This window comes from Microcaecilia unicolor, chromosome 4 (assembly GCF_901765095.1).
Source record: "Microcaecilia unicolor chromosome 4, aMicUni1.1, whole genome shotgun sequence".
Taxonomy (NCBI): Eukaryota; Metazoa; Chordata; class Amphibia; order Gymnophiona; family Siphonopidae; genus Microcaecilia; species Microcaecilia unicolor.
In genome coordinates this window covers 273,610,101-273,754,279 of record NC_044034.1, presented here as the reverse complement: position 1 = coordinate 273,754,279, position 144,179 = coordinate 273,610,101, and positions in this window count along the sequence as shown.

Sequence of the window (144,179 nt, the reverse complement as noted above, 5' to 3'; positions counted from 1 at the left end):
GATTCAATCTCTGTCCTGTTGTAATACAAAGGAGACTATTAAAGTAATTGGTATTAAGCCTAAATTGTCATCTTCCAGAGTCTGTGTTAAATTCAAATCCAAGCTATCAAATGGTATTTTAGTCCCCTGATCCTCCACTTGTTCGTTCTCCTTTTTTTAAATATGGTAAATTCCTGTTTCCAACAGTGGCTAACCCAAGTCACTAGTACCTGGCAAAATCCCAAAACAGCTTATTACTACTTTGTAGCTTCATTGCGTGCCCCTAGTCCTAGTATTTTTGGAAATAATAAAAACGCAATTCACATCTACCCATTCACTCCACTCATTATTTTATAGACCTCTATCATATCTCCCCTCAGCTGTCTTTTCTACAAGCTGAACAGCCCTAGCTACTTTAACCTTTCTTCATAGGGAAGTTTTCCCATCCCCTTTATCAGTTTTGTCGTCCTTCTCTGTACCTTTTCAAATTCCACTATATCTTTTTTGAGATGCAGTGGCCAGAATTGCACACAGCACACGAGGTGCGGTCGCACCATGGAGTGATACAAAGGCATTATAGCAACCTCATTTTTGTTTTCTATTCCTTTCCTAATAGTACCCCACATTCTATTTGATTTCTTAGCCGCCGCTACACACTGAGCAGATGGTTTCAATGTATCATTAAAGATGACACCTAGATCCTTTCCTGACCTGTGATTCCTAATGGCGAATTTTGCATCACATAGCTATAGTTCAAGTTCCTCTTTCTCACATGCATCACTTTGCACTTACTCACATTAAACGTCATCTACCATTTGGATGCCCAGTCTCTCAGTCTCATAAGGTCCTCTTGCAATTTTTCACAACCCTCTTGTGATTTAACAACCTTGAATAACGTTTGGGCTCATTTTTGAAAGAGAAGGGCGCCCATCTTTCGACACAAATCGGAAGATGGGCGTCCTTCTCCCAGGGTCACCCAAATTGGCATAATTGAAAGCCGATTTTAGGCTCCCTCAACTGCTTTCCATCGCGAGGACGACCAAGTTCCCGGGGGCATGTCAGAAGCGTAGCGAAGGCGGGACTGGGGCGTTCTTAACACATGGGCGTCCTCGGCCAAGTTTTCCTCAGGGCGTCCCCACGAAGGGACAGGGAAACCCGTATCATCGAAACAAGATGGGCGGCCATCTTTCATTTCGATAATACAGTCGGGGGCGCCCAAATCTCAACATTTAGGTCGACCTTAGAGATGGTCGTCCTTAGACTTGGCGATAATGGAAACCGAGGATGCTCATCTCAGAAACGACCAAATCCAAGCCCTTTGGCCACGGGAGGAGCCAGCATTCATTGTGCACTGGTCCCCCTGACATGCCAGGACACCAACCGGGCACCCTAGGGGGCACTGCAGTGGACTTCAGAAAAAGCTCCCAGGTGCATAGCTCCCTTACCTTGTGTACTGAGCCCCCCCAAAACTCACTCCCCACAACTGTGCACCACTACCATAGCCCTTAGGGATGAAGGGGGGCACCTAGACGTGGGTACAGTGGGTTTCTGGTGGGTTTTGGAGGGCTCACATTTACCATCACAAGTTTAACAGGTAGGGGGGGATGGGCCTGGGTCCACCTGCCTGACGTGCACTGTAGTACCCACTAAAACTGCTCCAGGGACCTGCGTACTGCTGTCATGGTACTGGGTATGATATTTGAGGCTGGCATAGAGGCTGGAAAAAATATTTTTTTTAAGGGTGGGAGGGGGTTAGTGACCACTGGGGGAGTAGGGGGAGGTCATTCCCGATTCCCTCCAGTGGTCATCTGGTTATTTAGGACACATTTATGTGGCTTGGTCATAAAAAAAAAGACAAAGTAAAGTCGGCCAAGTGTTCATCAGAGACACCCTTCTTTTTTCCATTATCGGCTGAAGATGCCCATGTGTTAAGCATGCCCCAGTCCCGCCTTCGCTATGCTTCTGACACGCCCCCATAAACTTTCGTCATCCCCGCGACGGAAAGCAGTTTGAGGACGCCCAAAATCAGCTTTCCATTACACCAATTTGGGCGATCCTGGGAGAAGGATGCCCATCTCCCAATTTGTGTCAAAAGATGAGTGCCCTTCTCTTTCAAAATAAGCCTGCTTGTGACAGTAACAAAGCTTTGGTCTTTTTCATATTGATGATGGGTATTTGAATATCTCTATTATATCTCCCCATTCTCTTCCCACTCCATTCCCAGTCTCTATCTTCAGCTGGTGAAAATGCAGGTTCAGTCCCTATCCCCACAAAAGAATCCTTTGCTCCTACCAAAATTTGCAGTGTTTGTTGTGCATTGCATTATACTCAATGCATGTGTCCAAGCTCATCTTCTTTTGCTGGTAGACATAGTTCAGTAACAGGACAGAGGAATAAGAATTGAGTTGAGTACAAGAAGTATCTAGTTCAAGAGCAGTATCCCAAAGGGTTAATGTAGTACATTAATTTGTTACTTTGGAGCTCTGTGGTATATGTGAAGGTATGAAGTACATAAATTGTTTCAACATATCGCAGGTGAAGATGTTAAATGCTGAGACTGTATTCTTAGTTTTTTTGCTTGTTTTGTTTGACTGGTAGGACACCTTCCCTGCATTTTGATTACTACTTTGACTTAGCTTAAGCCTAGAGGAGCTGATACGTCATCCTAGCCCTGAGAAAGTGAAGTGCATATATTATTTTATAGAAAGAGTAAGAGATGTGTTCCTGTTTGAGAAGTCAGTGTTCCACTTCAATGAACTGGAGAACCATTTATACATTCAGGAGAAAATGGAATATAGAGATGGGAAAGGATTTGCCTAATTAGTAGGTTTGATATGTTTCTAATTGAACACTAGTTAAGCATTTGTGGAAGTACTTTAGAAGGGCATAAAGTCTTTTCTTCAAATTGTTGCCTGCTGACTCTTCACCCATTATGTTCTGTAGAGCCCAGCTGAGTTAAGGAGCATGTAAACGAGATGGAGTGGAACGTGAACTGGAACGGCTGTCTATGGCTTCTTGTTTTAGTTCATCATTTGTAGAGCGCACTCTATGTTCTTTACCCTCCTTTTTCAATAAGGGACCAATATCATTACAGTGTCTTTTACTTGCCCAAAAAGGGATAATGAAGCATCTTAACGAGGCTGATAACATATCTAGTGGCAAAAAGCTGGGTCATACCTATTTGCCTCATTATATGCTCATTAACAGCCTATTTGTCACTATTCAGTTTCCCAAGGCTGACTTTTTCAATCGGATTTAAAATATTCATCCTAATATTCCTGAATAGCCAGTCGCTACAGCCTCTGTTTCTGCATCAAATGTGGTGAATTTATCCCAATGATTACAGAAAATCTTAAATGTGATCATGTGGAGTTTGGAATGAATGTTTCATATATGACATATTATTAACTGATATTTACTAGTTCTGATACTTTACAGCGTGTTTATTGAAAATAAAACATTCACATTGCTATGAACAGTAGACAACCTTGGGATGATTAAGTGCAATGGTAAAGCATGTTTTTCTGTAATAAATCATATAATATCTTCAAGGGGATCAAATCATAAGCAAGTTGTATGTATTGGAAATTATAAATGCTAGATAAATTATATTTAGTGATGACTTTTTATGTAATGTCTATGAACTATATGCTTTTTGAGGGTAATTTACAAGCCATTTCCCTGGGTAAAATGGTGTTTTATGCACAGAAACAGGATTTATATGATTGCCCACTCTACATGCAGATAAAAAATAAGATGGTAAAAGAATAACTCTGCTTGTGAGCCACCTCGAAAGCAGCATTATTCTACTGGTTCCTGTGCATTGATTTGACAAGCCGTGGCCTGATGCTTCTTGGCCATAGCATAAAGGGGCCAGTGCTGTCCACCCTCATCACATTTCCCCCCAATTAAGACCCTTCAACACATCCCCCACCCGCTGGTCCAGCCCCCAACCCTCAAAATTCCGTATTCCCAAAGGATCTTCCCTCCCAATGCTCATACTCCCTTTCTTGGGTGTTTAGAGCGGAGCCGTAGCGAGGGGCGCTGACACCGGGGAGTAAGGGGAGGTCATCTGGTCATTTTGGGCACTTTTTTGTGCCTTATTCATAATAAAAATACGCCTGGGTGAAAACATCCAAGCGTTAGACATGGACGTCTCTGCTTTTTTCGATTATGGGTCAAAGACGTCCAAGTCTTAGGAACGCCCAAGTTCCGCCTTCACCATGCCTCCAATATGCCCCCTTGAAATTTGGATGTCCTTGCGACGGACTTCAGTTGGAGATGTCTAAAATCGGGTTTCGATTATACCAATTTGGACGTTTCTGAGAGATGGACGTCCAAGTTCCGATTTATGTCAAAAGATGGGCGTCCATCTCTTTTGAAAATGTGCCTAATAGTCACTTCTGTGGCCAGGCTGGGGAACAGTTTTCTGACGCTAACTAGTAATAGCCTGGCTAACAGGAGGGTTGTCAAATTGTGGCATCTGCGTCATGGCCACCATTTTGATAATGTCCGTACATCTCTGCATCTGCGATGTCAATGTATATGTTGCATTAATTTTCTATGTACTTTGTGATGGTTACTATGTTAGTGTTACAAAATTAAAACTTGATATCAAATGCATAATCAACAATTTTGATTTCAGTTGATGAAATATTAAATGTTATAGAGTATGTTAAAAAAAATTCTATTAAAATGGCTGAATGAAAAACATCACAAAATTAGGTCAAAATTAGAAAAAATATTAAAATAAAACAATGTTTTTTGCCTCTGCACATCCCTACTATTTCCTTCTACATTGATGCAGCATCTTGGCCTAATAGGTGAGGATGTTTCAATGCACCTTCTAGCATCAATGCAGTCATGAGCATTCCTAACAAAAGCATATTGCCATGGACATTGACAGGAATTCACCTATGCACTAAAGAACAGGTGCACCTCCCATGTTTCAGGGTGATGACACACCTTCCAGATTCTGATGCACATTTCAGATGCTGAAAATTCAGTGTGCCAATACACCAGGTGCCTCCTGTATGATGAAGTGTCAAGCAGCTTTCAGGGCATGGTTTGCTTGTCTCCATAGCCATATGGTGTCGCTAGGAAAAATCAACATCAAACAAGCCCAAAGGAATTTGTTTGATGTTGTTTTATTGATGTTTAATATCTTTGAAGGTTGTTCTGTTTTATAACCTTTCCATTTCCTGATGCCTCTGCAGATCACCAAAATGCTGCCTTTAGCATCCAAACACCTCTATAGTGGTATCATATCACAAGGAACATTGGTACAGACATCATGTGTTACCATTCTTCATTGACAGTAGTATTGCCTGCTTATAAATCTATGGCAATACCTAATCTTGACATGCCAAAAATCAAATGGGATCTTTTTTTCAAAGAAGTCTTTATTAAATATATAGAAATAATACAAAGCAACAAATACAACTTCAATAAACAGGCAAGAAAAAACAGCTTAAAAATATGATCAACCTATGAGTTCCCATGAGTGTTAATCTTACGTTTTTGTTCTACAATGTTAAGGGTCTGAACTTCAAAAAACAAAAACCCCACCTATGTTATGTCTATTTTATAAAGGCAGTAAAACCAGAATATGTTACAAAACCCATTACTTGCAGGTGTTAATAATCCAACGCAAACCTGCATTTACTTAGCATTAAATATATAGCAGATTTATTCAAAATGATTTAACTGGCCAAGAGAGGCTCCTGGCTGGTTAAATCGTTTGTGTGGGACTATCCATTTAATATCAACACAAACCATGAGTGCTCAGTTGTATATCGATTGATAGAGGAGCGTTTTAAAATCTTGGTAAAGATTTGGTATAACATGCAAAACTGGAACAGGTTCAAAAATGTTTGAACCTGTTATAGCAAATCTTTACCAAGATTTTAAAATGCTCCTCTATCAATCGATACACAACTGAGCACTCATCGATTGACCCCTGAAACATGGGCCATGTTGGGTCCTAATAAAAATTTCAATGGAGCATCTTATCCTGGTGTGGTGACTGATCACTTGGAATTGGTTCCTTTCCACCCTGTTCCTGCTGTGCACAGCAAGTGTAGCACTTGCTGCATGACCATTTCAGGGAGGGAGCACTTACCACCAACATTGAAGCGGTGGTAAGGGCTCCCATGCTAATCCAGCAGTAACTGTGCAGCACACAGCACTGCCCGATTACCGCCAGGGTACACACCGGCACTACATAATTTTAAATATTTTTGCAGCGCAGGAAATGGCACACACCGGGGGAGGGAACGGCTGCTGGGCTGCTGCGGTAGTCCTGCGGTACTTCCCTTTTAGCGAGCGGTAAGCCCGTGTTGGGCTTACCGCCGCTTTGCTAAAGGGTCCCGTAATCACCACTTTTTATCCATCTTGATGGCAAGTTTCAAAACATCTGCTTCAGGGGTCTGAAGGTCACGTGATTATAAGTAATTTATAATTCACATATGTGTTTCAGCAATTTAGGCACAAACATTTAAACCAGCATTATGGTTGATGTAAAGGTCCACATGTAAATTATAGGTACTTATTGTACCTGTTACTCTACAATTCTACAAAGGAAAGTAGGCATCTACACTCCTTTATAGAATAAGTGCCACATACTCTATAGTTTTCAGCATATTCATAATGAATAAGTATGAGATAAATTTGTATATCCCATTTCTTGAACGTAAAAATATGTTTAGTGCAGATTCATTGAGGATACCTTGGAAACCTGATCGGCTATGGGGAGCTCTTGGATTAGGATGGTCATTAGTCATGGGCGCCGAGAGACTGAGCTGGGCCTGGGGCAGGGCTACTGCAGCCATCGCTGCCCCCACCCCACTTGGGCCACTACCACACACCGGCCTCCCACTCAGGCTGCCGCTGCCCCTTGCTCCCTCCTACTTGGCAGTGCAGCTGCTGCCCCCCCTCCCCCGCCCCTTACTTTCCTTCCACAGTCACTTCCTCAGTCTGTCACTCTTCTGTTCCTGTATACCGGGATCTGGTTATTGCATTAACGCAATCACCTGGGTCCTGAGACACAGGAGCAGGAGAGAGACAAACCCTGGTGCTGGGCTTGGAAATCTGCCCCCCCCCACCCGCCACCCCCATTCAGTGGCCCTGCATATTGTTCTATGTTAAAAGGAATGAGCTGATCCAATTTGAGTTTTACACCACTGCATACACAGAACTAACATCCTTTTTTTTTTTTTGTAGAGGATAGCAGAAATAAATCTTTCTTCATTAAATGAGGTAAAACCGGTTATGGACCAGTCCCTTCTGAAATGGAGTTACCTGGTCACCATACTTTATGTATATATGCATGTACAATTTTCTGTATAAACTGTCAAACATTAATATAAATACTCCTCCTAATCTCATGCCTAGGGATTCCTGTTGTTATTTAGAAAAAAAATAGACCCTCTGCAGCCTTTCTTTCATTCCTTGGGGTATATGTGAGCAGCTGTGGAGAGCTGTAATGCTCGTCAATGGACCTCACAGGTCTCAATTAGTTTCTCTTAGACTTCCATTGGATTCACTAGGGTCTGGATATATCCATGAGCTGACTTATTTGTACAGCATAAGTTATTCACTGATGCCATGTAATTAATTAGAAGGTTATCAGTTCTCAGTGGTCTTCTGTCTGTAGCAAAGATCATATGAGATCGCAATCAGAAAAGTGTCATTCATGCACTATTGCTGAATTCTGCTATTGCTTTCTGCATTAACCGTAGTTAGAACTGTTAAGTTCACAAATGGGGGCTGAGATGTTCAGTGTGCATCAGGACTAGAGTCACTCAGATTTTATCAAGAAGCATATATTACATTATTGGGGTGGCTAATGGCTAGTCAGTCGTTCAAAGGCTAGCCAGTTCTTCCGTAAATCATTTATGGAAATGACCAAAAGAAAATAACCTCCTCTTTTAAGCCTATATTATTATTATTATTATTATTATTATTTGTTGCATTTGTATCCCACATTTTCCCACCTTTTTGCAAACTCAATGTGGCTTACATATTAGCGTTAGCAGCGTTAGCTGATTCCGGTCTGAACAAATACATGGTATGAATGAATACAAGGTGATATTGTGGTAGATAAGGTGTGTGTATGATAGGTACAATTGGGGGGAACTTAGGGAGGGAGGGAGGGAGGAGGAGTCAGGTAATGTCCATTACGTTCTTTGGTTACATTGTGTCGCAGGTGTCCATGTATTTATATGTATATTATAAAGACGACTCAAGTGTCTAACCTAGAATAACTCCAAGAAGTGCACAAATACTATTACCCAAATTTACACCAGTTTAAGGCTGGTGTGAGCATGTGAGTGCACAATATATACAAAGTATGCATCTAATTTATAAGTTATGGACTCAGTTCTGGAAATGGTGCCAAATTTGGGCGTCAAAAGAAGTGCACTAAGCACTATTCTATGAATGGCGCTCTAAGGGCCTCTTTCACAAAGCCGTGCTACCGCCTCTCATTTGCCACGCGCTTTGTAAAAGAAGCCCTAAGTTTGGTGCTGTTTGTAGAATTGTGCTTAGTGCCGGGATCCGGGCCCAATTTTGGCCATAAGGATTTATAGCAACAGAAACCTGGTGTAAATATTGGCTCCTAAATTAAGCATGGATCCCCTCAATTCTATAACTGCACCCAAATCCTAGAAATGCCCCTGACCTGCCCCTGCCATGGCCATGGCTCCTTTTTGGATCCATGTGGAAAACTTTACTTGCACACGTTGCTTTGTAAAAGGGCCTCTGAGTTCTCACTTTAGTCTGCTTTGGTGAGTTGTCTCATGGCTGAATCTTTTATCACTTTTCTTTCTCTATTATGTTTCCAGATTGGTGGAAGATCCTACTACTAATGGAATTAATCTAGAGATTGGTCAATGAAAGTTTATTCCATGTATGACATGCTTTTTACAACCTGAAGTTAAATTCCAGCTCATAAAGTTATCTCAATATTTTCCTTCTCATGAACAATAAAATATTCTTCCTATTTTATTCATTTTTTCCATGTATATCCTTACCATATTTAATATATAATGAGCCCAATTAATGTATATGTCCTATTCTCAGACTTTCCAGTGCATAAGTCAGAATGTACAGTTGGTAAGCAATTTTCCTATTTATATCATTTCTAAAAGTAATTTTAAGAAACTTTTCCCACAGTCAGACAAAACATATTCTTCTATGTAATTGATATATAATACATCATTTAGCCTACTACTTCTTAAGAAAATGTTGAATGAAGTTTCTTTTCATGTAACTGTCATTTTCCTTAACTGTCACAGATAACAAAGATTTGACAAAGTTTACATTTTACTAGAAAAATCTATGCCATCCTTAAATCTAACAGTTGTCAGAATATTATATACCACAGCTGCTAACCTCATGCATAGTGATGAAAAATGTCACATTTTAATTCTTAATTCAGAAAAAAAAAATATTGTTTTTAACTGTCAAAGCAGCATTCTCTTGAATTCCGTCAAATGTACTAGAGGATAATTTTATCAAACTCTATGGCGTAATTTCTCTAAAATCCCCCTTAAGGTGCATCATGGGAAACATCAATCCCAGACATTTAGAAGATCTCCTCACGTCTCTCTTGATTAAATCACTATTTTCTATTTCTATCTAATATCTTATATACTACCTGCAAACCATCAAAATGGCATACAAAGCAACTGAAGCGGGCAGGAGTCTCTCCTGTACAGTTAAATCACCTGTTGAGGACTATCCACTGACATTTAGCAGCACTTAACTTAATATTCTATATCAAGGGCATAGCCAGACCTCGACGGGAGGGGGGCAAGAACCCAAGGTGGGGGGGACACATTTTGGCCCACCTCTCCGTCGCCGCCCTCCCGTCGCCATTTCCGCCCCCCCCCCCCGCTGCCGCTACCGCCTCCCCAGTGCCGCCCTCCTGCCACCAATTCTGCTCCCACCACCACTTCCCCCCCTCGCCACTGCAAAGATACCTTGGCTGGTGGGGGTCCCCAACCCCTGCCAGCTAAAGCGTTTGTCCCACACTGGTCTCATATTGCCTAGTACCCTGTTCTGTTTTCAGTTGCTGTGCATTCTTGTTTTAATGAAACTGAAACTGGCCCCAGAGCCAATTTGGAGGGGGCCCAGGCCCCATGGTCCCCCGTAGCTATGCCACTGTTCTATATATTGTGCCTTAATTTCTGCACATAAATCAAATATTTTAGAGAATATGCATAGCTCGGTTTTTTTACTGCACAGATTTTTCAGGTGCCATATATAGAACCTAGACTTATCTGCCTAACTGAAACCATTAATTCAGTAGACAGTCTGGGGCTGATTATTCAGTCTTTAACCGATTAAGGAGCCCTTTTGCTAAAATATGTAAAAAAAAATGGACTTAGCACGTCATAACACAGGACTTTCCTATGCGCTATCCCCATTTTTAATGCAGCAGTAAAACAGAGCTTTTTCTTTAAAAAAATGTTTTGCAGGTCCTGCGTTAATTTGTCCATTAGCACACTGGACCTGCAAAAAAGTAATATGGGAGTATTTATCACCTCCTATTTAGGAGACATTAACTCAGTGTTAGCTAGTAGGCATGAACTAATGCAAACACACTAGCTAGATAATGTTTTCATGCCCATTCTCTGTCCATGACATGCCCCTCCAAAAACTACTTAGAAAAATTAAATAAGAGCAGTTGGCACACAGAAAAGAGGATATCACTGAAAAGTGCCTTTAACATGTTTTGTGGTAAGCACACATTCTCCCCGATTCTATATAATGCACCTAGAGATCTGTGCCGAATTCCATGTGTATTCTGTAACAATGCACATAAGTTAATTGGCTTAACAAACCAACCACTTGTTAACAGCAGTTAACAAACAACAATGAGTGCTAATTCACAATAATTAGAATTTATGCGCACAACTCCCTAGCCAGCTTATTTGCGAAAGTGAAAGACGCCCATATTTCGACCCAAATCGGGAGATGGGCGTCTTTCTCCCGTAGGCGCCCAAATCAGTATAATCGAAAGCCAATTTTGGGCATCTCCAACTGCAATCTGTCGCGGAAATGGACATAGCTGACGGGGGCAGGTCATAGGCGTGGTGAAGGCGGGACTGGGGCGTGTTTATCGGCCGAGGAGAGATGGACGCGCTCGGCCAATAATGGAAAAAAGAAAGGCGTTTTTAGCGCGAATTTAGGTCACTTTTTTTTTACCCTTTTTTTTCACGAACAAGTCCCAAAAAAGTGCCCTAAATGACCAGATGACCACCGGAGGGAATCAAGGATGACATCCCCTGACTCCCCCAGTTGTCCTTAACCCCATCCCACAAAAAAAAAAAGAACTTTAAAAACTTTTTTTTCCAGCCTGTATGCCAGTCTCAAATGTCATACCCAGCTCCATCACAGCAGTATGCAGGTCCCTGGAGCAGTTGTTAGTGGTTGCAGTGGACTTCAGCCAGGTGGACCCAGGCCCATCTGTTACACTTGTGCTGGTAAATGGGAGTGCTCCAAACCGCCCCCAAAATCCACTGTACCCACATGTAGGTGCCCCCCTTCAGCCATAAGTGCTATGGTAATGGTGTAGAGTTGTGGGCAGTGGGTTTGGGGGGGGGGGATTTGGGGGGCTCAGCACACAAGGGAAGGGAGCTATGGACTTGGGAGGTATTTTAATTTTTTTTTAATTGTTACAAGTGCCCCCTAGGATGCCCGGTTGGTGTCCTGGCATGTGAGGGGGACCAGTGCACTACGAACCCTGGCCCCTCCTACGACCAAATGCCTTGGATTTGTTCGTTTTTGATCTGGGCACCTTTGGTTTCCATTATCGCTGAAAAACGATACTGCCCAGTTCAAATCCGCACAAATCCGATGCATTTGCCGGGCACAAACTGTATTATCGAAAAAAAGATGGACACCCATCTTTTTCGAAAATACGATCTGTCCCGCCCCTTCACGTGCCCGTTCTTGGAGATAAACGTCCATAGAGATGGGCGTTCGCATTAGATTATGCCCCTTCACGGGTCCTATTACTAAGGTGCGCCAAAATGTGGCCTGTGCTGGTGTAGACGTGCGTATTGGATGCACGCAGGTCTATTTTTCAGCACACCTGCAAAAAAGGCCTTTTTTTGGCTGAAAATGGACGTGTGGCAAAATGAAAATTGTCGCGCGTACATTTTGGGCCTGAGACCTTACTGCCACCCATTCACCTAGCGGTAAGGTCTCATGCATTAACTGGGCAGTAATTGTCAGCATGCATACAATGCCGATTACCGCCCAGTTAGCGCAGCGCATGGGAAGATAAAATATATTTTGCATGCACGCATAGTGGATGCACGTAAAAAATGAAATTACTGCTCAGGCCACACAGTAGCTGGGCGGTAGTTCCAAACTGGCACATGTTGGGTGCACGTAGGCAACTACGCAGCTTAGTAAAATGGCCATATTTTACCGCGTCCCGGAAAAAGGGCCTTTTTTAAGGGGCTGGAAAATGGACATGCAGCAAAATAAAAACCAGCACGCATCCATTTTCAGCCTGAGACCTTACTTCCACTCATTAACTTAGCGGTAAGGTTTCACGCACTACCCGGGTGTTAAGCATGCAGCACGTGTCTACTGCCATTTACCACCGGGTAAGCGCCCTGCTGTAGAAAACAGAAAATATTTTCTACCATATGTTTTTGGCATACTTCAGATTTGGAATTACCACCTGGGTCACGCGGTAGCTGAGCGGTAATACTGATCTGGCATGCGCAGGATGTGTGCATATCCTTACGAACCTTTGTAAAAGGGCCCCATAATAGGTATCTCAAAAGGGGACATGGCCATGGGAGGGACAAAGAGGGGAATAATCACACGGCGCCAGCGAAATAGATTGCCGGCGATCTATTTTGGTAGCGCCACAAACAGCTGGCCGAACCGTATTATCGAAAAAGATGGCCGGCCATCTCTTCTTTCGATAATACGGTTTGGCCTGGCCAAATGCCAGAGTTCGCTGGGTTTGAGATGGCCGGTTTTGTTTTTCAGCAATAATGGAAAAAAATGCCGGCGATCTCAAACCCGGCAAAATCCGAGGCATTTGGTCATGGGAGGAGCCAGCATTTGTAGTGCACTGGCCCCCCTCACATGCCAGGACACCAACCGGGCACCCTAGGGGGCACTTCTAAAAATTAAAAAATATATATACAAATACCTCCCAGGTGCATAGCTCCCTTACCTTGGGTGCTGAGCCCCCCAAATCCCCCCAAAACCCACTCCTCACAACTCTATACCACTACCATAGTCCTTATGGGTGAAGGGGGGCACCTACATGTGGGTACAGTGGGTTTTGGGGGGTATAGAGGGCTCAACACTTACCACCACAAGTGTAACAGGTAGGGGGGGTGGGCCTGGGTCCGCCTGCCTGAAGCCCACTGCAACCAACAAAAACTGTTCCAGGGACCTGCACACTGCTGTCAGGGAGCTGGGTATGGCATTGAGGCTGGCATACAGGCTGGCAAAAAAGGTTTTTGTTTTTATTTTTTTTAGTGTGGGAGGGGGTTGGTGACCACTGGGGGAGTACGGGGAGGTCATCCTCCATTCCCTTCGGTGGTCATCTGGTCACTTGGGGCACCTTTTTGAGGCTTGTTCGTGAAAATAAAAGGACCAAGTAAACCCGGTGAAATACTCATTAACGCCGCTTTTTTTTCCATTATCCACAAAAGCCAGCCATCTGGTAGCCACGCCCATGCCTGCCCATGTCCCGCCTTCGCTACGCCGCTGACACGCCCCCTTGAACTTTCGCTGGCTCAGCAACGGGAAAGCGGCAATGGTGTCAAAAAAGCAGCTTTCCATTATACCGATTTCGCCGCTTTTGAGAGATCGCCGGCCATCTCCCGATTTATGTTGGAAGATTGCCGGCGATCACTTTCAAAAATAAGCCCGATGGGTATTTAAGGAGCATTCTGAAAAGTTGTACGCATAGTTATAGAATACTGCCTCAGCTCATCTAACTTGGGAGCCAGCATTTACACCAGTTTCAGCAGGCATTAGCCTGGCATGCAAGATTAAGCATGGGAGTGCTATGCATATTTATATAAAGGGTTCACACCGTTTATAGAATAGTACTTTGTGATGATTTTTCTGGCACTCATTTTTTAGCACTTTTTAGAGAATTCTCCCCTAAATGTACAATGAATTCCAGTTAATTGGGACATTGCTTAATCAGTATGGCTGCATATTTGGCCCAAACCACAGAGAACGGAAACAAAGCACAGTTGTAAAGGGACGACGGTTTTGCTTATTTGGGACAACACACTGTTTATTAAGGGAAGTAACGTACGTAAAATGTCATCGATATGTGACCAACCCCTGAAGTTTACATTGGCTGCTGTGTTTGTGTACACATGCTGCTGGGGGTGTGTCGTGTTCTATCTGTGGCGTGTGCTGAAAGATCTAACAATCGCAGACAAAATCGCCTTGCTAGAAGAACTGAAAAAACAAATGCCAAACACCAGTCAGCACCAGCTGGCAGAGATTACAGGAGTTCCAAAACCCACAATAGTTTACAGTTATAGTTTATTAATGCTTACTATACTGCTTAAACTGACTGAGTAGGAAAACGTGGTGTACATACTATGGAAACAAATATGAAAAAGGAAAAGGAACTCCATTCTTTGATAGGACAGTGAAATCATTTACTCTAGAACAAGACAAAAGACAAACACATGGCGAAAGGGAACAAGGGAAGGGAGTAGTATCATAATATCAAAGGGTAGCGACAAAAAAGAAAGAGGGCTATGCATTTTTTTCAGGGCAGCCGCTTAATTGGGAAAATGTACTATAGATCCAATGTGTCCCAATTAACCGGAATCCACTGTATATAAAACATGCTAAGAGTCAAGGAGAATTTTGCTAATTTGTGCAAAATTTAAGTAGGATCCATTTACATGGATCATCCTACTAAAATGTATATTTTCCTGACATGATGCATGCTCCATAATTTGACCATGACCTACAGGCAGTCTCCCCTTTGAGGAATATTAGTGGGTGATAACTGCATGGAATGCCTTGATTCAGAGACATTTTTAATGTTTGAGTTTACCTTTAATTGTAATGTGCAAAATTGTATATAGATTGATATTGCATTGAAGGTCACAGCCATATACAGCTGCCACAGACTCTCACATCTGTCTCAAGCAAACCCTGTGAGGGGTTTAGTCAGGAAATTCACTGGATTCATACCTTGCCTGCCACTTTCCAGGCATGACTTGCAGATGGTGGTACAAAGGTGTCACTTTCTTCAATGGCAGGAGAGATTGTAAAGTCAACCTGCCAGCACAGCAAAGCTGTAACTGAAAACACCAGGGCTAATTGTATAGAATATTGCTAATATATGGCCTTAATTGGGCACATATCCCCCTTATTCTATAACAATGCGCGTAAATGTTAGGTATGCCCCCGTTCTGTTCATGACCCTCCCATTTCCGTCCCCTTTCTTTTACTCATGTATAAAATTTAGGTATGGATACCATGCCTAAAGTTCTATGTGCAAATTCCAGTTAAATCTAATTAGTGCCAGTGCTTGTTAAAAAGCCAATTATTGGTGCTAATTAGCTCATTATTCAATAAAATGAGGCATGCAAATTGGGCATGCACCAAAATTTGCATGTGCAAATTTTAGTGACTTTACTAGAATTAGGGGGTAACTAAGGAGTCCCTTCACTAGGGACCTGCAGTAGCAGTGGGTGCCATTTTTCTCACACGCCAGGGTCCTTTTTACCGCAGCGGGTAAAAAGCCCCTAATAAAATGGCCAAGCAATAAGATTACTCTTACCACATGGCCGTGTGGGGAGGAAGCACTTACTGCCACCCACTGAGGTGGCAGTAAGGGCTCCTGCGGTAACCTGGTGGTAACTGGGCAGCGATGCCTGATTACTGCTGAGTTATCTCCGTGCTATATAAAAAATTTCTGGCATGCTGGAAATGGCGCACATTCAAGGTGGAACTACTGCTGGCGGCTGCATTGGGCCGACGGTATTCCATGTTAGCATTAGGCTTACAGACACTTTGTAAAAGGGCCCCTAAGAGAATACTAAAAGTTGTGTATGCATCTCTGGCATTTAGGCACACGCATTTACACTAGCTCTGTGTCTTATGTAAGTGACACATATCCAGTTATGCTAGTATTCTTTTCTAGAATAAATACTACATGGGCACCAAACTATAGGTGACCTGCTATAGAATTATCCCACAGTGCTAAATTAATAATAAACATATCTAGCATTATAGATTCTGACAGTAAGTATGATGTTCAGATGTAACATGCTAACCTAGCAAGATCTGACAAAACAGTTCTTTGGTTTGTAACTTTTACTGCAAAGAACTTTTAAACATATTAGTCTGGCTGATGTCATGTCCCATTGAAAAGAAAAGAAACATGTACTTATCCAACTAGGAAAAAAAAAAAACCCTTTACATTCCAAGGTTATTCCGGAAGAAAACTCAATATATGCTGTCATCTGCTTTTGTTTTTAATCTTGGTATTTTCTTGGTGAAGCATCAAGGGGTAGACATCTAAAATAGATGCTTGATTGAGATACAAATACAAATCCCCTAATTTGTCAGTGGGATTTGCTACACATCCTGAACTTCCTCATGCCCCAGGGAAACAGTTTACCCCTGTTGCTTCCATTGTCCTTTGGCAGACATGCTCTCTGTATCAAATGTCATTCGGTTGTGACATCATCCTCTGCAGTACAGTCATTTATGCATTTAAGTATAAAGAATGTGGACTATTATTTATCTGGAGGGATTAATCTCAGTTTCAAAGCACTTAGTTGTCAGATTTTGAATTGTAATATCGACTATACGTTATTTCTGTCTAACTCAAAGCAAGCTGAATAAGGGTTGTTATGATAGCTGTGGCTTGAACATAGGATCTTACATTGCATAATGCTGCCTACTTACTACTAGTAGTCAGTTCATTTTTTTCTAGCAAAAAAGGTGCTGGTACTCAAAAGCTAGGCCACCTTTTAGGGGTGGGGTGAACACTGAGGGACCCACTCCACAATAGCCAGGCCCCCTGCAACCAGTCACAGAATCTATGACAAGGCAGAATTGGTGTGTAGAGCCTGAGTTCTTTCATTAAAAAATGGGTCAATTTTAGCAGACAATGGAAAAGGTGCCGGTACTCAGTACCCCCAAGTACCACCTCAAAAAAAAAAAAAAGCCCTGCAAGTTGTGCTATTTATTGTGTCTATAGTGCTATCAGGTGTACACAGCAATCTACAGGCATGTATAAGAGAAACAGAACTTAATATCTAGTCAGGACAAACATCTATATAAAGCAAGAATTTCTAAGAGAATATTATAGAAAAGAAGATGAGATGTAAAAGCAACCACCAAAAGGTGAGTTTTTAGACTAGATGTCAAAATGGCTAGAGAGAGAGAGAGAGAGCATGACACATCAACTTAAGTAGTCTGCTCTGGGCAAATGGTGCAGAGTTGGGAGTTAGCAATATAGGAGAAGAACACAGGTAATAGGGACTTGCAAGATAAAAGGAGTTCATGAGGAAGAGTGTAAGGAAAGTGAAATAATCAGGACATTCAGAGTGAATGTATTTAGGGATAGGAAGCCAAGAAATTAAAGTATTTTCTGTTGTTGTTGTTTTTTTTTTTTTTTGTTCCAGAACAAATGTCTTTAAAAGTGCACTCGTTGCCAAAGAGCGTGTGCTATGTGCAATGAGATGCACTCTTCTGAAAGAGAGCAGCTGTGAGAAAGAAGAAACACTATTCTTAAAAAATGCACACTGTTTTTCTAACCGTGTGTGTGCATGTGCAAACCATCACACAGTCATGACCGGTCACACATTTGTGCACTGTTGGGAAAGAGTGCACACTCTAAGAAGAATGCACACTATTACTGGTATTCAACATTTCATCGCAACTGACAGCCCATCTCAAATGCATTTGTAGGTCAGCAAAAGTAACTTGAAGTGGTTGCCTCTTTGTGGATACAACTGGACATCCAGGGGGTTGTTGTAAGTTTTTATGCACCTTAGGAACAAAATATATAAATGGTGTTCTAGGATGCAGCTGTATCAAAACTGCTGCTTCCTTTCATGTAAATATACCCCTTTCCAAATCAGGCTGCACTATGTTTTATCATGTCCTTTAGTTGTAACATTGGATCACAGTCCAATTTTTTATAATACGTCTTTTGTTTAAGCTGATATTCAGCCTCTCGTAAATATTGAGCCCTAGTTTGAATCACTGTAGCTACACACTTATCCACTCTTGAAATGATATTATTGGATACAATCCTTAATTGTTGCAAAGCTTTTCTTTGATTCCCATGTCAAATTATTAGATCTCCGAGAAAAGGCTGCATGTTGTTCATATATCAGATCTTTCTCCACTAGTTCCTGTATCAAAAGTTCAGTGGTCCGGGGGGGGGGGGGGGGGGGGAGGGGGCACCATCTAGATTTACCTCGTACAACGGAAATATCAGGCCCCGGGAGATGTGTAGAGAAATCGTTTTTATCTGTAATTTTTGGATAACTCTATGGAGAGCCTCATGATGTTTAAATGAATCAAATTTTACTGTAGATACAAATCCCAGTTCTAAATCCAGGATTTGTTTCTGATATTTTGTCAGTTCTTGTTGTGAAATATTAATTATTGCTGTATCACCATCTTATTTCTCATGCTTTGTCGAGTACAGGTCCCTTCTTTGTTCATTGTTCTTCTGCCTCTTATCACCCTTCTTCTTCATTGACATCTGTGGGAAAAAAGACTCCTGTCTGTATTCTTGTTGCTTGCTTGCTTGTGTCCTCACCTTAACTAACTTCAGAATCGCCTGAAGAATTTTCAAACTCCTATCTATGTTGACTATATGGAGTATGCATCTTTTTGAACCACATATATACTATGTCATATTGATAATCACGTTCATCTCTGTGATATTTTAAAATCTTAGCCTGACACAATGTTTCCATCAATTTACCTATATTTTGCTGTAATTCCATACATTGTTTATCACACTCCTGATTGGTATTTTGTTGTTTCAATAATGTCTCAGATTCTTTAATTTCCATATCAGCAGTAGTTTCAATTATCAATATCATTAGATTCCGGCTGCATTGATTTAATATAGCAATCCATTTATCAAAAAATTCCTTATTAGTGGTAAAGATCTTGGGTTCCTTAATAATGCGCAATCCTCTAGGGATCATTAATTTTTTTAACATATTGCACCAAAGCGCTTCCATGGAGTTCAGCTCTCACCAGTCTCTTATGTAGATTCAGTAAGTTAGTCCATGAATTGGAATCAGATGAGTCATTTTCCAATAATTACTACTACTACTACTATTTAGCATTTCTATAGCGCTACAAGGCATACGCAGCGCTGCACAAACATAGAAGAAAGACAGTCCCTGCTCAAAGAGCTTACAATATAATAGACAAAAAATAAATAAAGTAAGCAAGCAAATCAAATCAATTAATGTGAACGGGAAGGAAGAGAGGAGGGTAGGTGGAGGCGAGTGGTTACAAGTGGTTACGAGTCAAAAGCAATGTTAAAGAGGTGGGCATTCAGTCTAGATTTAAAGGTGGCCAAGGATGGGGCAAGACGTAGGGGCTCAGGAAGTTTATTCCAGGCATAGGGTGCAGCGAGACAGAAGGCGTGAAGTCTGGAGTTGGCAGTATTGGAGAAGGGAACAGATAAGAAGGATTTATTCATGGAGAGGAGTGCACGGGAAGGGGTGTAGGGAAGGACGAGTCATGATAGAATCTGTGTAACATGTTCATCGGACCAACCCATGAATCCTTCATTACTCCGAGCCATATTTTCTTCTTTCAAAAGTGTTCCCAAAGGCTTGAAATTATTCACTACTGTAACAACAGCCTCTTTGATTATATACAATATTCTAACAAACTACTGTTGTTTAAGAACTCATCACAATAAATGTGTTCATTTTACGGATCCTCAGAGGTGAACTTCCAGTTAAGCCTTAGGCTTTGAAAAGATGGAAGTAGGTATATCACCTTGTCTCTTCATCAAATCCATATTATTTTCTCAATGTAGTTACATTTTTCTTATTTTTCTTATTTTATACAAACCAAAATTGTTTTAATTTATTTACTTAGCAAATATTGTTGCTTTTCCATTGTTTCAAAGTACTTATTTGAATAATATACAAGGGGTAAAAGTGCCAACGCATGTTTCTCCTCAAGCTTTCTCAAGGCATCCCCCTGTAGTTCAAATACATTGTTACCATTATAGACTTCTCATTCAGTCTTTAAATAACAATTATCCCTCTGAGATACCTTAATTCTCCTGTGACATTTATTCAGCCTGCTGTGTCTCTGTAAACATAGCCGTGGCATTTTCAAACACTTTAAAGTGCCATGGTCAGCTGACTTAGAAAACATCCAATAATCTGTTGATGTCAGATCAACGTCATCCACTCGATTTCTCTATTGAGCCCCAGCGGTTCCACCTAGATGTCATTATAGAATTAGTACTCCGTGTGCTGCATCTAGATGCCAAATTTGTGTTTTTTTTCTTTGTTCTTCTCATAATCTCTGCTCCTGCTGCACGTGCTACAAAATACACATGCATTCCTGCACATCTTGTACCTATTTTACATCTTATCTATAAATGGGAATGTAAGTGTTCAATACACGTCATTATACTCTAGGCAAAGGAAGACAGAGACTCTGTAAATAACTGCATTTCATTAAACATCAATGGAGTTTCTAAAGAAAATGCAATAGGCAGAACAAAGCTGTGCTATTTGTCGCTTTAAGTGTTCAGAGTTCATGGAACAATTTTAAGATATTACACAGTTTTATAGCTATTTAATAGCTTTAGTATCATCTGTTCTTCCTGCTTCTGCCACACTTATAAAATGGTGATTTTATTACATAAATCCTATCACTGTCAATCAAAAGCAAGTTTGTTGGTTTCATCCTATAGCTATCACACAAAACATGTCTCAGGAGGCGCAGGGATAATACCCTGACATCCAATAGGGTACGTAAGTCTAATTATTTATCATTTTGTGGCTCTAAAATAGATTATAAAAGAACTACCAAATGATGCATTATGTTAAAACTTTTTTTTCAATCAGCCATCTGATAAATCACTAGAAACACAATATTTTATGGTGAGTGCCCAAGTTTTAAACTGGGGCACCATAACATGGCCAAGCAGCGTCACTGCAAGCAGGGTAAAACAAGAGAGGGGTGGGTTGAGGAGGATTAGAAAATAAAGGGTTAAGTGAGGCTGGCTGAAGGGGTAAAAGGACAGATTGGCAGGAGCAGTTGGAGATAAAAGAGCTGAAATATGTTTAGACCATATAGGAAATAGGGCTTCAATCAGCTGTGTGAGGAAGGGGAGAAGAGAGTTTTTTTTTTGGGGGGGTGACATAATTTTGTGAGGAGCTAGGGCCTGCGACTGCACACCCCACCTTCCTGTAACAGATATTGCTGAGCAGATTAGGGACTGATTTGGTCAGAGTTCTATTCTTTACTATTAGATTGAAGGGGTGGTTTAGGGTTTTTTGTTGCAGCAGGGGTTTGGGGGTCACTGACATCAGGGAAGCGAGAGAGAGATTGGTGAAGAGAGATTTGAGGTGGAGTTGAGAGAATGCCTTGTCAATATCTGTTTATATGTTTCATGACATGCATAGAGAGAGGCTGGTGTGATTGTCAACCCCCATTGAACATCACAGTCTTTGGATAGTATATAACATTAATTTGTGATTCTATGGAGTGGAGTACATGAGGAGTGCATTTATTTAGCTCACTCCTCCTCATGGATACAGCTTTTCTCAATGTCAGAGGGTTTGGTGGTCAAGGAAAGAGGTGATAGAGTGGTGAAAGTACTTGCCACATCCCTCTGGGGTGGGGAGTTCAAATCCCATCACTGGTGTGTGGGCACTCTGTCACTGCCCTCAATCTGAATTTATCATGTCTGTTCTTTAATACTACATACTGTTGGAGGGTTTTCCCTTCGTTATTTGTTTTCCTTTAAAACCTCCTTTGAACCTCTATTTTGTGGTCTTGAGCTGTGCATTTTCTTCTTTTTTCTTTTGCCTTATTGATGGTTTCCTTAACGTTTATTATTATTTAGCCTTTTTTCTGTACAATTAATTGCTTGGTTTGTAATTTGAAATTCTATAAATAAAAATATTTAAAAAGTGCCCATCACATTTACACATGCAAAGTGTATTTAAGTTCACGTGCCTCATTACAGCATTGCCCTTTAAATATTCATTTAGAGCAGGCCCCCAGGAGAGGTTTGGGAATCACTGGGGTAGAAGGATAGCTATGATAGAGTATAGCAGCAAATATATGAACAAAATGATCAATTCTCTAACATTCAAGTCTCAATACAGTCAAGGTGCTATGAGTCTCTTCATCATTTTTTCTAGAGAAATGATGATTGTTCTCCAGTTTCATGTGATATTTTGATAAGGATTTAGCGCTCTAGAAATGTTAAGTAGTAGTAGTAAGGATTTTATTCCCTGATCCTTAACTATGATCTCCAACATAGTAGTGTGGTAACATAGTAAATGACAGCAGATAAAGACCTGTACGGTCCATCCAGTCTGCCCAACAAAATAAACTCATTTACATGGCATGTGATACATTATATGTATACCTGAGTTTGATTTGTCCTTGCCTTCCTCAGGTCACAGACCGTAGAGTCTACCCAGCACTGTTCTTGTACTAAGTTCTGGAGCTAACATCGAAGCCCCTTAAAATTTACACTCCAGCCCATCCCTATCTATTCAGTCAGAATCAGGGCATAGACCGTGGAAGTCTGCCCAGCTCCCATTTTGTTTCCCAATTACCGGCGTCGCCACCTAATCTCCGCTAAGATTCCGCAGAACCATTCCTTCTAAACAGGATTCCTTTGTGTTTATCCCACGCATGTTTGAATTTCATTACTGTTTTCATCTCCACCACTTCCCGCGGGAGGGCATTCCACAATTTCCACCACCCTCTCCGTGAAAAAATGCTTCCTGACATTAGTCCTGAGTCTGCCCCCCTTCAACCTCAATTCATGACATGAATTGAGGTTGAAGGGGGGCAAACTCAGGACTAATGTCAGGAAGTATTTTTTCACGGAGAGGGTGGTGGATATGTGGAATGCCCTCCCGTGGGAGGTGGCGGAGATGAAAATGGTAATGGAATTCAAACTATCAGTGGCATAGCTACGTGGGGCCAATGGGGCCTGGGCCCCAGTAGATTTGGCCCTGGACCTCCTGCCAACGACCCTCTCGACCCCACCTCCCGTCGCCAACCTGCCGTCGCCTGCCTTTCCTGGCGGGGGACCCCAACCCCCACCAGCCGAGGCCCTCTTCTTCTCGCAAAAGGCTTCCTTCTGTTTCTGACGTCCTGCACGTACAACATGCAGGACATCAGAAACAGAAGGAAGCCTTTTGCGGGAGGAAGAGGACCTTGGCTGGTGGGGGTTGGTTGGCGGCGGGAGGGGGGGTCGAGAGGGTCGTCGGCGGGGGGGCAAAGTTGGTGGTGGCGGCGGCGGGGTCAGCAATGGTGGGGGGGGGGTCGTCAGCACCGGGAGGGTCTAAAATGTGCCCCCTCACCTCGGGCTCTGGACCCCCCTCCCGCCGAAGTCTGGCTACGCCCCTGATCTCTATTAACTAGGGCTGCAAGTTAATTGCAGTTAATTCTGCAATTATTGCATTATTTATGAATCATGATTTTAAAAAATTAAACACATTGCAGCATCTCCCATCTCCTCTAAAAATCTCTTCTGCTCTCTTCCACTCCCAACCCCTGTTCTCAGCACGATCCAGTAGCTTTCCTCCTATCCATGATTCAACATCCCCTCCCCCACAGTGGTCTACCTTAAAGGTGATCTTCTGTTGGTCCCCAGCAGTGGCAGTGTTACATATATGCAGCCTATAGCCTGGTCTGAACCTTTCCCTCTGACCCATCCCAAATATGCAGAAAGAGGAAATGATAACAGAGGAGGTGAGATGGACAGAGGAAAAGCTTTGGAGCAGGCCGCAGGCAGCCTATGTGCAACAATGCCACTGCTGTTGACCAACAGAAAACCACCATTAAGTTAAACTGCTGGGGGGAGGAGGTGCCAATATTTTTGGTGCCTTATATAGAATTCACGCCATTATGTGTAAATACTTAAGGCCCTGTTTACTAAGGTGCACTAGCATTTTTAGCACACGTTAAAAATTAGCACATGCTAACACTAGAGACACCCATAGGAATATATGGGTATCTGTACATTAGTGAGAGCTAATTTTTAGCGGACAATAAAAAGGCTAACACACCTACAGTGGGGCTTAGTAAACAGTACCCTTATTTTGTACCTGGGGCAATGGATGATTTGTCCAGAGTCACAAGGATCTGCAGTGGGAAATAACTAAAAAATTAAACAAACAAATAAATAAATAAAATAAATATTTAATTTTGTCAAGAATCACAATTGCGATTCAAAATTTGAATCAAAATACAGCCCTAATATTAATGTATTCCCTTTTTCTTACTTCTAAAACTACATTCCTAGTTTGCAGGATACCTGAGACGTTTAGACTTTTCAAACTGAATCATGACATACTGACTGTAGAATAACATCTATTCACTATATCTTAGCGTCTCTTAGGATCAACCTACTTCAGTACTATCTCACTACTATCCTAACTACTGAACTGTATACATATGTTTCAATGTGTTCTCTTATGGAGGAAAAAGCCTCAACAGACTCCTTAACATAGCCTTATGGCATTTGATTAACCAGAGTTCTTGCTGTCATCATCGGTAAAAAACCTCCTCTCTGTTCAGTCTCATTAGCTAATTGTTACTTATTTGTACAGTCTGTATTCTAATTTCTTGCTTTAAATACCAAATAAAGCCAACACTTATCTTGCTGCTGTATCGTGTCTTGCTGCTGCATTCAAAAAACTGCTGTCGCTTAGTCTCTCCTCGCCACGGCCGACATTGGCCAAGGTTTCGGTACTTCTTTTTCTCCTGCCTCAGGGTCCGTGGTATTTGGCGACAAATTCAGTGACTCTGTACACAAACAATAATAAAAATTAGAATACTAATCTTAATTTTCTCAAATCTCAAAGTTGCACAGTTCTTTTAGCATTTAGTGAAGTGAGGGAAGCTAAAAGAACTGTACAACTACCTGTTACACTTGTGGTGGTAAATGGGAGCGCTCCAAACTGCCCCCAAAACCCACTGTACCCACATCTAGGTGCCCCCCTTCAGCCATAAGGCCTATGGGAATGGTGTAGAGTTTTGGGTTTTGGGGGGGGGGGGATTTGGGGGGCTCAGCACCCAAGGGAAGGGAGCTATGTACTTGGGAGGTATGTAACCTTTTTTTTTTTACTTGTTACAAGTGCCCCCTAGGGTGCCCGGTTGGTGTCCTGGCATGTGAGGGGGACCAGTGCACTATGAATACTGGCCCCTCCCATGATCCAATGCCTTGGATTTGTTTGTTTTTGAGCTAGACGCCTTCGGTTTCCATTATCGCTGAAAAACGAAACCGCCCAGCTCAAATCCGCACAAATCCGATGCATTTGCCCGGCACAAACCGTATTATCGAAAAAAAAGATGGACGCCCATTTTTTTCGAAAATACGGTCTATCCCGCCCCTTCATGTACCCGTTCTCGGAGATAGACGCCCATGGAGATGGGCGTTCGCTTTCGATTATGCCCCTCAATATCAACCGGCTCACCTTTATCCAAGTTTGCTCACCCCTTCAAAGAAATGTAATATATTGGTGAGGCAAGATTTCCCTTTACTAAATCCATATTGACTTTGTCTTATTAATCCATGCTTTTGAATATGCTCTGTAATTTTGTTCCTTATAATAGTCTCTACCATTTTGCCTGGCACCGACGTCAGGTTCACTGGTCTATAATTTCCAGGATCTCCTGGCAGAAACCCAATTAATACTGCCATTCTACCTTTCATCTGATTTTCACAGTAGTTCTACACAGCAGATCCTGAGCACTGCCTGCTGTTTCGAGAAGGATACAGACTAGAGAGTTGCACGGGGACAGAAATCCTACCCATCCCCGCCCGTCCCTGCTGGAATCTTACCCGTCCCCACCCATCCCCGCTGGAATCTTACCCGTCCCCACCCATCCCCGCAAAAATTTAAACCATCCCAACCCGTCCCCACCCGTCCCCGCAAGAATTTAACCCATCCCCACTCATCCCCGTAAGAATTTAATAGTACATAAAAGAAAGTTCCAGTCAGCTCCCTTTCTGGATTTGAGCCACAGCACTGTAGGCAAGGACGGACCGGAAGTTGGAACTTGGAACACTCTGGTGCGCACATGTAAGATTTGTCTCTGATTCACTGGGATTGTGTGCTGAGAGGCCACCACATGCACGCGCCAGTAGGTCAGGTGACATCTGATTCTCGTGCCTGTGTCAGAGCTGAGGTCTGTGCACCAGCCTGGGAGCAAAGAGGATTAATAGTAACATAGTAAGTGACAGCAAATAGACCTTATCGGTCCATCCACTCTGCCCAATAGTCACACTCATGATCAATTCATCATTAAATCAACGAGTGTGATATTATATACTTGATTATGGTCTTTCTTTCGTGTTTCTAGAACAAAGACCACAGGAGTCTATCTGGCCCCATCCTTATGTTCCAACTGCTGGAGTTGCCATCGAAGCCCACTCCAGCCTATTCATGTTCTCATTTGTGGGACACAGACCGTAAAAGTCTGTCCAGCACTGTCCTCATATTCCAGCCACTGAAGTTGCTGTCTAAGACCTTTCCAGCCCATCCTACACCAGATTGCCATGTATGAGACACAGAACATACAAGTCTGCCAGGTATCAGCTCTAGTTCATCACAGCCAGAGTCGCCATCTAAGCGTCATTTGACACATCCACACACATGCAGCCATTTAAGGTTAGCTTTTATATAACTTCCATTTTCTAATTAGAGATCCTCTGTGTTCATCCCACGCCTTTTTGAATTCCGTCATCATTTGTGACTCTACCACCTCCTTAATGGAAGACTTTCCACATTTATGCTGTTAAATCAAGGAAGAAGAGGAGGAGACAGCACTCAAATAAATTGGTATTCGGTAGATGAGAGGCTGGTGCAGGTGCAGCTTACACTTCCACGGGAAGCCCACAGAACTGGTTCCATCCCCACGGGAACCCCGCAGGAACTGCCTCCGTCCCCGCGGGAATCCCGCAGAACTGCTTCCATCCCCGCGGGAACCCCGCAGGAACTGCCTCCGTCCCCGCGGGAATCCCGCGGGTTCCGCGGGATTCCCGCGGGGACGGAAGCCGTGCAGCTCTCTAATACAGACTTCAGTTCTGGTTCTCAGCCAGAGTAACAACAATAACATCAACAACAACAACAAAAACTAGTACTACTACTACTCATTTCTATAGTGCTACTAGATGTACACAGTGCTGTACACATTTTTTGCAGGTACTTTCTCTGTCCCTAGAGGGCTCAAAACAGGTGATACTTATTTTGTTTAGCGATGTGCATGTTTGATCCAATCTATGGGCCTCTTTTACTAAACTGCAGCAAAAGGGGTCTTGCGTTGACATCGGTGCTTATTTTTGATGTGTGCCAAGGCCCTCTTTTACCGCAGTGGGTAAAAGGTAGGCCTTTTTTTTTTTTAGGAAATGGCTGTGCGGCAAGTGAAGCAGTTGTCGCTTGGCCATTTTGGGGGGAGTCCTTACTGTCACCCATTAAGGTGGTGGTAAGGGCTCCCGCGCTATCTCGGCAGTAACTGGGCAGTACATGGCACTGCCTGATTACCGCCGGGTACACACCGGCTATTTTGTAGTGCCAGATATGACACGCCTGAGGGTGGGAACTACCGCCAGGCTGCTGCAGTAGCCTGGTGGTACTTCCTTTTTAGTGAGCAGTAAGTCAACTTTGGACTTACCGCCGCTTTGTAAAAGGGGCCCTTTGGTGATTTAAAAGAACTGATATACTTTACTTTTATTCTGTGATTTACTAGGCGTTCAAAGCCTAGGTATTTCTGTCTTTATTCATTTGTTTGCAAATCACTCTTATACATAGTTCTTATTTCTTTATGTAAGTAAACTCAATTATTCCATTTCCTCTCTGTTTTACGTTGTTATCCTGGTAGTATAAAAATAGATAAGGGGACAAGTTCAGAACCTCTCATTTGGAGCCATGGCTTATGTGATCATTCCAGCGCGCATATTCTAAGCTAGTCATTGCACGTTTCTCCCTACACTGTTTATTTATTTATTTGTTACATTTCCCACCTATTTGTAGGCTCAATGTGGCTTACATAGTACCGGAGAGGCGTTTGGAGACTCCGGTGTAAACAAATAGAAAGTGATGTTGTGGTAAGATAAAGTTCATATGGCACAGCCACATTAGGGAATCGTACAACGGAAGAGTTGTGTTATGTCCATTACATACTTTAGTTTTGTTGTGTTGCAGAGATCAGGCATTTATGTTGGATTGGTAGGGTATGCCTTTTTAAACAGGTTAGTTTTTAGTTTTTTTCCGGAAGTTTAGGTGGTCGTACATAGTTTTCAAGGCTTTTGGTAATGCGTTCCACAGTTGTGTGCTTATGTAGGAGAGACTGGATGCGCAAGTTGATTTGTTGATTTGAGTCCTTTGCAGCTTGGGTAGTGCAGATTTAGGTACGTTCGTGTTGATTCGGATGTGTTTCTAGTTGGTAGGTCGATTAAGTCTGTCATGCTCACTAAGAGGTAGTGTGATCATTATGCTATTACTTCAACACCATCCCCAAGCTCCCCCCCCCCCCCCCAGAACCTACCTGAAGCTCCTTGTGGTTCAGTGGAACAATGGGGGCAGGAGTAGCTGCCCTGCTTAAATTAGCACCAAATATTGAGTGCCAGTGCCCGGACATAGCCTGCATTGAATATCTGATGCTAATTCTGCCTGCAGCTGTCAGCATTTATAAAAATGCTGATGACCATAGGCTGATTATTATTCCCAAAATTTGTTTAAGTAGGACCCTGTAGTTATGCATCTCCCCTTCCCCTCTCTCCTCCCATGCAGGTGACTAACATCTCCCTTTCCCCTCTTTACCCCTTCCCAGTGCCCAGCATCTCCCCTTCCACTCTACCCCTCCCCCTGGTTGGTCAGCTTTTCATCTCCCCTTCCCCTCCTTCACTGCACATCCAGCATCTCCCCCTTCTTTTCTTGCCTCTAGGTGTACCCCCTACCTGGGGCACGTCAAAAGATTAAAGAAGCATCAGTGTTGTATGGATCCTGTAGCCACATACCAACTGAAGTTCTGCTATGTCCTGTTTTTAAAAAAATATATACAAAATCTCATAGAAACTTTCTTGTCTTATATTCCTTATATTTGCATTATATATTCAGACTGAAGCAGCCAGTACTTATATTAAATCCGGTTGTTCAACGCCATGACAAAAAAACTTCCGACATAGCACTATATTTCGTAATGGCTGAGTCAGACAAGCATTCTAAATTTGCATCTCTCTTCAGAAACATATGCATAGTATTTTTTCCATGGAAGGAGCATACTGAGGGTGGAGAGTGGATGTTTCTGCACTAATTAGTTAGCACATCTACATTATGATGTATTTTTTTTAGCATAGGATTAGTGCGTGAGCCCTTAACACCTAAAAAAATGAGTGGCGGTAAGTGCTCACATGCTAATTCTTGTTAATGACTATCCACGAATGGCAACATTAGGACATAGCCATCAACTGAAAAAATAGAAAATCAGTCATTTTCTGGATGTGGGAACAATTTTCCAAATATTCAGACCGTGGGAGATAGACAGGCTGTCTCCTGCAGTCCGCACTAAACTCGGATATTCAATGCCAGACCATTTCCGGTGACCGGCATTAAATATCAGGTTTAACTGTGGCCAGTCCGACTTTAACCGGCCAGCGCTGGCCGGTTAAAGTCAGATCAGCCAAAGTTATTCTATCTATTGTGGCGGCCAGATATGACTGCCAAACTTGACCGGCTTGCCTTTAAAAATCAAGCAATATAACTTTAAGCTGCTAACCGATGATATTCAATGCCGGATTGCTGGCTATCTGGTGCTGAATATCGTTGGATAGCTGCCTAAGTGGGGACCATTTTTTTAAAAAATATTGGATGGAATAACCTTAGCGTGTGGGAAAAAAATGTGTAAAGGTGTGCTAAGGCCAATTTTTCCCACAACTTGGTAAAAGGGCCCATCATCACCTTATTAAACATAGTTCAAATTTTGATAGATAAGGCTTTATCAACCACAAATATAACAACAATAAATACTTAACTAGAAATAGTAAGAACTAAGCATTTTGAAGGTGAAAATACAAGAAAACAACCACACTAGGCAATTGTGCCTTAATAAGATATTGATAGTGCTATAGTCGACAACAAAATGCAATAAAAATAGAAAAATATTCTAGGAGATGGAGTGTCATTGCTTCTTTTTCTGTGCTAATGTTGTGGTTAAGCATGACAACTGCCTCAAGAGAACAAATTTGCTATTTGAAGGGTAAGCCAATATTAGGGAAAAAAATTAAATTAATCATCTGGCCCAGAGCATCCCAGCCACAGTCAATTTCAAGCATGATGGGTTAGAAAATGAGCATCCAACTAATTCTGTAAATGCTGTTAATTAGCTGTGGAGAGCCCCTAACCAGGCTCTTCCCTGTAACTAATAAGAAATCAATTAGCTAATGAAGTGGTCGTTAAATGTAATGCTAATCTCAGTTGGGGTATTTTTTTTTTAAATGTTGCTTCTTCTCTTCACCCTCCCCCTTCCCTTATGATCCTTCCTAATTGCCACAGCCATGCAGTGCTCACAGCTTTCAGCATGCTTAATGAAACATCATTATATCATAACTGGCATTCTTGGAAGAGTTAGTGGCAAACCTGCTTCCCAATTATTTTTAATTGCTAGACATACTCATAAATGGGCCTTTTTCCAAGCAGTTCAGAGCGCTCCATTGTCATGTAATATATCCAATGATTTTATTTTATTTCCTCTACATATGAACTTTGGCTCCAGTTTGGCTTGCTATGAAGAGTGTAAGCTAAATGGAAATGAATGCGGTTGCATTTTAAATTTGTTTGATTCGATCCTGTGGAGGTACACTACCATCGTCCTATCAAGCATCAGGCAAATCTCAAGTTTGACTATGAGAATGTAAAGTGAGATAAAGCGAATGTTAGATAAGAAAAAAACATTAGCAGAGAAACCCAAATGTATACATATACACACACATACACATTGACATATAAACACAGACGTTGAGAGTGAATCTGAAAACCCTGAGGCTCTCTGATTCAAAAAAGAAGTAGCTACTTTCAAGGATTTACGACAATATCCAGTGAAATCAAATGAGTCATCTTTAAATATTTGCTGTTTGCTTTTTAAATAATTGGGTAGCAACTGTTAGTAATAACCTAATTCTATATATGGCGCTCAACATTGCGTGTGCAAAGTTTAGGTGCGGACCCAATTTGCACATATAATTTAATTGATTAATGAACCAATTAGCGCTGATAATTGGGTGCTAATAATCCATTATTCTCAGCTTCACATAACATACATCTTTATTCAAAACATCGTGGTCTAGTTAAACAAAATTACTTTAATAGGATCGTCAGACCAACTAGTGTGACGATCCTATTAAAGTAATTTTAACTAGACCACAATGTATTGAATAAGGATGTATCTTATGTGAAGCTGAGTATAATGAGATAGATTACCTAAGCACTCCCTTCACCATCAAATAGTTATGTATGCCTAGTGGATATTTTAATAATCCATTATTGGCACTAATTGGCATTAAATTAAATTTGTATGTGCACTTTTAGGTGCTGGGATCTGCATGTAAAGTTTATGTGTGGATCCAAAAAGGTGGCATAGATATGGGAGGAGCATGGGCAAATCAGGGGCATTCTTTGAATTTGCATGCAGTGTTACAGAATAAGATCGCCACCTAATTTAGGCATGAGAATTTACACCAGGTTTTAGTTGATGTAAATCCTTACATCAATTGCTATTTAAACGGCACCCAACTCTGAGCACTGTTTATAGAATAGAATTTAGGATTAAATTCTATAAATGATACCTAACAAATTGGCACCAAGAAAAAGGTAGTGCTTAGCAATATTCTATAAACAGTACTTAAAACATTTTGAGAGTACTTGTGAGTTAGAAAATGACTTAGCTTCATTAACAATATCAGTTTTGGAATTTCAAAAAAGATCGTCAATAGAAATAAAATAAAATATAGAAAAGAAAATAATATGATATCTTTTTTATTGGATTAACTTAATGCATTTTATGATTAGCTTTCGAAGGTAGTCCTTCAGATCAGAAATAAGCAAATGTTGGTAATATACGTGAAATATGTTGTATAGATAAGTGAAACATCAAAGCATTTCAGTGAGTCTCACAGGATGAGGGTGGGGTGGGTTAGGTAAGAGACAGGGAGAGCCCAGTGGATGAGGAACTGGGAGATATGCATGATTTGTGCGACTCTAAGAGAAGGATACCCATCTCCCGATTTGTGTCGAAAGATGGGTGCCCTTCTCTTTCGAAAATAAGCCTGATAGTCTCTTGAAATGCCCTGTTACTATGTCAGCTTCTATCTTGTATTAGAATTTAAGACATAGATATAGAAAATAACAAAATATTAAAAAAAAAAACCAGCAAGGCACAAATGGTGAGGGTTTTCTGACTCATGGCGATGCTCGCCAGCAGTTTTACATCAGAAAAAGTCAATTTTCAAAAGTAAACGCTGAGCAGTGCGATACCCACTATTAAATGAGCATTGGTGGCTATCGAGTATCTGGTCTTTTCCTCCCCATTTACTTTATGGTATAGAGAGAGATTTATTTGCAAGCTGTGGACATTGATTTGTATCCTTTAAGCAAATACCAGGTTGTGGTTGAATTAGTTTTAAATAACTGCAATTTATTTATATAGTACCATAAAGACCATAGGGTTTCTGACAGTATATGTAGGGAATTTCTTTTTCCTAGGCGGCCTTCACTTCTCACTTTTCCAATTTTAGTAATTTTGAATAGGTTGACCGTTTCAATTCTATGTGCTGTTTGTTGATTGAATGATCTTTACTAGGTAGTTTGCCTAATCATAGTATTTATAAATCAAATAGAAATGTCAGTCCATTACTGATATATGTTTTACCTAGTTATATTTGTAAATATGATCTTGTAACTTCTCGCTATTAAATTTGTTTTATGGAAGGTCCATGGCTTAAGATATCTAGTCAAAAGAAAGACGATTGCTTTAGCTCTAAAAAAAATTAACACTTTATGCTATCACAAGATACCTTTCTAATGTAAAATCGATTATGCAAAATGTTAGCTGGTTTGGACACATTTATGAATCTACAGCCTCAGGTTGGAAGAATGGAGTTACCAATGTCTTCCATGAAAAATTAGACATTCAAATTAAATAGGAAATACAGTAATATATATCTGTGCCCCTTTACTTATTAATGTGTATGTTCCCACCAGTGACTCTCAAATCTGTTTGAAAAAATTACTGGATATGAACCTCTACCAATAATAATAGCTGGGGATTTTAACATACCCCTGGATGTCTGGCTAGATAGAAAATACAGGGCCTGTTACCAGGTACCTAAGACACATGGAGGGGCATAATCAAAAGCGGCGCCCAGGTTTTCCTGAGGACATCCTCGCAGGACGTCCTGGCGAAACAAGATGGGCATCCATTTTTCATTTCAATAATATGATCAGGGATGACCAAATTGCGAAATTTAGGTTGACCTTAGAGATGGTTGTCCTTAGAGATGGCTGTCCCTGATTTTCGGCGATAATGGAAACCGAGGAAGCCCATCTCAGAAACGACCAAATCCAAGCCCTTTGGTCATGGGAGCAGCCAGTATTCGTAGTGCACTAGTCCCCCTCACATGCCAGGACACCAACTGGGCACTCTAGGGGGCACTGCAGTGTGTGCTGAACCCCCCAACCCCCCAAATCCTCACTCCCTACAACTGTATACCACTACCATAGCCCAAAGGGGTGAAGGAGGGCACCTACATGTGGGTACAGTGGGTTTGTGGTGGGTTTTGACGGGCTAACATTTACCACCACAAGTTTAACAGGTGGGGGTGGGTGGGCCTGGGTCCACCTGCCTGAAGTGCACTGCACCCACTAAAACTGCTCCAGGGACCTGCATACTGCTGTCATGGAGCTGGGTATGATATTTGAGGCTGGCATAGAAGCTGGAAAAATATATTTTTTAATTTTTTTGAGGGTGGGAGGGGGGAGTAAGGGGAGGTCATCCCTGATTCCCTCCGGTGGTCATCTGGTCATTTAGGTCACATTTTTGTGGCTTGGTCGTAAGAAAAAAAGGACCAGGTAAAGTCATCCAAGTGCTCGTCAGGGATGCCCTTCTTTTTTCCATTATGGGTCGAGGATGCCCATTTGTTAGGCATGCCCCAGTCCCGCCTTCGCTATGCCTCTGACATGCCCCTGTGAACTTTGGTCGTCCCCGCGACGGAAAGCAGTTGAGGATGCCCAAAATCGGCTTTTGATTATGCCGATTTGGTCGACCCTGGGAGAAGGACGCCCATCTTCCGAATTGTGTGGAAAGATGGGTGCCCTTCTCTTTCGAAAATAAGCCTGATGGGGTCCTTTTACTAAGCCACACTAGAAAGTGGCAGGCACTGTGATTAGCAAATGGGTTTGCCGTGTGCTCTGGCCACTTTCTAGTGTGGCTGAAAAATGGTTGCGGTTGTTTTTTTTTTTTTAATGGCTACATACTAATTTCCCCATTAGCATTTGGCCATTACCACTGGGAGCCCTTACCACTACCTATTTAGAAGGTGGTAAGGGTTTCCATGTTATTCTTGCACTAATCAGGTAGTGCATGATAATGTGGCTTCGCTACCTGATTAGTGCAGGCATGCCTATTCTCCACCCCTAGGCACGCCTCCTGCAACAAAAAATAAAAATACATGTTTTACCACAGGAGTAGCACGTGCAGCTGCCCAACTACTGTAGGTTGCCTAAGCACATCCCATGGTAGTGTCCTTTTACTGCACAATAGGCCCACATTAGGCCTACCACACCTTAGTAAAAGGGCCCCATACTATGTAAAGTAGTTTGATGCTTCCAAATCATCTACTAGATCCTTGGAGAGTACAAAACCCCATCAGTAGAGATTACACCTTTTTCTCTGCTCCACATAAAAGCAGGTCCAGAATAGGTTACTTCCTAACTCCAACTCCCTTGCAGAAGAAGTTTCTCACACAGAAATAAACTCAATCACGTTATTAGGCCGTGCCTCAGTATCCCTTAATATTTGCTTAAGCTCTCAATTCCCAACTAAAAGTCCAATCTGGAGGCTTAACACCTAGTTGCTAATGACTCAAATATTTCCAGAATGTGTGAATTTATAAAAATACATTTTCATTTTTAATGATACTTGTGATATCAACCTCAATATGCTTTGGGGGGGGGGGGGGGGGGGCTTTTTAAAACATCATTCCAAGGAGAATTCATGTCTATTTCAGCACACAGCAGCAAAGAATGAAATAAGAAATTAAGGGGTCCTTTTACAAAGGCACACTGAAAAATGGCCAGCGGTAGTGTAGGCACAGGTTTTGGGTATGCGCAGAATAATTTTTCAGTGTACCTCTTAAAAAGGCCTTTTTTTTTCTTGCCGAAAATGGACGTGCAGCAAAATCAAAATTGCCGCACGTCCATTTTGGGTCTGAGACCTTACCGCCAGCCATAGACCTAGTGGTAATGACCTACGTGTGTCAGATGCCACTTGGCGTGTGTCAGCTACGTGTGCCACAAAATAAAAATAATTTTTCAGACGAGCGTAGCAGACGCGCGACAAAATTGAAATTATTGTAAGGGCCATGTGGTAACCGAGTTGTAACTCCAATTTGGCGTGTGTTGGGCACATGTAGGCACCTACGCAGCTTAGTAAAAGGGGCCCTAAATAATCTAAAGCAAAAAATAAAAGCCACTGAATGCCAATATTCAAAAATGCAAAATCCTACCATTTTAAATAAACTCTATCAACTGAAAAATGAACATAAGAAACTATGGAGTGTTAGATCTGGCCATGAAATATATATGCAAAAAACAACTCATTTTATGCAGATCAAAATAAAAGTAGCAGAATGTTGGCCAATTATCTTAAAAGAAAAAAACCAAAACAAAACAAAAAGCTCAGATTCCGGTAATTACCAAGATATATAATACAATAACTTCTAACCCACTGCAGATTTTGCAAGCTTTTCATACTTTCTACTCCAATTCATATTCTTCCGAGCAAACTGAAGATAGAGTAACTTTGGAGAACTTTTTAAATAATCTTCCTTGACCAGTTTGGTCACCCTCTGATATAGATATATTATAAGCCCCATTAGATGAAAAAGATATAATAGAGGCTATCTCTCAATTAAAACCCCAAAAGGCCCCAACTCCTGATGGAATACCAAGTGAATTTTATAAGCTTTTAAAATGGAACTCTCTTCATACCTGCTTACACTTTTTGAATTTCTAGAATCCACAGAATATAATACAAGTAAATTTACTAATGCTATTGTTACTGTACTCTCTAAACCTAACAAGGATACCACATTAGTGCAAAATTATAGGCCTATCTCTTTGCTAAATTTTGATTATAAAATGTATGCAAAGCTGCTATCCAATAAGTTAAATTATTCATCCCAATTAAGTGGATTTTATGCCAAATAGACCAATTACAGGCAACACCAGACTATTTAATCACATATTAGACATGGCTAAGTCCCAACCTAGCCTTATCATTGCCTTGTCCCTGGATTCAGAGAAGGGGATTGACAGGGTGGAGTGGGACTACCTTTGGGGCCCTTTTACTAAGCAGTGTTAACAGGGCCCTGCTCTAGTGGTGGCAGCAGTTTTTGCCACGTGCTAGGGCTCCTTTTACCTCAGCAGGTAAAAATGGACAAAAATAAAATGGCCATGAGGTACATTCGCACTTACCGTGTGACCATTTCAGGGGGGAGCACTTACCGCCATCCATTGAGGTGGTGGTAAGGGATCCCACGCTAATCCAACGGTAACTGGGTAACCCCCCTGTGTGACAAAACAGTAGGTTTCTAAGCCTATGAACTGTATGATTTTACTGATGACATGTATTTCTCCTAAGTAATTTACTGATGATATGTATTTCTCCTAACTGGCCAGCAGATGGTGATTGTCTTTTTCTTTTTTTTTTTAAGCTGAACCAGAAGTGACACTTTTATTTTTTCCACCTAAGCTCTCGGGCTAGATAAGTACTAAACTCAAAATATCCTCCAGATTGTCCTTCATAAGAGGAAAACATTTCAAGGGAAAAAGGTCAGTGAAGAAAATTCAGTGAAATGAAGGATTCCCCCATCAGAGAGCACTGGGACTCACTTATGCCAAGAGGAGGGAGGGATGACAGAAGTGGGTGGAATAATCCAAATAACCCTGATGGTACCACCCAGTGGAGGAGAGGCTTCTTAGGGAGCAGCAGGAGCATATAAAGACTCACATTGAAGCAGAAGAGGGGAAAGGGATGAGTGAGCCCACGGAGGTTCAGGAATATCCCAGAACAGAGGAGGTTCAAGCAAGGTTGCCAGGTGGGCGGTTTTACCTCCCAATTGGGCGGGTTTTCGCCAGCTGCGGAGGGAAAATTTCGCCGGCTGCGGGATATGGTTTTTTGGGCGGTTTTCCCATCGCCGCTGTGCGAGTTCGGCGGTTTTTTACGGGGCTTCTATTGGTCCAATTCGGTCCAATAGAAGCTTTTCCGGGGCTTCTATTGGTCCATTTTGGTCCAATAGAAGCTTTTCCAGGGCTTCTATTGGTCCAAATTGGACCAATAGAAGCCTTTCAGGGGCGGGTTTGATGTCAGGGATGAAGTAGGGGGCGGGGATAGTGATGTGGGAGGCGGGGTTAGTGACATGGGAGGCGGGGTTAGGTGACACGGGGGCGGGGTTAGTGACGTGAGGGGCAGGGTTCGGTGACGCGGAAGACGGGGATTGGCTACAGGCGGTTTTTGGGTGGGTTTACGGCTAGTTTCGGGCTGGGAAAATTTTTCCCAGCTGGCAACCCTGGGTTCAAGTCTATGAGAAAGGCTTATCAAATACCCAGGGGTGGGGTTGATGTCAGGGATGACGTAGGGGGCGGGGATAGTGATGTGGGAGGCGGGGTTAGTGACGCGAGGGGCAGGGTTCGGTGACGCGGAAGACGGGGATTGGCTACAGGCGGTTTTTGGGTGGGTTTACGGTTAGTTTCAGGCTGGGAAAATTTTTCCCAGCTGGCAACCCTGGGTTTAAGTCTATGAGAAAGGCTTATCAAATACCCAAAGCACAGCAGAGGAAATAGAAGCTCAATATATTTAACTTCCTATAAAGGTAGTGCTACAAGTTTTAAGCAGTGCTTCAGAGAAAGGAACTGAGTGAATAATCTATGAAGAAATAAATTACACCTTTGTTTTTTCCAAGTTTCATTTGCTGGTAGAATGGGGTTGGTCCCAATGCAGCATAAATCTGCTGGATTGGGAGTAAAGGGTTTTGGGTCTGCTAGCTTTTGAGACCAGGGTCTGCCAGCTTTTGAGACCTAGGCATACTAGGAGAAAGGGCTCAAACTCCTTTTCTTGTGAATAATTTTGTTTGTTAAAATTATGAAAAGACTGAGAAGGATAGCACAAGAAGAATTTTCTTTTTGTTTCTACAAAACTGTTGAATGACTCTGCTTAAAAACTTGCCAGGAAACAGGTGTGGACATTTAGACTGATTCTGGTGGGGGAGGAGAGAAGTGAACGCAGGAACTTGAACTAATTTGCATATGTTTTTTCCCCATTCCTTAATGAAGGGCATGGCTGTTTTCCTTCCCTCTCAAGGGGAGAAGGAAAGGAGATGAACTAGAAAAGTAGGAGCCCTTTTATCACTGACCAGAAAAGAGGACCAAAATATTGTTTAGAGAACAACTCACCCTGAAGGAAAAAGGGACTCTCTAGTTTGACTGTGGGAGTGAAAAGAAGGCTTTGTGTAGTGAACAATTTCCCTGGGGGCTTCATTTTTTTCTGTGGAAAAGTTCTAGCGCTCTAGTACCTTCTTTTTAAAAAAGAAGGATGTGGATAGCTATTTCTTAGAGAGAAGAAAAAATAGCTAGTGACAGTACCCCACTTGGAAACCTAGAATAGAGGAGAGAGTCCTTGGAGGAACCCGAATGTCATTTTCTGGTCAGTGGGGAGTATGTCACTTCCTGGCTAACAAGGAATATATTCCTGGCCACCTGTTGGTACTGTAATAATAAGTCCTGATTTGCATATCTTGCTCTCAAGTATGATTTCTTAACCACCTGTGGTAGACAACTTCTTTGTAAAAGCTGTTTAAAAGGAGAAGTTTAAACTCTTCCAGCGTAGAGTATATTCTATGAATACATTGAAATTGACTAATAGCTAAGCTCTTCATCAAAAGACTTGGGTGATAACTATGATATTTCAAATAGTTATTCCTGTCTGTTTCCTCTCTGAAAACTGTAGTGTGCAGGCCATCCATTTCTTCAAATATCAGTAAATCCAAAAATCTAATAGATCTCTGATGATGAGAGTTAAGGGTCCAAGGTGTTTAACCAACATGAAATATTATTCAGTCAGCTACTTACAGTGTAGAAAGTGAAGAAGCAAAAGAGGATTGCAATACTATGAATTTGTTCATAATATATAATCCATAAAAACAAAAATAACTTTGAAATAATACTAATTGGGCAAGCTGAAGAGGAAATTCTGTGGATATTCGGCATGGATTGCATCTCTGGTCAAAAATTGCTTGACCTTAGTACAACCTGATTGGTCAGTGAGAGTCAGATGATTGGTTACTAAGGGAAGTAAAAAATACCAGCACCATATTGAAAGCCGCATTGAAATGCATAGTGTTGACTGAGAATGAAATAAATACAATGGAGCTAATGCTCAGGTATGTAAAATGTGCCAGAAGTTAGAGAAGGTGCTAGAAGTTATTTTTATTAAGTCGTTTATTGTGAGATTTTGAGATGTCAGACATTGATTGTGTTTTTTGCTTATAGGAACCAGAACACTGATGCTGCATTGCAAAATATAACATCATTGTCAGATGGTTTCCTGGAATACTATTATAAAGTTAAGTGCATGTATTTGGAAGAAGAATATAATATATTAAGATAAGAAAGAAAAATATTGATAATTTTGAAAAATGCTCACATAAGGGATCTATGAAGAAGTATGGTGATAGCTTTGTAAAATTAACTCATCAAAGCGACCCTTCTGATGATCCAACTTTATTAAATTCTGAACTGAATTGATTTTGGGAAGATTTAGGTATTTTATAAAATACACACATATATCACAACTCTGCTCAGCCTAAACTATGATGCAAAAAAGTAGGTATACTCTTTTCCAGGAATACTAAGAACACACAACTATTATTGCAGGGAAATTGAGGACTATCACCAAGATGAAATATCAGTTCTTATACATCCACTATTACCAAATGGCATATCATAGGATATCAAAAAATAGAAGGAAAAAGCCTCAGAACTCACAACAATACATTTTGCACTGCACTCAAATCCTGTTCAATCACTGGTTGAAAAAAACATTCCAAATCATTATTTTCTTATTACGCAAATTTTTCAAATGATTTTTACCTTGAATTCTTTAACTTTTTTTAACTAAAAATTGTAGAAATGTAAAGGAGACATCTTTAAAAAAAAGTCACAATAATGGAGTCTTAATGGTTGCTTGGATCTCCAGCACTAGCGCACGTTAGTGTGCCTATAGCGTGATTAGTAAACAGGGCTCTTAGTTTTTTCTTTGTTGAGTTTTATTTTAAAATTGGATGCTCAGGATTCCATCATCAACGTGATACCTAATTTGATTATATGAGTTATTTCATGTATTTCTTTGGCAAATGGAATATATATATAGTAACGTCATGTGAGAAAAACATTCAAATGCTGCTTTATGCCAATTTTTAGATGTTTTTCTCTTTTGAAAATGAGTCTTATAGTATATATTTTCTTGGTGTATACAAGACATGTAGGCACCAACGCATATACAATGCATGTCAAATTAGAACTACCGCCCAGCTACCACATGCCCCGGGTGGTAATTCTAAATTTGATGCATGTCCAAAACGTGCAACAGAAGATAATTTCCATTTTCTACCCCATGGCGCTAACCAGGCAGTAATCGTCTTAGTACATACGCTAATGATTACCACCCCTTTAACTTGTAAGACCTTACCATTTAGTCAACGGGTGGCAGTAAGGTCTCAGGCCCAAAATTGACACGCACTGATTTATATTTTGTGGCACATCTATTTTTGGCCAAAAAAAGGGCCTTTTTTGCAGGCGCGCTGAAAAATGGAGCTGCGCGCATCCAATACACAAGCCTATACCAGCACAGTCCATTTTTCAGCATGCCTTAGTAAAAGGGCCCCATAGTTTTTCATTTTCAAAACTGCACACGTTTTTCAGGGAAAGCATATTCATAGAAAAAGCAAATCTCTGTGTGCAGTGCATTTTTTCCCTCAACATTTTCAAAAGGAAAGAACATACATACATACTTTCCTTTTGATCACTGGTACAATATTCATGGAGAGAAACACTCAAGGACTTTGTAATGACCCACGCAGAGTGAAAAATGGATCCCTTTATAATATAAAATAGGGGTAAGCTTTCATTAGTCTACATCCAGTTTATTCATGCACCTTACAAATTTTTATATGCTCAAAATTGATTTAATGTACATTAACCTGTAAATTAATTCATGTACAATCTATTTGTACATGTAAAAAAGTTTAGCACACTTTAAAAAAAGAAGCTATTACAACTGAAAAAGAATGTCTGAAAATTAGGAACCAAAAATGTTTGCCCTGCTCATATTCTTAATATTTAGGTCTTCTGATTGCAGGACCTTCTAACAGCAATCATCCCTCTGATGGAATCTCTCCCCAATGGCAATCATCCCCATCCCCAGATGATATCCCTCTCTATATGCAAATTCATCCTATATCCTCCCTAATTGCACACCCCCATGATTTTTCCTTTCCAAAACAACCTCCTAGAGAACCCTTCCTTGCCCACATGTGGGCAAGTGCCCATTATGTAGTGTACTCCTCCTGAGGTGACCTTCCTGCAGTGCAAATCTCTTCAAGGTCTCCCTCCCCAGTGGGTCTTCCTGTTTCCAACTCTGGTTCTATCAGGGGTCTCTGGGGTCTAATGGGGTGGTAACACTCCTCAGTCACTCTGCCATAATACTTCTCTTCTTCAAAATGACTGCCAGGACCTCTAGCTGTATTATTGCTACAGTATTACTGCCAGGGCCGCAGAGAGGGGGGGGCAGGGGGGACAAAATTCCCCGGGCTCGGGCCTCCAAGAGGGGTGCAGTGCCCCAGTCCCCGGTCTCACCCGCCCGCCCTCGGCTCCAGCGACCGTCTGCCACCGGGCCCCCTGCATTCAAATCGGCAGCGCCGCGGCCTCACCTCCCTGTGAAAGCGGCAGATTGCCTCCCTTTGGGCCTTCCCTCCCTGTGTCCTGTCCTTGTCTGATGTAACTTCCTGTTTCCCCGAGGGCGGAACACAGGGAGGGAAAGCCCAAAGGGAGGCGATCTGCCACTTTCACAGGGAGGTGAGGTCGTGGCACTGCCGATTTGAATGCAGGGGGCCCGGTGGCAGATGGTTGACAGAGCTGAGGGCGGGCGGGTGAGACCGGGGACTGCGGCACCGAGGCGGCCTGAGTGGCGATTGGGGGGGGCCGCGGCAGCCTCAGGGGGCCAGACTTTTATGTATGGGGGAGGGGTACACTGAAAAAAGTACACAAGGTATACTTTTTTCAGTGCTGATTTTATAGTGTCATATATAGAATCTAGCCTTATATGCAGGCACTTTCTCTGTCCTTAGTGGGCTCACAATCTAAGGGCCTCTTTTATCAAGCTACATTAGCAGCTCCCAGTTCGATATTGCCAACTAAGTCCATTCACTTTGAATGGACTCCATCGGCATTGCCATGAGGGAACTGCTATTGTGTCTTGATAAAAGAGACCCTAAGTTTTTTATCTAGGGCAATGGAGGGTTAAGTGACTTGCTCAAAGAAGATGCAGTGGGAATTGAACCCAATTAGCAGGGATAAAAGCCTGCTGTACAAACCATTAGGTTACTCCTCTAGTCCAGTTGGGGTAGAAACAGAAATAAATAAGTAAAATATACATTTTTAGATGTTCTTTTAATCTAAAATCCTTCTGTCTGTGTTTTTCACATTGGTTGAGGTAAAGCTATGGCTTTTATTATGTGGACAGCTTGTCGGCTTTTTTTCTTTTTTGCTTTGAGTTTCTGGTCCTTTGCCTTTAAATGAAAACCTGATCCCCTAGCGGTAGTACCAAGACTACCACTAGGTGTCAGTGGTGCCATTTTGATCCTGGTGCCAGCAAGGGCATGAGTGACTGGAGATCCCAATCCCACTATGGACAAGAGAATTTCAAAGGTAGGCCTGACGGGGATCTACAGGAGGTTAAGGGGGTCAGTGAGCTGAGAGCAGGACTTTCAGTTGGGTGCTGAATTTAGGGGGCTGGATTGAGAAACAATGAAAAAGTGTCTCCAATATTGGGGGACATCTGGGTTAGGGTGATTCAGAGGACATCTGGGATGGAGAAGTTGTATTTTGGAGGCGGGTGCCTCAGGTAGCATTGGTCACCTTAAGATGCTGCCTGGAAGCACTGGGCCTCCAATTTGCAGCCCAGTGCTTCCAGAACATTAAAATAACCCCCGTCTTTTGCTGGAGTTATTTTTCCAGCTACCATGCAGCTTGTGATGTTCATCACAAGCCACATTGTGGAATCTGACTACTAACGAGCTGCTTTACATGAATTTACATGTTTTGCATTTCATTAGTATGTATCCTATGGTAGCCAATCTAATGTATGCATTATGGCACCAAACGTTGCATTAGAACTCTTTAACATGCCTTACGCGGCAAATAACATGTGATACAGCCATAACACAGCTTGATAACATCTACCTTAATATTCCCAAGAAGAAAAAAACCCCATAATCCTATGAATGTTTAGAATGCTCACAGTTAATGAAATTCTAATTTACATAAAGTTCATGTTTCAAAATAAAATCATATCACATCAAATCTTAAATGAATTCCTTTTTGCCAAAGATGCTTGAATCAAGATTAGAGTAGCTTGCCCTTTTCCTTAATACAAAAGAAATCTGGATGTTGTGCTCAACAAATGACACGTTTCAAAAGAAGATCTTGTCTTTTTTTTTTTCCAGTTGGGATAACATGCAAATTGAGTTGGTTAATATTACACTCCCATTTTCAGGAAATCTGTCACCAGCAGCTGCCACATTTTCAGATGTCAGGAGGACACAGATAAAGTGTGACATTTTGTTCATTAAATAAACAAACCAGGTTCATTCTAACAGCATTATGTAGAAAGCACCATCAATTCTTGTACATTTAGATCACATAATAAGAAGTGACAATTGCTCATCAACTTCATATATTGAAGAATAAAGAGGTGAAAGGCGTATTTATATTAATGTAGAACCCTGAGGCTGCATCTCTATATCTTTAGCTATATATGTATGTATGTGTGTACATTAGAGATATGTATTCCTTTGAAATGACATTGGAAATGGAACATTTCTGATTAGGATTCATTTTTTTTTCATCATCAATAGTGCACACCGCTTGTGAAACGTGCATGTTATTGAGAAGCAGCTCACACTATTTGTGAAGGGTGCACACTGTTGGGAAATATTGTGCATTCTCTCAGAGGATGGCACACTACTATCAATATTGACCCTGAAACAAAAATAGTAATAATAATAATTACAAAAAACAAGCAAACAAAATGAACATTCCAATAAATAACATGTAAAATTAAACAAAATGGAAAATTGTGAGACTGTATACCCAATCAAAGGGCTTCTTTTACAAAACCACAATAGCGATTGCAGCGTGGCAAATGTGAAAAAGCCTCATCAATGCCTATGGGCTTCATTGCATTTGCCGTGCCAGAATCGTTATCATGGCTTTGTAAAAGGAGCCCTAAGTCTATCTATTGCTATGTATATGTGTATTCATGTCTATGTTTAGACTTTTTGCTCCTACTTGAGAAGGTTTAGTCTGTGTTTCTCCCATTTACATACTAAAGGACCCTTTTACCAAACAATGGTAAAATGTGACATTAGCGTGCCGTTACATGGGTCATTCTTCTGTGCTAAGGCCATTTTTGTGTTCTGTATACTTTTTAAATTCTAAACCGTTTTGTTTTGAAAAGAAAAGTGGGATATCAGATTTAACAAAACATGGAACAAATATTTTTACTGTTCATATTAGTGCATGGCCATTAGCGCGTGAACCCCGACTATCCTTTATTTTGTAGACAGATGGACTTGGGGAAAATCCACTGCTAATTTTTAGGATGAGCATAAAATCTATTGTACTGTTTTGGGATGTTTTCTGGTACTTGTGACCTGGATTGGCCATTGTTAGAAACAGGATACTGGGCTTGATGGACCTTTGGTCTGTCCCACTACGGCAACACTTATGTTCTTATGAAATGTGCATGTAGACAGGTATGTTATAAAATATATTAATCTATGCACATATGTGAATAACCTAGGTGCTGACATTTATAAGTGTTCAAGACTACTACTTATCATTTATTGGCTTTTTAACAAGCAAATGTAGCACTAATTAGATCTAATTGGAATATACATGTGTACATTTAGGTGTAGGATCTGCATGCCCAATTTTCATGTGCAAATAAATTAACTAACACAATAATTGGCAGCAATAATTGGCTTTTTAACAAGCAATTATTGACACTAATTGATTTAATTGGAATATACACATGTAAATGTAGGCATGGGATCTGTGCCTAAATTTGCATGTAATTAAAAAGGGGGGGTGCAGAAATGGGAGGGTCATGTATGGAACAGGGGTGTTCCTAGCATTTACACACATTGTTATAGAATAATGGGGGATATGCACCTAATTACATTTGCACCACGTTTCAGTACAAATGACTGCATCTAAAGTTAGGCTTGAGTCCCAGGTTTAAGCGTTATTCTATAAATCTTGCCTAACTTTAAGCATGGCTTATAAAAATTGCTTTTTTCATCAGCATATATAGAATTCACCCCTATGTACTAGTACTTTCTCTGTCTCTAGTGGGCTCGCAATCTAAGGTGTTTTTGTAACTGGGGTAATAGAGGGTTAAATGACTTACCCAGGCTCATAAGGAGCTACAATTGGAACTGAACCCAGTTCCATAGGATCTCAGCTCACTGGACTAACCATTAAACTACTCCAAACAGGTATAACTTTCCATGCCTGCAAGATAAACATAATTTCTGCCGCATATACTAGTATGTTATAAAGACACATAGATGCATATTTCTCTTTATAAAACATGCCAAATAGGCACCTACTTGCCATATTAAACCAAATAACCTGTTATAAAATTAATCTCACAGAACACAAGCATATAGGTGCACCTGTCTTATAGAAGGGGTAACTTTGTGCAAGAAAAGTTGTTTGTGACTAGAGTATTTGGTGGAAGCCCACCTTATAAAGGCACATACATACTAAGAGGCCCCTTTTACTAAATACCATTAAGCACTTCGGACTCAATTCTATAAATGATGCACAAATTTGAGCACCAATAAAAATTCGTGCTAAGCACTATTCTATAACCAGTGCTCAGAGTTGGGCACCGTTTATAGAATAGTGTTTGGCGCTGGGATCTGTGACCAGTTGTAGGAATGAGGATTTACACCAACTGAAACCTGGTGTATTGCACCTAAATTAGGCATGGATCTTGCGTGCGCAAATTCCAGGAACACCCCTGATGCGCCCATGCCATCCACATGGCTGCACTCCCTTTTTTTGATCTACACGTAAAATTTACACACGGATCTCAGAACTTAAAGATGCATATTCAAATTTAAATTAATGCCAATTAGCACTGATAATATTAGTGCCTAATTATCAGTGCTAGTTGGCTCATTTATCAATTAAATTAAGTGCCCTGTTTACTAAGCCATTCTAGAGGTGCGTTAGCATTTTTTAGTGTGCGCTAACCATTAGCACGCGCTAACTGTGTAGGTGCCCACAATATTCCTATGGACACCTACATAGCGTGTGCTAATTTTGCGCATGTGCTAAAAACGCTAGTGCACCTTAATAAACAGGGCTCCAAGTGCGCACTTTTGAGTGCTATATATAGAATTAGGGTATTAATGTGCAGTGAACTGCATTAAGTGGCTTTGTGGTAAATCTTGTGTTAAATGCATTTTGTGTCGGGGATGTGGCATGGGCAAAGTATGGGTGTGAAAGCATTAGCCAGTTAACACATTACACTTGCTGCATGCTAACTGGCTAACACACAGTTTATGTTGGAGCACTTACCTCTTCCTAAATGCTAGTTCCACCCCCACTGGTAACTGTAAAATTTGCAGTTATCGTGTGGTATATTCCTATATTATTTAGTTAGTAGTAGCTCAAGGTGAGTTACATTCAGGGGCCTTTTACAGAGGCATGGGAGGGCTATCGTGCAGGTAGTATGCAGCAAATGGCACTTCCACTGGGGCAGTACGTCCAACTGGCAGTAATTCCAAGTTTGGCGCATGCTGAATCCCGAGGTAGAAAATAGTTTTCTATTTTCTACCTTAGGGGGCGTTCTCAGTGGGAATCGGCAGTGCAAATAGGAAAAAAATCACCAAGAGCCTTCGAAATTGAGGCACAATTCCTTTAATCGTATTGCTTAAACATCTATCTTCCATAGATGACCCGACACGGGCCATGTTTCGGCGCACAGCGCCTGCGTCAAGAGTCAGATGTGTTGTGATGTCTGATAAATGCAATGTGGATTGACGGGACTTTCTCCCATGCACATATATTCAAGACAAAAGCAGTCCCTTTGTAATGAAATCAATGCAACCAACCATGTTGGTGCATGCTGCATGGTTACCACGCGGGTAGTGCATGAGCCCTTACCGCTAAGTAAGGGCCGCCGAGAGGGGGGGCAGGGGGGACAACATTCCCCAGGCCTGGGCCTCCAAGGAGGGCCCGGTGCCGCAGTCCCACCTGTCGACAGTCTGCCACTGGGCCGGGCCCCCTGCATTGAAATCACAGCGCCTCTCACCTCCGTGTGAAAGCACTGCACACAGCAGCAGATCGCCTCCCTTCGGGCTCCCTCCTTCCCTCCCTGTGTCCCATCCTCGTCTGACGTAACTTCCACGAGGGCGGGACACAGGGAGGGAAGGAGGCCCGAAGGAAGGCGATCAGCTGCTGCCTGCAGCACTTTCACACAGAGATGAGAGGCGTTGTGATTTCAATGCAGGGAGCCCGGCCCAGTGGCGGACGGAGCGGGGCGGGGCCCCGGGCCCGGCCCAGTCTCTCGGCGGCCCTGCTCAAGCCATAAATAGGCACATGCTAGTTTTAATTTTTGCACACGCCTATTTCCTGGCCTAGTAGATATGGATGGGCTGGAGTGTAAATTTTAAGAGGCTTCGATGTTAGCTTCAAACTTTTAGTACAAGAACAGTGCTGGGCAGACTTCTATGGTCTATGCCCTGAGAATGGCAAGGACAAATCAAACTCGGGTATACATATAAAGTATCATATATCATGTAAAATGAGTTTATCTTGTTGGGCAGACTGGATGGACCATTCAGGTCTTTATCTACCGTCATTTACTATGTTACTAGATTTTAAAAAATGGCATTTTTCCCAGTTGTGGTAAAAAGTGGCCTAGAGTGCACCCAAGAGATGCTTCCACACTACCGCAGGCAACTTTTTACCATGGTTTTGTAAAAGAACTCCTCAGTTACACTGGGTATTTTCTTGGTATTGTGTTCTGCACCAGGCATTTATTTTCCTTCTACAGGTGAACTTTCATAGTGTTGAGTCACTATGGGGTCCTTTTACTAAGCCGCGTAAGTGTCTACGTGCACCTAACGCGCACCAAAATGGAGTTACCACCCGACTAATGTGTGGCAGTTGTAGTAATTTCATTTTTGGTGCGCATCCAATACGCACATCTGAGAAATATTTTTTATTTTCGGGTGCACGTAATGGATGTGAACCAAGTGGCATTTGGCGCGCATAGGTCATTACCGCCCAGTTACCACGCGAGTCTTTACCACTAGGTCAATGGCTGGCGGTAAGGTCTCAGACCCCAAATGGACACACAGCAATTTTCATTTTGATGCACGTCCATTTTTGACAAAAATTTTAAAAAGGCATTTTTATAGGTGCGCTAAAAAAAAGATCGGCATGCACCCATAACCCATGCCTACACTACTGCAAGCCATTTTTTAGCGCACCTTTGTAAAAATACCCCTATATTTTTGAGTTGAAATTAACACATCCAATGTTGTTTGAATTGACCCCTGAGGCAGGCTTAGATACGTCTAAACACTGCCCGTATTGGGTCTTTAATAAAGTATACTTTTCCCATTCTTGAGAGCCTTTTGCGCTTTTTTTCTGGACTGATTTTCAGATTTTTCCATTAATGTTTATGTGCTAATTTCCCTATTAGCGCGTGGCCATTAGCATTTGAGCCCCTACTGCCAGCTATTTTGTAAATGGCAGGGACTCATGTGCTAAACCTGTGCTACTCAGCACATCAATACTGACTGATTTGCATAGACACACCCACTGTCCATTCCCAGACACACCTCCTCCACAAAAACGTTAGCGTGTAGTGTATGCGCAAATGCAGTAATTAGCATGGAACACCTCAGCACATCCTGTGGTACACCATTTTAAGATGTGTTAAGCACACATTAGTGCTCACCGCATCTTTGTGAAAGGACCCCTAAGCCACAGTAACTACAAATTTTATCACGGTTAATAAAAGGGCCCCTAAGAGGATTTCCCATTCATGAAAGTCCTCGCTTATATAATTGTACATAAAGTAGTTGTGAATTGTTCTATTAAATGATAAAATTGGGCTGTTTTTTAAAAAATATTTTATTTAGATTAGTCAGGTCTATAATTTTGGAATCTGAGGAGTTTATGTTGATGGAGTATTTTTTTCTAAAGACATTAAATAGGAAGAACTTTCTCAAAATTTGTATTAACACCTTGTTATGAAACTATTCCCAAACCTGAAGAGAATAGAAGAACTTACATTTTTAAAAAATTATCTGTCTTCCTCTTGGCCTCTGAATTTATAAATAAGGCTGTCAGTCAGACTTAGTCTGAAAAATACAGACAATAGGAAACAAATCCTTCACGCATTAATATGTATTGCACTGTGATGTGGCTTTTGATTCCAAAGGGACTTCAGCTTCTCTGAGCAAAATCCTTCTGGTTACAGCGTATGAGCCAGCAATACAACTCCCTTCTCCTATTAGAAAATAAAAGTATACTGCCAAGAAGAAAATGCATTATATTTACTATAAAGTGTAGTCCTTGTAGACTAGTTAAAAGTATGTTTCACTAAGAAATTGCCTATTCTGAACTAATTAAAGCATTCTTGTGTAAAACAACCCTTTTAATTTCTTATTCATGAAGACTCACTTCTTAGAAAACCCCCACAGTTCTACATAGACGATGCTCATATTTAGGAACCCATTAGCATTTATTTTCAGTTGTCAAACTTGGTTTCCACAAGATACTCATAAGTCCTTCTATTGACTGGCTGTTCAGATCATGATTTTTCTTATTTGTATATCCCAATTTCTTCTTATCACAGTCTTTGTCTATGGTCCAGATCTTTATCAATATATATATATATATATATATATATATATATATATATATATATATATTGTTACGTTGCTCACCTTCACTCCGAGGTTGCAGCTCCCCAAACAAAAGAACACTCTCCAGCCGTGCTCACCTCCAACTCAAAATAAAGCTGTTTATTGCATAGGAAGGGCGTCCCTCCTTCTCTCAAGTACAGATCCAAAACACAAAACAAATCCCTGTTACCATGTACCTTACTCAAGCCGGTTTGGTACACAGGCCAGGCTTCAGCAGCGGCGTCCTCTCTCTTCCTCTCCTAGAGAGGAGCAGCTAAAAGCAAAACCCCCCCCCCCCCCCCGGTTCAGTTTAGCTAGGCTTACCAAAATACAGTTCAGTTTAGCCAGGCTTTAAAACCCCAGCCTGGCCTTCAAAACACAGTTCAGGTTAGCCAGGCTTTCAAAACCACAGCCAGGCTCTCAAAACACAGTTCAGGTTAGCCAGGCTTTCAAAACACAGCCAGGCTTTCAAAGCACAGTTCAGGTTAGCCAGGCTTTCAAAACACAGTTCAGGTTAGCCAGGCTTTCAAAACACAGTTCAAGTTAGCCAGGCTTTCAAAAACACAGCCAGGCTCTCAAAACACAGTTCAGGTTAGCCAGGCTTTCAAAACACAGTTCAGGTTAGCCAGGCTTTCAAAAACACAGCCAGGCTCTCAAAACACAGTTCACTTTCAATTCCAGCTTTAAAACACAATATGGCTCTGCGCGGGCTCAAAGCCTAGGGTCCCACCCTCTTGGTCAGTCACTCTCTCTTACCTGACCTCCTCCCGCTTGACCCGGCTTGGCCCCGCTACTTCCTTGGCTTTCGCTGAGCCAGAGCCGAAAAGTCCATCGGCTCTTCCAGGGTGTTCTCCGGTTCAGTCAGCTCCATAGGGCAAGGCTCACTCTCTGCCTCTCTCTCCTCAGGAGCCCAATCCATATTCTCTTCACCCCGCCCCTCTCCCAGCTGCTCAGCCTTTTCTTCATTAAAGTTCTTTGGAGTCCCTTCTTTCTCCACCCACTTGTTCCACCACCTCTTCCACCAGGTTGGAGAATCAGCCTTACTCCTTCCCCTGCGGCCCTCCTCTGGTCTCTCCCGGGAATGCCCATAGTCTCTCTTATCCCCCGGGTCCCTTGGGGCATGCTGGGAGTTGTAGTTTCCTATTTCGGGTTCTTCCCTGGGGATTGCCTGCCTGTACCTGGGGTATTCTTGCTTACCCCAGGGTTCCTTTGGGGCATGCTGAAATTTGTAGTCCCTTTCTCTCCTCTTTTCTTTCGGTTCCCCAGGGCTGCCTACATACTCTTTACATACCCCCCCCCCCTTAAATTTCCATCCCCCCATTCTTTCTTATTCTCCTCCCCTACTCGGGACAGGGCATCAACATTTCCTAAACATCGCCCTGGGCGATGCTCCACTGAATATTGGAAAGGCTGCAGCGCTAGGTACCAACGCATTAGTCTCCCATTATTATTCTTCATCATATTCAGCCATTTCAAGGGAGCATGGTCCGTTACCAACTTTAATTTTCTCCCTTCCAAATAGACACTACATTCTTGCACTGCCCATCGTATGGCTAAACACTCCTTTTCTATGGTAGAGTAATGCTCCTCATGAGGTAGGAGCTTCCGACTTAAGTAGAGTACCGGGTGTTCCTCCCCTCCATGCTCCTGGGACAGTACTGCTCCTAACCCCCTACCCGAAGCATCTGTTTGAAGGACAAAGGGCTTTTCAAAATCAACTGCCTTCAACACAGGTTCCTGGCACAGGGCCCTCTGCATCTGTTCAAATGCCCTCGCCTCCTCCCCTCCCCACCTCAAGTGGTCGGGATTCTTCCCTCTCAGCATGTCGGTTAAAGGAGTGGCCATTGAGGAAAAATGAGGGATGAACCTGCGGTAATACCCTACCATCCCCAGGAAGCTACGTAATTGTTTCTTGGTGTTGGGTCTGGGAAACTCTTGGATGCTTTTAACCTTATTTAATAAGGGGCGCACCTCTCCCCTTCCCACCGTATAGCCCAAATACTTCACCCGGTACTGCGCAAAATAGCATTTTCTTGGGTTCAGGGTGAGTCCTGCCTCCCTAAAAGCCTGCAGCACTGCCTCTACCTGGTTTAAATGGGTGTTCCAGTCTTCACTATGTATTACCACATCATCCATATACGCAGCGGCGTAGGTCTGATGTGGTCGGAGCACCCTGTCCAGCAACCTCTGGCAGCTCGCCGCCGCGGAATTAAGGCCAAAGGGTAATCTCTTAAACTGGTACAGGCCTATGGGCGTACTAAAGGCCGTCTTAGCTTGGGCCCCAGGAGTAAGTGGAATCTGCCAGTACCCTTTTGTCAAGTCCAGGGTGGTGAGATATTGTGCAGATCCTAGCCTGTCCACTAGCTCCTCAATATAGGGCATAGGATATGCATCTGCTTGAGAGATATTATTAAGCTGGCGGAAATCTATGCAGAATCTCCACTCCCCTTCGGGTTTTGGTACTAACACCACTGGGCTTGACCAGGGGCTATTTGACTCTTCGATCACCCCGAAGTCTAACATTTCCTGGACCTGTTTTATCATCTCCCTCCTTTTCATGGGGGACAGCCTATATGGCTTTTGCCGAACTACTTTACCCCTTTCCGTTATGATGTCATGCTCCACTAGGTGAGTATTTCCAGGGCAGGCCGTCAACACATCATCAAACTAATGGGATGGTGGAACGTTTTAATAGAACTTTAAAGGGTATGTTTAAAAAAGCGTTAGGCGAGGATAGGACGGGTTGGGACCAACTGTTACCCTTCGTGCTATATGCCTACAGGGAGAAGGTGCAGGACTCATTAGGAGTTGCGCCTTATGAATTGATGTTTGGACGGAGGCCCAGGGGAATTTTAGATATTTTACAGGAACACTGGGTACCCCCGGACACCTCCGATCAGTCAGTGGTCGAATACCTACAGGATCTGAGGACCAGATTAGATAAGTTACAGGAATATTCCCAGGATAGGCTTGAACAGAGCCAAAATCGTCAAAAGGAATATTATGATAAGGGTACTCGTGAGAGGGAGTTTGTAATAGGAGATAGGGTCCTTATCCTAATCTCGGAGGATCCTCATAAGTTTGCCTCTAGGTGGAAGGGTCCCTGGGTGGTGAGGAGGAGACTTGGGCCTCTTACATATGAGGTGGCGAACGAAAAGGGGCGGGTCCAAACCTTCCATGTTAACCTGATGAAACCCTGGGTAGCAAGGGTAGGCTTTCAGACCCGGGGAGAGGAAAAGGAGGGCGAGGAGTTGGGACCGCAAATAAGAGATATTTTCAAGCCCGGTGAACCAGGGGTTTTTTCTCATTATATAGATCCTGTAAACAACTTTGAAGCATAATGAAAGGGCGGTATATGACGTACTATTAAACTTTTCCTTTTTTTCTTTTGAAATACAGCGTGTGACAGAGAAGTGCAGCTGCGTATCGCATATGATATCTCTGTTAACAGTTAACTGGCTGTGACTCATCTGATTTACAAGGTATTTTGCATCAAAAATCAATAGACCCCTGACGCAGGCCTTCACGGCCGAAACACGTCACGTGTCGAGTCGTTTTTATTGATTTGAATAAAGACCTTGTTCAGGAAGACACTCATTGTGAGAGGACTTTTATTGGATCCCTTTATTTCCCCCAATCTAGGCCCCGCTTACCGGAACCCCAGACGGGTCTGCGCCTTTCTCAGCGTTGGCCCCTCCGTCGGGCTTCTCTGTCCTGCTGGTCTTGGCCTCCTCGAGCGACAGGTCCGCGAAGCGATCCCACTCCTGACACCAATTGTTACGTTGCTCACCTTCACTCCGAGGTTGCAGCTCCCCAAACAAAAGAACACTCTCCAGCCGTGCTCACCTCCAACTCAAAATAAAGCTGTTTATTGCATAGGAAGGGCGTCCCTCCTTCTCTCAAGTACAGATCCAAAACACAAAACAAATCCCTGTTACCATGTACCTTACTCAAGCCGGTTTGGTACACAGGCCAGGCTTCAGCAGCTGCGTCCTCTCTCTTCCTCTCCTAGAGAGGAGCAGCTAAAAGCAAAAAAAACCCCCCCGGTTCAGTTTAGCTAGGCTTACCAAAATACAGTTCAGTTTAGCCAGGCTTTAAAACCCCAGCCTGGCCTTCAAAACACAGTTCAGGTTAGCCAGGCTTTCAAAACCACAGCCAGGCTCTCAAAACACAGTTCAGGTTAGCCAGGCTTTCAAAACACAGCCAGGCTTTCAAAGCACAGTTCAGGTTAGCCAGCCTTTCAAAACACAGTTCAGGTTAGCCAGGCTTTCAAAACACAGTTCATGTTAGCCAGGCTTTCAAAAACACAGCCAGGCTCTCAAAACACAGTTCAGGTTAGCCAGGCTTTCAAAACACAGTTCAGGTTAGCCAGGCTTTCAAAAACACAGCCAGGCTCTCAAAACACAGTTCACTTTCAATTCCAGCTTTAAAACACAATATGGCTCTGCGCGGGCTCAAAGCCTAGGGTCCCACCCTCTTGGTCAGTCACTCTCTCTTACCTGACCTCCTCCCGCTTGACCCGGCTTGGCCCCGCTACTTCCTTGGCTTTCGCTGAGCCAGAGCCGAAAAGTCCATCGGCTCTTCCAGGGTGTTCTCCGGTTCAGTCAGCTCCATAGGGCAAGGCTCACTCTCTGCCTCTCTCTCCTCAGGAGCCCAATCCATATTCTCTTCACCCCGCCCCTCTCCCAGCTGCTCAGCCTTTTCTTCATTAAAGTTCTTTGGAGTCCCTTCTTTCTCCACCCACTTGTTCCACCACCTCTTCCACCAGGTTGGAGAATCAGCCTTACTCCTTCCCCTGCGGCCCTCCTCTGGTCTCTCCCGGGAATGCCCATAGTCTCTCTTATCCCCCGGGTCCCTTGGGGCATGCTGGGAGTTGTAGTTTCCTATTTCAGGTTCTTCCCTGGGGATTGCCTGCCTGTACCTGGGGTATTCTTGCTTACCCCAGGGTTCCTTTGGGGCATGCTGAAATTTGTAGTCCCTTTCTCTCCTCTTTTCTTTCGGTTCCCCAGGGCTGCCTACATACTCTTTACAATATATATATATATATATATATATTTTTTTTTTTTTTAACTTTTTTACTTTGGGCCTGATATTTGGACTATGGGAGGCAGCACACTTAAGTGCCCTGATTGGCGCTGACTCCGGATATTTAATGCTGGGCCATTTCTGCTGACTGGCATTGAATATCCAATTTTTTGGCTGGCTCAAATTTAACTGGCTAAGGGGCCCTTTTACTAAGCCACATAGGTGCTTACGCACGTCCAACGTGCACCAATTTGGAACTACCGCCCAGCTACCACGTGGCCCAGGTGGTAATTTCATTTTTTTACGCACGTCCACTACGTGCGCCAGAACATTTCCAGCATGCAGCGCTAACCGGGCGGTAATTGCTAAGTCAATGGGTGGCGGTAAAGTCTCAGGCCCAAAATGGACGCACGCCACTTTTTATTTTGCCACTCGTCCATTTTCGGCCAAAAGAAAAGAGGCCTTTTTTGCAGGTGTGCTGAAAAATGGACCTGCACACATCCAATACACGTGTCTACACCAGCGCAGGCCATTTTCAGCGCACCTTAGTAAAAGGACCCCTAAGTGAATATTCAGCGCTAGCCAGTTAAGTTTATAGTGGCCAAAGAAAGGACTGCTATTTAGACGGTCCAATTTGGCTGCTAAACTTCGCTGGCCAGTACTTGAATATTCATGTATAGCCAGCTTTATCCTACTGGCAATCTCCCACTGAATACAGCTAGCTGGCTAAATGCTAAATTTAACTGGCCAGGATCTGTTCTTAGCCAGTTAAATAGCACTGACTGTTGGCCCGTTTGAGTCTACTTCTTCATGTCATGAAATCCTCAATTATCCCAAGGGTCTAAGGGCTCCTTTTACTAAGTGTCAGTAAGCCCACTCCTAGTGTGCCATCATTTCCAGTGCTATAAAGATTTATTTATTTTTGTAGCTCCAGAGTGTACCCGGTGGTAATTGGGCAGAGCTGCGTGCTGCCTGGTTACCGCCAGGTTAACGAGGGAGTCCTTACTGAAATGGTGACGCAGCAAGTGCTTTACTTGCCGCACAGCCATTTCCTTCAGGAAGGCGAGACTTCCCTTTTACCTTTTATGCCAGTGTCGGCTGCCTTTTGCCACAGCTTGGTAAAAGAGGTTCTAAGTTTTTCATGTTTTCTGTTTCAGGGGCTAGCAGCATCTTGCTTTGGTTGTAACTATCATTTTATTCCATGAGTAAAGGACAGTACTTACACTTGAGTTTAGCTAGTCCATTTATAGTTCTGCTTGGTTCACACCTCAAAACCCAACTTCTTATTGGTCGTTACCATTGATTAATCACTAGTCGTTCAAAGCTACAATATATTTGTTTGACTCAGTGTGAGTTTCCACCTGTCCATCTGACCTCAGTGTTGTAGTCTTATCAACCATCTCAGTCTTTACAATCAGGCCCTGATGCTCAAATCTCCTGTGCTGTTCCAAATAGCGCCAGAAAAATACCGCTGGAACAGCACAGAAGAACAACACCCTAATGCTCAATGCTAATGAGATGCAAATATAGGCGCATTGAGCATTAGGGAATTCTGCAGAAGGATTGTGTTTTAGTGCGGCAGGATTGTGCTTGGCGCATGCGCAGAAGAGTTCTGCAGTAAGCTCGGCTCCTGTGTGCATTCGCCTGGTAATATCTGAAAGTGAAGCACACATTGGTGTCTGTTTTCTGCAGCCTAAATATAGGAGGGCTTTGTTTTTTTAGCTTGGATACTTATATTTAGACGCAGGAAACAGACGCTAATGTGTGCTTTCACTTGGGTCTACTGTTTCTCATGACCAGTGCTTAAGGGCTTGCACAGGCTTCCTTCTGCTTCCAAAAGCAATCATACCCAGCAGATTTTGCAGGAAGATTCATGAGAGAAGAGTGAGAATCATGAGAAATCTTCTCTTCCAACACCCTAATGCCTGCTCTGACCTGGAGTTATTTTTTGCAGCAGTAAGACAGTTTTGTTTCTGGTGCTCTTTTCTGAGCATTAATATGAGCTTGACTACATTAGCATGCTACTTGCATTGTTCATCTGTGCGCTTGTTTGTTCCCTCACTCTGGGCCTCTGAACATTTTGCACAAGTAAATGTGGGTGCTAGTACGACACTAATGGCCTCTAGCACCCATGTTTACTCTTGAGTATTGGGGCCTCAGATAGTCAAAAGTTACTTTCTGTTCTGTTCTTGAAAAACACCATGGTCCAAGGCCACCCGTGCTCTGTGACTAGACCTGCATATTGGAATTCATTGCCTCTTGATTTAGAAGGAAATGAAAGACCTTAGGAGCAACATTTGGCAGCAGCAGTCAGCGTGTTTTTTAAACGTTGACTATTGGTGGCTACATTAACCCTGGATATTCATTGTCGGCTCACGTACAGGAACCAGCATTAAATATCTGAAGCCATAGGCGCCGACTCCATGGGTGCTATGGGTGCTCGAGCACCCCCAATATTTCACCCACTGGAAGTTCGTTCCATCCCTTCCTCCTCCCTTCGAGTTCCAGGCCCCCTCCCTCCGAATTTTAAAAGTCATCTATTTTACCTCGTCGGGGTTAGGGCGGCAGCAGCAGTAAAAAGCATGCAGACTCGGCTCGGTGCTTTGTTGTTTTCCCTTCTCTCTCTCAGCTCTGGTCCCGCCCTTGCAGAAACAGAAAATGAGGGCGGGACCAGAACTGAGAGAGAGAGAGAGAGAGAAGGGAAAACAACTAAGCACCGAGCCGAGCCTGCATGCTTTTTACCGCTGCTGCTGCCCTAACCCCGACGAGGTAAGATAGATGACTTTTAAAATTTGGAGGGAGGGTCCTGGAACTCGAAGAGAGGGAGGGAGGGACCCTGGAACTGGGAGGGAGGGACCCTGGAACTGGGAGGGAGGGAGGAGGGAGGAAGGCACCCTGGAACAGGGAGGGAGGGAGGGGGGACCCTGGAACTGGGAGGGAGGGGGCCCTGGATCTTGGAGGGAGGGAGGGGGCCCTGGAACTCAGAGGGAGGGGGAGGGAGAGGAGAGAGAGAGGGAAGGGAGGGGGCCTGGAACTCGAAGGGAGGGAGGGAGGGGAGCCTGGAACTCGAGGGGGAGGGAGGGAGGGGGACCTGGAACTCGAAGGGAGGTGGAGGGGGATGAGGGAGTGGGACAGGGGAGGGGGACAGGGGGGAGGGAGGGGGATGAGGGGGAGGGGGACAGGGGAGAGGGGGAGACAGGAATGCACCACCTGCAAAATAAAAAAAATTCATCACCCCCAATCATTTTGAAAAGTTGGCTCCTATGTCTGAAGCTAATTATCCCATTGCTAGCTTATGCGGATGCTGTCCAATATTCAATAAGAAAGTTATGAGGTCCACGACTGTACATCAGCCAGCACACACATAACTTTCCAAGGGGCCCTTTTACTAAGCTGTGTAAGTGTCTACGTGCGACAAAATGGAGTTACCACCTGGCTACCGCGTGGCTCCTGCGGTAAATTTATTTTTGGTGCACATCCAATATGAGCGGCAAAAAAAAAATTTTTTATTTTCAGACGTGCGTATCAGACACATGCCAAGTGGCATTTGATGCACATAGGTCATTACCGCCCAGTTACCACGTGCTAGGTCAATGGCTGGCGGTAAGGTCACAGACTCAAAATGGACACGCAATTTTCTTATTTATATATTTAGATAGTGCAGGCTGTTAAAGGGGCTCTTCCACTTTGAGTTACTGTGGATTAACATTGGCTTTGAATTAAAAAGAAAAAGGCAGACCTTATAAAAAGCAGTCTTTATTTATATTCCAAAGCTCCTAGAGATTCAAGCATCTGTGCTCGACATGGCCATGTTGTGCATGGAAAAAGGCTGCGCCTGGGGCAGAGTTACTAGAAAATCAAACAAAAATACATATACAAATATACTTAAAACAAAAAATCATCAAGTTACATACAGAAATAAAAAACAATCTTGATCAAAATTTCACACATATGTCAATACATAAACCCACAAATAAATAAATAAATAAATAAATAAATAAAACACATTCTATAAAGTGTGCTTTAATTTAGGCATACATTATAGATTACACCAATTGCTGTGCTGTGTGACTAATTTAGTTGTGGTCAATTATGCCAACTAAAATCTGGTGTAAATCCTGATGCATGAATTATGCGCAGAGTGGGTGTATTCTATATCAATGCACATATATTTAGTCATGCCCACAACCCACCCATTCCACTCCCATAACCACACCCATTTTTAACTATGCAACTTAGAATACACGTTACAGAATATGCTTAGCGAACAGAGATTCTGAGAACTTTATGATTGGTGGATTAGGACCAGGTGACCAAGCTGAATGGGAGATTTCCATGGTTATGCTCACTGAGACAGTTGCTGAGAGGCGCCCTGGCAGCCGAAAGGTGTGGATGTGTGAGAGGGGTTCTGAGACATTAGAGGTTCAGAGAGGCCTGGTGTGTTGTGAGGTGGATGATTTTGATTGTGAAACTGGATAATTAGATAAAATAAATGATTGAGTGTGAATAATTGGAGAGGTGAAGAGAAATATTGCAGTACAGGTGCTATGAGTGGAATGAAATAAATCCATATATGATTGAAAGTATGACTGCACTTTGGTGACTGAGGAACATGATTGTGAAATTGTGAATAAGTCTAAGGTGAACACAGGTTGTATTTGGTGAGATAAGGAAAAGAGTGTGAAAGGTATGAAAGTACAACTTGTGACAGCCAAAAAGAAGTGAGACAACAAGGGGTCCTCACTAGTGACAGGGAAAGTAACACAGTGTAGGTTTTGAAAAGGTAGGGTTTTATATTTAGTTTCTTTTAATTCTAGTTAGTGTGCCCATAGTATTTAGCTCAAAAGCTAATAATTACCTTGAAGGTATCCTGATCTCAGGAAAGACAGGGTTTTCCTTCCAATTATTTTGTTAAGGTCAGATGAAGGTAAAGTTCCTGCACTACAGAAGAAGACATCTGAGCTACGTTGCTACGTCGCAGACTATGGGCCCCAACGTCCAACAAAGACCAAAGTGCCATCCAAGAGAGTGTGAGCTAAGTGTTTCCCACCACAACATAAGACACAGATATAAATAAAGAGAGACACTATAGCAATAATTACCAGTTTAGACTGGGAAGGCATAGATGGAGAGACACTGGTACCTGGAAACAAAGGGAATAAAATAACATACAAAGAATCAATTCTTATGCTAAAAATGGGTTGAAAATTAAAGAATTGAGTTAAATTTTAAAGAGTTTTGGGTCTGAAAGGGTTATACTTATCCGATTCATGGTGAGGGGTCTTAAAATGGAAAGATTATTTCTTGTTCTGTAAAATATTATAAACAGAAAGAAAAATAAGTTAAGCAGAACTTTGGGATACAGTTTTGTTAAAAGGTTGTTATACTTATAAATTTAATTCTTGCAAAATACTTCACAAATATAACAGAAAAAGTGTCATTTGTTCTGAGAAAAACTTTGCATTCAAAATTTGGTTCTCAATAAAAACGTCATTGTTTTAACATCTTACCTTGGGTATAGTGAATGATACATACCTGTAGCAGGTGTTCTCCGAGGACAGCAGGCTGATTGTTCTCACGACTGGGTGACGTCCGCGGCAGCCCCCACCAACCGGAAGAAGCTTCGTGGGCGGTCCGCACGCAGGGCACGCCCACCGCGCATGCGCGGCCGTCTTCCCGCCCGTGCGTGACCGTTCCCGCCAGTTGAATGACAAGCAAAAGATGAAAACGCAACTCCAAAGGGGAGGAGGGAGGGTAGGTGAGAACAATCAGCCTGCTGTCCTCGGAGAACACCTGCTACAGGTATGTATCATTCACTTTCTCCGAGGACAAGCAGGCTGCTTGTTCTCACGACTGGGGTATCCCTAGCTCTCAGGCTCACTCAAAACAAGAACCCAGGTCAATGGAACCTCGCAACGGCGAGGGTATAACAGAAATTGACCTACGAAGAACAACTAACTGAGAGTGCAGCCTGACCAGAATAAATTCGGGTCCTGGAGGGTGGAGTTGGATTTACACCCCAAACAGATTCTGCAGCACCGACTGCCCGAACCGACTGTCGCGTCGGGTATCCTGCTGGAGGGAGTAATGTGATGTGAATGTGTGGACAGATGACCATGTCGCAGCCTTGCAGATCTCTTCAATAGTGGCTGACTTCAAGTGGGCCACCGACGCTGCCATGGCTCTAACACTATGAGCCGTGACATGACCCTCAAGAGCCAGCCCAGCCTGGGCATAAGTGAAGGAAATGCAATCTGCTAGCCAATTGGATATGGTGCGTTTCCCGACAGCGACCCCTAGCCTGTTAGGGTCAAAAGAAATAAACAATTGGGCGGACTGTCTGTGGGGCTGTGTCCGCTCCAAGTAGAAGGCCAATGCTCTCTTGCAGTCCAATGTGTGCAACTGACGTTCAGCAGGGCGGGTATGCGGCCTGGGGAAGAATGTTGGCAAGACAATTGACTGGTTAAGATGGAACTCCGACACCACCTTCGGCAGGAACTTTGGGTGGGTGCGGAGCACTACTCGGTTGTGATGAAATTTGGTATATGGAGCATGAGCTACCAGGGCTTGAAGCTCACTGACCCTACGAGCTGAAGTAACTGCCACCAAGAAAATTACCTTCCAGGTCAAGTACTTCAGATGGCCGGTATTCAGTGGCTCAAAAGGAGGTTTCATCAGCTGGGTGAGGACGACGTTGAGATCCCATGACACTGTGGGAGGCTTGATAGGGGGCTTTGACAAAAGCAAGCCTCTCATGAATCGAACGACCAAAGGCTCTCCAGAGATGGCTTTACCTTCCACACGATAATGGTAAGCACTAATCGCACTAAGGTGATTCCTTACTGAGTTGGTCTTGAGGCCAGACTCTGATAAGTGCAGAAGGTATTCAAGCAGGTTCTGTGTAGGGCAAGAACGAGGTTCTAGGGCCTTGCTCTCACACCAAACGACAAACCTCCTCCACTTGAAAAAGTAACTCTTTTTAGTGGAATCCTTCCTAGAGGCAAGCAAGACACGGGAGACACCCTCAGACAGACCCAACGCAGTGAAGTCTACGCCCTCAACATCCAGGCCGTGAGAGCCAGGGACTGAAGGTTGGGGTGCAGCAACGCTCCGTCGTTCTGCGAGATGAGAGTCGGAAAACACTCCAATCTCCATGGTTCCTCTGAGGACAACTCCAGAAGAAGAGGGAACCAGATCTGACGGGGCCAAAAGGGCGCTATCAGAATCATGGTGCCGTGGTCTTGCTTGAGCTTCAGTAAGGCCTTCCCCACCAAAGGTATGGGAGGATAAGCATACAGGAGGCCGGTCCCCCAATGGAGGAGAAAGGCATCCGACGCCAGTCTGCCGTGGGCCTGTAGTCTGGAACAGAACAGAGGCAGCTTGTGGTTCGTCTGAGAGGCGAAAAGGTCCACCGAGGGGGTGCCCCACTCTCGGAAGATCTTGCGTACCACTCTGGAATGAAGCGACCACTCGTGCGGTTGCATGACTCTGCTCAGTCTGTCGGCCAGACTGTTGTTTACACCTGCCAGGTATGTGGCTTGGAGGAGCATGCCGGACTGGCAAGCCCACCGCCACATGCCGACGGCTTCCTGACACAAGGGGCGAGATCCGGTGCCCCCCTGCTTGTTGGTGTAATACATTGCAACCTGATTGTCTGTCCGAATTTGAACAATTTGGTAGGACAGCCGGTCTCTGAAAGCCTTCAGTGCGTTCCAGATCGCTCGGAGCTCCAGGAGGTTGATCTGCAGATCCTTTTCCTGGAGGGACCACAGACCCTGGGTGTGAAGCCCATCGACATGAGCTCCCCACCCCAGGTGAGATGCATCCGTCGTCAGCACTTTCGTGGGCTGCGGAATTTGGAATGGACGTCCCAGGGTCAAATTGGTCCGGATGGTCCACCAGAGCAGTGAAGTGCGGCAACTGGTGGAGAGGTGGATGACATCTTCTAGATTCCCGGTGGCTTGAACCCACTGGGAAGCTAGGGTCCATTGAGCAGATCTCATGTGAAGACGAGCCATGGGAGTCACATGGACTGTGGAGGCCATATGACCCAGAAGTCTCAACATCTGCCGAGCTGTGACCTGCTGAGACGCTCTGGTCTGCGAAGCCAGGGACAAGAGGTTGTTGGCCCTCGCTTCGGGAAGGAAGGCCTGAGCCGTCTGGGTATTCAGCAGAGCTCCTATGAATTCCAGAGACTGGGTTGGCTGGAGATGGGACTTTGGGTAATTTATCACAAACCCCAGCAGCTCCAGGAGTTGAGTAGTGCACCGCATGGACTGGAGGGCTCCCGCCTCCGAGGTGTTCTTGACCAGCCAATCGTCGAGATATGGGAACACGTGCACTCCCAGCTTGCGCAGATACGCCGCCACCACCACGAGGCACTTTGTAAACACTCGTGGGGCAGAGGCGAGCCCAAAGGGCAGCACACAATACTGAAAGTGCCGTGCGCCCAGGCGGAATCTGAGATACTGTCTGTGAGCTGGCAGTATCGGGATGTGAGTGTATGCATCCTTTAAATCCAGGGAACATAGCCAATCGTTTTTCTGAATCATTGGCAGAAGGGTGCCCAAGGAAAACATCCTGAACTTTTCTTTGACCAGGAATTTGTTCAGGCCTCTCAGGTCTAGGATGGGACGCATCCCCCCTGTTTTCTTTTCCACAAGGAAGTACCTGGAATAGAATCCCTGCCCTTCCTGCCCGGGTGGTACGGGCTCGACCGCATTGGCGCTGAGAAGGGCGGAGAGTTCCTCTGCAAGTACCTGCTTGTGATGGGAGCTGAAGGATTGAGCTCCCGGAGGACAATTTGGTGGCAGGGAGGCCAAATTCAGGGCGTATCCGCACCGCACTATTTGGAGAACCCACTGGTCGGAGGTTATGAGAGGCCACCTTTGGTGAAAAAATTTTAACCTCCCTCCGACCGGCAGATCGTCCGGTACGGACACTTTGAGGGCGGCTATGTTCCCATGGATCCAGTCAAAAGCCCGTCCCCGGCTTTTGCTGTGGAGGTGCAGGGGGCTGCTTAGGCGCACACTGTTGACGAGAACGAGCGCGCTGGGGCCGTCCCTGTGCCTGGCGAGGCCTTCGGGCCGGCTGGGTGTACCTACGCCTTGCAAAGGAATAGGGCGCAGCCTGCCGGGCCCGGGAAAAACGTCCACCTGCTGAGGTGGATGCTGAAGGCGCCCGGTGGGAGAGCTTGTCGAGGGCGGTTTCCCGCTGATGCAGTTGGTCCACCAGCTGCTCGACCTTCTCACCAAAAATGCTATCCCCCCGGCAAGGGACGTCGGCCAGTCTCTGCTGGGTGCGGTTGTCCAGGTCAGAGGCACGCAGCCATGAGAGCCTGCGCATCACTATACCTTGGGCCGCAGCACGAGATGCCACGTCACAGGTGTCATAGATACCCCTGGACAGGAACTTTCTGCACGCCTTCAGCTGCCTGACCACCTCCTGATAAGGCCTGGACTGCTCCGGCGGGAGCTTATCGACCAGGTCAGCCAGTTGCTTCACATTGTTCCGCATGTGGATGCTCGTATAGAGCTGGTATGACTGGATGTGGGTCACGAGCATGGAGGATTGATAGGCCTTCCTCCCAAACGAGTCCAAAGTGCGAGACTCCCGCCCCGGGGGCGCCGAGGCGGTATCCCTCAAACTCCGTGCCCTCTTGAGAGCCGAATCCACGACCGCCGAGTCATGGGGCAATTGTGGCCGCATTAACTCTGGGTCCGAGTGGATCCTGTACTGGGACTCTGCTTTCTTGGGGATGGTGGGATTAGTTAATGGTCGCATCCAGTTCCGAAGCAGTGTCTCCTTGAGGACATTGTGCAGCAGTACCGTGGTGGACTCTCTAGGTGGTGATGGATAGTCGAGGACCTCGAGTATCTCAGCCCTCGGCTCACCCACAGAGACCATGGGAAAGGGAATGCAAATAGACATATCCCGCACAAAGGAGGCAAAAGAGAGACTCTCAGGGGGCGAGAGCTTTCTCTCTGGTGAAGGCGTGGGGTCCGAGGGGAGACCCGCAGACTCCTCTGAGGAGAAATATCTGGGGTCCTCCTCTTCCCCCCACGAGGCCTCTTCCTCGGTATCGGACATGAGCTCATGTAGCTGAGTCCGGAACCGGGCCCGGCTCGACGTCGAGGCACCAAGGCCTCGGTGTCGTCGAGCGGTGGACTCCCGCGCCGGCGGGGACGAAGCTCCCTCCATCGACGTCGACGGGGACTCCACCTGCGTGGCGGTCGAGACCGGCGCCGCAAGCGGCGGCGGCGTCGACGACCTCGGCACCGGGCTAGAGCTCGCCGGCGCCACAGTCATCGGCGCCGAGGGCGCAAGCACCCCCGGCGCCGGCACAGCCTGGCGCATCAGCCCTTCCAGGATCCCCGGAAGGATGGCTCGGAGGCACTCGTCCAGGCCCGCTGTCGGGAAAGACGTGGGGGCCGGTAGAGGCATCGGTGCCGGAAGCTGCTCGGGTCCAGGAGACTGCACCGAAGTGCTGGGACCCTGACGTGGCGGTACCTCCACCACCGAGGGGGACCTCTCCTCTCGACGCGGACGCTTCGGCGTCGACTCCTCACCGGTACCGAGAGCCGGATGCGTCGAGGGCGACCGGTGACGGCGCTTCTTTGCCTTCTTACGGTGCCCGTCACCGGTGCCGGGTGGTATGGAGGAGGAGGAGGTCGATCCCCCTCGGTCCCGAGGAACCGGGTCAGACAGGGTTCGGTCCCGAGGGCCACGGGCTGAAGGAGTGACCGGGGCCGACTGCCCACGCGGTCTCTCACCTCTACCCTCACCGGAGGTCCGGCGGGCCAACGGGACCTGTTTTCCTGGGGTCGATGCCATCGATGCCGATTTTTCGGGCATCGATACCGGTACCGAAGGACCGGGCGTCGATACCGATGCCGTCGAAGTCGACGTCGAGGGGCCGGCGCAAGTTCCAAAAAGATGGTCCCGCAGAACTTGCCTCGCAACCTGAGTCCGCTTCCGGAGACCGAGACACAGGGAACACGACTTGATATTGTGCTCCGGCCCGATTCACTGGAGGCACCAAGCGTGGGTGTCGGTCTGCGAGATTGGCCGGCCGCACCGACCACACTTCTTAAATCCACTCGGGACCTTCGAGGACATCGACGGAAAAATCGCGTCGGCGAAGTTAAAGTCGTCGATGGTGGCGGAAATAACACCTCGAAAAAATAAATCGATCGCGCGGCCACAAGGCCGCAATGCGACGCCCTCGCTAGAAACGAGGGAAAAAGGGAGCGCGTGCTCTTTTTTTTTTTTTTTAGAAAAACGAAACTGGGGCACGCGGTAACAAAAAACTAACAAAATGAAACAAAATCGCGTAAACGCGACGGTCTTTCCGGGGCTGCGAAGGGAGAGCGGCGACGGCACGACTCTCCTCAGGCACGGAAAAGAAAAGACTGTCGGGAACGGTCACGCACGGGCGGGAAGACGGCCGCGCATGCACGGTGGGCGTGCCCTGCGTGCGGACCGCCCGCGAAGCTTCTTCCGGTTGGTGGGGGCTGCCGTGGACGTCACCCAGTCGTGAGAACAAGCAGCCTGCTTGTCCTCGGAGAATAATTTTATCTAAAGGAATATCTTATTCTTAGTTTCTTTCCTTCCTACAGCTTTGAGCTATAGGAACGAGGTTAGTTTATATTGTATATTGTGTTGTACTTCCTTGAATCCCAGTCTGAGGTATCCGCCACGACTACCACCATCAGGTACAGAAGGACTGTGCTCTTCAGGAACGGGGTAACAACATATGGAATATGCTTCAATTTCTGCGTGGAAATTAAGATGCCATATATAGAATCCTGGGGTACGTGTTTCATGCACCTTAGTACAAGAGGCCTTAAAATACTAAATGGCCAGGATTCAAACTAGATAATCGTGAGATGGCTAAGGGAATGAGAGGAGGCGGCCCCATTTATTGATGATAATCATTAAACTAATAAAGTATTCTTCTAGAGTTCAATATTCAAAAGCAGTGGCGTAGCCAGACTGCCAATTTTGGATGGGCCTGAACCTAAAGTGGGTGGACACAAATTTTTCTCTCTACCCCCCTCCCCCAGCAACCTTTAGTCACACTAATCAGATGCATTTGTCACACAAGGGTAAAGTGCTGCTTTTCAGTGCATCAGGTTTCAGAAAATAAATTTAATAGCCTAACATCCTTTTCAATGAGCTTTCAGAGGCCAAAACCTATGGGCCTCAGGTCAGTATAATGCTGCTATGGTATCCTCTCCTGACCTGAGGAAGGAAGTATTGGTCTCTGAAACTTTATTAACACAGGTACCATATTACTTTATCCTAAATTAAAAATAAAATTATTTTACCTTTGTTGTATGGCCATTTACTTTTTCTCATTGTGTTGCTCCCAGTCTCTAGATTCTGCTTTCCTTCATTTTCGCTTAACTCTTCTGCTGGGGTTTCCTGGCCACTTGTCATTTTTCTCTCCTTTTTCTTTGCTTTCTTCAATATTTTTCTGCCTCTCTCTCTCTCTTTCTGTTCAGATTTAATTCATTCTTACTATCCATTCTTTAATTTCCTTCTTTTTACTTCATCTACCTATGGCTTTTCATCTTTTTCTCACCCTTGTTCTCCCCATGCCCTTTCCTCTTATTCTCCAGTCTTTCACTACTCCCCTTTTCCATCCAGCAGCTCCCCTCTTTCTCTCCCCTTCCATCCAGTGTCTCCTTTCTTTCTTTCTCTCTCCCTATCCTTCCATCCTGCGTCTTCCCATCCTTCCACCCATCTCCCTCTCTCCTGATCCTTCTATCTAATGTCTCTCTCCCCCCTCCTTCTATCCAGTGTCTTTCTAGCTCTCTATCTTTTTCTGTTCAGTGTCCCTTCTCTCTCCACATCCTTCCAGTCTCTTCCCTTTCTCTCTGCATCCTTTCATCCATCTCCCCTCTTTCTCTCCCCATCCTTCCATCCAATGTCTTTCTCTCCCTATCCTTCCATCTGTTTTCTCTCTTTCTCTCCCCATCCTTCCGTTTTCCCTTTCTCTCCCCATACTTCCATCTGTTTTCCCTCTTTCTCTCCCCATCCTTCCATCCGTCTACCCCCTCTCCCGATTCTTCTATTCAGTGTCTCTCTCTCTACCTTTTTACATTCATCATTTCCCCCCTTTTTCTCCCCATCCTTCAATGTGTCTTCTGTTTCTCTCCCTACCCTTCCTTCCAGCTTCTTCCCTCTTTCTGATCTCTGCCAGGATCCCCCCCTTCTCCCCATCCTTATCACCAGTAGCTTCTCTCTTTCTCCAGCCCTTCTCCATCTCCCCTCCTTCTCACCTCACTCTCTTTACCTCCTGCCTCCCGCTCCATCTCCCCTCATTCTCTCCCGAGTCCCCACTCTTTCTCTCTTACTTCCTGCCTCCCACTCCTCCCTCCAATCTTCGTTTCTTGGCCACTGCTGCAAGTAGCCGCTACAAAAAGAAAAAGAGCTAAACAAAGCAAAAATGTTTTTAAAAACTAAGAGGGCCGAGTGAGTGCGCATACTGGGAGTGAATGAGTAAATTAATGGAGAGATGACAAGTGAGTCAGTAGACACTATGGATTTGATTTGCAGAGGGTGGCTGAGTAAGTGAATGGGGGATTATGAGTGGATGGGTGGGCTAAAAGTGGCAAGAAGACTGAGTGAATGGATGGGAATTCTAAGTGACAGAGAGATGAGTGAGTTAATGGATAGGATTGAATGACAGGGGATTGGGTGAGTATAGGAAAAGCTGAATGTACTGGACAGTGTGAGTGAATATGGGGAGAGTAGTGATTCAACATTGCTAGAGGGAGGGTTTGAGTGTTTGGTGAGATTTGTTATCCCCTCTTCCCTTTCTTCCTCTAGACAGCGCTCCCAGTCTCTCCTCTTGATCAACAGGCAGCCTATACTCCCCTGTGGCCATATTGCTCACATCTTCTAGACTATTCTGGGCTCTCTTCTTGTTAATTCTGCAAGCATGGACTCCCTGCTTGCAGTGTGACTCACACTTTTGCTGTTGCCTGCAGTGCAGCTATTTTTTTTCCCCAAGAGTCTCAGTCTGATGATGGCGACGAGCCGTTTGCTTCCCCCTCAGCCCGCCCAGCAGCGATTCCGGTCGCAGGCTCAGCTTTGGCTCGCACACGCTGCCTGCCCGCTGTCGCTCAATCTCCTTGTAGCTCCTAAGCGGCAGCGCGAACCCGGAAGTCTCTGGCTTCCGGGTTCGCGCTGCCGCTTAGGAGCTGCAAGGAGATTGTTGAGCGGCAGTGGACAGGCAGCGTGTGCGAGCCGAAGCTGAGCCTGCGACCGGAATCGCTGCTCGGCGGGCCTGCAAGGAGGGTGAGGAAAGATGGGGTGAACCGTGAAAGCTGCTGCACGCCACGGGGAAGGGAGCCACCGGAATCGCTCTGCTGCTGGGTGGGCCTGACCCCAAATTGGGTGGGCCCAGGCCCACCCGTGGCTAGGCCCCTGTTCAAAAGGATTTAACTGAGTAGGAGAGGATCCTGTATGCTTAAATCCCACTCAGCTAGCCAGCCGCCAATATTCAACATCACTTAACCGGATCGTACTGCCGAATATGACTGCCATCCGGCCATCCTCTAACTGGCTATGTTAGGGGTAAGCTGGGGGTAGAGTTAGGGCAGAAAGGCAACTTAGCTGGTTAGTGGCTATGTTCATCTGTTCTAACTTTATGTGCTGAGTTCACTGGGCACTGGTCTGAATATCAGCTGGTACCCAGTTAACTTCTGGGTCGCCAGATATAACCAGATATCAAGTACCAGCCGCCAGGTATGTCTCAGCATTGAGGGGCCCTTTTAATATGGCACATAGGCGCCTATGTACATCCAACGCGTGTCAATTTGGAACTATCACCCAGCTACTTCGAGTCCCGGGAAGTAATTCCATTTTTTATGTGCGTCCGATACACGTGGCAGAAAATATTATTTTCTACCACGTGGCATTAACCGGGCAGTAATCGGCAGTGTATGCATTCTGACAATTACCACCCGGTTAACGCGTGAGACCTTACTGCTAAGTCAATGAGTGGTAAGGTCTCAGGCCCAAAATGAACGTGCACCAATTTTTATTTTGTTGCACATCCATTTTTTTTGCAGGTGTGCTGAAAAATGAACCTGCGTGCATCCAATACACGCATTTACACCAGCACAAGTCACTTTTCAGCGCAACTTAGTAAAAGGACCCCTGAATTTATGGGATTAGGTTAGCTCATGGTTGTAAGTGTCTTATAAACTGCTTATTGCTGCAGGATGAATATTATACTCTTAATTTCAGCATGCGAAAAAGTGAACCTAAACTAGATGGATAGTGCTGGTGCATTCACCATATTACATGTATATGCAGTGCAGCTACCTACAATGATGATTTGTTTTGATTGACAGCTAGGGTCATATGATGATTATAAAAAATGTGCTGATGCCACAGAAAAGATACAGCCAGATCCTGGAGGAAGACAAAGAGGGCCAGGACTTAATCACTGGAGCCACGTATGAAGGGCTCTAGTGGGGAAAAGGTAAGATTTTATTTTATTTTTATGAAAAATAGAGGGTTTGGCCAAGGGTGGACTAAAAATATTTAAATTCATTTTTGATTGTAGTTGGGACCTGGGAGAGGTCTTTAGAGAGAAGTTGCCAGCTGTGGTGTATAAATTATTTGTAGGTATTCAGTGCCACCATCCAGATAATGAGCAGTGTTGCATATCCATGCAGAGCAGGACTGGTACAGATAGTGGTGATATTCAAACCAATATTCGGATAGCAATCTGGATAAAATGAAGATAGAAATTTTTATGACAACATTTTATCCAGGTAGTTGTCCAGATAGTAACATAATAACACAGTAATATACCGTAACAGATGATGGCAGATAAAGACCTGCATGGTCCATCCAGTCTGCCCAACAAGATCATTTCTTAGTATATGATAGGATATTAGCTGTCTTTGTCATACTTAGGGCACAGACAATAGAAGTCTACTCTGTACTGGCCTAATTTTCAACTACCAGGCTTGTCGTTGAAGCCCACTATGCAACCAAGCATCCTTTTAGCATTCACTGTCACCTTTTTCACCTGCTTGGCCACCTTAAGATCATTGCATATGATCACACACAAGTCCCACTCTTTTTTTCTCGCACAAAAGTTCTTCGCCCCTTAAACTGTACTGTTCCCTCGGGTTTTTGCAGCCAAAATGCCTGACCCTGAATTTTTTAGCATTGACTCTTAGCTGCCAAATTCTGGATCATTTTTCAAGCTTTGTTGGGTCCTGCCTCTTGCTATCTACACCATCAGGAGTGTCTACCCAATGCAGATTTTGGTATCATCCACAAAAGGAAAACCTTAACACTTAGCCCTTCAGCAATATCACTTACAAAAATGTTAAAGAGAACTGGCCCAAAACACAAACCTTGTGGCACAACACTGGTAACATCCTCGTCATCGGAGTGAACTCCATTTACCACTACCCTTGTCGCCTTCCACTCAACTAGTTCCTAACTCAATCAGTCAGTTTAGAGCCCATACTGAGGGCACATAGTTTTTAGTCATCTATTTATAACTATGTCAAAGGCTTTGCTAAAATTCAAGTACATCACTTACACAGCTTAGTGAAATGGCCCCTAAGTTCTTTCAGTATCCTTGAATGTATGCTATCCAGCCCCATTGCTTTGTCCACCTTTAGTTTAACTAGCTCCTCATAACATAGTCCTCTGAAAATCATTCAGGGTCTACTGCAGCTTCATTCCTATTTGTGTTTGTCTTCTGCAGACCTGCTCCCGGTCCTTCATCTGTGAACACAGAACAGAAATATTTTTTAAGCAGTTCTGCCTTACCTTTGTCGGGTTCTACATATTCTTCCCCTTCACCTGTGAGTCTCACAATGATACTTTTGTACTTCCTCCTTCCAGGCCTATACCATCCTCTCCATAAAAAAAATTACTTTCTAATATTACTCCTAAGGTGACCCCCCTGTAACCTTAATTCCTGCTTTCCAGATCTACCACTTATCTTTCTCTGGAATAGGTGCATATTAATACCTTTCAAATATTTAAACATCTGTATCATATTACCACTATCCCTCCTTTCCTTTAGCGTATGCATATTCAGGTCCTCAAGTCTTTTATACAACTTTATGTTACTTTTCTCTGAACCGATTTAAAGGGTCATTTTACTAAGCTGCAGTAAAGAGTGGCCTTAGTATGCCCTTTTGTGGGGTTTTCCCATGTTCTAAGGCCTTTTTTGATCACAATCGTAAAATGGCTGATTTTCTATTTTTTATATTAATGGCCATGCGCTAATGTTTGACAGGCAAGTCAGAGGGAATAACAACACAAAATATCATCAGGTTAAAAAAGTGTATCAGGTCACAGATGGAACAACTAGGTGAATTCAAAAGTCAGAGGGAGCAGTGTTTTATTCATAACCCGACATGGCCCATGTTTCAGCTATCGTCAGCATCAGGGGTCAATCAAAGGTAAAACATAAGTCTGAAGAACCCTTCTCAGCAACAACAATAGAAAAGAACACACAAGAGGTTCTCTACAAAGCTTACTTGGAAACAATGGAGTCTTTGATGATGGCAAGTGCCACTGTTTTTAAGTAAGCTGTGTAGAGAACCTCTTGTGTGTTCTTTTGTATTGTTGCTGAGAAAGATTCTTCAGACTGATATTTTACCTTTGATCGTCCCCTGATGCAGGTGATAGCCGAAACATGGGCTATGTTGGGTTGTGAATAAAACATTGCTTCCTCTGACTTTTGAATCCTTCTGGTTGTTCCATCTGTGGCCCGGTGTATTTTGTTTTTTTTACCATTCACTAATGTTGTCATTAGCACATGGCCATTAAAAATAATTACATGTGAGTACTTACCACCACCCATTTGTAAGCAGTAAGGGCTCACACGGTAATCCTACACTAACCAGTGAGTTTGTGCTAATGTGGATGCGCTGTTTAGAACTGGAATGTACAATCTCTGCCCCCATGAGATGCCCTCTGGAAAAAAAAATATGATTCTCTATGCGCTTAGCACGCAAAGATTTGTTACAGTAGTTAACACAGGATGCCTGAGTGCATCCTGCAGTATATCATATTAAACTGTGTTAGGCACACATTAGCGCTTAACAAAGGGGTCCTTTTAATAAGGTGCGTTGAAAAAATGGTCTGTGCTGTTGTAGGCACGTGTATGGAACCCACACTGCTCCATTTTTCAGCGCATACCTTTTTTTGGCCGAAAATGGGTGTGCGGCAAAATAAAAATTGGCACACATTCATTTTGGGCCTGAGACCTTTCTGCCACCCATTGACTTAGCGGTAAAGTCTCACGCATTAACTGGGTGGTAATCGTCAACACGCATTCACTGCCGATTACCGCCTGGTTAGAGCTACACAGTAGAAAATAACAAATATTTTCTGCTGTGCATATTGGACACGCATAAAAAATGGAATTACTGCCCAGGGCTCGTGGTAGCCAGGCGGTAGTTCCAAATTGACGCACGTAGGCGCCTACGCGCCTTGGTAAAAGGGCCCAAAAACTTAGTGAAAGGGTCCCTAACCAGCTTATAATCGAACGAGAATAACGCCCAAGTTCCGACCTAAATCGGGAGATGGGCGTTCTTCTCACAAAAACAAATAAAGCGGCATAATCGAAAGCCGAACTTTGGACGCTTTCAACTGCACTCCGTCGCGGATGCGGACAAAGTTGACGGGGGAGTGTCGGAGGCGTGGTGAAGGCGGAACTGGGGCGTGGTTATCACCCGAACAGAGATGGGCGCCCTTCGCCGATAATGGATGCGTTTGTAGCTAGAATTTAGGGCACTTTTCCTGGACCCTGTTTTTTGACGAATAAGGCCCCAAAAAGTGCCCTAAATGACCAGATGACCCCCAGAGGGAGTCGGGGATGACCTCCCCTGACTCCCCCAGTGGTCACTAACCCCCTCCCACCACAACAAATGATGTTTCACAACTTTTTACTTTCACCCTCAAATGTCATACCCTCCTCCCAAGCAGCAGTATGCAGGTCCCTGGAACAGTTGTTAGGGGGTGCAGTGGACGTCAGGCAGGTGGACCCAGGCCCATCCCCCCCCTACCTGTTACAATTGTGCTGCTTAATGCTACTAGTCGTCCAACCCCCCCAAACCCCCTGTACCCACATGTAGGTGCCCCCCTTCACCGCTTAGGGCTATAGTACTGGTGTAGACTTGTGGGCAGTGGGTTTTGAGGGGGATTTGGGGGGCTCAACACCCAAGGGAAGGGTGCTATGCACCTGGGAGCTCTTTTACCTTTTTTTTTGTTTTTGTAAAAGTGCCCCCTAGGGTGCCCGGTTGGTGTCCTGGCATGTGAGGGGGACCAGTGCACTATGAATCCTGGCCCCTCCCACGAACAAATGCCTTGCATTTATTCGTTTTTGAGCTGGGCGATTTCATTTTCCATTATCGGTGAAAAGCAAAAACGCCCAGCTCACACCTTGGCGAATAAAGCATGGGCGTCTATTTTTTTTTTAAAAATACGGTTCACTCCGCCCCTTCACGGACCCGTTCTCGGAGATTAACGCCCATGGAGATAGGCGTTTCTGGTCGATTATGCCCCTCCACGTCTTTTTTATGTTCTTAGTAAGATACAGCCTCTAAAACTGAACACAATACTCTACCCTCTCTCTCTGCCCATGTATTGCCCCAACACTATCTGGATAATGTCAAGTGGCCTGTAAAGAAATTCAGTGATGCTATCTAGACAGTGCAGCTGAATGTGAATGGCTAAGAGAACTATTGAGATAACAATCGCAGTTACCCAGATTTTTCTTTGAATATTGATCCATTTGTTTATTGTTCCCAGAAGATACATAAACTTTTACCAGGAACAAAAAAAAAAAAAGAGTTGAAAGGTTGTTTTATTAAAGTTTAAAAATTGTAAATAATAGTGACAACTGCAAGACTACTTTTGTTGAAAATTCAAGAAATATTTGTTCTCTAAAGCACAGCATCCAGGAAATCATAGTATACCAGGCAGAAGTTCTAAGGTAAAGTAGCATATATATTTCCAAACAAAATATATTTTTGAAAAGAAAAATAAACTTTTTCTTCCTCTATTACTAGATAAAATGAAATGTCAGGACCGGGATAAAGATACAGAGTGGAATGCATACTTTGCCAGGCCTACAGTGACTATTAGACTTTGATCTAATTCTATTTGCTGCTTTATGATGCATGAAGCTGTCAGATAAAGGGATGTTCAAAAAATTCACTCAAGCTGTCAAGGCTGACAAGACTTGTGATGGATTACAGAGAAAACAAAAGGGTTATCACCTTAACCACAAACATTTATATCTTTCTTTCATAAGCGTGCTTCAATCAGCATATAGTTATTGGAGTGCAGGTTGCTACAAAGACTGCAGGAACACACATCCAGGGACATATCTGGCACAAAATGTTTTAAAAGTCAGTCACAGGCAGTGGCGCTAGCATGTATTTAACTGCTGCGTACACGATGCAGTCACGTTCTTTGAAATCATAGTAAAAGAGAAATTGCTGGCAGGTAAAAACGAGGGATGTGCTTTCTTTTAAAAAGACAAAGATATAATAATGAAAATTGTTTCATGTGTTATTTCCAAAATAAAATCAAATATAAACTATAATTGATTTTGTTTTCTTTTTATTTTCTTTGCTTTTTTTTATTTTGCAATTAGAGTAGGCAAAAACAATTTAACACATAGTAAAATGGAAAACAAAACAAAAAAATTAGCAAAATAAGAAAAAAAAACATAAAATAAAATCCCTGGACATTCCTAGTAAATTTTAATACTATTTTGCTGTGTGAAACTCGTAATTTACGTTTTTTTCTCCTTTGTCTTCTTTAATTATAAAAAAGATTTTCATTTCAGGTTGTCATGCTGTTAACAGCGTGCACTATTGAAGAACAGTGTGTGCTATTGAAGAATAATGTATCATATTGATGCAACAACAATAAAATCAATTTTTGAAGGGGAATTCTATCATTTCATTTTTAAAACAACATTGGAAGTGCTGACATTTCCTATGTCATTTCTAATATTCTTGCGTTCACCAACATTTTTGTGAAACATAAGCAAGCAGCCATTAATACTTTTGTGTACAAAGACATACTTTTTAGATATATGAATGATTTGGTAGATATTAATTCACAAGGCAGCAAGCTGCTAACGAACAATGTTACACACAGCTATATCAATCATTCAAATAGATGTGTCACTACAATTGAAGACCTGAAGACCTGAACTAGTATTCTAGCATCAAATATTAAATGACATGTTTCTAGTGTAAGATGCAACTTGATCTAACTGCCGATGATGTACATTGTCAAAATATATAAAAGAAACAGCTAAGAACACTGAAGACTTTCATGATGAACGTATTATTAGATATGAAGCAACAAATGTATTTTGTATAGGGGAATGTTTACTAAAGTGAGATCAGCACTTGCCATGGGTGTTAATGTGTCGTAACCATTAGCACAGGCCCATGCTTAAGGTTACCACATGATAAAAACTACTGTGCTGTAAAAGTCCCATAGTAAGTGTTTACTGCAAGTTGGGGCAGGGTCAGGGTGGGTTCTGTGTGGAGATCATGCATGACCTGATCTGATAGCTACTGCATTATAGCTGTCAAAATTATTCATAGTATGGTAGTACTTAATGCCACCCCAAAAGCTGGCATTAAATTAAGTACAGCTGTGCTACTAGCAGTCAGGTAGCATGACCACAGGCCCAAGAAGATAAAAAAAAATCTCATGGACAAGGGCCCCATAATCAACATCCCCTAGATACTACCCCTCTCCCTGATCAGCAACCCCTAGAGAGTACCTGCACCCCACCCACCCCACCCCCAATATCCATAGACACACAACCAAGGCACTCATCAAGATCAGTACCCTATCAAGATAAGTCCCCAAGGATAACCTCCCAACAGGATCCCCCTAAAGAGAAGCCCCCCACACCTTATGATGACCCTTCCCTCACCTCTGGGACTCATCCAGAATTGTCATTGGAAGTCTAGTGGAGTGGGGCAGAAGTGGTCCTTACCTGCTTTGACTCTGGTAGCTGCCAAGCTTCAAAAGGATAGCTAAGTGTCTTGTAGTACTGGTTCTAGGGGTCAACCTTCCATAAAAGGAGCAATTATCTACCTTTTTGAGATTCCTTTTAACTCTTAACCCCATATTCACCTGTTTAGTACCTATGTTTGTCTTCATTATTCCCATATCATTTTTAGTGCTGTGAACTGCATACATACCATTGATGGCCCCCTTGTGGTATATCAAGTGCTATGAATAAAGAGATACATAAATATCTCTACCTTTCATTAAAAATTTGAATACTATTTATACAGGTAATATATACCTGCTAAAAGTGGTTTACAGTACAATACATTTGTAGTTAAAAAAGATTTTACAATAAAAACAGACATATCAAATACTTATACAGACTCCAAATCCAGCATCCCTACATAGAATTCTTCTCCCAGCATTCTGGTCTCTTCTTTTCCATTTATTCAACCATGAAAAAACCCCAGGTTTTTGGCCTTTTTTTAAAATTTTAATTGTTGGATATAGGTTTCCATATAACTCCCTAACCCCTTATTTGTCCTGTTTCTCTGTCTTGAACACACTGTAAACTCTGTTTAGCAGGGTCTATCTTTTACATGTTTTCTATACAGTGCTGCTATAGTAGTGCTATAGAAATAATAATAAGTAGTTGTACTAGTAGGAAATAAGGATATCATGTTTGTGAGGCTTGTGTTTGGAGGATTCCTTTTGGGGGGGGGGTGATCGTGGGTCTTGATTGTGGGAGGGCACCATCTGAAAGAGTGCTGATCAGGAGAAGGGTAGTGCCGAAGGGTGTGCTGTTCATGGGGTGGGGTAATGTCTAGGGGGACTTATATGGGGAGGATAATCTCCAAAGGGTTGCTAATCAGGGGATGAGTACTACCCAGGGGGTTCTATCAGGGGGAGAGGTCTAGACCAGGAAAGTAATATAGTTTGAGGCAAGGGTGTTGATCAGGAGAGTTATATGCTATGGGTAGTCAGATTACACTATCACGAAAGACACCAACATTATTCATTTAGTTTTTGCATTGGGGTTCATGTTGTATGCCTCAACACGTATGAAGGTGCATTCATGATATCTGCCAAATATAGGCTTGTGCAGTAAGGGTCTATACCAGTGGTTCCCATACCTGTACTGGGGACTCCCCAACCAGACAGATTTTCAGGATATCCACAATGAATATTCATGGGAGAGGTTTGCATGCACTGCCTCCACTGCATGCAAATCTCTGATGAATATTCATTGTGGATATCCTGAAAACCTGACTGGCTGAGGAGCCCCCAGTACAGGTTTGGAAACCACTTTGCAGGACCGATGCTGGTCACACATCCTGCATTTACTGTACACTCATTACTGCAGCTAACGTTTTTCACTTAAGGTGTGGTAAGTCCAAAAATGTACTGCATTTTAATAAAAAAGAAGCCTCATAATCCCCATCCAGGCTAGTGTTTTCCACAATGCTATGTTATAAACAACACATACCATTTTTATAAGAGATTGGTAGCTCTGGTGGCTGTTTTGGTCTTTCAGGAGTCTTTTTACCAAGCTGCGGAAAAATGGGCCCTGCACTAGCGGCAGGGGCTGTTTTTCCCCGAGTACAAGGGCCCTTCTTACCACAGCAGGTAAAAAGCCCCCAGACACACATGACCATGTGGTAAGAGAACTCTTACCACATAGCCATGCGGTAGGGAGCCCCTACCACCACCCATTGAGGTGGTGAAAAGGGCTCCCACACTAACCCAGATGTAACTGGGCAGCCAGTGGCAATGCCCGATTACCACCAGGTTACCGCTACGCAAGTCATTTCTGGAGGGTTTCTTTTTACCCTGGAAATGGTGCATGCTAAGGGTGGAAGAGCTAGTGTAAGTCCGTGCTGGGCTTACCGCCGCTCTGTAAAAGGGGCCCTCAGTTGGTCTTCAGTGTTTATGCACTATATTATACTATACTATACATGGTTTTATATTCTGCTAACTTTCTAAAAAGATTCTAAGCTGTTAACAATATTACCGTATTTTTCGGACTATAAGACGCACTTTTTTCCCCCAAAATTTGGGAGGAAAATGGGGGGTGCGTCTTATAGTCCGAAGGTAGAGATCTGGCTGGCTGGCTGACTGGCTGGCCGCCTGCCCTCCCTCCCTCCGAGTTCGGGATCGCCCTCCCCCCGGCCCTGTCACCACTTCTCCCCTTACTCACGCGATCTTCCCTGGTGGTCTAGTGACGTCGGGGCAGGAAAGAGCCCCCTCTTTCCTGCCAAGCGCACTGCTCTCCATCCTCCTGTATGCAGCCTGATGGTCTCGGCGAGATTCAAAATGGCCGCCGAGACTTCAATTCTCGGCGGCCATTTTGAATCTTGCCGAGACCTTCAGGCAGCAATGCATACAGGAGGATGGAGAGCAGTGCGCTGGGCAGGAAAGAGGGGGCTCTTTCCTGCCCGACGTCACAAGACCACCAGTGAAGATCACGTGAGTAAGGGGAGAAGTGGTGACAGGGCCGGGGGGAGGGCGATCCCGAACTCGGAGGGAGGGATTCGGACAAGACGCACCGGAGCACCTAGGTTTTAGAGGAGGGAAAAAGCAAATTTTTTTTCCTATTTCCCTCCTCTAAAACCTAGGTGCGTCTTATGGTCCGGTGCGTCTTATAGTCCAAAAAATACGGTAATTCCTCCAGTCAAGGAAAACTATAGAGCTTATCGAATGAGATCTTATATCTGGCCGGTTTCAGGAGATCGCCGGCCATCTCTCGATTTGTGTCGGAAGATGGCCGGGCATCTCTTTCGAAAACGAGCTGGATAATCTCATTTACCTTAATCCATCTCACTAAACAGCAATGCTTTCAATATTCTTCAAAAAATTATTGTTAAGTATGGAAAATTTTACCTTTAACTATTAGAAGATTAAGTGGTTAATCTTCTAATAGTTAAAGGTAAATTTTTTCCAAACTTTTACACCCTGGTAAAAGAAAGATGAGTCTAACATCAATTTTTTAAAGTCACCCTTAAAAGTAGGATAACTTAATTTCAAACAATGACCAGATCGTGTCGATGTAAAAGAAGAAGGGAAGTCTAAATAGTAAATCAACTTATCAGAACACTCACCATATAGAGACTTAAATACCATACAAATTATTTTAAATTGAATTCATGAATCAGTTGGAAGCTAATGCAGCTCCCTCAACAAATGTGACATCCTATCATATCTTCCTAGACCACAAATCAACCTGGCAGCCATATTTTGCTCTGTAGCATTCTTGCTTGATTCTCATGTTGGTTCTACAAAAGATCACAACCTATGAAGAAGTTATGTAAAAAACTAGACAATAGGTATGGGCAGCCATAAAAAATTTGTTTTGAGCCTTTTTCCATGTCATTTATGGGAATTTTGGCTTTGTTCAGGTTTTATGGCCATTTTTATATTTTGTCACTTTCCGATAACACTATGGGATGAATTCTATATTTGGCACTGAAAGAATCGACACCAAATAAAGCACAATTCTATAAGCTACGCTTAAAGGGGCTCTTTTCCTAAGCTGCGGTAAAAAGTGGCCTGTGTTAGTGTGGATGCGTGAAATTGGCACGCACTGGGCCATTTTTTTTTACCATGGTGGGTAAAAAAGGCCTTTTTAAAAATGGGGCAGTAAATGGCCGTTCCCTAATATTAAAAGTAGCGCACAGCTATTTACTGCCTGTGCCCTTCCCGCCACCTATTTAGTTGGCAGTAAGGGCAAACACGCTACTTGTGGAGTAATCAGCAGCATACGGCACACACACTCTCTCTCCCCCCCCCCCCCTCCATGGTAGAAAATATAAAAATATGGTCTACTGCGAGAAACAGCACATGCCAACTTTGGACTTACCACTGGGCACCCATGTTACCCAAGCGGTAGGGTCAATTTGACACATGTTACCGGCATGGTAGCCCTACCACGGCTTAGTAAAAGGGCACCAAAGTTAGGTGCAGTTTATAGACTAGCGCTTACACCCATGAGTTGTGCCTCACCTTAGGTGTGGCCATTTGCAACAGCTAAAACATGGTGCAATTGTCCGCACTTAAATTGGGTGCATATTCCTCGCATTCTAGTATATGTGTTAATGAGAGTGGAGTGGGAGGGGAGTGGAGGAGTGGCCTAGTGGCTAGAGCACCAGTCTTGCAATCCAGAGGTGGCCACTTCAAATCCCACTGCTGCTCCTTGTGATCTTGGGCAAGTCACTTAACCCTCCATTGCCTCAGGTACAAACTTAGATTGTGAGACCTCATGGGACAGAGAAACATGCAGAGTACCTGAATGTAACTCACCTTGAGCTACTACTGAAAAAGGTGTGAGCAAAATCTAAATAAATAAATAAAATGCTAGAAATGCCCATGTTCCTCCCATTTCTGTGTCCCCCCTTTTTATTTTACTTATGTGTAAATTTAGGCATGGATCCCATTCATAAATTTGCACATGTAAGTTCTAATTAAATCTAATTGGTGCCAATAATTGTATGTTAAATAGCCAATCATTGGCACTAATTACCTCATTATTCAATTACATTGCTCACATCCAAATTTTCAGGCATAATTTTTGACAACTTTTATAGAATTAGGGGGCAAGTGGAACAAGGGCATGTTTCAGAAAGAAGGTTAGAACTAGGCAACCATGTTAGATGGAGGCCGAACACAAACAGGCCGAAGGCCAGCAAAGGATATGGGGGGGGGGGGGGGCGGGAAGGGCTAGGGGAGAAGAGGGTATAAACTCTAGAAGGAAGAAAACAGATAAGAAAGCAAGAGGATCAAGGAGAGGAAAGGGCTAAGAGTAAGGCAAGGAGGAGTAGGGAAAGGAGGGGCAAAGGACGGAAGAGAGCTGAGCAAGCGGGGAAGCAGGAAAAGACTTGAATAAGAAGGCTAGAGCTGAGCACCGTTTCCCTACCTGTCCGCCCGGTGCCAACCTTAGTCGCAGCTGGGGGAGCGGATATGTTAGATCAGTTAGGTCCGGGTACACAGCAACTTGACAGTTAATGGTTGAAAGTTAAGTGTTAAACCATGTGTGTTCAGTTGAAATTTAATAAAAGAAAAGTTTTGCGCAGGTTAGCGGATACGTGAGAGACATGAATATTTGACACTTTTGTCTCCTGTCTTGGATGGTCGAGAGGCCTGGGACATCGGGATGCTGTGTACAGCTGTAGAGGCACATCCTTCAATTGGATAGGCCGACGGACAACGTGTGCTAAGAGGGACAGCACAAAAAAGCAGAGACAGGGTGCTTGGACAGCAACCCCTGTGTGGAAGTAGGGGATTGCAGAAAAGGAAGGCTGTGTACTGGGCAAGAGTTAGATAATAAGAATGTTACAAGTTATTAAATTGTTATATTGTATGAATAAAATATGTTGTTTTATGTTCCTGGCTGCGGCCTGTGTGATTATGTAACTACAAATAAGAACTGAATGTGTGCCAAGTGCCCAATTTGTGTGCATGTGCACTAGTTTGTCCAGACTGGCTATACAAACATCCCAACAGTGGGGGGCACTGTAGTTGACTTCACCTAAACGTTCCCAGGTACACATCTCATGGTTGCTCCATTATATGCTAGAGTGAGCCTCCAAAACCCAGCAAATACCTACTATGCCCACTACAATAGCCTTTATAACTGCAGGTGTCACCTACATTGGTACAGCAGGTTTTTGGTGGGTTATGGAGGGCTAACACATTCCACCACAAGTGTAACAGTTATGGTGGATTTATTTATTATTATTAGGATTTATTTACTGCCTTTTTGAAGGAGTTCACTCAAAGCGGTGTACAGTAAGAATAGATCAAACATGAGCAATAGGCAATCACAGCAGTAAAAATATTCAAAAACAATACAAAGTATGGCATGGTATACTATTTACAATGTCAACACAATACGTAATATAACATTATAATTGGCAGTGAAGGGTAAGACAAAGTTGTAACATATATAGGCCTGGGTCCTCTTCTCCAAGGTGCACTATATCAACCACTAGGCTATTTTAGGGACTTGCTTACTGCACTAATAGGACTGGCTATAACATCTGAGGCTGTCATAGAAGCTGATATGTATAGTTTCTTTTACATCTTTTTTGGGGAGGAGGGGTGGGAGAGGTCAGTGACCCTTAGGGGAGTAAGAGGAGGTCATTCCTTTATTCCTCCAGTGGTCATCTAGTCATTTAGGGCAGTTTATTTTGTTTCTTAGTCATTATTAAAACATGTCTAGCTCAAAATGTCTTAATTTTAGTCCTGGACATTTTTGTTTTGTTCCATTATGGCTGAAAAATGTCCAGGTCTTATGAATGCCCAAATCCTGCCCTTAACACACTTCCTGATCAAAAAAAATTCTAATATCCACCGGTATAAAAACAATACACAAAACAAAACCAGGGAATCAAAGTCAAACAATAACTTAAACTAATCAGAATGCACAGTGTGTAGAAAATAGAACCACGTGAGAATATAATAAAGAACAAAGAAGACCCTCAGAAAAATAGAACTCACCCAAGCAGCTGGCCAAAGAACTTGTCTGCTATAGAGAGTGAATAAGTTTTCGCATTCGTTGGGTCTTCACACCTGAACCCTTCATTCCAACAATCTCACAATTAAGCCGTGTAAATAAGTAACATGCACATCACAAATTTCTACACAATGTGTGGAGGAGTGGACTAGTGGTTAGGGTGGTGGACTTTGGTCATGAGGAACTGAGTTTGATTCCCGGCACAGGCAGCTCCTTGTGACTCTGGGCAAGTCACTTAACCCTCCATTGCCCCATGTAAGCCGCATTGAGCCTGCCATGGGTGGGAAAGCATGGGGTACAAATGTAACAAAAAAAAAAAAAATTCTACAATAACATTCAAACAGCAATGTTTTTATTCTTCCACAATTATTAAAAGCATAAATAGTCCCATAAAGACCTCCCCACTCTTCATCAAAATGTAAACTGTAGTGAACATATATCAAGTAATATAGAAGAATACAACACTTATCTTCTTGCTGCTGAGGAAACCTTCATACTCAGGAGCACTGTAGCGCAAGCTTCTCAGCACAACTTCCATCTAAACATAACTTCTCTCCGCAGTCTCCCTCAAATGCCCAACACCGCAGGTTTCAAATTCTCCTGTTTCAGGGACTCAGGAATGGCTGCAACAAGCTGAAAAAACAAAACAAAATAGCAAAAGACACTACAAACCAGTGGCGTAGCCAGAAGGCAATTTTTGGGTGGGCCAACAGGTTGGATGGGTGGGCACAAGGGTTGCCAACTTTCTGAAAGAGAAAAACCCACCACCTGATGCACCCGTGCTCTGCCTCACCCCATGCTCCACCCCTACTTCGCTCCCAATAACTTAAATGAGGGTAGCAGTGCAGGCCACACTGGAGCTAGAGGAAAGTCCAAAAGACTGCACTCTTCAGTCCCCATTGAGCCATGGTCCCTCAACACATTTATGCTTCTCCTGTATCAGGGTTTGTCAATTCTTTTGTGGTCACAACCCCATAATAGTGGCCAAATAAAATTATGTGACCCCCCCCCCCCCGAAGGTGCAGAACAATGTACCATAGAGAGCCCACTCAAGTTGTGACTCCACAGTTTTGGAAGCTCTGTCTTATATGGTATTGAAGCCAAATACATTCTGCATCCACAGAACCCCCTGGCCCTTCCCCAACAGTGGATGCAGAGCAGGGCTAGGACACTTCCCCATAAAACTCACCAAATACATATTTGTCTCTTGTGTAATCTCAATAACAGATGTGTAAAGTAATTGAAGCTACTCAGAACCTAGATCAAATCTATCATTCCAGCTCTAGCTCCCAAAACAAGGATTCTACCTACAATATTTTAGGGCCCTAAATATTACAGTGATACCCTAAAATATCAATACATTTATTAGGAAAACTGAACAAGCCAAATTACTACAGAATGCTACATAGAATATTCATACTAAAAGAATACCTTGGTCACACACACAGAACACAAATGCCAAATACAGAATAGGTGACCACAAATATAAACATCAATTAAACCGAAATCCCAAGAAGCCAGCCTTTTCATGTAGTACAATACCAGAGAAATAGAAAGAGATGCATTTCCTCCTATACTGTGCAAAAAAGAAAGATGACTCATGCCAGGGATGGTGTTAGAGGAATGCAGCTAGGGCAACTGCCCTTGGTCTCCTGGCCAGAGAGAGCCACAAGCCTGCCAGAACTTGAAGAAGGTGCAGTCTGATAATATGCTTTGAGGTCCCTCCTAGATTTCTGCCCTGGGCTCCAGCCATATCTAACACCACATCTGGCAGGATGCACATTTCAAATCTGACGTATTGTAATCACAAAATAGAAAATAAAATTATTTTTTCTACCTTTTCTTGTTTGGTCATTTTTTTTTCCAAATAATGTTCATCCCAGGCTCTGGTTTCTGCTTCCCACTTCCTTCTCTTAACGCTCTCGCTAGGATCTTCTGTCCATTTGACATTTCTTCTCTCTTCATGCTCACCATCCATCTCTGTGCCTCTGTCTTTCCCCATCCAGCTTCTCTCCCCTCCCTCTTTCCCCCCACCCGCCTGCATTTGGTTTGCCTGCCCTCTTTCCTTTTCTCACTTGTTCTGTGTGTTTAGTATTTGACTCCCTGTTCTTTCATCCCTTGGCTTCAGTACCTCTTTCCTTTCCCTTCTCCCAGGTTCAGCACCTCTCTTCCTTCCAGCCAGTCAATCGCTGCCGCCTCCCATGAGTACAACACCTCTCTCCCTTCCCCCCTCCCCCCAAAGGGTCCAACACCTTTCTCCCTTCCCTGCAGACCCCCCCCCCCCACAAGTCCAGTACCCCTCTCCCTTCTCTCCAGCCTACCCCCATGGGTCCAGCACTTCTCTCCCTTCCCTCCAGCCCCTCTCCCAACAGCTCCAGCATCTCTTTCCCTCCAGCCCCTCCCCCCACAGCTCCAGCTCCTCTCTCCTTACAGCCCCCCCCCCCATATGTCCAGGACCCAGCCAGCCACTCCCACAGGGCAGCACTTCTCTCCCTTCCCTCCAGACCCCCCTCCACAAGTCCAGTACCCCTCTTCCTTCTCTCCATCCTGAGCCTACCCCATGGATCCAGCACTTCTCTCCCTTCCCTCCAGCCCCTCCCCCAACAGCTCCAGCCCCTCTCTCCCTAAAGCCCTCCCCATATGTCCAGCACCCATGCAGCCACTCACTCTCCCTACAGCCACTCCCATAGGGCAGCACTTGTCTCCCTTCCCTCCGCCCCCCCCCCCCCCGGAAGGTCATCTCTGTCTTTTTCCTCCCTTCTATTGCTCCTTTCCCTGTGCCCCACCTCATTCCGCGAGTCCAGCACTTCAGTTTTTTTTTCTCCCTGCTTTTACCGCGGTGCTTCTAACTGGCGTGCGTGCGCAGCAATTCACAGACACGGGCCGGCTCCGAGGTTCCCTCTGCCGCGTGCGTCGTGCCCTAACAGGAAGTTGTATCAGAGAGGGTGAGATGCGGAAGAGCAAACCCTGAAGCCGGCCTGTGTGTGTGAATCGCTGCACATGCACGCCAGTTAGAAGCACCGTGGCAAAAGCAGGGAGAAAAAAAACTGAAGTGCCGGACTCGCGGAACGAGGTGGGAGCACAGGGAAAGGAGCAACAGAAGGGAGGAAAAACACAGCGATGACCTTCTGGGTGGGGGTGGGGGGGGCTCTTAAGTTGGAAGCACCGCTACAGAATTAAAAACAAAACAATTGAAGGACTCACCGAGTGGGAGCGGAGGGAAGGGAGCGAGCCAGCTAGGGATGCAACTTGGGGACAGCGCCATTCCTGGGTGGGCCTTGGGCAAAAGTGGGTGGGCCCGTGGCTACGCCCCTGCTACAAACAATTATTGTTTGAATGTTATTACAGAATTCACATTATGCAGAAATTTGTTAGTTGCATGTTATTTACTTACACTGCTTAATTGTGGGATGATTCGAATGAAGGGTTCAGATGATGGAGTGTGACGACCCAGTGAATGAGAAAACTTATCTACCCTCTATAGCAGCCAAATTCTTTGACCAGCTGCTTGGGTGAGTTCAATTTTTCTGAGGGTCTTCTTTCTTCTTTATTATATTCTCACAAGCTTCTATTTTATGTACACTGTGTATTCTGATTAGTATAACTTAATACACCCCCAACATGTCACCTTGAAATTTGGATGCATTGCATACGGCAGCACAGAAAAACATCTAGAAAATGGGGTTTGAAAATAGTGATTTGGACGTTTTGGCGAGAAAAATGTCCAAATGCTGCTTTATGTCACTTTTTAGATGTTTTTGTCTTTTCAAAAATGATCCCTATAGTAACCCACGTAAGTTTGTAAGTTTATGTGCTTTCAAAATAAGTCTCTATATTTACTGAAATTTTATTTAAGAAGCTAAAAGTCCTCAAAACAAGCAACTAAATACTAAAATGCAATCATGTTTTTTTTTCTGAGTATGACCATAAAATTATTCCCATATTTCCTAATTTCACTTGGCAGTTTAGAAAATGACAAGATGGTGAAACAGTTTTGACAGGGACAATCAAGATGTCTGATAGTATAACCTTCAAGAAGAATCTCATAAAACTAAGAAACACAAGATGTGGAGACAGAAGACAAAAATATTTAAAAAAAAAGAAAGAAAATTAGAATTTGCTGATGACCAAAAATATTATTTCATGTTTAGTTTGGATGTTATTCTGGTTTTCACAAATATTTTTAAAAAATATGACGCAAGGAAACAAAAAGTGTGCCGTGTTGACATTTAGCAGTAGATGAAGACTTGTCTTCCATACTTAAGCAACACTATGGCTTATTGAAGTGCAAGTCTGTAACATGAGAAACTACTCAACATAGTTAAAAGATGTAAATGATTGCAAAAAAAAATTGTAGTGTTTTGTTGATGTAGTATTTATGGCCCTGATATTCAGACCATGGGAGATAGCCGGGCTGTTTCCCACGGTCTGCACTGAACCCGGATATTCAATGACCGGCATTGAATATCCGGATTTTTTGCAGGCGGTTTGAAGATACAGTGAAACCTCGGTTTTTGTCGATAATCCGTCCGAAAATAATCGGCGAAAACCGAGGCAATAAGAAATTTTTCTTTTACATGAATAAAAAAGACTAATGTATAGAATAAATGAACATGTAACATGGCATTTACCTTTCTGAAGACTCTTCTTGGCGTGGGCAAGCTGACGAAATCCGTAGCAACCGATGAAAACCAAGACAAATTTTTCGCTAACAAATTAGACGAAAACCGAAAACGACGAAATCCTAAGTCAACGAGGATTCACTGTAACTGGCTTTGTCGATATTCAGACTTAGGGCCCTGTTTACTAAGCAGCGTTACAGGCGCGTTAAAGTTTTTAACGTGTGTGAACCATATACGCGCGTTAACCGTGTACGTGCCTACAATATCCCTATAGGCGCCTACATGGTTAGTGCAAGCGCTAAAAGTAGGCGCACTAAAACACTAACACACCTTAGTAAACAAGGCCCTTAGCCGGTTATCTTTAAACCTGCCAAAGATATACCAGGGTTTGACGCAGCCAAATATGACCGCCAAACCCGATTTAAAAATTGATCGATAGCCGGTTATATCATTTGCTATAGCTGGTTATCCACTAGCCAGTAACTGCAGATATTCAACAGAGGATAGCTGGTTATCCCCTGCTGAATTTCAGCAGATAGCCAGGTATGAGCTATTTAACCAGTCAGCATCCATTCTGACTGGTTAAATAGCGCTAATTATCAGGTAATATGTGTTTAATTATATTCATTTTATTGTACTCTGCCCTGGATAGGGGCAAATTATAAATGTTAATAACTACAAATACAAAAATAAAGGAGCCTTTTTACTAAACTGCGGTATGTACTAGTGTGTGCTTATCACAGGCTAAAAAGGCACAACCGCAGGACGTGCTCAGGTGTCCCGCAGTAGTTTTGGAATTGGTGTGCGCTTCCCATACACTAAAAAATACATTTTATTTTGTAGCGTGGGGGGAGTGTTTGGAGGTGGAAAGTAGGTGGGCCCTATGCTAATCGGTTAGCGCATGGGCATTGGCATGCACTGACCGATTAGTGCATGATTGGTATGAGAGCCCCTATCACCTACAAAATAGGTGGTGGTAAGGACTCCTGTGCTAATGGCCTTGTGCTAATTGGGAAATTAGCATGTATGCATTAATGGAAAAATAAATTGTGGCCATTTTACAGCCACACTAAGGGGGTTGTTTACTAAAGCTTAGCTCGAGTTATCTGCAGCAGGGCCCATAGGAATAAAATGGGTCCTGCTGCAGATAATTTGAGCTAAGTTTTAGTAAACAGGGGGGTAAAAGTGGCCTCAGCACATGGGAAACCCATGAGCTAAAATTAGAGCAGGCTACTTCTTTGCACAGCTTAGTTAAAGGGTCCCAAAGTTTAAAAAATCGGATGCATTTTTTTCCGGATTTCAGTTTTATAATTGGCCTCCACTACAAAACTAGGACCAGTCACGTTGCTTAAAATCAACACAAAACATTTGTGCTCTCAAGTTTATGGACCCTTTTACCAAACAGTGGTAAAAAGTGGCCTTACTGCACCCTTACGCAGGTCATTTTCTGCTGGGGAAAAAGGCCAATTTTTTGATCTATTCAGTAATGGCCACATGATAATTTTCTCATTAGCGAGTGGCCATTAGCATGTGAGACCCTATTGCCACTTGTTTTATAGGCAGAAGGACTCACATGCTAAACCTTCACTAATCGGTTAGCACCCGGCAATGCCCACGAGCTAACCAATTAGCACAAAACATACCCACTCAATGCTCCAGACCCGATTCCTGTGCCAAAAATTATATTCTATCTTTTTAGTTCATGGGTAGTGCACACATATCCTCAAATTACAATGGAATGCCTCAGCATGCCCCATGGTACACCATTTTTTTGCTGCAATAAGCATATAAGAACATAAGAATAGCCATACCAGGTCAGACCAATGGTCCAACTAGCCCAGTATCCTGCTTCCAGCAGTGGCCAATCCAGGTCACAGTACCTGGCAGAAACCCAAATAGGAGCAACATTCCATGCTACCAATCCCAGGGCAAGCAGTGACTTCCCCATGTCTGTCTCAAAAGCAGACTATGGACTTACGGAATATTGTAAGCCACATTGAGCCTGCAAATAGGTGGGAAAATGCTTCAAGGCTTGAAGGCTTCACCTTCTCGGCTTCAGAATGTTGGAAGTGTGTTTTATTATATAGGATAATTCTTTCTAAAATTACCTTTTAAGGGAAAATTCTATTAGGGGGCATGAATTTAATCATTTATATATGGGTGTGGTAAGATACACATATAAATGACCCCTTACAGAATACTGACTAGTACAGAGGTGGGCAAAATCAGTCCTCGAGGGCCCCAGGTTTTCCCCAATGAATATGCAAGAGATCTATTTGCATGCACTGCCTACATTGTATACAAACAGATCTCATGCATATTCATTGGGGGAAATCCTGAAAACTCAACTCGGTTGTGGCCTTCAAAGACTGAGGTTGCCTACTTCTGGACTAATATGATGATACAGACTTTGCCAGTGGCCTGTCGAGCATGGATGGGTATATGTAGATTATAAAACGGTATAATTTACGTGTGTACATGACAGATATTGCCACATTTACACTTGCCCTAGGACTGATATAAATGTCCTTGTATGCCATTCACACTAGTATTTAATAAAGACAAGTAGAAGCCTATTTTTCTTTAGAAAATAATGCCTTAATACTTTCTTACATAAGTACATAAGTAATGCCATACTGGGAAAAGACCAAGGGTCCATTGAGCCCAGCATCCTGTCCACGACAGCGGCTAATCCAGGCCAAGGGCACCTGGCAAGCTTCCCAAACGTACAAACATTCTATACATGTTATTCCCAGAATTCTTATCCTATGCACCCTGTTATAAAATTACCTTCAAACAGGGCACTTTCATCATTGTACGTGTTGTGGTTCAAGGTTTGAGTTTTAATTTATTTGATTAATTGTTTATCGTTTATTAATTTCATATACCACCTACCTCACAAGCAAATTGAGGCTGTTTACATTTAACAAAATTCAAGAAATAGAAAAAGAACCGCCATTATTAAAATAGGAAACGACAAGCACACAAAGCATATACCACCAAACTACAATGTTCTAAAACCTTTCATACCAGTTATGCAAAGCAGAAAAGGTAAATCATCCAAACCCAAAAGCAATCTTCCACCACAGCAACAAACCACCATCAAGTTCCAAAAGCAAGTTCAAAATCTTCAGGGCTTTGCAAAAAGAAAGATAAGAGGTGTCCAGCATAACATATTGAGGAAGGGAATTCCACAATGCATGCATAAGAAAAAAGAAAGCACACATCCTCTTAGACTCCCATCATGCCCTAATAGGATTGGGAATGATCAACCTGTTATCTCTAAGAGATTGCAGGATACGCACGGGAGTGTATGTTATTATTAAAGATGACAATTAGGCTAGAGTACTGGAATGCAAAACTTTATAAGTCACAGTAAGAATCTTAAATTTAACATGTACTCAATGAGGAGCCAATGTAAATGGCACAGTAGAGATGAAATGTGGTCAAAATGATCTGTCTTACAGATAAGTAGCGCTGCTGTAATCTGTAACATTTGAAGTCTTGTAAAATTTAGTTTGGAAATACAAACATAGACAATATTGAAATAATCATACCTAGAATTCACAAAAGCAAACATAAGAGAGCAAAGAGTGTCAAAATTAAGTAAGGACCTAATTGACCTTAGTTTTCAGAGGAAGAAAAAACCTATTTTAATCATGTGAAATCTGGGCAGAAAATGATAATGCAGAGTCAATAATACCAAGATATTTGAAAGATGGAACAATAAGAATCAGCCTATCAAAGTAAGATTACCTGGGGGAGGGGACGCAGAACCTGTGATCCAGTATGCCACTGTTTTGTTGGGATTTAAGACCAGACAATGTTCAAGATTCAATGAACTAGTATAATAAACTATTAGAAAGTTGTCAGTATAAGAATAAGCACTAATTCCCAAATATTGAGTCAATAAGGCTAGTGGACTGATAAAAAGGTTAAAAAGTAGCGGAGAAAGTACGGAGCCTTGAGGTACACCATACTTCAATTGAAAAGGATCGCTATAAAAGAAATGAAACAAACCAATACTATTCCTTTAAGTCATAAAGAAGTCAATCAGTGAATACGTTTATGATTAATCTGGTCAAAGGCAGCTGAGAGATCCAACGAGACTACTAAAGTGGTTTTACCTGACTCTAAATTACTGTGAAGCTCACTCAGTAAAGCCTCCAAAAACAACAGGATATACCATCTAAGCGATTTACATAAAAAATTAATATACAATACTAATAAATGCATGCAAGTGTACAGAATACTGATACTTACTTGTGCATGTACACACATAAACATATAAGTGTCAAGATTCTGCCTAAGCACTATTCTGTAACAGTACAGTTAACTTACATAGTGCATAAATGGAAAGGGGAGCATGGAAAAGGCAGGAGCAAGGGCGGGATTCGGGCTGGACTGAGCTATTTAAGCACTCATGCCTTCTTTAGCTCAATGTTTGGTGGAATTGTGGCTGCCAGGCATGCTGATATTCGGTTACACAAGTATTCCATAGTGAAATTTAAGTGCCTAGTATCTATTTTAGAATAGGTTCCTACCACATGGCCTCAGGGTAACTAAATAGAGATGCACCTAAATGTATAAGTCCCCTATTCATTGTGTGTCAGTAGCACAGTACAGATAATGTCAACAAAAATCCCTCTGAATGCCCAAGAATTATCTGGATAGTGCCCCAGCAGAGTGGTGTGAAGGAGTTCTGCTTAACCATCCATATAAAGGTGATATTCAGCCATTATCTTTATGGTGGTGAATGCTTTCCATATATATTCAACATTGCTGCCTATTCAGATAGCAGCTGCAATTTAGAACGAGCACATGTCACTGCACCTAAATATTGACCCATATATTTATCTCTCTATACTGAAAATGTGAGTTCAATACAAAATACGAGATGTTTATATACTATTCATTGTATGATCCACTGTTTCATCTTTTTCTTTATGTAGCTGGTATTCAGTATGTTCATAAGTACATAAGTATATAATTACATAAGTATTGCCATACTGGGACAGACTGAAGGTACATCAACCCAGCATCCTGTTTTCAAAAGTGGCCAATCTAGTTCACAAGTACCTGGCAAGATCCCAAAACAGTACAATAAATTTTATGCTGCCTGGGAACTGCAATAGCAACGAAGTTGGATTTTCAAAAGCTAAGTTTGTTCCTGTTTGTTCCTTATCTTCCGGTGCAAAGTGTATCGTTTGTTATATTCATACAGTTTGAAGAGTGTTTACACTAAGACCATTGGGAGGAAAGCTTGATTCCATGGGATTAAAGGGTCTGGATTGTATATGGATGCCTATTAATAAAGCTATTTCTATTTAGTAGGTTTATTTATTTATATCTTATACTTTTTGTGGGACACTGAAAATTTAAGTTATATTCACTTGGGGAGTTATTAAGGGCTTCAAGTTTAGAGAGTACTTCATGACGTATAGAACTTTAAAGTGAACCGCTTTTGCTGTTTGTCTCACTGAAATTTACGCTCGGCTGTAGGTACAGCCTATACTGAACTCTCCCTTGTGCCCTTATAATTAAGAGATGCCACAGTGATTACATCTCTAGGCATCTGATATTCTTTTTCACACTTTAGGATTAACTATTTTTTGGTATCCTAGAAATAAGCAGTGGATTTTCCTCAAGTCATTTTAATAATGGCTTATGGACTTTTCTTTTAGGAAGCTATCCAAAACTTTATTAACCCCACTAAGCTAACTGCTTTTACTACATTCTCTGGCAATGAATTCCAGAGTTTAATTACACGTTGAGTGAAGAAATATTTTCTCTGATCTGTTTTACATTTACTACTTTGTAGCTTCATTGCATGCCTCCTAGTCCTAGTATTTTTGGACAGAGTAAACAAGCAATTCACGTCTACCTGTTCCATCCCACTCATTATTTATAGACCTCTATCATATCTCCCCTCAGCTGTCTCATCTCCAAGCTGAAGTACCCTAGCTGCTTTAGCCTTTCCTCATATTTCCTCATAGGGAAGTCATCCCATCCCCTTTTTCATTTTTTGTTGCTCTTCTCTGTACCTTTTCTAATTCCATATATATTTTTTTGAGATACGGTGACCAGAATTGCACACAATATTCGAGGTGCGGTCACACCATGGAGTGAAACAGAGGCATTATAATGGCCTCATTTTTGTTTTCCATTCCTTTCCTAATAATACCTAACATTCCATTTGCTTTCTTAGCCGCCGCCATATACTGAGCAGAGAATTTCAACGTACCATCAACGATAACACCATTTCCTGGTCACTAATCGTTTCTATCTTTGTTTTCATGATATTGTTTGTATGGCTTGCTCTTCTGCTTCAAAAATTACAGCTTCAGGTTTTTTTCATGATTCATTCTGCAGCCATTGCATTGTGTCTCTTTTGTCTACACTTCCATCTATGCTGTTTGGATATTTCCTCTGTAAGGGCTTTTTCTTCCAGATTCCTGTCCTGTTCATAATTTGCTCTTTCTAATATTCCACTTTTGTTTCAATTGGTCTGGATAACTTTTTATTTCATACTTTGATCATCAGCTTTTCTGTACTGTGCAAGACATGGAATGGCATTTTAAAAAGGATGTTCAACTCAGAATAAAGATTACCAGGTTGTCATGTTGATGATGGTGCTAGTATATTAGAACAGGACCTGCCAACATACAGCCTGTTCTAAAATACATGAGAAATGGGCATCCATGTGCTGGTTACATCTAGCATGAGCATACATTGTATGAACTGAAATGTCTAAATTATAAATAGAGCAAAACAAGGGACATGGACACATTTGTGACTACCTTAGACTTAATCTTCCAGACAGCTAGAGAGTGCTCTATATGGGCCCCTTTTACTAAGCCACGTAGGCGCCGCCAAAATTGGCTTACTGCCCAACTACTGTGTGGCTCTTGTGGTACTTTCATTTGTGGCACGCATCCACTGCACGCATCTGAAAAATAATTTTTATTTTCAGACGCGTGTAGCAAACACGCCAAGTGGCATCTGATGCGCGTAGGTCCTTACCGCCCAGGTCTATGGCTGGCGGTAAGGTCAGAGACCCAAAATGGGCACGCAGCAATTTTGATTTTGCCGCACGTACTTTTTCGGGGAAACAAAAGAGACCTTTTTTTATAGGCGTGCTGAAAAATGATTCTGCAAGCACCGAAAACCCAAGCCACTTTTCAGTGCGCCTTTGTAAAAGGACCCCTAAGTCAGTTCAGTCCACAAACGTTAGATACCAAGGTGCTAAGTGGTGGACTATGGAACTCACTACCAATGACAATCAAGGGTCAGCTTGATTACTTGGTATTTCACAAAAGACTAAAAACTTTCCTCTTTGAGAGGTTTCTACCCATTGATGGAGTGTGTTAGATTGTAACTGCCCATCAATGGTTTATTATTTAGTTCTTATTTGTGCTACTCTGTACTTACTTGATATTTTGTTTATGGTATTGTAAATCTTGCCTGTCATTTTATTTATTGTGAGCCACATTGAACTCGAGTATGTTCGGGATAATGTGGGGTAGAAATTTCAAAATAAATAAATAATTTACATTTGTCAAATTTTGTATGCAAATTGATCTTGTGTGTAATGTTCTTATGAGGGAATTCAGTGAAAGACGCCAAAACTTAAATGTCAAAATAATCCAGTGCTAAGTGCTACTCTATAAAAGATGCACACCCTAAATATAATAGGGTTTAGTGTGGACCCCACACTTAACTTTTGGGTGCCAGACTTACACTTGCTAAAACCTGATATAAATGCCGGTACCCAAGTTAGGCGCAGTTAGGCAGCATTCTGTAAGTCCATGTGTACATTTTTGGAATGCCTCCGACATGCCCATGACCCCTTTTGAGATATGCGCCATGGGAGTTGGGTGCCATGCCTTATAGAATAGCATGCACGCAGATGTGTATGCAAATTTTAATAAGTGCCAATTAACATTAATAATTGATTCTTAGCACCCAATTATTGATGGTTCGGAGCTCATTATCCAATTTATTTGCATGTGCATTTCAGAGGCACACCCAAAGTTAGGCACACAACTTTGGGTTCCATATACAAAATATCCAGAGGTTAGCATTCACATTTATCATTTTCATTTGTTTATGTGATATTTTGTAGTTCTTTTATTATGTGAAATTTATAGAGTATATTTATTATCAAAACCTTAACCCATACATATATGCAGACGATGTAACGATCTACATCCCATTTAAACAAGATTTAAAGGAAATTTCCAATGACATCAACCAAAGCCTACACGTCATGCACACATGGGCGGACGCATTTCAGCTGAAACTCAATGCAGAAAAAACTAAATGCCTAATACTCACCTCGCAACACAACACGAACAAATTCACCACCATTAACACACCAAAACTGAATCTTCCAATTTCGGACACCCTGAAAATTCTTGGAGTCACCATTGATCGACACCTAACACTTGAGAGTCACGCAAGAAACACAACCAAGAAGATGTTCCACTCAATGTGGAAATTAAAAAGAGTAAGACCTTTCTTCTCAAGGACCGTCTTCCGCAATCTGGTACAATCAATGGTACTCAGTCATCTAGATTACTGCAATGCACTTTACGCTGGCTGCAAAGAGCAAATAATCAAGAAACTTCAGACAGCTCAGAATACTGCAGCTAGACTCATATTTGGCAAATCGCAATATGAAAGTGCTAAACCTCTACGAGAAAAGCTACACTGGCTCCCACTCAAAGAACGCATCGCGTTCAAAATACGCACCCTAGTTCACAAAATCATTCACGGAGATGCCCCGGCATACATGTCAGACCTGATAGACTTACCACTCAGGAATGCAAAAAAAATCATCCCGTACATTCCTTAATCTTCACTTCCCCAATTGTAAAGGTCTAAAATACAAACTAATGCATGCGTCAACCTTTTCCTACCTGAGCACACAATTCTGTAATGCGCTGCCGCACAAGTTAAAAACGCTCTCCACCTTATAATTGAAAGAGAAAAATGCCTAGATTTCGACCCAAATCGGGAGATAGACGTTTATCTCACAAAAATGAATAAATCGGTATAATGGAAAGCCGATTTTGGACGTTTTCAACTGCACTCCATCGCGGAAGCGTACAAAGTTGACGGGGGCGGGTCGGAGGCGTGGCGAAGGTGGAACTGGGGCGTGGTTATCGGCCGAGGAGAGATGGGCACCTTTCACCGATAATGGACAAAAAGTATGCGTTTGTAGCTAGAATTTAGGGCACTTTTCCTGGACCCTGTTTTTTCACGAATAAGGCCCCCAAAAGTGCCCTAAATGACCAGATTACCACCAGAGGGAATCGGGGATGACCTCCCCTGACTCCCCCAGTGGTCACTAACCCCCTCCCACCACAAAACATGATGTTTCACAACTTTTTATTTTCACCCTCAAATGTCATACCCACCTCCCTGGCAGCAGTATGCAGGTCCCTGGAGCAGTTGTTAGGGGGTGCAGTGGACTTCAGGCAGGTGGACCCAGGCCCATCCGCCCTACCTGTTACAATTGTGCTGCTTAATGTTTAGTCGCCCAACCCCCCCAACCCCCCAAACCCACTGTACCCATATGTAGGTGCCCCCCTTCACCCCTTAGGGCTATAGTAATGGTGTAGACTTGTGGGCAGTGGGTTTTGAGGGGGATTTGGGGGGCTCAACACACAAGGGAAGGGTGCTATGCACCTGGGAGCTCTTGTACCTTTTTTTTTGTTTTTGTAAAAGTGCCCCCTAGGGTGCCCGGTTGGTGTCCTGGCATGTGAGGGGGACCAGTACACTACGAATCCTGGCCCCTCCCACGAACAAATGCCTTGGATTTATTCGTTTTTGAGCTGGGCGCTTTCATTTTCCATTATCACTGAAAAACAAAAACGCCCAGCTCACAAATTGTCGAATAAAACATAGATGTCTATTTTTTTCGAAAATACGGTTCTGTCCGCCCCTTCACGGACCCGTTCTCGGAGATAAACGCCCATGGAGATAGATGTTTTCGTTCAATTATGCCCCTCTCTATGAACTAACTAACTTCCGCAAACTACTGAAGACCCATCTCTTTAACAAGGCATACCACAAAGATCAACAAATATGAACTCTTATACAAATATCCAGAACTGCCTTATAATTTATGCTTGTTAAACTACTAATATGTCTTATCATTATCATGTTATCAAGATCCTTCTGTATGCTAAACATATATTTTCTTAAATGTTTCCACTATTCATGATGTATTGTAAGCCACATTGAGCCTGCAAAGAGGTGGGAAAATGTGGGATACAAATGCAATAAATAAATAAATACACTACATATTTGTTGCCTGATATAGATCTATCACAGATGTATTTGAAAGCCAGATTTCATTGTTATATACTCATCCATTTATTTATTGTAGAGAAAAATAAAAGGGGTCCTGCTTTTTTAACACATTGTATCTATCTATATATACAAAGGAAAGGAGGGAAAGAGGAAGTGAAAGAGAGAGAGAGAGAGAAATCTATATCTATATATGCATATGCATATGCATATCTATATCTATAACAAGCTATAGATAATTTTTGCATCATATGTTAAAATGTCATATGCTAATTTTTGGTCAGCTATGTAACTCAGGAGTCAAAAGCATCAAAGATTTACCCTGTTGCAATAATTTGACCAGATTTATCAGTGAAAAACATCTCATTTTGAATCAATGAAAACATATCTAAATTTGCTTATCCATGTCCATGTCCAATCAGTGAAAACATTACACATGTCACTTAAAAATGTAGGGGCTAGATCTGGCCCCATATTTTTAAATGCTGTATTTTTCACAGCATGACCCATCCAAATAGACCCATAAAATACAGTAATTCAAATGTTGAAATGGCATTTGTATCTAATTGGCAGTTATTAGTATGCATGATGTATTCACTCACAGTAATACAGTAAGAACTCAAATAGCTTGAGTATAGGCTGATGTGAAACATATGATGTTCCTTATGTGGACATGAAAGCAACCTACTTTAATATCAGACACTTTAATGCAAAGAATGTTAGGGTTAGCAGATGTTAGACAGACCAGCCCCCCCCCCCTTCCAAAAAAAAAGTTAGAAATATGAGACATCTCTTCTGCTTTTTGGTTTTTTCCCGTCTTCAAAAAAAGATTAAAAAATAAATAAATTCTGGATACAGGAAAGGATGGGTGAGCGCTCTGACTGGTGATTGGTAAGCATGCTACAGTATGTTCATCTACACATAAGCATAATAGACTCCTAGTGACACATGCAAAAAGAAAAGCAGAAAACAAGGATCTTCTGAAAGGAAGACAGATGGGTCTATCAACTATGTATATTATGGCCCACCTGCCATTCAGTGTCTCTTGGGAATCTGGCATGAAAACAGTATAAGGACAAACCAGAAAACTAACTTAAATTTTTTTAAAGTGTATAGCTTGAAAGTGAGCACTGAAATTTAGAATTATTTTGGCAGCCTATAAATCAAACTTTCAAAAGAAGTGATTTTAAAAAATGTATTTTTCAGTGACTTGCCGTTGATCTGTCACAGGTTTGCATAACTGCAATGATTTAATAAAAATTCATGATGTGTGCATGCTAACCATATTATCCTCAGTCTCATGTGTTTCGTGACACGAATGCAAAAAAAAAAAAAATCATTTTGATGCCTAATTATTTTTTAGGCTTGACAGCCAAGAGTCTTCTACCATCTACCATCATGTAGAGCAAAACAATTTCCTGTTTCGCTTCTGAAACATTAGCCCACAGTGTGAACCTCAACTATTAACTGTAATGAGTTCATTGTCATCAAACATTAACATTTCACACAACCTGTGTACAAACATATTTATCAGTTGTAATATATTATAATTACAGAGGTTGGGCGGGGGTGGGGGGGGGGAGAGAAGAGGAGCCGAGGGATTTACTCAGGCAATTTCTTCATTATCAAATTTTAAGTGCTGATCAAGGTCAATGGGGTGTGAAAGTGGAATAATAGCTTTAATTCATTTGATTAGAAACTAATAAGGAGGTTCAGCTTCAGCCTCCAAGTGAATGCTCCCCTTCTCCTAATACTCTATGCAACTCAGGTTTGGTCAGATCTCTCACTTCCTTATGCTCCAACCTTTTTTGTCTTCTTCAATTTCCTCCCTGTTGGTCTAAGGGCACAGTCCCTCTTCTCTTTTTAACCCCTTCCTCTCCCTCTCCTCCATGGGGTCTTCTTGCTAGTCACAACTTCTTTTCCTGGAGATATGCAAATACATTGTAATTAAGGAACTGCTTTGAAGTTTGCTGCTCCAGTTTAAGGAGAGGAGCTTAAAACATCTGTCATAATTTTTGCTGAGACCTTTTGTCACTGCATCAAGAAAAGTCTTTTTCATCACAGTCTGCCCTAGAACGCTATAATCACTGCTTAAGTTGATGGAAAATTAGAGATATCTTATTTTAAACTAGCACCACCAAAATTTATCAGTGAGTCCTATTTTAGAATGGACATGGATAAGGGAATTCAGATATCCAGGTCCACATGTCTAGAATTCTCACATTATTTTACAAAAGTCTCTTGTAAAACAGATAAAAGATTGAGAGCAATTTCTCTAAACTGGTAATCTTGCACATACCATGACATTACTGCCAATGCTTGCCATAGTAGTTGCAGTGTGTCAAAGAGAGCTTCTTTCTGGACTTCATAAGATGTAACTTGTATAGGCAATTTATCCAGGTGTGCTTGGAAGTTCTTTTTGATCAAGTCTATAGCACTGAAAATGATGGGAAATATTTCAGGATCTTTCTGCCACATTTTCTTTGTCTCAGGCTGTATTTTTTGGAACTTGAGGATCTCTCTTTCCACATTATTCACCGAGCTTGGGACTGACATCTCTATAATGAATGCTGTTCTGGTGTTTTTCTCTTATCACTGTGGGTCTCTTATACAAAGCCGTGTTCTCGTACTGCCACTTTGCCAAGCACCAATCGGGTGCCACCCCTAATGCGCATCATTTTTTGTGCATCGGATTTAAAAAAATGTTTTTACACCAGGTTACCCGTTAATAATCAGACAGCACTGTGGTTACCGCTGAGGTAGTGCAGGAGCTCCTTCTGCCTCCGAAATAGGTGGCAGTAAGGGCTCCCTTAATGAATGGCTGCATAGCAAGTGTTTCACTTACCGCATGGCCATTTCTGTCCCCTGCCTGTAATTTCCTTTTTACAGTTGTGTCAGGCTTTCAAAGCAGAACCTGGGTTTGTGAGCCCTTGGGCCACTGCCGAGGAGCGGCAGCGGCAGGCAAAACCACCCCACCCCAGAGACAAGGCAGAACTCTGGCAGGGACAGCTAGACTTCACCTGCACTTGACCACCATTCCCCAGGGGTTGAGCCCCCAGGTGCAGGTGGCCAGCAGGACTTACCGGACAGGGCAGGAACTGGAAACCAACTAGGCTGAACAGGGTAGGACTAAGGGTCAGAGGGGAAAGGAATATACATGGGACACAAGGCAGGAAACTGGGCTAGAACTCACAGACAGACAATACTACACTAGGCAGGAAATGGACAGGCTAAAGGGTCAGGACTGAAAGCTGCAAAGCAGCCATTAAGAAAGGAAACACAGACAGGTAAGAGAAAGAACTGAAAGCTGCCAGGCAGCCACTAAACAAGAAACACAGACAACCAAGAACCAGACAGAGAAATACAAACAAGAAACAAGACTGGGAAACAAGCAATACAGTACAAGATAAACTACACAAAGACTAGACTAAAATCAGGCAACAATCTCAGACAATAAACTGGACTAGGCAGAAGTGCACAGAGCACACCAGCATACCAGGGACCTTAGGCGATGCAAAGGCAAACACAGAAGTTTGTAGGTGATTAATAAAGCCCATCAGCACCTGAGGCTCACTGCAGCAATCTCAAGGCAACTACGGGTGCTGTTCAGGCACAAACAAGAAAGATAAGTCTGGCAGCCTGGAAGATCCGGACTGGACTGGGCTGAAGCCTGGAACGGGTAGGGACAGCAAGACAGTCTATGGCAGCCACCGGTTCTGGTCACCAGAGGGCGAGGGGAGCATAAACCAAGAAGCAGGCAGAAAGCATACTGAAGCATAGAGAGGCTCAACACACCCAGGCGCAGTATAGTGGAGTACTTAGAGCCATGCTGGAAGCAGCCAGCACACAGAGACAGAGGCAAAGCTAACTCAGGCAACACACACAGGTGCAGTATAGTGGAGTAATTAGAGCCATGCTGGAAGCAGCCAGCACACAGAGACAGAACTAACTCAGATAGGACAGACAGAAGCCAGCTCAGAAGCTGACCCCCAGAAATAAGGTTAGTCTGAGAGGGGTCACGACCACAGACGTGACAAGCTGGCAGTAAAAGGGGACCTCAGCGCATGGCAAACCCACACACTGATGCCACCGCAGGGCCCATTTTACTGCTGCTTGATAAAAGGGGCCTTATATGCAGTTTTCTTGCATCCAGCTTTTCATCAGTCAGGATGGGGATTTCCCAAGTGATCATAACCTCTTCGTTTTCCACAGTTCTCTTAAAGTCATGATCCCAGTGCTTTCCCAGTACACTGAAGTTTTAATGGTTAGAGAGATTCCAATGAAAGAGACACACCTCCTTGTTGTGTCTTTCTGTATAAAAATTACATGTGTGTTCTTCCATGTCCAGTGGGTGCAGCAATTTTAAAAAGTTACAAATGGGGAAGAACATACATGTAACACCCCCCCCCCCCCACACACACACACACACTCACATATTTGTGAGAACATAATTTTGAAATTGCTTCCATGTTCAATGTTTCTCTCTTACCTCCCTCCCATATGGTGTTCACATTTCTCCCTTTCACCCCTCCCTCGTGGTGTCCAGCATTTTCCTCCTTACTTTCCTCCCATGGCTGATGTTGTGGGAAGGAGGAGCAGAGTCCCTCAGGTCAGCGGTGTCCCTGGATCACCAACTACAGAATTGGAACTCATGGCAGCATCATGGTCAGCCAGAGCAGTGGCCTTGAGCATCTGCTCTTGCTCAAGACCTGCCAGCTTCCAAAACAGGAAGTTAAGGTTATGGTTTTGCACAGGGCTTAAAAGAGGTATACAGTACGATACGATAAACTCTTATATACTGCACTAGGTCATTGGGAATTCTGTGTGGTGTATAATGTTAAGAAGCTAGGTATTCCTAGGAAAAATACAACCAAAATTCCAACTGCCACTTCAGCTTTTGAATATATTTTTCACCTTAATCTTTGGACACAAGCTTCTTGAAAAGATAAGTTTTCAATGATTTCCTAAACTGTTTATAACATGTTAGAGTCTTTAAGGTAGATGGCAAGGAATTCTACCAATATATAGCTTGATATAAAACGGTCTCAAACCAGTGATATGTAAACTACCTTCTTCATATCCAGATAATATAAAGACAAATATGATTGCTTATTAATGTTGCAGTTCCTTAGGGGTAAACTAATTAAATCACACATATACCCTGGGGCACCCCCAGGAATGATTAAAAATGTAAGGTGCAAATTTTAAAGATTACACAAGCTCTAAATGGCAGCCAGTGCAATTTTAGAAACAGTGGGGTAATTCTATCAAATTTAATGACCTATTTATCAAACATACAGCAGTGTTCTGAAACGTTTGCAGGATTTTGATTACAGTACCTTTGGTACCAATATAAATAGAGTTACAATAATCAATATGAGCCAGTCTGAGAGTCCTTCATTTACATTATAGATTTTATTATTTTGTATTGGGGGATTTCTTGAATATAGAGAGCCTGCAATTATTGCATTAGTATTTGTTTGATTTTGTTACTGGTATTTTTTATTTGGTTTTAGTAGATTATTTGACAAGATGCAAATTCAACAGAACTGATGCATAGATCCAAAATACTAGTTCAAGTTAAGCAAATACATTACTTAACATATGAATACCTTTGTTAAGGTGGTAAGAACTGCCAGAAAAAATTCAGTATAGGGTTGACAAAGAGGGGTAGGGGGTTGTTGGATTATCCATCAAAGAATGAAGAAAATAATTACAAAGAAATGTTTACTTTTTTAACTATTATAAAGAAAAAAATTCAGAGCATATCAATAATAATGAGACGTGGCGGGGCATTTTCGAAAGGGACGTCCAAGTTGCAATTTGGACGTGCTTGCAAAACGGCGAAATCCAGGGGCGGGGAAACCCGTATTTTCGAAACAAGATGGATGTCCATCTTTTGTTTTAAAAATACCATCAGAGACGTCCAAATCCTTAAATTTGGACATCCCTAGACATGGACCTTTTTGACTTTAGGCGATTTTCGAAACCAAAGACGTCCATGTCAAAAACGTCCTAATGCAAGCCATTTGGGCATGGGAGGAACCAGCATTTGTAGTGCACTGGTCCCCCTGACATGCCAGGACACCAACCGGGCACCCTAGGAGGTACTGCAGTGGACTTCATAAAATGCTCCCAGGAACATTGTGTGCTGAGCCCGCAAACCCCACTACCCACAACTGTACACCACTACCATAGCCCTTATGGGTGAAGGGGGCACCTATATATGGGTACAATGGGTTTGTGGTGGGTTTTGGAGAGCTTGCTGTTTCCTCCAGAAATGTAACAGTTAGGGGGGGTATGGGCCTGGGTTCGCCTGTCTGAAGTGCACTGCAGTACTCACTAAAACTGCTCCTGGGACCTGCATATGCTGTCATAGACCTGAGTATGACATCTGAGGCTGGCATGACATATTTTAAAAGATTTTTTTGAGGGTGGGAGGGGGTTAGTGACCACTGGGGGAGTAACGGGAGGCCATCCCCGATTCCCTCCGGTGGTCATCTGGTCATTTCGGGCACCTTTTTGTGCCTTATTCGTAAGAAAAACATGACTGGGTGAAAACGTCCAAGTGTTCATCAGGGACATCCTTGTTTTTTTTCGATTATGGATCAAAGACATCCAAGTGTTAGGCACGCCCAAGTCCTGTCTTCGGTATGCCTCCGACATGCCCCCTTGAACTTTGGACATCCTTGCGACGGACTGCAGTTGAAGACGTCCACAATAGGGTTTCAATTATACCGATTTGGATGTCCCTGGGAGAAGGACATCCATCTTCTGATTTATATCAAAAGATGAACGTCCTTCTCTTTCAAAAATGAGCCCAAAAGCCAACATGGATTCAGTCAAGGTAATTTTTGCCTCACCAATTTACTACATTTCTTCGAAGGGGTGAATAAACATGTGGATAAAAGAGAGCTGATCGGTATTATATATCTGGATTTTCAAAAGACATTTGACAATGTGTACCTCATTTACTATGGAATTCTATAATGTGGCCTAAAGTTTGATGCTAATTCCATGCCCAACTTTCTGCATAGAAGCACATTCTAAGGGATGCAAGACAGCAAATTGGGGCTGAAATGGCAGATTGGAACAGCCTGGAACAGACTTCCCGAGCCCATACGTCATGCGCCCTCCCTGCCCATTTTCAAGTCCTTACTCAAAGCCCATCTCTTCTCCCTTGCTTTTGGCGCCTAACCACCTTCCCCATTCATGATACCTACACTGACTACATAGTTTGTAACCTTTAGATTTAGGCCTCCCACGTAGCCATCTATCCCCCCTTCAGTCCATCCAGAACTCTGCCGCACGTCTTATCTTCCGCCTTAACCGATATACTCATATCACCCCTCTCCTCAAGTCACTTCACTGGCTCCCAATCAGATACCGCATACAGTTCAAGCTTCTCTTACTCACCTACAAATGCACTCGATCTGCGGCCCCTCCGTACCACTCTACCCTCATCTCCCCTTACGTCCCTACCCGTAACCTCCGCTCTCAAGACAAATCCCTCCTTTCAGTACCCTTCTCCACCACCTCCAACTCCAGGCTCCGCCCCTTCTGTCTCGCCTCACCCCATGCCTGGAACAAACTCCCTGAGCCCATACGCCATGCCCCCTCCCTACCCATCTTCAAATCAATGCTCAAAGCCCACCTCTTCAATGTCGCCTTCGGCACCTAATCACTACACCTCTTCTCAGGAAAACTTATCTACCCCAACTTGACATTTCGTCCTTTAGATTGTAAGCTCTTCCGAGCAGGGACCGTCCTTAATTGTTAATTTGTACAGCGCTGCGTAACCCTAGTAGCGCTCTAGAAATGTTAAGTAGTAGTAGTAGTAGTAGTAGTAGTAGTAGTAGATTGTAAGCTCTCCTGAGCAGGGACTGTCCTTCCCCTTGTTTAAACTTGTACAGCGCTGCGTAACCCTAGCAGCGCTATAGAAATGCTAAGTAGTAGTAGTAGTAGTAGAAATACACTTATATGCCCAGTTATAGAATAGTGCCTAAGTGTATCCATGTGCAACTGCAATGGGGATGTACTCATGGGAGGGACATGAGTGGATCAGTGGCTTTCAGGAAAATTGTGCACAGCATTAAAGAATACTGCGGGTGTGCACACAACTTGCATGCCAGGATTTACACCTGGTTTCACTTGATGTAAGTCTTTGTGTCCAAAATTGAGCGTGGAGTTCTGTACCCAATGCTATTCTGTAAAGAGCATTCATCCCAGAGTGCCCATTATAGAATAGCATACTGAATCCAGCTATTCATTTCAAGTTAAAACTCCAACTTTTAACAAAAATTTGGTTTAGAATGTTCACCAACTTGGTAAAAATCAGTTAGATTTCTCCAGTGGATCTGTGAAAAATCCCATAATGCTGTCAAATTCAAACCAGGCTGATATTCACCTGATTGAAGTTTGAGCTCTAGTTACTAGCAGATAACAAAGTGAATACTGGCAGAGGCATGATACTTTAACACAGTGATTACAGCTACAACTAAAGATAGAAACGTTGATTTATTCAACCTCTGTTGCTATACCAAGTTGTTGCCATTGGGCAGAATGGTCACTCAGAGGATTGGCAACTCATGGAGGACTGGTCAAGAGTGCTGGCCTTTGTCTTTGTAGACTACCTGAAAGAAGGATAAACAACAGGCTGAAGGAGCTAGATTAGGGAACAAAAAAAAGCTCTTTGGCCTGCTCTGCTCTTTCCACTCTAACCTTATGCCTTTCTCTCCTATTCATTAGAAGACAGGAGGGGATTAGGGGGCAGAGAGTATCTGTTCTGTTTCCCTCTGCTTTACACTTTCCCTTCTGTTTCCTGAAGGCTGCTTGAGAAGCAAGGGGCTGAAACCAGTAGCAGGGAGCTGTTCTTTGCAGAGTGAGACTGAAAATTTTCCAGAGATGAAGCTTGAAGGGAGGTAGCTGAATGATGAAAGGATTTGGGAGAAGGTTTGTTGTGCAAACATGTTGCACTGGAAAAGTAACCAGGCAGTTTCCCTTCAAAATAGCACAAATGCTGAAATAATCATAACGTGAGAGAGAGAGAGAGACTGAGACTGGTTTGATCTTGTGGCAAAGGGAGAAACATAGTGAGAGACTAAACACTGAAATGCATTTATATAAAAGGTGAGTGGGTCAGCTAGATGTGTGGGGAAAAGCGTGGGTTTTGAAAGGGTTTTAGTGGAATGCAGTATCAAGTGCAAAAGTAACAAGCCCAACAGTATGCTGAAGATCTAGGAGGAAGACTAAATCATAGAATGATTGAAAAAGGGAAGAAGGAAGAGGAACTCCTTTTCTTCTCACATCCTTAGAATCCATCCTTTCTTCTAGGTCATTTTTTTAACCTCAATCTACCCTATTTATCTTGATTGGGAGGGGGAGGGGTTAAACCCAGTTCTTGAAAAATGAAAGCCTTTGCTAAAGTACCCAAATCAATGTGGCCCTTTTTCTAAACTCTGTTAAGCATTCAACACCTTGGTTACCATACATTAATTGTTACTGCAGACCAATGTTGAGCAGATTGTGGTATTTTTACATTTAGCACACAGTAAACTAGGTGTTAAGTGCTCATCTTCCAATGTGGTATATATCATTCAGTGTAAGAAATGTAACGAAGGATGCTATATTGGAGAAACAGGCCAGATGCTTAAGACAAGATTCAATCTACATAGATATCACATAAAAATAGCTGGTGCCGGTCAGGCCCCCACCCCTGTGGGCCAACCCTTCACAAGACCAGAACACTGCACCAGTGATTTCACAGTAAGAATACTGAAAGGTAATTTTAAAACAATACAGGAATGTAAGACCTTTGAAATAAGAATGATTGAATATTTTGACACCCAACAAACAGGACTTAATAAGGATCTGGGTTTTCTAACTCATTATAAAACATAAAGCTGTATTTCTCTGTTTATTTCTCTGTTTATTACCCTCCTCTCACCTACCAACACCCATTCTGTTAGAATATCAATGAAATGCTTTGATGTCCCCATGCATACCTACTACCCACCCCCACCCTCCCACCCTGTCAGACTGTCAAAGTAATGCTTGGATGTCTCACTTATATATACTATCTGCTACCATTTGCTTATTTCCGATCTGAGGAAGAAGGGCAACCTTTGAAAGCTAATCAAGAAATGTATTAAGTTATGTCAATAAAAAAGGTATCATCTTATTTTCTTTTCCATGTTTTATTTTGTTTGATTTCTATTGATAACCTAAAAAAGGTTCCAGAGGAGATCCGGGAAACTATAGACTGGTGAGTCTGATGTCGGTGCCGGGCAAAATGGTAGAGACTATTATTAAGAACAAAATTACAGAGCATATTCAAAAGCATGGATTAATGAGACAAAGTCAACATGGATTTAGTGAAGGGAAATCTTGCCTCACCAATCTACATTTCTTTGAAGAGGTGAACAAGCATGTGGATAAAGGGGAGCCAGTTGATATTGTGTATCTGGATTTTCAGAAGGCGTTTGACAAAGAACCTCATGAAAGACTCCAGAGGAAGTTGGAGAGTCATGGGATAGGAGGTAGTGTTCTATTGTGGATTAAAAACTGGTTAAAAGATAGAAAACAGAGAGTAGGGTTAAATGGTCAGTATTCTCAATGGAGAAGGGTAGTTAGTGGGGTTCCCCAAGGGTCTGTGCTGGGACCGCTGCTTTTTAACATATTTATAAATGACCTAGAGATGGGAGTAACTAGCGAGGTAATTAAATTTGCTGATGACACAAAGTTATTCAAAGTCGTTAAATCGCAGGAGGATTGTGAAAAATTACAAGCGGACCTTACGAGACTGGGAGACCGGGCGTCTAAATGGCAGATGACGTTTAATTTGAGCAAGTGCAAAGTAATGCATGTGGGAAAGAGGAATCTGAATGATAGCTATGTCATGCAAGGTTCCATGTTAGGAGTCACGGACCAAGAAGGGGATCTAGGTGTCGTCGTTGATGATACGTTGAAACCTTCTGCTCAGTGTGCTGCTACGGCTAAGAAAACAAATAGAATGTTAGGTATTATTAGGAAAGAAATGGAAAACAAAAATGAGGATGTTATAATGCCTTTGTATCGCTCCATGGTGCGACCGCACCTCGAATATTGTGTTCAATTCTGGTCGCCGCATCTCAAAAAAGATATAGTGGAATTAGAAAAGGTGCAGAGAAGGGCGACGAAAATGATAAAGGGGATGGGACGACTTCCCTATGAGGAAAGGCTAAAGCGGCTAGGGCTCTTCAGCTTGGAGAAAAGGCGGCTGAGGGGAGATATGATAGAGGTCTATAAAATAATGAGTGGAGTTGAATGGGTAGATGTGAAGCTTCTGTTCACGTTTTCCAAAAATACTAGGACTAGGGGGCATGGGATGAAGCTACAATGTAGTAAATTTAAAATGAATCGTAGAAAGTTTTTCTTCACTCAATGTGTAATTAAACTCTGGAATTCGTTGCCAGAGAATGTGGTAAAGGCAGTTAGCTTAGCGGAGTTTAAAAAAGGTTTGGACGGCTTCCTAAAGGAAAAGTCCATAGACCATTATTAAATGGACTTGTGGAAAATCCACTATTTCTGGAATGAGCAGTATAAAATGTTTTGTACATTTTTGGGATCTTGCCGGGTATTTGTGACCTGGATTGGCCACTGTTGGAAACAGGATGATGGGCTTGATGGACCTTTGGTCTTTCCCAGTATGCAATACTTATGTACTTATGAAATATGTAAGACTGAATTGATTATTCAAAACTAGTTCCTTCATTATATATAAATAATTTCATTTACTGGGAGGGACAACTATATTTATATTCCTCACTTATAATTAAGTACTTGTATAAGAAGGGGCCAGATCTGGGGTATGGTGAGGGCAGGAATTATCCGGATAGTGGCAATATTCACCTGGATAATTTAGATATTTATATGTTTTGTTTAGAGCTGCCAGTGAGCAGGCCTAAACTAAATGGGCAATGCTGGTGAAGTCATTGCACTACACATATGTTCAGCACTGCTGCCTATATAGATAGTTGAATATACATATTAATTAAAGCACCACTGCCAGTCCTTAAATTAACACCACAACTGTGCTGGCTGAACATTGGCTCCTGCGTTTTTTTTCATAAGAAATATACAACATCAGAATTATATACTCTTACCAACAGTGAGCAAAACTATCCCGTATCTATTGAAGGTCATTTACTCTGGTGACAAATCACAAGCCCTGACTGGAAATTCTGAGCCAGTAAACAGGTGTGCCTACTCTTGAAGCATTTCAGTTACCACGATGGGCTTATACTTCTGGCAACACACCAATATCATACTGAGTTTGGGAAGACAACTGCACATTCATAAGCAGATGCATTCTCCAGACTGCCTATAGAGTTTCTGGAATGTTTTGAAGAAGCAGCTCTTTTTTCATTTCACACAATTAAATGCTCTTCTAATTATGCTAAAGAAATCAAATATGCCAGTAGAAAAATGTTCTTCTGTGCTAGGTTTTAAACTGTATCTGAACCAGGTGGACACACCATTTACTTTGAATGGGCTGTGTTGGCTTTGCCACTCAGCTTTGTAAAAGGGGGTCTTTATGTTTTAAAATGTCTTTAAGGAAAGGTGGTTCAAGATCTGAGTTTACAAATTTAGGGACCTTTTTACAAAGCAGCGGTTGAACTACTGCCGCTTTGTCATGCACCAATCCGGCACTACCGCCGGTCTAACATGGGAACTGGTGGTATACCTCCCCCAACTTACACCATTTCTGTCATGAGTAGAATGTTTTTTTATCGCTGAGGGGTTACCTGGCGGTAATTGGGCAGAAACGGTCATGTGGTTACTTAAAGCAAAGCCATTTTCTTTTATTGGGTTTTTACCTGCAGCGGTAAAAGAAGCCTCAGCACGCAGCAAATTTACGCACCAACGCTATCGCAGGGCTTCTTTTACCGCAGCTTGATAAATGGAGCCCTTACTGTGATGCAGATGATACTCAGGTGTTTTTGCCATTCCTAGAAACTTGGGCTAAAACTAAAGATACACTAGTAAGTTGTTTGCCAGCCATTCAAGACTGAGCTTACAATAGCCGATTTAAGCCGAATCAGGGTAGGCAAGATTCTATGAGAGGGAGAATTTCTTTTTTTCAGTGTGGATGACAGGGAGTTTAGACTGATTTTTAAAGGTAAAATACCTTGGGGAAGTCTTAGATTTCTAATTGTCACTGGAACATCAGGTGATAAAAATGTAGTGAACCAAGCCTTAAGTAAACCTAGGATACTGGGTGCCTATTCATAATTCTACGGTTTACAAACTTCAGAAAAATGGTGCAGGCTACTATTAATTTATGTTTCGATGATAGCAACTCTATTTCAATATTTTTTTTCTTAAAAGCAAAGAATAGATTACAAATTGTTCAAAACACTGCTTCTTGGTACAAAATAAGAACCTGTATATAATTTATAAATATATAATATATAATATATAAACTACATTGATTGTAACTAAAAAAAGATGGTAACTAAAAAAAAGGTGTATAATTACGCATAGGAATAGAAAGACACTTTGAGGGCATCATTGAGCTTGCTGCCTCAGTACCCTCAATGCCATGCTCCAATGAGGTACAATGTTGATGTGCACCAGCTTCCACCTGGAGTTCAGCACTGCAAACACTCAACATTGATTAAGTCAAGGACATATTCTTCTTCTTTAGGTGGAGGATGACCAGTCCCAATAGCCTCAATCGATGCTCAGTTTTGAGGGTGATTGATGCACACTTGTTGCCGATGCATCCTCAGCATCTAATTCAACGCCAAGACTCATAGATACCAATGTTTCCAATGCTGTTGTCAATCAACTGCAATTATTAGTGCCAAAATGTCTTCACGCTGCTTCTCACAACCATCTTAATTTATATTTGTTGTAAACTGCATTGGGCAGAAACTTTGTACTGGGTTTTAATCTATAAAATAAATAAATAAAATGAAATTTAGCAACATTAATGTTTGATCATGATTGATTATTACTTTTTTCATGTCATCCTGCAGATGACTCTTCATTGTTAAAGACCATTGTTGACATTGTAGGTAGTACACATATTTATCAGCCTTTTCCACTCTCACCCTGTTATTCTCTCAGCCTTCTCTCCTCACTGTACAATATGTATATTTTTGGATCTAGAGGGGTTTTTTAAAGCTAGAATTAAATCACTTGGAAAAATGCCACTAAAAGTATTGCACATGAAAAAGAAAACTGATAAAACACCTTTAAAAGCAAATCTATCCTCCACAAAATCTTATTATCTGGAAAATAAGCACCTAAATTTAGAATTTATAAAGACCTAGAATCAAAAGCCCTATGTATAACATTAAGGGCCTTCTTAACTAAGGTGTGTTAGTGTTTTTAGCGTGTCTACACTTAGCATGCAAACTACCATGTAGGCGCCTATAGGGATATTGTAGGCGCATACATGGTTAACATGCATTCAAAATGTTAACACGCCTCTAACACTGTTTAGTAAACAGGGTCCTAAAAAAAACAAAACGAAAAAGGTGCTTATTTTGCAATTTTAGATTATCTGGTTCTGAACCCAGTCCTCAGAACACACCCAGTCGGTTAGGTTTTCAAAATATCCAGAATGAATATACATGAGAGAAAATTTGCAGGCACAGCTTTCACTGTATGCAAATCTATCTCATGCATATTCACTGTGGTTAACCTGAATACCTGAGGACTGAGATGAGAACCCCTGACCTAGACGTACAGTTGTTTTATTTGTTTTGCCTTCTTTAGATATAAGCATAATTTTTTTCTATATTCTGGATCTTTCTGAGAGGTCAATGTTGCTGTCATTTTTCAATATTAAATCAATATAGAAAAGTTAATAAACAAAAGCATATGGGTTATAGAAAGAGTATCAAAATGCAATATACTCAGAGAGTAAAAATGCTCAAATGGTGATTGCACTTGATAGAACTCTACAATCTAACATCAGATAGCTGGACTGATATTAAATGTGGTGAGGTAGACACAGCATAAGTTAGACTAAGAGCACAAGTGTTGGAACAGTGCTGACCCAGGCTCTCTTCTGGGGTGATACAATCTGTCCTTGGTCTAGGAACTGTTCGGAATTCACATCTCATTGTGTCATGCATACTTTGGAAAGGTCAGTGGAATGGATTATGGAAAGAGTACAGCCATTAATGTATGTTACAAATGGAGAAACAGTGATCAATCAAATCTAGACCTCGCACTGAAAGCCTTATTTTCTGTGTGCTCAGAAAAGAATACCAGCTGTCGCTGGTCAGCCAGTCTATAGGAAATCAGGTCACTGGCACATGCTTAGAAGCATCTGAATTCATTACAAATTATCAGGCCTTTATTATCACCAATGCAATTAAAAAGCTGAAAAGGGAATTCTATAACTGAGCACGTGCAGTGACTCTACAGAAACATGGAAAAAGAGACCCACACGCTAGTGCACTATGCAATATTCTATAAGACTGCATGTAAAAGCATGGGGGGAGGTGTACACATGGGGGAGGGGCATAGGCGTATGAAAGCAAGGGAGGAGGTGTACACATTACGGAGGGGCATAGGCATGTTTAATTATTGATATTCTATGGAACCATAATTTGAATATATTAGGTATTTCAGAAAACTGGCTAACACCAATGGATACTTTGTTGTTTGAACTTTGTTCTAATGGCTTTTATGTTTATCAGTGTGTGAAAATGGACAGGAAAGAGGGGATTTGTTGCTTGATCATTCAATATTGCAGGTAGTATCCTATGTCATTTTCTATAACATCTTCAGAAGCAGTTTTTATTTCTGGAATTGGACTGGGTATTTGTACAGTGTATATTTCACCATATAATGTGCAAGATAAGATTAATGTGTTTGTGGAAGACTTAATTGATTTCTGTTCCGATCTTTATTCACTTATAATTATTTGGGAATTCTAATTTCCATGATGGTAAACACAGCAGTTCTTTGATGACTAATATCTTAGGGTCCAGTATTCAAACTGATTTGTTCAGAAGAGGCCACTTAAATCTCCTGTCCTGGGCTAGCCGGGCCTTTTCAGTGGCACCTATCTGGATAGTGCCACTGAAAATGGTTAGCACCGAAGCCAAAGCCGGCTATTTCTGGTCATTCTGGGGGTGGAGTCAAGTGCCAATATTTAGTGCTTAACTGGCTAGGGGGTCCTTTTACTAAGCTTTGGCAAAAAATTGCCTGCGGTAGTGTGGGCGTGTGTTTTTGGCACTCACCGGGCCTGTTTTTACTGCGTCTGGGAAAAAGGGCTTTTTTTTAATGGGCCGGGAAAAGGGCCTGCGCTAAAATTGAAACCAGCACACGCCTATTTACGGCCTGAGCCTTTAACACCACCCACTGATCTAGCGGTAAGGGCTCACACGCTACACGCACTTGACGGACAGCATGCGCAAACTGCCAATTAATGCCAGAAACACCGTGTACAGTAGGAAATAAAAAATAATTTGTCCTGGCAGTATGGGCGTGTGCTAAATCTGTAATTACCACCAGAGGGCATGCTAGCTTGGTGGTAATCTTATTTTGTCATATGCTGCATGTGCGTAGAGCCTACCATGCCTTTGTAAAAGGGCCCCTAAGATAACTGCATAAATAAGACAGCATAAAATGCAGCCTTACCTTTATATGGTTCTTCTTATCCGGTTAATCCCAGGATTCTATATGTGCCTAGAATTCTGTGCCAAAATCCAAGCGTATTTGATAACACCATACTTAATTGGCTCAACAAGTCAATCAGCATTAATGAGTACTAATTGGCAATAATTAGAATTTACATGCATAACTCGCTAAGGGGCCCATTTACTAAAGTGTGCTGAAAAATGGGCTGTGCTAGTGTAGGCGCGTGTTTTGGGCCTGTGCAGATCCACCTAAATCTAGGCACCACTTATAGAATACACTTAGGTGGAAATGTATTCCGCAAGGATTTTTCAAGTGCCATATATAGAATCTAGCCTTAAGTGCTCAATATTGCACTTAGGGGTCCTTTTACTAACCACTAAGCTAGCACTGTTAATAGCATTTGGGTAGGTCATGCATTCCGGCCATGGTCAGGCCTTTTTTAATAACCATGCACTAATTTCCTTATTAGTGCATGGCCATTACCGTTAGGAGCTCTTACCGTCACCTATTTAGGAGGCGCGAAGGGCTCCTTCGCTACTCCTGCACTAATCAGGCCACATGCGGTAATGTATCTGCACTACCTGATTAGCACAGGCACATCTACTCTCTGCCCGACACATGCCTCTCACAACAAAGAATAAAAAATATATTTTTTTAAACTGGAGTAGCGCGTGCTGCTGCCCAAACTACTATAGGACAACTCAGCATGTTTCATAGTACTGCCCTTTTACCACTCGGTAGGCTCGCATGAGGTCTACCACACCTTAGTAAAAGGGCATCTAAGCTAGCTAATTTGTCCAGCATTAAATATCTGGGCATAAAGTCGGTGATAATCAGCAATAGAGAATTGCTAGGAGTTCAACAATTATGGGTCACACAATCAACCTGTGGTTTAACTTAAATGATAGCTCCATCAAAGCAAACAACAAAAGCAAATACAAAGGTAATATATAATAAACAAAATAAATTAGTAAATAAATTACAGGGATGCACAGGCAAAAAACCCCCACACTTGTTTCATTTCCTGTACTGTGTCCAGGTTTTATTTTGTTTTGTTTTATAAATTTTTGTTTCAAGGCAATTTTATTAATTGAGATGTGTCCAAATTATTAATTGAGATGTGGCACACACTTCCTCATAGCACAAACACCCCAACCCTCCTTCCCACCTCCAATCACAGCCAAATTCCCAATGGCAGCAAGCAACTATCCCTCCCCCCCAAGAGTATCATTCAACCCACCCCTGGCATTTTACAATCCCACCCACCAGGACCTGCATTAGGCAATGCATCACACCTCCCCCATAGTCAATCCCCTCCCCTTGGCATTTACCAGGGATATCTGGTATAAGGGAGCCTAGAGCTTTAAGCTCTGAGGCTTATAATGTCAGCTGAGTGGAGCAGTACAGAGGTAAGAGGAGATGCAGGATTGGTTAGTTGGGGAGGTGAGGTGGGAATGGGAAGCTGGTTTTGATTGGTGATAGAATGTTAGGCTGAGAAAGGGGGATGGGTGGTTTAGAATGTGGGTTTATTTACTTGTTTTTTGGCAGGCAGGTGGTGGTTGGGAGGAAAACGGTGTGGAGGGTTTGGTTTTGTTGTGTTTTTGTGGAGAGTGGTAAAAAAAATGTAACATTACCTCGATTTCAGCACTACTCTGTCTCAATTTCAACAGCTGATGAGGTTGTCTGTCACAGTGGTCAGGGTAAGGTGTTTCCCCCTGAGTTGGAGTACGCTTCCACCTAAAGGTATTACAGATGTTTTAAAATACCCATTTAAATATCCTGTGTGTGTGTTTCCAGCAGCCACTGAGCAAGAAGATTTTCCTAAGCAAACAAAGTTTTGTTTATTATATCCTTGTTTAATAAATCCTTGGAGACGGGAGAGGTTCCGAGGGATTGGAGAATGGCGGAGGTGGTCCCTCTTCACAAAAGTGGTGATAGGGAAGAAGCTGGAAACTACAGGCCGGTAAGCCTCACTTCGGTTATTGGAAAAGTAATGGAAGCCATGCTAAAGGAAAGGATAGTGAATTTCCTGGAAGCCAATAAGTTGCAAGATCCGAGACAACATGGTTTCACCAAAGGGAAATCGTGCCAAACGAATCTCATTGAATTCGTTGACTGGGTGACAGGAGAATTAAATCAAGGACGTGCTATGGACGTAATCTACTTAGATTTCAGCAAGGCGTTTGACACGGTTCCCCACAGGAGGCTCTTAAATAAACTAGACAGGCTGAAGACAGGACCCGAAGTAGTAAACTGGATTAGGAACTGGTTGACAGGCAGACGCCAGAGGGTGGTGGTGAATGGAGTTCGCTCGGAGGAGGGAAATGTGAGTAGTGGAGTGCCTCAAGGATCGGTGCTGGGGCCGATTCTGTTCAATATATTTGTGAGTGACATTGCCGAAGGGTTACAAGGTAAAGTTTGCCTTTTTGCAGATGACACCAAGATTTGCAACAGAGTGGACACCCCGGAGGGAGTGGAAAACATGAAAAAAGATCTGAAGAAGCTAGAAGAATGGTCTAACGTTTGGCAATTAAAATTAAATGCGAAGAAATGTAAAGTGATGCACTTAGGGAGTAGAAATCCAAGGGAGACGTATGTGTTAGGCGGGGAGAGTCTGATAGGCACGGACGGGGAGAGGGATCTTGGGGTGATAGTATTTGAGGACCTGAAGGCGACGAAACAGTGCAACAAGGCGGTGGCCGTAGCTAGAAGATTGCTAGGCTGTATAGAGAGAGGAGTGACCAGCAGAAGAAAGGAGGTTTTAATGCCCCTGTATAAGACGTTGGTGAGGCCCCACCTAGAGTATTGTGTTCAGTTTTGGAGGCCGTACCTTGCAAAGGATGTTAAAAAAATGGAAGCGGTGCAAAGAAAAGCTACGAGGATGGTATGGGATTTGTGTTCCAAGACATATGAAGAGAGACTTGCTGACCTGAACATGTATACCCTGGAGGAAAGGAGGAACAGGGGTGATATGATACAGACGTTCAAATATTTGAAAGGTATTAATCTGCAAACAAATCTTTTCCGGAGATGGGAAGGCGGTAGAACGAGAGGACATGAAATGAGATTGAAGTGGGGCAGACTCAGGAAAGATGTCAGGAAGTATTTTTTCACAGAGAGGGTGGTGGACGCTTGGAATGTCCTCCCGCGGGAGGTGGTGGAGATGAAAACGGTAACGGAATTTAAACATGCGTGGGATATGCATAAAGGAATCCTGTGCAGAAGGAATGGATCCTCAGAAGCTTAGCTGAAATTGGGTGGCGGAGCAGGTGGGGGGAAGAGGGGTTGGTGGTTGGGAGGCTAGGATAGGGGAGGGCAGACTTATACGGTCTGTACCAGAGCCGGTGATGGGAGGCGGGACTGGTGGTTGGGAGGCGGGAAATACTGCTGGGCAGACTTATACAGTCTGTGCCCTGAAAAAGACAGGTACAAATTCAAGGTAAGGTACAAATTCAAGGTAAGGTATACACATATGAGTTTATCTTGGGCAGACTGGATGGACCATGCAGGTCTTTTTCTGCCGTCATCTACTATGTTACTATGTTACCACGTATACAGAATTAAAATGAGTAAAACTAGCAAACAGTATTTATAGGCGGAAATAGTGTGTTTCAAGTAAAATGTTTAAAAAAACAGTTAAACTATTTTAAAATGTTTAAAAATCCATGGACAATTTAAAAAGCAGTTAAAAACAGTTAAAATATTCAGCTTTCTCAGTTTTACAGTGCTTAACCACCCTTTTTTTCTCTTTCAGTTCCCAGAGGAAATCTCAGAATTCACATTGAGCATTATCATAAGTAAAATATAAGTGCATTTAAACATTGCTTTTCCACCTCTTTATACTCTAACTTTAAGAATTTGTTTCTTTGGGTAAAATTCTTTTTCCCTTCTCTTTGTCTCCGCAGCTTTGCTACAGAGAGAGATGATAAAGCTCTCGCCAATTGTGATCCTACACCACAACAGACATGTATGTATTCTCACTGAAATACAGTGCAATCTCCACTTCCCCCAGGCCTGGGTACTCTATTCAAGAGTTAATGTCCAATAAAAATGTGGAAAAATATATGTGTGCACACAAAAAACCAAAACTTATCTTCCTGAGTCTTTCTTGACGATGGCTAGCCACTTCACTTCTGTTTGCATAGCCGCCTTGAGCAAGATCAGAACCCAGGACCGGTTCAGTAACTTGGCATCAATTTAGGGCTGAAAAAGAAAACCTGCCTGCCATGCAACCCCACTGTAGATGTCAATTTAGCAGAACTAGGGCTTTCCCAGTTTTCACTGCCTGAGCCCCAGACTCTTTCAGGCTAGGCGTCCCTTTTTAAGGCACATCACTACCGTCCCTAGCTACTTGTAACCCACACTAGCCTAGCTGCTTACTCAGCGACAACAGAACCTTTCCCCTTTAAAGAGGAAATTTGGTCGGCCTCTACCCCTTCCATCCAGCATGTCCTTGTCTCTCTCCCCCCACTTCCATCCAGTGTCTCCTCCCTATATTTCATCCCCTTTCATCCAGCATCTCCCCATCTCTCTCTCTCCCTCTCCATTCAATGTCTACCCATCTCTCTCTCACTCTCTCTCCCCCTTTCTGTCCAGTGTTTCCCCATCCATCATGTTCCCTCTCTCTATCCTTCCTTCCACCTAGCTTCTCCTTGTTCTCCCTCTTCCATCTTCTACCCACTAACTCTCCTCTCTCTTTCTCCTGCCACTTCCATCCACTCCCTATATTCCCTCCATCCAGTGTCTCCCCCCCCCTCTCTCCCCTCCATCCAGCATCTGCCCTCTCTGTCTCTTCCCTTCTACCATGTCCTATCTCTCTCTATCCTCCCTTACATCCATCTTCTCTCCTCTCCTGTCTCATCTCCCCTTTCTTCCCTTCCCACTAGAATGTCCCCCTTCTCTCCCATCTCTTTCCCTTCCATCTAACTTCTCCCCTCTCTGTCCCCTTTCATCTAGTGTGTCCCTCTCTCCCTTTCTATTCAGCATTTCCTCTCTTTCTTCCTCCTTTCATCCAGTATCTCCTCAATCTCTCTCCCCTTCTATCCATCATCTGTCCTCTCTCTACCCCCTACTTTCATCCAACATACACTCTCTCTTTCTTTCTTTCCCCTTCCAATCAGCATCTTTTCTCTCTTCCTCTGTCCCCCCAGCTTTATCTGTTTTCCTCACCCTCACTCTCCTGTCACCCCAGTGTCTGCTACTTTCTGGGACCAGCTATGTAGTTCCATCCTTTATATACACGACTACTGACTGATGCTCTCATCCTCTGCTCTCTGGAACAGGAAGTGACATTGGAGGAGGGTGGGACCAGCAGAGCCAGTAGCCACATATATATAGGCTGTGGCCCCATGGCTCTCTTAAGTTCTTTTGCTGCTGCAGCTGGTCTTTGGAAGCAGCAGAGATGGTAGTCAGGGTGGGAGTGGGAGGGCATTGATAAAGGTCATGATTGGGGCTATAGAGGCTTAGCTTCCCCAAGCCTCTTAAACCAGACACCTATGATCAGGCCACACCATTACATTTTAAACATCTTTTCACTAGTTGTGTGGATAAGTGTGGTAGAGGACTGGCTATTATTTATGCTGATATCGCAAGACTACCCTAAGGGCAGGAACCATTTTGAAGGATGACACTGACTCAGGCAGGCATTGGGAGGGGGAGTCTGTTATTTGATAGCAGCTGGAGGAAGAGTCTTATATGGGGGATTGAGAGGGCAGAGTCTGTTGTATAGGGGGGATCAGAAGGGGGCACCTTGTATAGGGGGATTGAGAGCGAACAAGTGGAGGACAAAGGGGATCAATGCAATGGTCTCTACTTGGAAGAGGGAGTGAGGGGGGTGTCTGTATTATTATTTATTTACCCAGGTACTGGTCCATCACCCATGTTACATGCAGTGCCTCCATGAGACATGTGGTAAATGCAGGGCTAATGCTTTGCTCACACAATGCATTTACTGCACCAACTTAGTACATTTGCACTGTAGTTGAGGTTGCTACCATGTGGAAAGTGCAAAACCTTACTACAGTTTAATAAAAGAGTCACAAAACGAGCATCATTTTTTTCTTCGTAAAAACAAAATGAAGCAAAACAAGCGTAGAGATAATTTTTATAAAAGGGGATGCTTTTGAAAATTATGATTTTCAAAAATCAAGATTCCTAGAGCAAAACTTGCTTTTTAGAACTGTTAAAAGCATAATTGGAAAAAGTAAGTAGAAAACAGAGTTAACATCCCACAAATAGCTTTCTAGGCTAACTTTCTAGGATATACACACGTATATATCCATAGTTTAGTATGCACGTATAGATCCAGAAAAAAACACCTCTGTTACAGACCTCGTGCTGCCCCCCCCCCCCCCCCCCCAATATCCTGAAGCATTAAGATTACTAAGTGCACACACACACACACACACACATGGAGATCTCAAGCTTTCATTTGCGTAATTTGCTGGAAAAAACCTGGCAATGTCAAATCCTTCTTCGCATTGTGGTTTGAAAGTACCTTTCAGTGGTTTTACGTTGGGTTGTCAAACTACCCCCATTGATTTTTTTAAAGATCTCTTTCTTCTATGAAGTAATAATGAACTCTGAGCAAAAAGGATTAGCTTATGATTATGTCAACCATTTAGAATGAATCTATATCCATTTAATACTGGATTTCATTCACCTAGAAAGCAAATACGGGCAAAGGCAACTTGGAGAGGGCATTGGTGCATAGCCTAATCAAGGTAGCTTTCCATACAGTTGAGACAATTAGAATATGGCATATTATCATCATAATAAAATGGAACTATGCTGCTTCAAGTACATGGTTAGTCCTGACAACTGGCACATTCTCCAGTCCCTCCAGAGGCACACCGTAGGAGATTCCAATTTTCTTTTGCTTAAATAATATTTCCTCAGATAGCTCTAAATTAGTGAGAATCACACAGAAATAAAGCATAGTGCCACCATGGTTTTAGAATACTTTAGAGCATCCCTTTTTATTTTTCAAAAGATGGTCTCTTGAGTCACGCATTTGAATCCTAAGGACTTCTGGGATAGGATTTTCTCTCAGAGATCTCCATTCTTATGTGGATTAGGAGGATTAAAATCCATTAGTTGTCCATCTTCCAACTCCCTCAAGCAGATTTGCCTTTTTCTTTCCTTCCTCAACTGGGGGAAAACTTGGATATGGGGGGGGGGGGGAGTAACAAAGTATGACACAAAAGACTTTCTTAGCATGACAAAAAGGTGAAACAATTCACCGAACTGCTAGTGTACCAGACAATGAAGTCCATACAGTCTATTCCATTTGTTTCTGACAGGACAAATGGCACCAAACTTGGCAATGGCATTGTTTAAAAACTTGAGCAGTAAGCTAATTTTTTTTCTTTTTCCTTTCGAAGCTCAATGTGTCATATTAATTATTTAAATCTTTATAAAATTTCAGCTGTATCCTTCGAGACTCTACTCGGTGCCAGAAGGTCTTGAATTGGCAATGGCTTTTGTTAATTAGAACTGAACAAGGGCTTTGATCTCTATGACTATAATAAAAATTGGGCAGGTGTGGGGGGGGGGGGGGGCTTCCAGTTGTGACTTTTTTTCCTGTTATTTATTATCTGATGTTGCCGATTTCTATGCTGTATTAGTCTTTGATTCAGCTTGTCTGAGGAAATATTAAACAACTTGTGCATGAAAGACCTTAAACAGCTACCAAAGCTTGACTAAAATGCAAGTCAAAAGTCAAAGTACAATTGTTATCTTTCAAACAGAAAAGGAAATAACAGTTCTTTTTGGGGGGATAGAGCAGTTGTACCTTGCACACTTACGAATACAGAATGGTACCTGTCTACAGATAAAAAAATGGGAACATCTTTCTTGCATGGATTGATCTTCTCTCATTATACTATGAGCTTTGGTTCCAGAATAAAAGGGAACTCCAGACCACCAGAACTATTTAATATCTTTTTTCCCCATTGTTACTTAGCATGTATTTGCAGTGATGATCAGAACTTATAGGGTCAGAGCCTAGGTTTGCCTTGTTAAAATTTTGCCCATTAACATTTCCCTTGCTTAAAAAATTCAGAAACTGAACTATCATATTTTGAGCATCATATAAAACATATTTGCGTATCCATTTTCAGCACTACCATTTTTGTCGTGCCCTTTAATATCAAAGTGAATCAATTCTCACTTCTTTATGGTCAGAATATGTCCCACATTCATAAGAAAAATCCCTAGGTTTATTTTCAAAGTTTTATATATCAATCATTTTCCTTGGAATGAATATATATATATATATATATATATATATATATATATATATATATATATATATATTCTAGAAATGAAATTTTCATTTGGACTACATGTTAGACCATTAAAAAAATGGGCAATACAAAACACTTGGATTATGATCACATATGCTCAGATTAGTTTAAACATCTCAATACATTTAAATCAATTTTGTAAAGAATATTCAAATACACAAATCTTCTTTCACAAATGTGTGTACATTCCAGCATGTGGACAAACTCAGTGGACAAATATACATGTAAAACAAAATGCACAAGACTAATTTCATAGAGGGGCATTTTTGATATGATGTCTAAGTCCAACTTTGGATGTTTTGCTAAAATCGTCCAAAATTCAAGTAGGGAATATTGCCATTTTCAAAACGAAAAAACATCTATCTTTTTTTTTTTCCAAAAATGGTTATTTGCTAGATGTTTTTGTGGTCTGTGCATTTATCTTTTTAGTCCATTTTCAAAAAAAAAATGTCCAAGTGAAAAACACACAACATCAAGCTATTGGGATGTAGGAGGAGCCAGCATTCTTAATAGACTGGTTACACAGACATCTCAGAAGAGCAATGGGACACCCTAGGGGGCACTGTAGTGGATTTCAAATAAACATTCCCAAATACGCATGTTACCATTGCTCCCTTATCTTGTCTGCTGAGACCCCCAAAAACCTACCCAAAACCCACTATCCCCAACTTTATGCCACTACAATAGACCTTATGGGTGAAAGGGGCACCTATATGTAGGTACAGTGGACTTCCGGTGAGTTTTGGAAGGCTCACAGTTTCTACCACAAATGTAACAGGTACGATAATCGAAAGAAAATGGCCGTTTTTAGTGCGAATTTAGGTCACTTTTTTGGACCCTTTTTCACTAAGAAGTCCTATAAAATTGCCCTACATGACCAGATGACCACCGGAGGGAATCGGGGATGACCACCCTTGACTCCCCCAGTGGTAACTAACCTCCTCCCACCAAAAAAAAATCAACTTTAACAACTTTTTTCCAGCCTCTATGCCAGCCTCAAATGCCATACTCAGCTCAATCACAGCAGTATGCAGGTCCCTGGAGCAGTTGTTAGTGGGTGCAGTGGACTTCAGGCAGGTGGACCCAGGCCCATCCCCTCTTACCTGTTACACTTGTGGTGGTTAATGTTGAGCCCTCCAAAAAAAAAAAAAACCAAAACCCACTGTACCTACATCTAGGTGCCCCCCTTCACCCATAAGTGCTATGGTAATGGTGTAGAGGTGTGGGCAGTGGGTTTGGGGGGGGGGTTGGGGGGCTCAGCACACAAGGTAAGGGAGCTGTGCACCTGGGAGCTTTTTCTGAAGTCCACTGCAGTGCCCCCTAAGGTGCCCAGTTGGTGTCCTGGCATGTGAGGGGGACCAGTGCACTATGAATGCTGGCACCTCCCACGGCCAAAGGGCTTGGATTTGGTCATTTCTGAGATGGGCATCCTCGGTTTCCATTATCGCCGAAAACCGGGGAAGACCATCTCTAGGGACGACCATCTCTAAGGTCGACCTAAATGTTGAAATTTGGGCGTCCCCGACCGTATTATTGAAACGAAAGATGGATGCCCATCTTGTTTTGATAATACGGGTTTCCCTGCCCCTTCACTGGGATGTCCTGCGAGGACATCCTCAGGAAAACTTGGGCATCCCATTCGATTATGCCCCTCCACGTATGCTTGCTTTTAACGTAAGTGAATTTCTTGCAGAACAAATTAATGGTGTGTTATTATTTTGATTTTGGTTAAGGAACTTTGTACATGTTTGGAGATTTTTGACCAATGGTTATGTATAGTCTGTTGAGACATGAAACATTGAGAATTTTTCTAGTCCACAGACAGTTCTGAGTATGCTGTTAGCAATTTGCTTATTTCTTTAAATGTTTATTGTCTGTTGATTTAACCTGTTCCCTGCTTTGAAAGTTGTAATAGGTGGACTACAAATATTGTAAAGCAAACAAGCAAATAAGTATATTGGTGGAAATTCTTTACAGACAGAAACAGATTGCACATCCATTATCCAGCTTCTTTTTTCTGTTCTTTAAAAGTATATTTAATAGATGTAACAGAGAAAATACTGTAGCTCTGACAAGAACTTGACATAATAGTATGTTGTTGCTATAAAGGACCTGAGTTTCGGTATGTTTAGGCCCTTTTACTACATTGTGTCAAAATTTGAAATTACCAAGGCTTAATGTGGGATTTTATTGCACAATAGCAGAAAATGTAATGAGCCACCCACTATGTTTTATTATAGGTCATGTGTTAACATTGAGATTAACATGCGGTATCTGCTCTCAATTAACACGGAAGCACTTACTGCCTCCTATTTAGGAGGCAGTAAATGGTCCCATATTGACTCTGTGAAGCGTATCACATTATCGCCGAAAACTGGGGACGACCATCTCTAGGGACGACCATCTCTAAGGTCGACCTAAATGTTGAAATTTGGGCGTCCCCGACCGTATTATTGAAATGAAAGATGGATGCCCATCTTGTTTTGATAATTCGGGTTTCCCTGCCCCTTCGCTGGGATGTCCTGCGAGGACATCCTCAGGAAAACCTGGGCATCCCGTTCGATTATGCCCCTCCAGGTGTGCTTGTTTTTAACATAAGTGAATTTGTTGCAGAAGAAATTAATGGTGTGTTATTATTTTGATTTTGGTTAAGGAACTTTTTTTCACTAAGAAGTCCCATAAAAGTGCCCTAAATGACCAGATGACCACCGGAGGGAATCGGGGATGACCACCCCTGACTCCCCCAGTGGTAACTAACCTCCTTCCACCAAAAAAAAATCAACTTTAACAACTTTTTTTCCAGCCTCTATGCCAGCCTCAAATGCCATACTCAGCTCCATCACAGCAGAATGCAGGTCCCTGGAGCAGTTGTTAGTGGGTGCAGTGGACTTCAGGCAAGTGGACCCAGGCCCATCCCCTCCTACCTGTTACATTTGTGGTGGTTAATGTTGAGCCCTCCAAAAAACCCCAGAACCCACTGTACGCACATCTAGGTGCTGTCCTTCACCCATAAGTGCTATGGTAATGGTGTAGAGGTGTGGGCAGTGGGTTTTGGGGGGGGGGATTTGGGGGGGGGGCTCACCACCCAAGGGAAGGGAGTTATGGACTTGGGAGGTATTTAACTTTTTTTTTTACTTTTTACAAGTGCCCCCTAGGGTGCCCGGTTGGTGTCCTGGCATGTGAGGGGGACCAGTGCACTACGAATCCTGGCCCCTCCCATGACCCAATGCCTTGGATTTGAGCTGAAAAACGAAACCGCCCAGCTCAAATCCGCACATATCCGATGCATTTGCCGGGCACAAACCGTATTATCGAAAAAAAAATACGGTCTGTCCCGCCCCTTCACGTACCCCTTCTCAGACATAGACGCCCATGGAGATGGGCGTTCGCGTTCGATTATGCCCCTCAAAGTATCCTAATTATAAAAGAGAAAAAGTTTTTATTTTTATTAGATTGGTTGATCATTTTATTTATTTTTGATTTATAAATCACTTTTCACTATAACTCGTTCATTTCAAGAGTTGGCAACATGAATAATTTATTTATTCAAACATTCTTATATACCACTGATTATAAAATGAGATGATGGCATCAATATTCAAAAGGGTTTAACTGGGCAGGAGAGGGTCCTACCCAGTTAAATTCCACTAAGCTAGCCAATCCTAAATATTCAGCAGCACTTAACTGGGTAGTGCCACTGAAAATGCCTATTAACAGGCCATTCCATACCCAGTTAGGTTAGGAGTGTTCCAGGTCGGAGTTGGGGCAAAGCAGCAACGTTTTGATATTCAATCTAACTGGCTAAGTGATTGCATAAAGGGGTTCTTTTACTAAGCTGCAGTAAAGTGGCCTGCAGTAGTGCAAGCAAGTCTTTTGGGCATGTGCCGGGCCATTTTATATAGGAGCCAGAAAATGGACGTGCGCTAAAATTGAAACCAGTGCACATCCATTTATGACCTGAGATCTTACTGCCACCCATTGACCTAGTGGTAAGGGCTCATGTGCTACACGCACGGTGACTGATTGGCGCGCACCAACTTCTGATTAATGCCAGAAACGCCACGTCCAGTAGGAAATAAAACAATAATTTGTCCCGGTGTTATGGGCATGCACCAGATCCAAAATTACTGTCGGGGATGTGCTAGCCTGGCACACACTTTGGTACACACTGCACATCCATAGAACCTACCGAGCCCCAAAGTCTGGACAGTCAAAAGGCTGAAATCAGCCACTGTCTCTTTATCTTCCATATCAGCGCACATGCCCAGATCTTCAATGCTGGGAGTCATGCATGCCCTGGCGTTGACTATCTTAAGTTAAGTCAGCTCACAGACTGGAAGCAGCTTACTAGCCACTTACCACCATGGGCTGAATATTATCCTCTATAAGTTATTCAACATTTTATTTGGGGAGCAATAATTTTTTGTTCTTTTTATATATCATGTAGTGGTCTGAGCAATGGGTAAACCGCTGGATTGGTTCACATGTATAAATGATTATAAGTTCTTTACCTAGCTGAGATAAGGAGATTTATATCTCTACACAGGTCAAGAGTAAGGACTAAAATAATAGTTCTCAACCCATTCCTCAAGGCATACCCAATCCATGTGGCTTTTAGATTACAGAAAGATGCCATATAAAAAACAATCAATCGCTCAATCAATATATAGGTAGTTTTAAAAGAAAAAATACCTACATCCATGAGTATAAAAGTACATATATACTTTGCAACAACATTGACTACTGAAAATTGCCCCTAAGGTGTCTCATTTGAAAGTGTAATACCTGGTTGTAGTACCCTAAGACTATGACAAGGGATCAACTCATGTCATTAAAAAAAAAAGATAACTGCCGAGGCTGGACTGAGTGTGGATTAACCCTGCTCCCATTGCCTAGACCCTAGGGGTGAGTCAAGGGTTCAGGAGGGATGGAGAATGGAGGCTTACCCTCAGTTATGGAAGGGACATGTCTTCAGTAAAAGGGGGAGAGTTTAATACCATTTTAGAACTGCTCAGGGCTGGGGCTGGGGAGGAGGAGGGAGACATTGTGTTCACTGGGCCACTGGGGAGTTCAGGTGGGGGAAGGGTTGCATCCAATTTAGGCAAATATTTCCTTTAATTTGATGGTACTGCCACTCGAATGGGCCTTTTTTGTCTCCTTCAGCTTTGAAAAAACAACTCTTCAGCTGTAGATATTTTTTTCAGTGAAAATGGCCTGCAAAGCCTTTTTTTGGGGTATTTATTTTTGCATTTTTGTGTAGTGGCGTACCGAGGGCATGGTGGTGGTGTCGGTCCCCCCCGGGTGCACGCTGCAGAGGGGGAGGAGCAGGGAGCAGCCTCGTGGCTGTCAGCTCCGCTGGTTCCCTGCTCCCTCTGCTGCTACTTCCTGTTCCGGGCAGAGGGAGCAGAGAACCAGCGAAGCTGCCAGCCTTGCAGCTGCTCCCAGCACCCCAGCAGGGGGGGGGGGGCTTGAAGGTGATGCACTGGGGGGGGGGGGGATGCGGAAACTGGGGGGGGGGGAAGGGGAGGGGAGTGCTGCACCCGGGAAGGGCAGACAACCCTGTTTACTAAGACACACTAGTGTTTTAAGTGTGTGCTAAAATTTAGCACGCGCTAATGCTAGAGACACCCATATATTCCTATGGGTGTCTCTAGCATTAGCACGTACAAATTTTTAGCACACGCAAAAAATGCTAGTGCGCCTACAGCACAGCTTAGTAAAGAGGGCCCTGAGTGTAAAATAGCAGAAAATGGCCAAACTTTGGCATTTTTCTGCATTTCCATTATGCTATTTTGTTTATGCAAACTGACTTTTGTGAGGTCTCTTCACACTTTAACACATAGGGCCTGAAATATTTATAAAAAATACTTCACCACCCTTAGAAAAATAAATTATGTTTTTCTTTTCTTTTGAGGGCGGGGGGATGATATGTAGATGGTGTCAGCTGTGTGTGATTGTATGCATGTTTTGGTCTCTATTACTGGATCCAGCTCTACAAGGAAATCTTTTAATTACCTTTTCCCCCCAAATGACAGCTTTCTCCAGTAGAGCCAAGTTTTTGGACATTAGCAATTGAATAGAAAGCCTTCATACTGTATATCAGTTTAATCTTTCATGTTTAAGTTAGCCAGATGGCTTATTATTACGAGCTCAGTTTCTAAAAAAGCACAAACTTTCTATTAGAGGCTTTGTTTGATGAAGATAAAATAAAAGGGAAGGGATTTTGTATTCTATAAAATAACCTGAATTTTAATTGCACATCATAATCTTGGCAGTAGTTTTTCCTTAATTACCATTCCTTATAAATGAATAGGTGAATTATGTGAATAACTAAAACGGCACTGAAACTTCTCAGAATAACTTATTCTTAAAAAAAATGAAAAACCTAAATGAAGCTATCATAGTCCTGTGTGTATACATACTTTATTCTATATGCACTGTAAATGATCATCTAGCAAATGTATAAAGCTGCGATTTCTTTGAGCTGTTTGTGTTTTATCCTAAGTTTGAACTACACAAACATGGGGATTATTCTATAAAGGATGATAAAACCTGATCACATAGATATTATTCTATAACAGCATCTGAGTGTCAGTCTTTCTGTTCTGCTTTGGAGGAACCTGCAACTGAGAACTTATAAGAAGGTTATATTCTAGGATGACTGGGCCCAAAAAGGTTGATCAGTTGTTTGACCATGGATGGTTCTGGAACTTCCGGTCACTGCAGGGGTCCTTCACTATGTTCACTCATCTTCCTACAGTATAGCAAGTGTGCGCAGTGTGCCATATATAGTAAAGCTTCTCTATCAATTCAAGCAGTTTGAAATGCTGTTTCTTTTCTGCTATAAAAATTTTGCCTGATCAGTCTTCCATATGTCCCCCGGCATCCTGTATCTTATGTGCAGAGGATACCCGGACTTCCTCGGCAGAGATCAATTGGGAATTTTTCTGGGGGGAAGTCAACAGACCAACTATATCCACCAGACTTATACAATCTCTCCACTTTCTATTTCATAGAACAACCCGGAAGTCCTGAAAAATGTAAAGAGCTGGTCTACAACACACTGTGGATTGCTGGCATTGAGGTCAGGGGAGAGGGTCCTTGATACATGTGTTTTATGATTGTCCTAGATTTTTTTTTCTTTCTGGCAAGACATCTGGATAATGACCTGGAGGCTCTTTCCATCTCTCCCAGTTCCCTCATTACCAGTTATTATTGTTCAATCATCCCTTGAGACTTTACAACTCTCACCCTGTGAAAGTCGCCTTTTGAACATCAGTGCAACTGGAATAATCCTGAGGCATTGAATGGTGCTTTTTTTTTTTTAAGTCTATTCACCTGTGTTTCTGATATGAAAGATTTACTACTTGTAAACTTAATCATTTATGTTTATTAGAAATAATTTGGAAGCCAGTTTCTGATCGCTTGTGCAAGGTTAATACTGAAATACTACTATGCTGAAATCCATAGTTCTAGCATATGTAATTAGTGACCTTGCAAAGCTAGGTGCCTATATGTTATCTTCAGTCAGTCCAGAATACATCTATTTGACTTCTCTCACATGTGTGCCTATGACCATTTTACTCCTCTCTTCACACATCATCACCAGCTACCCATACAATTTAGAGTTCAACACAAGATAATGACCGTGGCTCATAAGGTTCTTCACACTGCATCTCCATCACATCTATCTTCTTTGTTCTTTCCCTACACGCCATCTCACTCATTACACTCATCTGCTGATCATCGACCTACTATCCCCCCAGTCTTTTGCTCTCACCTTGAGTCCACCAGACATTCTGCATTTTTCTATGCTGCGCCTCACCTATGAAATTCACTCCGGCTTCCCCTCATATTTGAACAATGACATATGAAATTTGAAGCCTCTCTGAACTTAAGACTCATCTTTTTAGCCTGGCATTCCTGGGTGCATTGGTCTACTAGTTGCTTCTACCCCCCACCCCACCCCCCTTGGTTTATTCCCCTTCTTTATGTTAGGCATTTCTATTACTGTATTACTCTATGGAATTCCTTTTCTTCTATGACCTATTGGTTGTAAACTGCTTTGATTCATTGTAAAAGGAAGTATATCAAGAGCCCAGTAAACATAAACATAAAACATATTATAGGCTCTATCTAGCCCTGCCTAAACCAGCATTACATACTAATGTGTGTTTCTATGCTTATGATTCTCCCTTTTTGATTGTACCATTTCAGCTCCATTTGTTTCAGTTTGTGTTTTGTTTACTGTTTGTACCACAATTAGAAATAGTAAAGATATTGAACTGGAAAACATGCTTTTCATGTAGAAAATGCACTTTAAAATTACCTTGGACATGCAGTTTATTAGAAAAGAGTTTCTAATGCCTCTTATTAGCTTTTAATATGAACTTGTTAATGTTCAAAATTCAATTTGAATAAAAAATGGGCTCTGTTCTACAAAAAACATAGGACTACTATTTATTAACATCCCAGTCAATATTCAGCCAGTGGCAGTCAGCATTATTTTAAATGTTGACTGCCAGGGGCAGAATTTATCCCCAGCTATTCAATTCTGGACCATATCCGGGCACCAGCATTAAATATCCAGGGCTAATTATTTAGGTGCTAGCTGCCAGGTCTTATGTGAATCTGGGCTTCCCCTGGCCATTTAAATCACTTTGAATATCTACCCCATTGTTATTTTATTTTCTAAACTGAAGATAATATGCATGATCCCATACAGGAAAATGAGATTATAATATATTAACACAGTAAATGGCAGCAGATAAACATCATGGTCCATCCAGTCTGCCCAGTAAAGTAGTAATGTGGCTACGGTCTCCCCCCTACCATGTCTTTTTTGAAGGGCAAACTTCATTTATCTTTTGCTCTGTGTTTAAATACTCTATGCTTAAAATCCATCATTTTGCCATTTAGAGATATTTTGTGTTTATCTCATACCATTTTGAATTCCATCAATGTTTTTTTCAGCTGGACAGAATTCCATGTATCTACCATTCTTTCTCTGAACAAAAGTAAGGGTGTGCAGCCCCAAATTTTTCATTTTCAGTAACATTTCCAGAAATTTTTATTTTATTCAGGTTCCCCCCTTCCCCCCTGTTTCCATAACTGATATTTAGGTGTGATCATTTATGCCAACTAAAACCTGGTGTACAACCACATCTAACTTAGGAGTGGATCGGGCATATTCTATAACAATGTGTGTAATTTTTAAGAATGCCCATGACAAATAGATGAAAGGGCAGATATAGTTTTATGTCAATCTTGTAGTTTTTTCCCATAGATTCTTCTTGCAAAGTTTTCTGAGTAGTAAGTTAATAAATTAGCAGAATCTATGATGTACAAGTCTAAACAAGAAAGGCAAATGTCTTTAATGTTCAAACTCAAACTGAACAAAGACAAAACACAATGCCTGGTAATTACTTTACCCCACAACACCATCCAATTTCCAAACATCTCCATCATGGACACATCCCTCCCTCTATCTGACAATCTAAAAATCCTAGGATTCACATAGGCTGCAACCTGACTCTCAACCATAGGCGTAGACTGGGGGGGGCGAGGGGGGGCAATGCCCCCCCCAAATGACGCGAGGCGCCGCCGCGCCATTAGTTAAAAAAAAACAAAAAACCACATGCAAGCACGCGCTCCTCTCCATCCGCTTGCCTTCCCTGCCCTCTCTATCTGCATCCCGCCTTCCTCTGACGTCATTTCCTTTCGGGCGGGACGCAGACAGAGAGGGCAGGGAAGCCAAGCGGATGGAGAGGAGCGTGTACGTCTACCCCTCTCCATAGGCGCCCGGTATAAGAGGCTTGGGGAGGCTAAGCCTCCCCAGCCAGAAGTGCAGCAAGGGCAGGGCAGACTGGACCACCCCGGGTGCAGCTCCCGCTGCCTTGAACATCTCCCTCCCTCCCGTGGACCGCGCGATCATTACCGCCGCCACCCCCCCCTCCCCCCCGACTACTGCAGTATCGCTCTCCCCCTCCGCTCCTGTCCTGTCACGTCGTCTTTGAATGTCAAGGATTCCTTCCGGTAGCAGCAGAATCGGCAATGATGTAAGCGCTGCTTTCAGCCTGCCCCGGAAGCACTATCTGTACAGTTTCCCGCGTAGGAAGGACGCTGTCCAGAGAAGGCTTCTGGGGCAGGCTGAAAGCAGCGCTTACATCATTGCCGATTCTGCTGCTACCGGAAGGAATCCTCGACGTTCAAAGACATGACAGGAGCGGAGGGGGAGAGCGATACCGAACTAGTCCGGGGGGGGGGGGGGAGCGATGCATCATGCCAGCCAGCTGCTAGACCAAAGGGAAAGGGGGTGGAAGGTGCCACATCTAAGGGGAAGAGGGAGGAAGGAAAGTAATGGCAGGGAATAGGAAAAGGGGGGTGGAGAAAGGAGTGAGAGTGATGGGAGCAAGAAGGGGAGGGAAGAGAAAGGTAGGATGCATGAGGACGCTGGAGGAGAGAGAGAGAGAAAGTGGAAAAGTGCAGGGGAGAGCCAGGGACATGCAAAAGAGCAGGAGAGAGTCAGAGAGAGATGGGGAGAGAAAGGGAGCATGGGAGAGCCAGAGAGAGATGGGGAGCGAAAGAGGGGACATGGAAGAGAGCAGGGGACAGCCAGAGAGAGATGGGGCGCGAAAGAGGGGACATGGAAGAGAGCATGGGAGAGCCAGAGAGAAGATGCTGGATGGAAGAGGAGAGAGAGAGAGATTAGTGGAAAGATGGGGAGAGAGAGAGAGAAGCTGCTGGGGAGAAACTGGGGCAGACCCTAGCTGTCAGACAGAGAAATGCTGAATGAAAGGAGGGAGAAAGAGGGAAAATGCTGGAAGGAGGGGGCAGAAAGAGGGAAGACACTGGATGTAAGGGTAGGGAGGGAAAGAGGAAAGACACTGGAAGGATGGGGATAGAGAGGACATGCTGAATGGAAAAGGGTCGAGAGAGAGAACTGTTTAGAAGGAAGGGAGATAGAGGGAGACAATGGATGGAAGAAGAGGGAGACAATAGACGGAAGGATTGGGAGAGGGTAATGGGTAGAAGGATGGAGAGAGAAAGAGGGATGACACTGGATGGAAGGGTAGAAGAGAAAGACATGGATGGATGGAGGGGAGGGAAGAAGGAGATGCACACGGATGGAGTGGAAGGGAGAGAGGAGAAATGCCGGACATGGATGGAGGGGAGGAAAGACAGAGGAAGTTCATGCACATGGATGGAGGGGAGACATTCTGGATTTGGATGGAGGGGAAATTGCTGAATTTAAGGGCTGGATTGGAACACTTTGAGGGCAGATGCTGAAACTGGAGAAAGGATAAGGACAGGGCTACAGATGGTAGACAGGACGCATAAGGACACAGGAGGATGGTGGACATGTTGAGAGAAAAAATATCAAATGGAAAGAAGACACTGGGACCAAAGAATAGAAAAACTAAATGATCAGACAACAAAGGTAGAAAAAAGTATTTTATTCAGAATTTATTAACTGGAATATGTCAGCTTTTGGAAATGTGCATCTGTGATATTTTGCATGTAAGTTTCAATTTTTCTAGTATTGCTGCATGCTGAGTCTGACTTCTTGAGGTAACTTTCCAGTTTTGCCTTCATATCTGTTGTGTCATGTGTTTTTCATGTGTAATCAAGGTGCAGTATTCTACTAGTGTGTAGTATTTACAGCCCTTTTTTTTTTTTTGTTTCAATAGGTTGTGTACTGGTGTTTTAGAGCCCGGTGTAATTACAGTGCTGCTTTTCCACACATAAGGTTGTAGCTCATCCTGTCCTTGGAATTAGTGCTGTTATGGTTTGCTAAGGTTATGAGTGTGTTTTTGCACAAGTTTGTGTATAGTGTTTTGCAGTGGAGAGATTGTGTGTTGGCATTACTGAGGTGGCACCAAAACATCGGAAAGGGTTTTAGAGCCTAAATCATGACACACTACCTCTTGAAGGATCTATATATAGTTGTTAATAAAAGGAGCTCATTGTGAACACTATCCACCCTATAAGGGTGTTTTGTGGCTCTACATGAGAATTGTGATATTATGATCCCTTGTTTCATATTGTTGACGGTCTGCATTTTCTATATGGGTAGTATATTGGTGTATTAGGGTCTGCCTAGTGTTATGGTACAGTAAGGTTTGAGTATGTTTTTGCACAAATTTGTGCATAGTGTTTTGCAGTTGAGCGATTGTAGTTAGTATATGCTTTGAGCAACCACTTTATTCTTTGACATATGATACATATCTAATATCTAAATTTAATAAAAGGTATTGTGACTATTTTATTTTTACTTATTTTTTTTCTGTGTTAATTGTGGCTATAAGCCGACCGCCTATGCCCCTCTCTCTTCCTCCCTCCCTCCGGCGCAGGCAGCAGTCTTTTCCAGCGTTCCTGGCAGCGGTAGCGTTGTACACGCTGCCTTTGGCTCTGCCCCGAAGCCTTCTCTTCAAGTTCCTGTTCCCGCATAGGTGGGAACAGGAACTTGAAGAGAAGGCTTCCGGAGCAGACCGAAGGCAGCGTGTACATCGCTACCGCTGCCAGGAACGCTGAAAAAGCTGAAGATTGTTGCCTGCACCGGAGGGAGGGAGGAAGAGAGGGGGTAAACGGAGTCACCATCTTGGACCTCGCGGGGGGGGGGGGAGCAGAGGGAAGATGGATGGGACTGGGAGGGGTGGGAAGCAGAGGGAAGGAGCAGGAGATGGATGGGTCTGGGTGGGGTGGGAAGCAGAGGGAAGGAGCAGGAGATGGATGGGACTGGGAGAGGAGGTGAGCAGAGGGAAGGAGCAAGAGATGGATGGGACTGCGAGGGGTGGGGAGCAGAGGGATGGAGCAAGAGATGGATGGGACTGCGAGGGGTGGGGAGCAGAGGGATGGACCAGGAGATGGATGGGATTGGGAGAAGTCAGGCACAGCAGAGGGAAGGAGCAGGAGATGGGTGGGGTGGGAAGCAGAGGGAAGGAGCAGGAGATGGATGGGACTGGGAGAGGAGGTGAGCAGAGGGAAGGAGCAAGAGATGGATGGGACTGCGAGGGGTGGGGAGCAGAGGGATGGACCAGGAGATGGATGGGATTGGGAGAGGTCAGGCACAGCAGAGGGAAGGAGCAGAAGATGGATGGGACGGAGGGATGGTGAGCAGAGGGAAGGAACAGAAGATGGATGGGACTGGGAAGGGTGGGGAGCAGAGGGAAGGAGCAAGAGATGGATGGGACTGCGAGGGGTGGGGAGCAGAGGGATGGACCAGGAGATGGATGGGATTGGGAGAGGTCAGGCACAGCAGAGGGAAGGAGCAGAAGATGGATGGGACGGAGGGATGGTGAGCAGAGGGAAGGAACAGAAGATGGATGGGACTGGGAGAGGTGGGGAGCAGAGGGAAGGAGCAAGAGATGGTTGGGACTGGGAGGGGTGGGGAGCAGAGGGATGGACCAGGAGATGGATGGGATTGGGAGAGGTCAGGCACAGCAGAGGGAAGGAGCAGAAGATGGATGGGACGGAGGGATGGTGAGCAGAGGGAAGGAACAGAAGATGGATGGGACTGGGAGGGGTGGGGAGCAGAGGGAAGGAGCAAGAGATGGATGGGACGGAGGGATGGTGAGCAGAGGGAAGGAACAGAAGATGGATGGGACTGGGAGGGGTGGGGAGCAGAGGGAAGGAGCAAGAGATGGATGGGACTGGGAGGGTGGGGAGCAGAGGGAAGCCTACTGGAAAGAAGACACTGCATAAAACAGAAGACACTGGGATCAAAGCGAATAGAAAAACTAAATGATCAGACAACAAAGGTAAATAAAAGTATTTTATTCATAATTTATTAATTGAAATGTGTCAGCTTTTTGAAATGTGCATCTGTGATATTTTGCCTGTAAATTTCATTTCCTTCCTCCATATTAGCATATTCATTTGCATATGTATATATGCAAATGATATGCTAATATGCTCCGCCCATTCTTTGCCCCCCCAAATGAAACAGTCAAACTACGCCTATGCTCTCAACACACAAATATCAATCACTACAAAGAAAATGTTCCACACCATGTAGAAACTACTTCTGAAGGGATGTATTCTGCACACTAGTACAATCCATGGTCCTCACCCATGTTGACTACTGCAATGGAATCTATGCCGGATGCAAGGAACAATCACAAAAAAAACTGCAAATAGCTCAAAATACAGCAGCAAGACTAACATTCGGGGAAAAAACCACTTCAAAAGTGCATGACCACTACTCCAAAAACTACATTGGCTTCCAGTCTAAGCACGGATATCCTTCAAGATATGCTCGCTCGCCTACAGAATAATCTTCAGCCTTGCACCAGAATACATGACAGACTTAATAGAACTACCTATACACAATGCAATCAAAGGCACTAGAACCTATCTCACTCTGCACTTTCCCAAATGTCAAGAAATAATATACAAATCTTCGTACTCAACCAACTTTTGTCCCAAAAGATGGAACACACAACCAAAGGCCCTCAAATGCATGGACAAATACTTAGCATTCCGAAAACACATGAAAGCCCATGTCTTCAAACAATCCTTCTTTGATGACCCCTCTTAAACAAACCAATCCATGATGACACACAATAGTACCAGATCTTGAACAGGAACTGAACCAGACAAGCGCCAACACATAACAACTATGTAACACGCATAACTAAAATAATTTGTAAGCCATATTGAACCGATTCCCCATTGGAAAATGCGGGGTACAAATGTAGAAAAATAAATAAATAAATAGTGGGATCTAGGTACTTACAGAAAAGGCTTATGATATATGTGTCAAAGCTGTACCTTAAAATCAAGTCAAAAGTATTTGCTATAGCTACCCTCATGGCAAGACTATGGGGAAAGGCTTTCTAAGTGATGATTCCACTCTTATGGAATAAACTTCCAGGGACAGTTAAGTGATGACTATCGGCACTTAACCAGTCAAGTGCTGACGTTACCTCCAAATTGCCCCCCAAATAGCTGGTTTTACATTAGGTGCTAAATGAACATTTTCAGTGGTGCCACTGAATATAAGCGTTTAGCCCCGAACAAACAACTTAATTGGCCAGGAGCCATTTCTGGCCAATGTAAATCACTCTAAATATCAACTCCTAAATAATTAAATAATAAGGCTCCTCTAGTTCATTCTTAGCAAAGTTTTTCTGGCAGAGTTTTATTGAAAATTCTCAAATATATATGTAATCACTTCTGCCAAATGGGAGTTCTTCATTAGTAAAACGAATTTAATGTAATGAAAATGCTATTTGGGAAAAATAAATCACTACAGGGTCCTTTTACTAAGGCGAACTGAAAAATGGCTTGCGGTAGTGTAGGCGCGGGTTTTGGGCGCACACCGATCCATTTTTTAGTGCACCTGTAAAAAAGGCTCTTTTTTTTGCCAAAAATGGACATGTGGCAAAATGAAAATTGCTGCGCGTCCATTTTGGGTCTGAGACCTCACCGCCATCCATTGGCCTAGCAGTAAAGACTCCCGCAGTAACTGGGTAGTAATGACCTATGCGTGCCAAATGCCACTTGACACGAGGGTATTACGCGCCCCCAGAAATAAAAAATATTTTTCAAATGTACCTACGCGCACCAAAATGAAATTACCGCAACAGCCACATGGCAGTCGGGCAGTAACTCCATTTTGTCATGCATTGGGTGCATGTAGACGATTATGCGGCTTAGTAAAAGGGCCCCTACAGGACTTATGCCAACTGAAACCTGGCATAAATCTTGGCACCAAACTCAGGGGCCCTTTTACAAAGTGGCGGTAAGCAAGTGAAGAGTAGAGAACCTGTGAGGAAACAGGCTTGTTTATTTCCTTTGTACGTAATAATAAACGCTTCCTTTTTGACCTGACACTGCGCTCCGGTGTATTTTCTGAGGACTTCATGCCTCCTTGCCAAATTGTGCTGTCACAAGCATAAATGTTGGAGCTCAGCATTTTCTGAATATTGGGCCCTAAGGGCCAGATTCTATATATGACGCCTAAAATATCCACATGGAAAACATTTCTGCCTAAACGTATTCTGTAAGCGGCACCTAGATTTAGGTATGGTATATAGAATATGCTTAGCTGATTTCCCAGCGCCTAAAATTTCCCAGCAACTCAAAGAAACCCAAACTTGTTATGAACTTAATGAACTTCATATAACTGTACACAACTTAATTACCTGAATCCACCAACTCAAAGAAACCTAAAACTTGTTATGAACTTAATGAACTTTATATAACCTCCCTCTCTATGTATCCCTAATGTGCCTGTACATATCTATTTCATTTAAAATAACATTACTCTATATTTGTTTCTTCACTGGAGGAGGCTTTCACCCCACGGCGCTATGTAAGCCATATTGAGCCTGCAAATAGGTGGGAAAATGTGGGATACAAATGTAACAAATAAATAAATAAAATTCTATGCCTCTATTTACATCAACGAAAATATGGTGTAATTCCTGGCGCATAGATTTAGACGCAGAGGGCCATACTGTATTCTATAACAACATGCAGAAATTTTGCAGTGCCCATGATATGCCCATTTCCCCACCCAAAACCAAGCCTCTTTTTGCCTGCACCCATTAGAAGTTAGGTGCACTGCATTACACAATACCCTTGGTGAGTTGTGCATGTAAATTCAAATTATTGCCAATTAGTGCTCATTATTGCTTGTTAAAGTGCTGCTAGCAATGCTGAGTATCTTGTTAACCCAATTAAGTTACGCATGCTCTTATAGAATACACCTGGATTTTGGCACAGAACACTACGCGCACTACATAGAATCCGGAGGTAAGTGCCTAACATACTTTAGTAAAAGTGTCCCTAAGTGTAGCTATCCTCCTAATAGACATTATTAATAGCAAACTATTTTTGACAGATGAATAGTTTTCTGCAAAAGTGCAGATCCCAAATATTTTTTAAAAATGTCATTCTTTAGAGGTCCTTTTACTAAAGCTTAGCGTGCTAACGAAATTAGTGCACATGAACGCCCTAATTTTATAAAAGTTGCCACAAACTGCATGTGCAAATTTGGGTATGCACCCATTTTGAATGTGCAATTAATTGGATAATGAGCTAATGAGCTCCAATAATTGGATTTTTAACAAGCAATTATTGGCACTAATTAGATTTAATTAGATCATACACATGTATATTTAGGGGCAGGATATGCACCTATATTTTATGTGTGAGTAAAAAAAAGGTGCAGAAATGGGAGGGTCATGGATGGAACGGGAGTGTTCCTAGCATTTGAGCATACTGCTATAGAATACAGGGGATGTGCACCCAATTTAGGTGCGTACATTTGAACCATGTTTCAGTTGGTGCAAATGGCTATACCTCAAGTTAGGCGCAATCCCCAGGTATAAACGTTATTCTATAAACCATGCCTAACTTTAAACGCAGTTTATAGAATATCGCTTTTTTCAGCACCAAATTTTTCAACGCCATATATAGAAATCACCCCTAAATGCTAAGAAGCCTATTTTATACCTATAGGCCTCTTAGCATTTAGCACATGCTAATTCCATTAGCAAGTGCTAAGCTTTAGTAAAAAGGCCTCTTGATTACAAATGTTTCATGCTACAGGCAGGAGTGATCTTGTTTGTGCTGTGTTCAAAGAATAATACTTTAGTGTAGTACAACCTGTGACCTGGGTTTAAATGTTGATTTTAACCAAAATAAAAAAGGTTAGGCTCTGCAGCACATTAAAAAATGCAGAGTTTCCTGCTGTTTCCTCCATTAAAGGGAATGTCTTTTTATTGTCGGTTTTCATCTCCATATTACTTTATCTGCCAAACTACTTTGCATTTCAAGACATTTCCACTCACCTTGAGTTCTTGGTTCAAAAAGAAACAATAAAGTTTAATCTTTTCACTTGACAATGATGTATGGACCTAGTGAAAAACACTTTTCAGGTATTGTCATTAAAAAGTCATTTTTGTTTTGGTTTGTGCTTCTCCCTTGAATGTAAATGGAAATATAGAATGTCTTGTAATGGACTGTTGTTTCTAAGGCTTCTAAGAATTGCTTTTCATTAGAAATCAGAACCTGATGGATACTTCTACAGTAAGTTGATCTTTCAGTGATTTTGGCTTAATCATTCTTATCCAGCTCAAAACATTTGATTTGTATTAAAAATGTGAAAGCCGAAGGAATTGTAACCCTTTACTGTATTCGTCTTTCCCCTAATCACACGACACACTAGTCAGGATGTTTTTTTTTCAATAAATAAATAAATAGAAATCCTACTGTAAAATGTAACTGTTTCCATTTTGAACCTCTTTTTTTCAGTGAAAAGTTTAATTTAATTCTGGCAGTTTTATTCTACTCAGTCCCATACTGAGATTCAAGGTGGATTACAGGCATTATAAAGCAATGTTGCTTACCCATGACTGATGTTTTCCTTAGACAGCAAGATTGATAAGGCACACAAGTAAGTGATGTCATCTGATAGTACCAGGATGAAACTGTTCTCCCAGAGCTCAGAGGGCAGAAGCAAAAAGACCATATTTTTGAGAAGAAAAACTCAGTTGTGTTACTCCAAATATTGATAAACATCCATTTGGCAAAGCTGAAGAAACAAAATTGAGGAGCTGAGGATACAGCTGCTCGCTGGAAGGCCGCGTTTGCTCAGACCTTTGCACTGAAGGAGAACGTTATCAATGTGGTCACTGATAAGAAGTGTAATTTTACTGTTAACCTTTTTTTAATCAATATCTAGGTCACAATACATAAAACAGGACCTGTGCTAAAATAGCATGAGTTAGTGGTAAAATAACATTTTTAAAGGTAACCCACATTTATAATTATACCCCTATGCTTTGAGCTCTGGAAGAGCAGTTCTATTCCAATGCTGTCAGATGATGTCACTCACTAGTGTACCTGACTCAGTCATGCGTGTTTATTTTATTTATTTATTTATTTTTTGCATTTGTATCCCACATTTTCCCACCTCTTTGCAGGCTCAATGTGGCTTACAATACATCATAAATGGTGGTAATACATTAGAAAATAGACATTTAGTGTTACAGAAGGGTCTTGGGTAACATGATAGTGGCTTACAATATATCATGAATGGTGGAAATACATTAGAAATTAGACTATTAGTGTTACAGAAGAATCTTGGGTAACATGATAATGATAAAGCATGATAGTAAAAGTAGGTATTGTAGTGCAATTCTTAATTTAAGTGGAGGAAAGGTGTTTGTTCATATTTGTTGATCTTTGTGGTATGCTTTATTAAAGAGATGGGTTTTCAGTAATTTGCAGAAGTTGGTTAGTTTGTAGATCATTTTTAGGTTGCGCGGCAGTGCGTTCCATAACTGTTGATAGAAAACATGGTATACACAACAATGTAAAATGTAAAAGCTATAAAATGCAGCTCACAAATATACTAACTATGGGCTAAATTCTATATATTGGGCCAAAAAATTCAGCGCCGAAAAAAGTGCTATTCTATAAGCCACATTTAAAGTTAGGCATGGTTTATAGAATAGTGCTTAAACCTGGGATTTGCGCCTAACTTTAGGTGCAGCCATTTGCACCAACAGAAACATAGTACAACCTTCCAACCAGAAATGGCTCTAAATCTTCTCAAACTTATCTTAACTTATGTCTTCCTAAATGCAAAGGACTTAAGTACAAAACATATTACACATTCAACTTCTCCGTCATAGGCAGCCAACTCTGGAACGCCTTACCAAGATCAATTCGAATAGTCAATGATCATTTACCCTTCCGGAAGCTGCTAAAAATTCACCTCGTCAAGCAAGCCTATACAAATGAACTGACTTAATATAGAAATCCACCTCCGTTACCCGGATCAGACTATGAAGACAGAACCTGGAATACTCGCCCCCATTTAATCCTTTCTAAGTCCATCCCTCTTCCAACCCCTCACTGTACACTCTTCCTTAATAAACATCACACTATTCCCAATACACACCCTCCTCCCATTCCCTACCTTTACCATCCTCCTCCCT